This window comes from Lutra lutra, chromosome 1 (genome assembly GCF_902655055.1).
Source record: "Lutra lutra chromosome 1, mLutLut1.2, whole genome shotgun sequence".
In the NCBI taxonomy this organism is placed as follows: Eukaryota; Metazoa; Chordata; class Mammalia; order Carnivora; family Mustelidae; genus Lutra; species Lutra lutra.
Window position 1 is genome coordinate 166,625,416 of NC_062278.1, and position 126,473 is coordinate 166,751,888.

The following is a 126,473-nucleotide window of genomic DNA, read 5'->3' on the forward strand; positions in this document are numbered from 1 at the left end:
ACTATATGTTGTCTCTGTTCCTTTCTATTCTATGTTACTTTCAGGCTCTCTATTTGCTTAAAGGACCACTTTCAATATTTCCTGTAGGGCTTGTTTGGTGTTTGCAAATTCTTTACGTTTTTGTTTGTCCTGGAAGATTTTTATCTCTCCTTCTATTTTCAGTGACAGCCTAGTTGGATATAATATTCTTGGATGCATATTTTTTTCATTTAATTGCCAGTCCTTTCTGGCCTGCCAGGTCTCTGTGGATAGGTCTGCTGCCAATCTAATATTTCTACCATTGTAGGTTACAGACCTCTCATCCTGAGCTGCTTTTAGGATTTTCTCTTTGTCTCAGAGACCTATAAGTTTTACTATTAGATGACAGAGTGTTGACCTATTTTTATTGATTTTGAGAGGAGTTCTCTGTGCCTCTTGGATTTTTATGCCTCTTTCTTTCCCCAAATTTGGGAAGTTCTCTGCTTTAATTTGCTCCAATACACCTTCTGTCCCTCTCTCTCTTCTTCTTCTGGGATCCCAATTATTCTAATATTGTTTCATCTTATTGTATCAGTTACCTCTCAAATTCTCCCCTCATAATCCAGTAGTTGTTTATCTCTCTTTTTCTCAGCTTCTTTATTCTCCATCATTTGGTCTTCTATATCACTAATTCTCTCTTCTGCCTCATTTATCCTGGCAGTTAGGGCCTCCATTATTGATTAATAGCATTTTTTATTTCAACTTTGTTAGATTTTTGTTCTTTTATTTGTCCAGAAAGGAATTCTCCTGATCTTCTATGCTTTTTTCAAGCCCAGCTAGTATCTTTATAATCACCATTCTGAACTCTAGTTCTGACATCTTACTATCTGTATTGATTAGGTCCCTGGCAGTTGGTAGTGCCTCTTGTTCTTTTTTTTTTTTTTTTTTTTTTTTTTTTTTTTTTTTTTTTTTTAAGGAAAGCTTTCCATTTTGTCATTTTATCTGGAGAAGAATAGAGGAATTAGAGAACAAAATGCTAAAAGGCTAACAATGACCCCAGAAAAATATACACTAAACAAATCCAAGAGACCTGAAACCAGGGGGAAACTAAAGGGAAAAAAAAATCAGGCTGGTGAAAAGAACAGAGCCACACTAGATTTTGGGTGTGTTTTGGTCTGTTAGAAGAAACTGCCTCCCAAAATGTTAAAGAAAGAAAAACTTATAAATATATACACAAAAAAAGGGTAAATATGATGAAGGGATGGAATATGACTATAAAGATGAAAACTAAAAAAGATTTTTAAAAAGGAATTGATAAGATGTTGGTTGAAAAAGGAAAGAAGAAAAGTTAAAAAAAGAAATAAAGAAAATTTAAAAATTAACTTTGAAAGACTATAGAATCATGAGGGAAAAGTCATGAATTCTGTGTGCTATATTTCCCTAGCACTGGACTTTTGCAATTCCCATTGATTGGTGAACTTGCTCTTGGCTGGATGTTCTTGCTGATCTTCTTGGGAAGGGACCTATTGCGTGATTCTCAAGTGTCTTTGCCAGAGGTGGAATTGCACCGCCTTTGCCAGGGGCCAGGCTAAGTTATCTGTTTGGGTTTGCTCCTGTTCCCTGAAATCTTTTGTTCCCTGAAATCTTTCCATTCAGCTTTCTTTGCAATATTTAAATTTTCTTATCCACAATCTTTCCATTTATTTAGGTCATCTTTAATACTTTTTTGTTCAATTTAAATTTTCTGTGTACAAGTTCTACACATCTGTTCTTAGATTTACTCCTAGGTAGTCTGTGTATCTTTTTTTTCTTGATATTACAAATGTATCTTTAAAAAACGAATGCTTTGGGGGCATCTGGGTGGTTCAGTCAGTTAAACTTCTGCCTTCAATTATTTCCGGGCCTTTTGGCTAAGATCAAGTGTAGCATCTGTTCTTATTAGTTTAATACCTGATATGTCCTATCTCCAAGGACAATATAACAAATGGATTTTTGGAGCAGGGAGACAGAATAGGAGCTCACTCCATCTACTTCATGCATCTACCTGGTTTTGTAGTACTTCCTGGAATGGTTCACCCCCTCAGGGGACAATACCAAGTTTCTAAAATCAGTTTGAGGGGTGCCTGGGTGCCTCAGTTGTTAAGCGTCTGCCTTCGGCTCAGGTCCTGGGATCAAGCCCTGCATCAGGCTCCCTGTTCAGTGGGGAGCCTGCTTCTCCCTCTCCCACTCCCCCTGCTTGTATTCCCTATAAATCTTTTCATTGTAACTCTGTCTGTCAAATAAATAAATAAACTCTCTCTCTAAAAAAAAAGTCTGCCTTTAGCTCATGTCATGAGGGTCCTTGCTCCTTGCTCCTTGCTCAGTGGGTAGGCTGCTTCTCTCTCTCCTTGCTGCTGCCCATACTTATGTGCACTCTTGGTCTCTGACAAATAAATAAATAAAATCTTTAAAAAAATAATGCTTTGAAGTTTTTTTTTTGGCAAATAAACTACAATTGCCTTTCATATGTTTATCTTATAGTCAGTCACCTTGCTAAACTTTTCCATTGTGCTTACTAATTTTTCTCTAAGCTCTTTCATTCCTATTAGTCAAGGATTAATATTAGTCTAATTCTAGGCATTTGGGGCCTGAAAGATGGGAAGGAGCCAAATCTGATATCAATTTAAGTAAAATATTGTTTGTTTTCTGATGGTATCACTCTGAACCTTAGACACAGTCAGCCATGCAATGATATGGTCTGTGCTATGAAACCTTCATCTCTATTGGTTCTCATATTGATCATGGGCTTAGATACAATTCAAAAGGTACAAAGGCTGTCTTCACCACGGTTGGAGATGGACCCCACCCACAGGAAGCTGAACAGGAAGGGGTGAAACATTAGTGCCCCTGGGTTTCTCCCAGTTAAAATTTCAGGGGGACAGTTAATGGTGTGAAACAGGAAGTGTCATGACACCAAGAACTAGGGGATTCATTTTCAGTTAGCAATAAGTGGTAAAAGACTCCTCTTCATAGCTCTTGAAGACACCTGTCTTTAGATACAGAGATTTCAGAGGCCATTGACCACAGCCGTGGGTGATTCTGAATGAGGACATCATTCTCCGCTCCTCAAGCTAAGCCCCAGAATGTCTGAATTTAGCATCAGGGCCTTTATGGAGGAAGCGGATGGGGCCACTGCCTTGCATAAATCCAGAACATTCTATCGTCTTTGCATTCCAGAATTAGCTGTTGGACACAGCTCTGTTCTTACTTAATCCTCCCCACAACCCACCCTGTTCTTCTTATCTCTCTTTGTATGGTAAAGAAACTGAGGTATGGAGAGATGGAAGAACAGGGTCAAAGTCACCTAGTTCATAGGTGATAGAGAGATGCAGATTCCAGGATCTTTGCTCTCAACTGTTACATCATCTAGTCCTTTCCAGTCTAGAACAGAGAGCATGAACTGTATGTGCTCCAGTTAAAAGAAAGAGAGAAAATCTGCTCTGATTCCCTCAGCATTTCCAGGTTTTGGCTGCTTTTACTGATCAGTCCTTCCAATAAATCACTCTAAATTCTACTATTTATTTATCATGGTTTTGCCTAGGCTCTCTCCTAGGGAATTCTATGATCTTGGTCAAGATGTTATTATATATGGAAGCTTAAGGTCAGGGATGGAATTCCTTTGTGTCTTTGTAGCCCTACAGAGGACTTGGCATCTGGTTGAGGCTGGGAGTATTTATTGGAAGAATGAATGACTAATTCTCACAGGGAGACTATGGAGATAAAACCAGCTCACAGTTTTTTGAAAGACTACTCCGTCTCAGGGATCACTAGTATTTAAAATGCAACAAACCACTTAATCCTCACAACAACCCTATGATCCATTATGGGTACATTATGATTTCCACTTTATAGATGAGGAGATTGAGACCCAGAGGGGTTATGTCCATGCCTGAGGTTATCAGCCACAGGAAATGGGGGCTGAGGCATAACTGAACTTACGCAGTCAAATCTAAAACCTGGCCTCATATTGTATGACTCTGTATTGCCTGAATCTTCCTCTTCATCTTCAGGAGGGTCTTCCAGCCACTGCTTGATGTCCCCAGTGATGGGGGGCTTAGTACACTGCCAGCCCAGCCTCTCCTTTCCTTGCCAGCCCAGCCTCTCCTTTCCCACCCTGGTTTTGCTACTCCCAGCCACTCTGTCACACTGATCTGTGTGAAGTCCTTTGTGATAGAACTTCTCTGAGCCCTTCCCCATCCACCCCTCCTCATGGGGCTGCTTTCTCTGTCAGAAATGTCCAGCCACGTTGTCTGGCTGGAAAATGCCCTTTCAAAATCTGGTGTATTCTCCTAAGTCTAAAATATCACTGATTGTAAGATGCACCTTTATTTTATCTTCACTTGAGAAAGAAAAATTCTGCCAGCTAAACTTTGACCTAATACTTTCTTATCACTTGGCATTTTTATTGTTATCGAAAGAAGCTAGTTAGAGAGTTTATCCTTTATTACTCATGTGTCTAAAAAAAAACAGAAGAGAAATAAACTGAGTAACTTAGTCCTAGAACGTGTTCACGTTCAGGGTCTGACTGTTTTGAATAATTTCCGACTTGGTCACTGATGCCTGTGGTTTTCCATGTAATATTGTTGTCTGTGCCATCAATGCCATGGCAGTATTTCTGGAAAGAGTGCTCTGCTGTTATCCCTGAGTCTCTCTTCCAAACCTCTGACATCCATTCTGTGAGTTTTGAGCCTGGCGTTTTCTTGCTTGGTGTGCTGTGGTCAACCCTCTCGTGTGTATCGCTCACAGGGAGTGACAGCTTCATCTTTTTGTGTGGATCTTCTCTTTCAGGGACCCTAGAACATTCGGTGGTTTCTTTGCAAGAAAATAAGGTTATTCCTACAAGGACAAACATATACTTTACTAATGTCACCTTTGTACTCTGTTCCCAAGTCTTTTTGCACACATAAGAACTTCTCACTTTACTGCCAAGTCATGGTGTGATCTTGTCGAAGACAATTTAAGTGGCAATTAAATGTAACACGTGTCATTTCAACAACACACAGACCTCAACAGAGTGATGACAAATGAACACTCATTGACCAAGCTCTGCCTTTTCAGAGTTGTCACGATGGGAAGAACAAGTGTGTGAGCTCCTGAGCGCAGGATGTCTCCTCCTCTCTATAACCCCAGGGCCTGGCCCTAGGAGATTTTTTTCTTTCTTTTTTTTTTTTTTTTTTTTGCACAAACAGATGAATTGAACAAGACACAAGGCAGCTGGGGAGAATACCTGTGTAGAAGGATTCAGGAAAACATTAAAATACAGAGGTAGGAACTCAAATCACAGAAGGCTGAGCCAGGTAATTTGAGGGGGCCAAGTGCCCACTTTGCCAGAGTCAGACATGTGAAAGTATCACAGCTTCCTGGCACAGGGAACAGCTGGCCCTGGTTGATAGGATATCAGATGTAAGAGGGTCCTAAGAGATCTTGTTTAATCCCCAACAGCTCATTTATGGAGGAGCTGAGGTTCAAACCTGAGGGGGTGACGCCAACTGGGTCGCTGCCTGGCTGCTCCACTCCCTTCTGCAAGGATGGGTTGCCTTGGGCAGCATGGAGCTCCCTGACACTTGAGGTCTGACAGTAGGAAACAGGTTATGAGATGACCAGCATTTGGGAGCTTTGCTAGATTACCTTAGTCCAATCTGAATGATTTATGGATGAGGAAACCGAGGCTCATGGATTTCCTTTAGGACTCCTGTCCTTCCTCCAGACACCTCTCTCAGGGCCCCAAGCCACTTGCCACTCTGTTAGTGGTGTGCCTGTTTTTCTGCCTTCGTGTATCAGTTATTTGTGTCTGGTTTTGTCTCCCTGAACACAAAATAAGCTTAGTAAAGATGCCTTCTCCTTAGGGTGGCCCCATGATCTGGTGGAGGGAGGGTTGACTTTGAACCACACATATAACTGTGGGATATCAGGGAAGTTACTTAAACTGTGCTTCAATTTCCCCATCTGTAAAATGGGGATGACGATGACAGTACCTACCCCTATCTGTGGTTGAGAGGTTTACATGAGATACGGAACACAGAACAGTAACAAACATGTGCTAAGCCCCCAGTAAACGTTAGGTTTGAGCTGTCGTCATCATTATCCCCTCTAAGCCTTCTCCGTGGTGCTAAACAGATGCCTGTGAGTTAAAGGAATCTGTCTAACATCTCTACGCCCCATTCTCCCTCCTCTGGTAAATGCCCCATGGTCCTGCAGGGCTTCCCCCTAGCTCCCTGACCCTCCAGGCCAATCTGTGCATCACTTCCCCAGCCACAGTGATTGGCTCCAGGGCTATCACATGACTCGTCCTGGCCAATCAGAAATAGGAAGCGTCAACTCTAGGTCTTCCGAGCTCTTTGGCCCCCGGAACCTAAAGCTGGAGAAGCGGAGTGTTGATTCCCCTCTGCATCCCTCCCTTCACCCTAACAGGGGAGACTGATGGAGAAAAGAGCCAGCGCAGAAGCAGGTAGGTGGACTCCATAGAGGAAGAGAGAAATCCGTGCCGGTGACACAGCTGAACCCCCCTGCTTTAAGCTATGCCTGAAAGCAGATTTGCTCTTTGCTTTTTTTTTTTTTTTTTTTTGATCAGGGAGAAAAAAATTCTGTGTGTGCTTGAGCCAGCTTGGGTTACGCATCTGAAAGGGTCTGAAACAATAGCTCCTCCAAGACGGTGTGACCTCCAAATTTACATATATTTCTAATCGCATTTTTTTAAAAAGAACTTATTCCACAAGTGCAGTCAGCGCTGAAATAATGATATTTGGCCTTTGACTGGCTTGGCCAAACACATGCCTGGCTTCGCACAGCCTTTTGAAAACCCATTAGGTTACTTACTGGCTTCCCTCCACGTCTTCCACATGGTCAGAGCCCACAACCAAGCTTCGTGGCTCCAGCAGGTCCACCCCGCGGCTAAGCACGTCTGACTCAGTGTTTTCCCACCGCTTCGTACAGTGTCCCAGGGGAGAATTAGGGTCATCCCTCTCCTCGTATGTCTTTTTAGTTATAAGAAGCTCAGCTCAGTTCAGGCAACATGTTGCCTTTCTTATCCAGTGCCTTCTGGAAATCACCCCCTCCAAACTCTGGCTCTGTCCCTTCCGTTGCTCAACCCGTTTATAATCTCTTGCCCCCAGAGAAGCCCTACTCTCCTCATTCTGATTGGGAAGGCTTAAAAGTGCTAGTGATGTTGGTAGAGTTGTGATTTTCAGGGGTGCTCACTCCACCTTTCCTGAACCCTACCCCTGCCCCTACCTGTTCCATAGATAGTGACGCTTTGAGGACTGAGTAATCATCACTGTTTCCCCCCCACCTCACTGACAGAAGGTCTGTTGGAGAGGGGATCCTAAAAGTATTTGTCAAGGTAACACACCCCAAGGTCTTGGCTTGTGGGCCTGTCTGATTCACATTCCGTGAGCCTTCTTCTGGGCTGAAACCTCATGCCTTGGAGCTCAGACTCAATGTCCCCTTTTTCAATAAATACATTGCGATGGTTCCTTTCCTCTCCTGAAGTCAAATTCATAGCTGACATTGCCTACTTGCAACCTGGGATTTAAACAAATCAATATAATGTCCTAGTTACCATATCACAGAGGAGTAAAAGGAAAATAATTTGTAACAAATAATACATATCTCATTACATGAATGCTTGGATGGGAATGATGCCAGAAGAGAGGATAAAGTTGTCGAATGATTGTGCCTATTTACCATGAATATGTTTAGACTTAAGAGAAACAAGACAGGCTTTAATGTTAATACCCTGAAATAAGGGCTAAAACTTGAATTCACACACATACGTAGAATGCACCATTTATGCACCTGCAGACTGACACAGGTGGGGGCTGCAGGTGCTGTTAGGAGAGGGTGGGCCACTCTTAACTCTGGGGAAAGTCTTGGAAAATAGAAAGCATATCCTTCCCTTGATCTACACAGTGGTTCTATCCCTGGCAAGTTCACCAGTACACAAACACCTTTCAAAAAATAATCAAACCACGTGTTCAAATGCAAAAATTCAGTGAGAGCCTAGACTCTGCTAGTCACAAAGAAGGATGCCAACAGTTCTTGCTGGGAGTGGGGGGGGACAGTTCTGCACACTGAGATGTCCAGTTTCCGGGAATCCTGCCTGGTAAATGAAAGCAGCTCCACTCGCAACTACTGAGATGAACATAAACACCTCATAAAAGTCCAAATACCCTTGGAGTGATAAAACCTCCTTTGAGAAACCCTAGTTTACAAAAGAGTCTGGCAGCTTCAGAGACCAGGGTTGACCATAGCCATGGGTAAATTGCTCCCGGAGGCTCAGTTTTCTCCTCTGTTAAATGGGGGCTTTTGATATTAGGTAAGATGGCGCAATGACACATGGCAGGTACTCAATGGATGGGAGCTCTTTCCTTCCAGCTCCTGCAGTTCTTAGTCAGGTCTCAAAGACCCCACATTTCCTCTCACTCTAGGAACGAGGGTTCAGACAAGCCTAGCCCTGTTTGCTTCCAGAAGCTTCTGTGCGTTGGTCTTGCATTGCATCTGAGCTCCCTTGCCTTTCTATAGCCTGTGCCATCTGGAAACCTACAACCTTATTGGTCTGCAATTCCTTCACTCAAACACTGCTAAGCATCCACTGTGTGCACCAAAAGCCTTGTGAGGGTGTGAGAGGAGTTGCAGACTGGGGCTCATATCCAAGGCTCAGCACCAGCCCTGTGCTATCTAGAGGCAGCAGGGTGGGCTTCCTGGAGGAGGAGGTACCCGATCAGGTCCCTGAGGGTAGGGAAAGCTTGGACATGAGCTCTGAGGAGAAGAGCATCCTGGGTAGAAGAAGTGTTAGGGTCAATTTCTGAGAGGCTGGGACATGGAAGGTAATTAGAAAATTGTTCTGCCTATTACTAGCCTAAATTAGGCCCTGTCTGTTCCAGCCTGCACCACTGGACCCATGCCTCCCCAGTCTTCTGGCCTTTAGCTGTGCCCCTCCAGTCCATCCCTGACACCGTCTGCCAAGAGGACATCTTCCCCCAATTTACTTGTAACCTTGTTTATCTCTGCTTATACCCTGCATGGCTCCTGTCTTTTGCCAAACTTTTAGATTCTTGGTGACTTGGACCACTGGTTGTTCCAGCCTCCACTTTGGGACTTCCTGCCCATACTCTCTGGTTTATTCATGTTTTCATTCAACACATGTTTATTAAACACCTGTTCTATGCCAGATCCTGCTCTAGAGGTCATGCAATTAGTAAAACCCAAGCAGAGACATTCTTGATCTCATGGAACTGACATTTTGATGGGGAGAGAGGCAAGAAAACCCAAAACTATGAACTGACAGTTGGAGTTAAGAACAGATAAGAAAAACACAGCAGGGTCAGGGTACAGAGAGTAAGGAAGGAGTCTTCTTAAATACATATTTTTAAAATTGGAGCGTCAGTCAGATACCATTTTGTCTTTCCTGGCTTAAAAAAATCCAGATTTTGATCCTATGACAGTTTTGTGCCTAATTCTGAGGATGAATTTTGATTGGACTTGTCTGATTTTGGCAGTCCCACTCCCTGTTGCCAAGATCTGGTCACATAACAGGGATGGGCATGTGACTGCATTTTGGCCAGTCATATTGAAGGGAAAGACTTCCAGAGATGTCTGGGAATGATTTTTCTAGAAGGGGACATATGGAGAGAAAGCCCTTTTTTGCCATATCTCCTCTTACTTTTTGCTTGAGCTGCTTTCATGAGGAGATGTGATGTTGGGAGCTGTGGCAGCTCTCCTGTAACCATGAGGGGAGTTAGAGATGGCATGCCATGAGTGGCAGAGAGGGGGCGTTTTATCCTCGGTCACATCAGTAAACCACTGAACAAGCACAGGGTCCTCATTTTAGAACTTCTTGTTCAGTCAACACTAACATTTAAGATAAAACTTCCTATCGGGAGGTATTAGTGGTTCTGTGTGTGCTGAACTATGACTTTGTCCAGCCTCAGGCAGTTAGAGCCAGCTGAGTGGCTGGAGCTTCCAGACTTCCAGCCTCTGGCCTCAAGCAGTGCCTTCTATTCCCCACAGTAGCCAACCCATGCCATCCTCTCTCTGTAAACCATGAAGGGCTGGGATAGAGGTTGGGTATTCTTCACTGTTCCCCAGACTCCCCAGACCCTGTCAAGCTTCATGCTTTTGTACTTGCTCTTCTCTCTGCCCAAATGCCCTATCTAGGAAACTCCTACTCATCCCTCAAAGCCCAGTTAGAGATCAAATGTTGCATCTTCTATGAAAATTCTCTAAGCCCCCAAGTCTCTGCTCCACTATCTCTTGCATATTTCCTTCTGCTCTGCAACTCACACCTGTTGGCTAATGTTCTCTCCTGCCAGAGACTGGAGAGTCCAGGAACCGGGTTTTCATTTATATGTGTGGTCCCCATTCCTAATGCAAAGACTGGAGGGCTCAGAGCAGGGGCTAATGATTTTCATTGGTTAGCTAAATGAGTAGGGCAAGGGAGTGAGTGAATGAGTGAATTTTCCCAGCCTCCAGACTGAGAGCAGAGGTGCAGGGCAGAGCGCAGGGGTCCTGGGGGCCCAGTGGTTGTTGCAATGATTTGGAGGTGACTCTCCTCGAAGGTAGACCAGGGGGCCCTGCTGCTCACAGGGCAGGTGGAGGCCTGCCTGCTTCCAGCCCTCCCACTTCTCCTAATCTCTCCTTCTTTCCCTCCATCTGGGAGGGCAGCCTCCCGGGGGCCAGTCCCACCCTCTTTCTCCCCCAGGCCTCTGCCAGCTGAGTTATCCTCTCTGCCATCTCCAGGACTCCTGGATCAGCGCCCCCCACCCCTGTTCCTTCAGGTGTGCTTGGGGCCTGGGGTGGGACTCTGGAGAGCGAGACAGGTGACAGTCCTAGCTGTTCTGGGGAAAATTAATTAGCCTGGGTTCGCAAATCACTTTGAAGATTTTTTAAAAAAAGCGAAAGCAAAAGAAAATACATGCACTAGTCCCTTATCGAGACGATTAGTACCTTCAGGCTTACCTCTCCCTTTTGCTAGGGCAGGGTATGTCCCCATTCCACTCCATACCTGTTTTTCTAGAAAATCCAACTTCTGAAACTCAGGCAGTTTGGTGCATGGTGCAAGGAAAGGAGCATTTTGGCCCTTTCTGGGCAGGGCCCCCTCTGCTGAAAACCAGTTCCCAGTTGCTGCTGGGATCTGGGGCTTCAAAATGTGGGTTCGGATCCTGAGCCTGGTGATCCTGGGCTGGAGCCTACCCTCTCTGAGCCTCTGTATTTCAGCAAAATGAAGCCAGGTAATGCTTCCCTCGGGAACGAGCATACAACAGGTGCTCAGTAAACAGAGCTCCTGCCTGTCCTGGGACAGAGCAGACAGAGTCCACACAGCCCCCAGGTAGAGGCTGGGGCTGTTGTCTGGGCTTGGTTTCCCAGGTACCTGCCCAGGGACCACCCAGCCAGCCTGCCCGCTACGGGGCAGACTCCAGCTCGGAACCGCAGAAACAGCTGACAGCTGCCAGGATCCCAGCTTCCTCCCCACTGTAGGGAAGTCCTCCCAGGGCCATGCCGGGCCAGGGGTGGCCACACAGTGCACACTTGGCACCACGCCCCCCAGCCTGGTGGCAGCTCCTTGAGATGGCCTGGACTGTTCCCTCTGCTCTTTCCTGAAGAGGAAACGGAGGCTCAGAGAGGTCCATCTCTGGCGATTGGAAACTGGGCTGAGCTTCCTGGCTTCACACCCCAGCTGGGCTGGGGGAGGGGGTGGCTGACAGGCAGGCAGGTGAGGTTTGGCAGAAGGAAGGTCTGTGAGCTTTTGTGGGGCTTCAAAAGTTTGGCATGGTTCAGTTGGAGGTGGGCGGTGCTTCCTTCTTGAGGACCCCTCCCCCTCTCGGGTCCTGGCATACCTGCCAGGCAACAGGTGGGCCTCAGAACCAGCTCATTTATGGCTCCAGGTGAGTGATCATGGGGCCCCCCACTGAGGAGTTGGGGGAGGGGTCCTCAGGCTCCAGATGAAAGGACAGAAGTGCCCCCCACCCCACCACATCTCTATGCCTCCCCACCTGGGGCCCCGGCTCCCAACCAGCTCTATCACCTGGAGCTCAGACACCAAAGGGTATCCTGGGAAACCAAAGTGCTTCTCCTTTATTCCACTCCCCATGCGGGCCCCTGCCCTCCCAAACTGTCCCCTCTGCCTTCTTGGGCTAGAAGGTGCCAGGCCCGCAGAGAGAATGGAGGTGCTGAGTCTTGCTCTAGAGGGGGTACATCTCCTCTGAGCTTGTTTTCTCTTCTGTAAGATGGGGAGAAGAATGTCCTCCTTCACAGGGTTGCAGAGGGGAATAAATGAGCTAGAGAAATAGCTGAAGCAGGGGGCTCACAGGTGTTGGTTCACAGCAGCCATGGGACCCTACCTTGTGCAAGCCACAGGGGATGGGGGTCAGTGAGGTTAGGGATGCCATTTCCCAAGGGCGACAGGAGCCTGCTGTTGGGGTTTACCTGCTGGCAGACTCCTAGCCAGTCTGCCCTCAAGGAACTTGCAAAGTAGGATGGGAGATAAGACAGAGAGGACAAGGATGATAGCGAGGACCAGAATCTACTGAGCACCTACTGTGTGCCAGCCCTTGTTTAAATGCTCTCTACTTGTTTTATCTCATCGCATGCCCTCCACCACGCCATCCCAGGAGGCTGGTGTTTTGTGGCTATTCTCAATTTTGGGAGGAGGACCAGAAGCCCAGAGGGGCTGGGACATGGCCTGAGGACACAACACACAACTAAGAAGTGGCCGGCCAACAATGTGAACCCAGGCTAGCAGGTTGTAAAGCCACCACTTTTGACCATGGAATCGTGCTGCTTTTCCAAGAACGCTGAGTATCTTTATACTACAAACAAGTACAGGATCAGTGTCAGAAAGGAGAAGGAAAGAGGAATCTGGAAGATGCCCCCTTGGTCTTCCAAAGCTACAGCCGTCTTCGGCTCACACACCATCTGTGGCTCCCCAGTGCCTGCAGGACTGATGCAGTCCTGGTCCCCTAATCCCTGTGTCCTCCTCACCCTTCACCACCCATATCACCTGCTGGTCATTCCCTGGCCAGCCTCATCTTTCTGAACATCTTTCTCCCCCCACTACCCACCCTGCTCTCTGCCCTACCCTTTTCTCCTTTTCCACAAGTCTGTCTCCTGGCCTCCAGCTCCCATGCTGCCTTGGCTCCCTGGGCTGGCGGGAACAGTACCCCTGTCCTGCCCCAGGCTGGAGAGTTCCTGGGCCTGCCAACCAGACATACCATTGCTCCAGGAGTTTCTAAGAAGTGCGGGGCTTTAATACCGTGATTGTCATCACATTTTTGTTCGTTTTTTTTTTTTTTTTTAAACCCTGGAGTGTATAGTAGAGATGTATGTGCAGCAGAATGACTGGAAGATAGAAAAGCAGAGAGCAAACAAGGGCTCTTAGAATCCTGCAAGCACCCCCCCCCCCCCCCCCCCCCCCCCCGCCAGGAGATAGCTGTTATCTCTCTGGGAGATAGCTGTTATGAATGCCTGTGGGTCCCGCCAGCAGGCTTTTCTCTTTACCCACGATTTCAAAGCATTTATTTAAACCAGAAAGAGCCACCTTTTGCTTTCATATTTCAGGTTCTGTTCTCCAGGGGGTCATAAGCCCTGCATGTAGCCTAAATGCCTCTCATGGGGTTCACTGCAAGTCAGGTCCCCCTGAAGCCATGGAACCCTAAGAGGCTGCCATCCTGGGTTGCAGAGGTGGGTGAGAAAGAGGGTCTTCACTGGAATCTGGTCCGGGTTCTGGGCACCCCATTAAACAAAGGCTAAGGGGTCATTAAGTAACCCCAGCAACCCGAAAGTCCAGCTACACAGGGCAGGTGCCTAGGTCTGTCTTCTGTCCTCTATCTCCATCTATCTCCTCTATCTCCATCTGTCTCTGTCTCCTCTATCTCTACTCCTTTATCGCCATCACCTACACAGAGCCTGGCCCAGAGCAGGTGCGCATGGTTGTGGAACGACTGTGGGAGTAAGTGCCGGGTGCGGAGCTGGGCAGGTGGCACAGACCAGAGAGAAGAAGGCCTTGCACACCCTCCAAGGCTTGACATTCAGAGGCTGGACTGTCCCCTCGGGTCAGGGGGAGGGGAGAGCCCTGGGGCAAGGATAGGGTGGAGGGGCTTCCTGGCAGGGTCAGGAGGCCCCACCCAGCCACCCGCCCACCTGCTGGGGCGCAGGAAGTCGAGGCTGCCACGTCCGAACCCTGAGGGCAGCCTTGCTTTGGAGCCATTTATCACCTGTAGCAATTCCAGGAATGCGGAGATAGAGGGGCCAAAGTTGGAGGGAGGTACCTTGGAGGAGGCAGGGTGAGGGGGCTGTCCCTCTTTTCTCCAGGATGCAGAGAACCCAGACCCTTGGCATCTGGGAAGGCATTGAGCGTCTCCTGAAGACCCACACTCCCAGAGCATTGGATAATGTTGGCTTTTAGGGAGTGTCCACACTGCATGCCAAGTACTGTCGTGACCCTCACAACAGCAAGTGCTGTTATAGCCTGCCAGGTCACACTGCTGGGGACAGGCAGAGCCGGGATTCACACACAGCAGGCTGGGGCTAGAGCTTGCACACTGATGTAGAGGGCTGTGAGCACCCAAGCCAGGTAGGGCCCTGTGTTCTGCCCAGCGCCCTGGGTGGCTCCTATCTATGCAGAGGAGAAGCCAAAGTCCTCAGGGTGGCCACAGCATCAACTGAGAAGTGCCTCTCTTGCCTTGCTCACTCTGCTCCAGCTGCAGACTCATTTTTGCCTCAGGGCCTTTGCACTCACTGATCCCACCGCCTGGGAGGCTTTTCCCCGATTTAGACATTTGGCTCACTCCCTGGCCTCCAGGTCTCTGCTCAGAAATCCTCTCCTCCAAGGAGCCTTCCCCGACCACCCCTGTATGACCTGTACCCTCTAGACAGGCTCTGGCTCGTACAGCAGCCACCAGTCACGTGTGACTCCTGGGTACTTGAAATGCGGCAAGTCAGAACTGAGACACACTCTGGGTGTCAAATACACACTGGATTTCCAAGACCTAGTATTAAAAAAAAAATGTAAAGCATCTCAATAATTTTTTGTATTGATTACATATTGCCAAGATAATATTTTGGATCTATTGGATAAAACATAATTCTTTTTTTTTAAAGATTTTTTTTAAATTTATTTGACAGACAGATCACAAGTAGGCAGAGAGGCAGGCAGAGAGAGAGAGGAGGAGAAGGCAGGCTCCCTGCTGAGCAGAGAGCCCGATGCGGGACTCGATCCCAGGACCCTGAGATCATGACCTGAGCCGAAGGCAGAGGCTTCAACCACTGAGCCACCCAGGTGCCCCAAAACATAATTCTTAATATTAATTCTATCTCTTTCCTTTTTTCAAAGTGACAAGGAGAAAATTTAGAATTACATGGGTGGCCCTTTCAGCCCCATCTCTTTCTTCCCGGCACTTACCCTCTCTGGGCCATTACAGGTTTGCTTATCTGTGCATCTGTCATCTGGGCCTCCCCAGCAGGACAGGGATCCCTGTTCCCACTGCTGTACCCAGCACACACAGTGGTAGCCCCCGAGGTAGCCAAGTAGGAGGACCCAAGTGCGCCTTTGTGTCTGCCTTTGTGCTGGGCTTTGTTCCTGAGCATTGGAACTTGGAATGGGGGTGGGAGTGAGGGGAAGAGTTTTTGGGTCCACGGTGGTGGGGGCCAGAACACTATAGAACAAGTGAGGTTTGGATTAGGGTCCAAACACCCTCCGGCCCACTTTGCCCCCATACATTTTACTGCCCGACCTATGAGGATCTCAGTCTCTGCCCAGCGGCTCTGAGGGGTTTCTGGAGGTGGTTCCATGGGCCCCAGCAGGTGGGAGAAGCCATGGAAGCTGCTGCTGTGGCTGACCCATACCAGAGCCAGACAGCGAAAGAACTGTGCCCTTGAAGGGGACTCCACCTTCACCGTGGTCCCATGGGAAGCTGTGGGAATGGAGGAGCTGGGGCTGGCTTGGGCAGGCGGTCTCAGTGCCTTTTGGGGAGGGGGCGGGAGTCCGAGGGATCTGGGCTGCCCAGGTAGGCATGGGGTGGTCCTTGGCCATGGTCCTTGGTCCTTGGTGATAGGGATCTCGGAGAATTCCAAGGAAGTGAGGTAAAATGGCAGAGTTGGTCAGAGAGGGGTGTGGGATTCCAGAGGCAGAGGTAAGGGGGGGGTGGGAAGGCTTCCAGAGGGAGTGGCATCCGGCATTCGGGTTGGGAGAGGAAGGCTAACTAGGGCCTGGAGGGTCTTGGGTTGGGCCAAGAGGCAGTGAGGCTGGAGCCATGGAGCCCCTGGTGGTAGTGAGAGCTGGGTGGGATTGGGGGGTTAGGGGGAGAGGCTGTCAGATCCCGGCCCGCCCTGGGGTCTCTGTGCTTATGGTGGAGTGGTGGCTGTTGCTGAGTCTGCTCAGAATGGGATCAGAGCACCTGGGGCATCCCTGCTGAAAGTATGCTGAAAAGTCAGCAGCCGTGAGTTCATGTCTGGTACCCCGTATGACAGGGCAGCCACTGCCGGCACACCGCCCTGCACGAGGCCGCCGCTCCTTCCAGGAAGCTGAGGACCCATTGATGTTCTCCTGGGACAAAGCTGCGTTTGCGCCCTCCCCCGCCCCGTGACCACTGCCCCCTCCCCCAAGTCTGGGTTCAGGGACACAAATGCTCCTGCTCTGAGTTTCCTGGAGGGCCCTGCAGAGCCTGGGGGTGGTGACAGGGCCCCAGAGAGGGAGGCTGCTCCTCTCCAGGCTGGACCACCTGAATTCTGTGCGGCTCTTCGCGGCTCTGTCTCCAGCCTGCCCTGCAGAGCCAGAGGGTGCGTCTCCCCTGGACTTGTCTGTGACCTTGAGCGTGTGCCAGCCCTTCTCTCAGCCTCTGTCTCCTCTCTCCTCTCTCCAGCCTTTCCACTTGTGGAAAGTGGGTATGGATCACAGAGCTCACCTTGCAGGGTGATGGTGAGGCCTGGCCCCAGGGGAGACTCTCTGGGCTCCCTTCTTTTCCAGGGGCTGGCTTCTGAGGATGAGCTGGCAGGTGGGCAGGCCAGACAGGCAGGCAGGCTGGGCCCACGACAGGGGTGGTGGTGGGGTGGTTAGGGTTGGCTGGCTCTGGAATGATCACACCCCTGCTGTGGGGGGGGGGGCAGGGAGGTAGAAGGGGGGCAGCCCAGGAGCCAGGAGTGATTTAACACCTGCACATAATTATCAAATGATCCGCCTTCTGGGAATTATTTTTATCTTAATCTTTTATTTGGTTCCAAATAAAACGGGAGAGGGACTGGCAAAGCGGAGGGAAGGGGCAGCGGGGAGCTCTTGGGTTACCAGGAGGTTACTGCCCCTCACGGTCCCCCAGTCAGGGTGCCCAGCACTGAGGCTCGCCTGGCCACTGCAAGAGGATGTCCTCTGCTCTGGGGCCTGCAGCCCCCCTGGGGAAGGTGGGAACCTGGCCAAAGGCAAATGAGACCCCAAATGGCTGTTAGGAGAGTGTGTATGCACGTGTGTGTGTGTGTGCGTGGGTCTGAGTGTGTCTTGGAGGAGGTATAGCGTTTCTTGGAGTGCTGATAGCAAAATCACAATGCAGATTCCTGGGCCCTATCCCTCCCCAACAGACCCGATCCAAATCCCCAGAGGACAAAGTTCATGAGGCTTCATTTTTGGCAATCCTAATTTTTTAACTTCCTTAGAGAAGGGACCCAAGGACTCATATTCATCCTGAATTTTATTTTATTTTTTTATTTTTATTTTTTTAAAGATTTTATTTATTTGTTTGACAGAGAGAGATCACAAGTAGGCAGAGAGGCAGGCAGAGAGAGAGGAAGGGAAGCAGGCTTCCTGCTGAGCAGAGAGCCCGATGTGGGACTCGATCCCAGGACCCTGAGATCATGACCTGAGCCGAAGGCAGTGGCTTAACCCACTGAGCCACCCAGGCGCCCCTTCATCCTGAATTTTAAAAATGAGTGCCTGATTCTAGCGTTGTAGAACCTTTGGCGGTTTGGGAACTTTACAATAGTCAGATTCTTTGGGCTGTGAAAATCTTTAGAAGTCTGGAATATTCAGATCTCGGGGGAAGGGAGAATGTTTAGAATTATTACAACTTCCAGGTGTTTTCATTTTTGAAGAACCACTCAAAGTCTAGAATGTTCAGATGCCTTAGAGCAAGGGTTTCGCAGATGTCAAATGCTTCTCTGCCTCTTCAACACTTCTGTCTTCCCCACATCCATGCCTGTTATATATACTTTTTCTTTTTTGTTCAGTCAGGTACCATTTATCTTTTTCTTAAATTTGTTTTGGAGTAACTTTAGACCTTCGGAAAGAGTATGTAGAGTTCCTACGGAGCCTTCACCCAGCTTCTCCTGATGTTGACAGTTTTGAGCATGAGTGCAATTGTTAAAACCAGGAAATGAACATGGATAAAAATGCCACTTACCATTCCGAGGACCTTAAGTGAATCTTTGTATTTTCACCACCACCACCCGCCCCCCTGCACCGTGTCCCTTGTCTGGTCTGGAATCTAATCAAGAATCCCCTATCGCCTTTAGTGGTCCTGTGTCCTTCCTCTCTAGCAATTTGGGAGTCTTCAGTCTTGTCTCATTTCTGGTTTGTTTCAGGCTTTGAAACAATGCTGAGCAGTTATTTTGCCAAATGCCCTTTAGTTTCAGTCTGTCTGGCATTTGTTTTTTCTCATGATTGGAAAGAGATTATACATTTGGGGTGAGAATGCCACACGAATGCTCCTCGGGCCATCATATCAGGGGAACACAGGTGTCTTCTTACTCTCCCCTGTTCCTGTCGTCTGTGTTTTTATTTAAGCCGATGCCTTCCCCTTTTTTTAGCGTACTACCTAATTTTATCCAACTGTAAGGAATGATATCCCCCAGTTGTGATAGGTTTGACACTATAGCTATAAAAATGGAAAATAACCTAAAATCATCTCGATGACCTCCAGGGCTTTGTGTACCATTTTTGACAAATGTTGCCTTTAGATTATGTAGGATCCTCGGAACCATGCAATGCTGATTTGGTTTATTGTTGTCTGCAAAGAGTCATCAGAACCATCAGAACTCTTTGCCTGTTGATCCAGTCCATCAAGATTTTTGGCAGATAAGGTCCGAGTTCCATCCCTCCATCTCCGCTTTCCAACTTGGCTTCCTCAGCTCCCCCATTGCCTGGGGGGCTGTGGCTTGTTAAAATTGCAGATTTCTTAGGGTGCCTGGCTGGCTCTATTGTTATGTCTGCCTTTGGCTCAGGTCATGGTCCCAGGGTCCTGGGATCGAGGCCTGAATGGGGCTCTCTGCTCAGCGGGAAGCCTGCTTCTCCCTTTCCCACTCCCCCTGCTTGTGTTCCCTCTCTCTCTATCAAATATATAAACAAAGTCTTAAAAAAAAAGAAAAGAAAAAGAAAAAAGAAAACCAATAGCCCTGTCCCATCAGCATCCTGTAGAGGTATTAATCATGTGTCGGCTGATACGGGATCCTCCATATGGGGAAAGCACAGAAGTCTGGGAAGTTATGGGGTCAGGCTCTCAAAAGGGCACAGCATGGGAGCCCCCATGTCAGGCCAGGCCCCTGCCACGCCCCAGCCACGTCTCTTCTGCTCACCGTCCTGCAGGAATTCCGCTGGCCCTAAGCTCTTCATGGTGCCCAGCAGGGAAGGGATCCTGGGAAGCACTAGTTCCAGACTTTGTGGTGTGCCCAGGCGAGTCGCGGACAACCCAGCCCAGCCATGTTGTGTCCACTCCACATTCTAACAACACAGCTGGACCATATTACCTTCTGAATAAGACTGCGACAACACCGCATTTGTCCTTACCTCAGAGCAACTGCCCTTCTGCCCCCTGAAGGCACACTGTGTGGGGGGAAGCAACAGCCCCAGTCCCTTCCAGCTGAGCCATGTGCCTCTTTGATGTCTGTGACTTACATGCTGAGATACAGGGTTATCGCTGTCCATGTACCTTATGTCTTGACAGGACGGAGATGGGAGAGGAGGAGGAGAAAAATAATGACTTACCATGTACAAGTATATTCATATGAAAGCATAGGGAAATATACAAGTTCTACAGCCTTTGATTAGTCACGTGGCCTCAGCTGCATTTATGTGTTCTTCCCCTCCCGAGCCCCTTTCCCCTTGGTGCTTGCCTGAGCTTTGTTGTTGGCCTGGTGGTTGAAGGGTCTATGCCGTTAGCGGTTCTACCTATATGGACTGATAAACTTTTCTGTTCACCACAGGACACGCTATACCCCGGGGAGGCAAGGGGGGCGGCCCAGAGAATCCCTGATCTCCAGGGTCCCGCACTGTGATTCTGCTGTCAACACACCAGGAGGCCCTCAGAAACCTCTGCTTTAGGGATTCCAAGGGGCTGTCCCCCTTGGCCCATAGGGGAGGGACCAGCTTGACCTGGAAGGGGTCATATGGGGAGCCGAAGATGGGGAATTTTCTGGTGGGTGCTGAACAGTAGCCCAGCAGACCCCATCAGTGCCATGTTGGAGCCCCACTGCCCTAGGGGCTGGAGCAAGTGGATGGGGGGGGCGGTCTCTGGGGATTTACCTGGGCCTCTTTTATCCCACCCTACCCTGCCTGAGTGCCGCTCAGGAAGCTGGGCCAGTTCTGGCCCGGTGTGTGGGGAGGTACCCTGTCTTGGGGATGAAGAAGGCATGCACATGAGGTCGGAAAGGAGCCGGGAAGGAGCCAGGCGCGAGCACAGGCTGCAAGCAGTGCAGGGTCCAGGCATGTGGCAACAGGCCGTGGTGGAGACACAAAGCACCCATTCACCGTCTCCCGGGGCAGTGGCGACTCACAGGGGGAATCCCTCAGCAGCCTGGGGGTGTGGGGAAGCCAGCTCCCGGGAGATAGCTCTGTGCCCGTGTGGCATGACATCTCGGGTGGGGTGAGTCTCATCGGACCTCCCCTCCAAGACAGTCACATACAGAGCCCGCAGCCTAAGCCCCTGCCCCGAACAGCAATGCCAGGCACTGCTCTCAACACCTCACCTGTGCTTAGCCACTGAATCTTCCCAATACCCTGTGACCTGGGAACTGCTAGAAATGGGGAAACTGAGGCCCAGAGAAGCCAGGATTCAAACCCACTTGCTGTGCAGCCTCCATAAACCTGGATCTCATGGAGAGGTGAATACTCATGGATCAAGGGCCAGAACTCCAGTCCTGGGCTGGGATTTGCTTGCTAGCATGCTTGCAGGCTTTCCTCTACTCCTGCTTGCATTCCACTCCACCACTGACCCACATACCTTAGGCAGCCCATTTAATCCCTACATAGCTCTAACGCTGAGGATGTGCTTTCTTGCAAGGAGCTAGAGTTTGACTCCCCATGACTTTCCTTATAGTTCTGGCTCTTCCTAAGCTGGGGTCTCCAGCCCATATCCTCCCCTTTTCTGACCATACTTTAGGATATTCTTGCTTCACCTTCATGGTAGGACTCAATTCCTTCCAGGAAGACTCTGCATAGTATTAAACAGAATTGAATAATCACCTCCCTTATGCTGGGTATAGATCTTGGTTAATATGACCTCAACTGGGCACTTCCTTCTTTTGAAAAATTTTTTATTATTTTTTTAAAGATTTTTTTTTTAAAGATTTTATTTATTTATTTGACAGAGAGATCACAAGCAGGCAGAGAGGCAGGCAGAGAGAGAGAGAGAGGAAGGGAAGCAGGCTCCCTGCCGAGCAGAGAGCCCGATGCGGGGCTCGATCCCAGGACTCTGAGATCATGACCTGAGCCGAAGGCAGCGGCTTAACCCACTGAGCCACCCAGGCGCCCCTTTTTAAAGATTTTTATTTATTTGACAGACCGGATCACAAGTAGGCAGAGAGGCAGGCAGAAAGAGAGAGGGAGAGAGAGAGAGGAGGAAGCAGGCTCCCTGCTGAGCAGAGAGCCTGATGCGGGGCTCCATCCCAGGACCCAGGGATCATGACCTGAGCTGAAGGCAGAGGCTTTAACCCACTGAGCCACCCAGGTGCCCCTAGGCACTTCCTTCTTTACGGCACAGTCCCACTGGTGATTTCAATTAGTTCTCAAGAATGCCTTAAAATACTTTTCACTTGACATAACTATGACTTCCAAGTGTTGAGAATTTTACTTTTGCCTCTTTTCAGCCCCATTACACTCAAGGGCATCAGGAGGGCATCTGGGGGTGGGGGCTGGCTCTAATGACCTCACCACCATGATAACCAGCACCAACACCTGCTTTTCCTACACAAACACCCCCTACCCACACCATTACATTGGGAATCTAAGGCTCAGAGACATGGAGGGACTCCCCAAGGTCAGTCCCATGGCCAAAGAGGGGCAGAGCAAATGGTAAAACTCACACTTTTTTTTTTTTTTAAAGATTTTATTTATTTATTTGAGAGAGAAAGAGAAAGAGCAAGTGAAAGAACACAATGCCTCTGGGATGGGCAGGCAGAGGGAGGGGAGAAGCAGACTCCCCGCTGAGCAGGGAGCCCCATGCAGGGCTCAATCCCAAGATCCTGGGATCATGACATGAGCCAAAGTCAGATGCTTAACCGACTGAGCCACCCAGTCACCCCAGGGCTGAGATTCTCTTTAATAGCCATCTTCTTCTTCTTCTTCTTCTTCTTTTTTTTTTTTTTAAGATTTTATTTATTTATTTATTTGACAGAGACCACAAGTAGGCAGAGAGGCAGAGAGAGGGGGAAGCAGATTCCCTGCTGAGAAGAGAGCCCGATGTGGGGCTTGATCCCAGGACCCTGAGATCATGACCTGAGCCGAAGCCAGAGGCTTAACCCACTGAGCCACCCAGACGCCCCTAGCCATCTTCTAAGGTAAGTGCTGGTTTGCCCCCTTTTCACAGGTGAGAAAACTGAGGCAAAGAGTGCCTTAGCAATCTGCCTGAGCTTCACAGCCAGTGTGTGGCTAAGCTGGGATTTGAACCTGAGCAGGCTGGTTTGGGTGCATGTTTTCCACTCCACAATGGCTCTGCCTCCTAATACCTTCAACCAATATTTTTCCAATGCCTGCCAAAGTCTCCCTGGGGCCTCCAAGCCCCTGTGATCTGGAAACTGTGACTTCTCTAGCCTCATCCCCTGCACTAAAGGCCACATCGTCTGCCTGGCTGCTCCTTGGCCTTTCCTCACATACTCATGCTCCAGAGTATTTATACTGGCTGCTCTCGCTCCTGGAAAGCTCTCTCCCCAGATGCCCCTTGCTCACTGCCTCATTTCCAAAGACCTTTCATTTCTCATGGAGACTTCTGACTACAGTCTCTAAAATTTCAACACCCTCTTCCATGCAACGTGTCGTGTCTCTCATCCCAGCTCTGTATCTCTAACCTTTGTGGTGCAAAGGTATATTACTCATTTTTGTGCTTACTGTTTTTTTTTTTTAAAGATTTTATTTATTTATTTGACAGAGAGAAATCACAAGTAGGCAGAGAGGCAGGCAGAGAGAGAGGAGGAAGCAGGCTCCCTGCTGAGCAGAAAGCCCGATGCGGGGCTCGAACCCAGGACCTGGGATCATGACCTGAGCCGAAGGCAGCGGCTCAACCCACTGAGCCACCCAGGCGCCCCCTGTGCTTACTGTTTTTTGACTATCAGCTCTGCCAGAAAGGGGAATTTTGTCTGATACATTCACAACTGTAAGCTCAGTACCTAGGGAGTGCCTTGCACATAGAAAGTTTCTCCATAAACATGTTTGGAATGGAGACACACTGTGTGCTCGGAGTACATCTATAGGAAGCCATCTCTGTTCTCAGGGATCTGACATTTTTGTGCCCACACTGGTGACCACCATTTGGGAAGGGGCAGAGCCTCTGGCCGGAGCCAGCCCAGGGACCCTGAAAAGCCCAAGTGGGCCTTGGGCCCGAGGCTGGCAGGAGAAGGGCATCAGATTTGGGGGACGGGCCGAACTTAGACATTTGACATTAATACCTCAGGACCTAATTCATAAAAACATCTAATTACAGGGTGCACGTGTTTAATTGTCATTTAGGTAATGACCTGCAACTGAGTACAAATTATAGGGTAATCAACTCAAACCTGCTTACAGCTGCTGTAAATGCCATTTAATCTAACGTGGAGCTCCCCAGCCAGCGTCTCTGGGGCTCAGACAAGGGCAGGGTTCTGGGGACGTCCTCCCTTTGGCTTGAAATGCCACAATAAGGTGAATCGCATGAAGCTGGGCATCAAACGCCGGCTCCATGAGTTTGTACCCACCTGCACCCCACCCATGAATAGCGGCTGCCTCCTAAGCCCCAATTTGAACCCTAACAAGAGGAATTGAGGTTAGTGAGTCTGGAAGGGGAAGGTCGGCCTCCTGGTTGGCTGGAGGCAGGTGGGGAGCCCAGAGAGGGGAATGGCTGGTTTGGCTTCCTGTCTGCAGGCAACAATTGGACCAAAATAGAGGTCAGGTACCAATGGCCCTTGCTGTGTCTTCTCTGGGCTGCACAGGGCTCTGGAAGAATGCCTCTGAGAGCCTCAGATGGGGCCCATGCCCTCCTGTACCCACTTTCTCCACTCTCCCTTATCACCTCCCTTGAAGCCCACTTGTTTTCACTTTCCCTTGTACTTTTACCACCTGGGTGCTCTTGGCCTTGAGTTGCCTGCCTCTTTCCAGAAGCAGGTGCCCGTGGAAAGAGCAATGTGGGTTTTGGAGCTGGACACCCAAAGGCTGCTATCTGCATGGCCATGGGCCAGGAAAAGGATCTCTCTGAGCCTCTCCATGGGCCAGAGAGACTGGGCACAAATATTAAATGCCTGGCTTGCAGGGTCTGACCCACACGTTTTCTAGCTGCAAGAGACAGTACAGGGCACTGATGAAGAGAGTGGGCTCTCGTGCCCACTGCTCAGGTTCCCAGCCCAACTCTGGGACCTGTGAGCTGCCTGAACTTCCCTATGCTACTTTACCACTTAAAGTCCTTGCTTCTTCATGTGTATAGTGGGGGTAATTATAAAGAGTGTCACCTACCTCCTAGAGTGTATCCCATGAGTGCATGAATACGAAGTCCTGAGAATAGTGTCTAGCACATAGTGAGCACTCAGGAAATCGCAGCCATAATTATATACCACATGCTGAGGAACTGTGGATAGAGTGGGGGACAATATAGCCCAAATTCCTGCACATGTACACCCACGAGCGCACATCCACGCACATACGCGCACATGATACATGCCATCCTCTCTCTTTTCCCTTGCCTTGAAAACTCCCCCTGGCTGATCTGTCCGGGGAACTCTTATTCATCCTTCAGAACCCAGCTGGCTTCCCCTTCTCAAGGGGAAAGTCTGGTGGATGCTAGCTGCCCTTGGAGCATCCAGCTTAAGAGGCCATTGGCTTGTCTCTGCCTCTGGGTGGGAGTGTTAGGGGTGTCTGTCATCATAATCACCCTGGGCACGGCACTCGGAAGAACTTGCTAAAGGTTGGTTGAACTGATCCGATTGAATCAGCAAACCAGGAGGACCCTTGGAGGACTTCTGTGCTGGGGTTGATGCCTTTTAATTAACTTTTTGGAAAAGGAACTATGTATTCACAGGGAAAATAAATATATCCAATTAAAAAAGCACCTAGGATAAAAGTACAATTTTCCTTTTCAACCTCTTGAACTTTCTAGAGGTAGCCAGTGTGAATCGTTTCTCATACTGCCCTGTAGTCTACATTTCTCTCCAAATGGACCCCTTTGCCTGCATCTCTTTCTCATGTGCTACTATTTCTTGAACATCCTTCTGTTTCAGAATTCTCAAACTTCCTCCATTTGTTTTAGTGGTGCATGGTGTGCCAAGGGGTGAGTTCCTTATGACTTATGCAGCTGCCCCCATTTAGAGGCACTCGGGCGGTTTTGGATTTTTTTGCTTGTACAAGCCAGGCTGCACAGACATCTTTGCGCTCACACCTTGTCATATGTATCTGCGAGTGGTGACGTGTTCAGTGGTGACGAGCTCCCCTGAACCGACTAGGCCAGACCCACCCACCCGCCCACTATGGAGCCTTTTGGTTGCTCTCAGTCCTTTGGTATTTGACTCGTCTTTTGGGTGCTGCGTGCTAATGCTGGACGGTTTTAGAAATAGCCTTATCCTGATGGCTTCTGGCCCCGGTTCAGGAGCTCCGAGGTTTTTCTGGGAAACCGCATCAAGAGTGAGAAGATGGACCGACAGGTACCTCTCTCTGGCCGTTCCCTGTCCCTCATCACCACCAACAAACTGTGACAGCTCCACTTTGCCCAACTTTCTATGGATTTCTTATTGTGAATGTGGAGTTTCTCAGCTACAAAACCATGTCCAAAGACTTTTGTTTAATCAGGAGTCCCCTTCCCCCTCTATGTTTGAGATCCAGGGAAACTGAGGCCCGGGGAGAAGTGCTTTGTGTGAGTGTGAGGCCCTGCTCTGGCTGGGGCAGGCAGCAGCCGACACCCGCCTTCCCTGGGCGACCCCCATCGGGGGCCTTCAGCCCTGTCCCTTGGCTTAATCCCGTTTTCTGCCCAACTGAACAGTGCAGGAGGCTTATTTCTCATCCCATTTTAATGCAAAGGAGGCTGCCAGGCCTGGCTTGTTCTGAGTGTGGTGACAGTGGCCATGAATGGGGACCCCAGTAACGGGGACAAAAATGTGACAGGGCCCTCCATCATGGGCATTGTCCGACAATCAGGACATTATGGTTGCTCCTGGAACCCTCTCCGGGAAGGGACAGGGGCCCCCGCCTAGTATGCTAAGCAGACAGAGGCCAGGCCCGCCTTGGGCCACCCGGCCTTGGCCTGGTCAGTAATTCCATTGTGTCAGGCGTTTGGACCTGAGCGATTCAAAGCATCCCCCTGGCTGCCTTCCTCCCTCCACCTTCTGCCACTGAAGCCTGGACGTCTGGGGTGTGGGAGGAGGGGCTCCCAGACCCCGACTTGGGGAGGCTGCTGGTTCCACTGCCCTGTTGCATGACCCCAGGACAGGTGCTTCCCTCTCTGGGCCTCAGCGGGTAACAATAGCGATGACAGCAGTGACAGTCACCACACGACGGTGGACATTGCGTGTTTGCTGTAAGCCCTTGATGGGTGTGCTCTCTAATAATTCTCACAGTAACCTTGGGGCATAGCTTATACCACCCCAAGCTGACAGCGGAGGCACCCCGAGAGAGGTAACCAGGCCCGGAGAGGGAAGGAACATAGCACCATTTGGGGGGGGGCGGGGGAGCACAGGACTCGGGAACACAAGCATGACACGGAGCTGCCCAGCAGAAACCCAGCCACGTGTGTTAAAACCTCAAGCTTTCCAGTAGCTGTGTTAAACAATGGAAAAAGAAACAAGTGACATCAATTTTAATAATACAATTTATGTGCCTCTACCCAAGGTATTATCATTTCAGCATGTAATCTATATTTAAAACGCTATTCATAAGACATTTTATATTACTTTTCTTTGAGCTGAGCCTCTAGAATTGGGTGAATAGTGGACACTCCCAGCGCCCCACTTCCCTGGGGCTCAGCTTCCTCCTCGGAAGCTCCCTTCACACCTGGGTGATGGAGAAGAGCACAGTGATGCCTGATGCCCTCCCTGGCTCATGGTTACTTGGGTGTCGACACTCTGGCAAGGCCTCTTAGAGACCCCGGATCACTGCGCGGCTCCCTCCCCCACCCCCCACAGGTCCCTTCTCCCAAACCCTGGCTAGGGCAACTCCTCCTCCTTTCAGGCCCAGCAGAGCCCACGCATTTTCTGTACATCACCCCCCTCCCCCCGGAGTACTGGGTTGGGGGCCGTGGGATGTGGCAGGTAGCTGGTGCACGAAGTCAGGGGAAGTCCCAAGACTGGCTTCCTTGACTAAACCTCGCCATGCTGAACCCATTTTGCAGAAGTGGAGACAAAGGCCCACTTACCCAAAGACACAGGGAAGCAGTGGCTGAGCTGCATGTTCACCAGCCTTGTAGAGAAGTTTAGCTAGGAGAATCCAACCCCACTCCGATTTCTTTCAAGATCTATGAGACCCCCTTCACTTACAATGAAAATGCCGCTTCCCAGAGTGAAACCCAGGGAGAGGCAACTGGGAAGAGCCTGTGGTCGGGAACTGGGTCTGCCCAAACTTAGTCCCGGCTGGCTCTGTGTGATGAGTAACTTGTGGTAAATCACTTACCCTCCACTGGCTTTGCGCCCGGGCGAGTCCAGGTCTCTCTCTGCATCAAAGGTAGGAAAGTGGGCCCATGCAAGTGGTTCCAGGTCAGGGGTGGAAGGGCGAAGGGAGTGGATATAGACCTAGCTTCTTTCCCTCTACACCACACTCCCCAGACCCCATTGATCAGAGGAGGCTCCTGTCCTCAGAACCGCAGGCCCACCAGCTCTGCCACCCCCCGGCTCCTTTCCATTTGCGACTGGACAACTTCCAGGGCCGGAGTTGGGACAGGCAGTAATGGACCACAGAGTGAGTGATGGAGCTCCGGGAGCAGACTGCGAGGAAATGGGGGCTGGGGTGGTGGAGGACAGGGCCACTGGGTCTCTATGCCGCTGGGACCCTGGTGCCTCCTGTCCTGCCCTTCCCCCACTGGCTCCTCCCCCACATACCATCCTCCTCTGAGCCTCCCTCCAGCCCTCCCTGCTTGGCATGGCAGCTCCATTTTCCAGAACTGGAGACTGAGGCCTGGAGAAGAGAAGGGGCTTGCCCTCAGTGACATAATAACTGAAACCAAGAGTCCCAGAACCTTCTTCTCCTGGTCCAGAGGTGCTTGGGGACCCTCTGAGCAGCCTGGGCCGTGAGTTCTCCCTATCTGCTCTGGTGCTTCCAGGTCCAGCCCTGAGGCCCCCAAGTCCACTCATTCTCTGCCTTGGATTGGGTCTGCTACGTGCCATGTGACTTTGGCTAAGCCATTCCTTACTGAGTCTCCATTTCCTCATCCACAAAATGGGAAGCAGGACTTTTGCACCTGTTCCCAGAGCAGTTGGGAACAATGTGAGAATAATTATTAGGGCCTTGGCCCTTCAGGACATGCTTGTCTGAGCTTTGACACTGGGGCCTCCTGTATCCCAGAGCCCAGATTCAGACTAGGGGTCCTGATAAATCTTGGGCTAGCCCCGAGGAGGATGAACCCACATCCTCCCCTGACCTCCAGTGCTTCTGGGGCCCAGATCATGGAGTTGCCTCTGACCACAGAAACTTTGTGGGCTCTCTGTGCCTGGAAGGAGGAAAAGCTGTCCCAACCACAGCACAGGGGAGAGGCCCCTGGTGGGGGCTGCACAGTGAGCCATTGGTCCCAAGAAAGGCCCTGCTAGGGTGCCTCTGTCTGAGCAGCCATGAGGCAAGGCTCCAGGAACCACTTTGTTCCTCTCCATCACTGGGTTGTGAAGGGAGACTCAGACGGGATGGGGGAACCGATCCCAAGAGGGGCAGAGTGGTCTGCCTGGGGTCACAGGGCAGTTGAGCAGCCCAGGTAGAGTGTGAGTGCAACCCCTGGCCCTGAAGCCAACGGTCTCACACAGGCCTGCAGCCCAGAGGGAGAATGTGGGCTCCACGCATGATACTGAGCCCTTGCCTTGTATCAAGCACCCGGTGTTAGGGTAGACCCAGCAAAGCAGTCCCAGGCCTGCTCCCAGGAACACCCCGCCCCCTGGGGACCTCATCGAGCAGGTAGGGACAAAGGAACAAGGGCCAGGGAAAATCTGTATCAGTGAGAGAGGAATTAAAAACCATGCAGGCGTAGAAAAATCACTGAGATTGGGGCAGGGGAGGTGGGGAGCCTGGGAACAGGAAGGGCCCATGAAGGCAGGAGAGAAAGGACAGGAGTGACTCTAGTGAGGCCCAGATGAGGAGTCAGGCTTTCTTCCCACTGGGATGGGGAGCTCTGGGCTGTTCTAAGCAAGGTAATGACACCTCTGATTGCTTGGTGGGAAGAGAAGCCTGGAAACTCGCCTGGAGGCTCCTCTAGCCACCTGGATAAAAGCTGATGGTGGCAAGTCCAGGGGGGTGAGGGGAGGAGGAGGATGCCAGAGCTATTTAGGAGTAGGGAACAGTAAGCTCAAGGATCGAGACAAGGAAAGTGGAATGGAAAAACAGGAATGATGCCGAAGCTTATGGTGTGAGAAGGCAGATCAGGGGCGGGGGATAATCAGGAGTTCTATATTGGCCTCATGGAAGTGCCTTGAGACCTTAGAATGTTGAGTACACAGGTAGTGGGAGGCCTGATTTCTCTGGGGTGGGTGTTTCATACCAATGCATGGTCACCTAGAGACAGAGACAGCACGGAGGTCGGGCCCATGGCCAGGTCACCTTGAGCTTAGGTCCTATTAATCAAGGTCTATACCTAGAATGAGGCAAGTGATGTTTGTGCTTTACGTTGCTCAGACTCTTCCTGGACCCTGTGCCTGGGACTGGTTGAGAAGAACCAACCAGGACTGGGAAGAGTCTGCAGTGGGACTGGGGAGATGCCGTGCTCCAACTTGAGTCTCTGCAGGCTGCCCCAGGCAGGGGGAGAAGGAGGGGCTTATGGCTCCAGGGGCCAGAGTACAGAGAAGCAGGCTCCAGTGTGGTGTGAGGGAGTCCCCTCCCAGAGAGGCTCCTTAGGTCTGGGGCAGACTGACCAACAGGAGGGAGCTCTGCATTCAGGGAGCTACGTGAGCTGGGGACGGACAGCCTCGCATGGAGGGTGATGCAGAAGGTCTCTCGCCTTGGGTGGGGGTTGGACTGTGGGATCCACAGGGCCCCTCCCACTCGGCGATGCGACTTCCAAAGGGGAACAATGTTCCCAGGGAGCAGCAGGAACCGCTACTGATTACAAATTGCTCTGTGATTTTTCTCTCGTTACCAGGGCAACAGCAGGGTGAGCCTCTTAAGCGGCAGCAAGAGGCAGCCGGCTTTTAAAGCCATAGAAGGTTTTCCTTTGGGGCTCACTTTCTCTGCTTCCTCATCTTCTCCTTCCCCTTGCCCTCCTGTCTTCTTCACTCTCCCTGCATCTGCCCTGTACTTGGTGTTGGGGATCATACCTGTTCCCTACTCACTTTCTAAGTACTGTGCCTTCTTGTAACTCGTGCCCAGGTTTCTTGCTCACAACTTCTCTGGGCCTTGGTTTCCCCATCTTCGGGACATGAGAGGACATGAGCCTGGATGATGCTTACCTATGCCCACATATAATTCAGCTCACATGTGGACGTCCAGGGCTAATACTACCTCTGGCAGGAGGACTCTTGATTTCCGCCCCCCGCCCAACCCAGAAACATGTTCGTATGAATTCATTAGCCTGCACCGGCCAGTGCCTTCGCCACCGGCCATGAGTGACTGCTGAGCCCTCAAAAGATGGCCACTTCTGTTCCACGTACTCAAATGTTTGAGATGTATTGGGCTAAATGACAGTAAAATTAATGGCACCAATTTATTTTTATTTTTTAGAAAAGCTTGTAATGACTTACATGGCTTGCGTTCTACTTCGATCGGAAACGTTAAGTGGACGTTTGTGAATGCAGAGTTGTGGTGACAAGAGCAGCTGCTGTGGATGGAGCTCGGTGACTCATCTCATCCTGACAGAACCCTGTGACATTCTGTTTGTTTTCCTATTTAGTATTCCTATTTGACGGGGCAGGGGCGGGAAACAAGCTCTTGGAGAAGGAGCCGAATGTCTGAGGGTGCATGGCTTGCTCTTGCTCGGGTGGTCGTGGTAGAGCACGCCCCCCTCCACCCCCGGTCTCCATCAGAGTCTCGAGGAAATCAAGCTGACAGGCGTGGCGATTGAGGCAGAGGCGGGGAGATTTCACAGCTGGGGTGGGGACCACAGCATCTCGTGGCGGGCATTCAGGTTGCTGGCAATGGCCAGATGCCGTCCAGGCACCCAATGTGTCGGGTCATGGTAGGCCCTGAGGGGTTCATCCCCAAGCCTTTACGCCCCCTTCTCAGCGCATCACCCCAAAACTCCAGGTTCATCCAAGTGGACCTGACCTTCACATGCCCCCCTGCCATTCTGTCCACAGGTTATGCAGAGCTGACCTGGCCCCACCCCCACACAGCCCCATTGCAGCTTGTACAACAGCCTGGTCTACGAGTGTGCTTGGTCCAGCATTTCTGAAGCCATGGGTCTGGAGGATATGGAGGGAGCAGGAGGGCCACAGCCCACCCCGGGGGAGGGGAGGTGGCCACCCAGACTCAGTCTAAATGGCTCCAAAGATCTTGCCCTTCAACACCCTGACTGCTATCCACCAGGCTGGCTGTTCTTCTTACCCTACCCCATACACTCCCTACCCTCCTCTACACTGCTCGGCACCCAGAGGCTGCCCTCTGAGGACACCATCATCCAGGCTTTGCTGCCCTCCTGCTCCCAGCTGGGCTTAGCCAATGGAAAGGCAGAGGAGGGGTGTGGGTGTACTCAGTCTCCATCTTTCTCTGTCCTGGGTCACCACGGCTGCCTTCATCTCTAGATGCAGCTGTGGCATGAGGCCCCCTCCTGTGGCTCCATCCTTTTCCCAGGGACCACTCCCTGCCCTGTACCCAGGTCCAGGGTAGGGATGACACTCCCCTGGGCCCAGCCCTGGGTGCTGCTCTGACCCCCGGAGCTCCCTGAGTCCTGTCCAAGCCCTGTAACTAGTCTGGGGCTCTTCAGGCACCCTGCTGAGGGGACACCTGTGTCTAGCCCGGACCTGCCGGCCCCCTGGCTCTGGCTCCTGGTGCAGTCCAGCTCTGGCAGCCCTGTCTCACTCTCCCTGGCCCTGCAGCAGCCCCTCTACATCTGCTTTGCTGCACGTTCTGCAGCGTTGTCAGTTCCTGTGAGTCTTGGCCTCCTCGCTGGGTCTCACTCAAGGTCTGTAGCTCCTTATTGCTCAGTGACAGGGTCCTTGGCCCAGCCCAGGGGCTTCTGGAGACATGGCTCTGCATCCAGTTCTTTCCCCATCTCCTTTATCCCGGGGCCTGGCCTGCAGGTGACCCCAGGACATTTTGTTCAATGGCTGAGTAAATGAAGTAATACAGAATATCCACAAAGTCTGCAAGCCAAGATGGATACACGCATGTGTATGTATGTTGTGTGATACATATATGTAGAGACACATATCTAGTGCATATACACACCTGCACATACATGCATATCATACCCAAACACATATACATATACACACTCACATACACACGCATATATATGCATATGTACATGCATATATAAAATGTCATCAAGGACATGTTCAATTTGTAAGACCAATTAAAAATGCCATGTAAGTGTCAGACTCTGGCAGCTCCACACCCCACAGATGCCAGCTGGGTGTCGGGAGGTGAGAAAGCTTTCTGCAACCCCCGACAGCTTCTGTGGTTTAGTCTGTCCAACAGAGCACCTATCACAGGGCCTCCTGCACACTCAGCATGAAGAGATGGTCGGTAGGTGGATGAACAGGCCCTTGCTAGAGGGAGGCAGGATATCCTTGGGACTTTGTGCCATTTCTGTGGCCAGTGCTGGGTCTGAGTGCTGGGCCTGGGCCCCTGGCGGTACGGCAAGCTAGTGGACCGATGCGAGACATGGGTAGGTGTGTGCGCCCTGTGGGAGCCCTGGCTCTGTCATCCCCCAGCTTTAGGGAGATAGCAGCCTGGCTATTCTCCATAAGCCCCTCCCGATCCACTCTCAGCACTGCTCTGTGCCCTGGGGGCTGACCGTGGGTCTGCGTCTATGGTCTCCCAGCCCACTGGCTTCCCCTGGCCTGAAAGGGGGTTAGAGGGTGAGTGAGGCTCTCTGGTCCCTCCTGCTGGGTGGCGGGGGTGGCAGCTCTGTCCTCCAGTGCCTATGGCTCCTGTCCGGCAGCCACCCTCTAGGGGCAGCTGCCTGCAGCAGGTGTCAGGAAGGGCCTTTCTGCCCCAGGAGGGAGCATCCCCCCCACTGCTGGCAGCCCCTGTGTGCCTCACCGTCCCTGGCTGGTTTCTTTGACCATGTCTCTGTAACCAGCCCCTTTGTTAATTACCCACTTGACTGCCACCTGTTCCCCGTTTTCCAAGCATGTCATTTCCCAAACCGGAGTCTTGGTTTCTGTGATGTGGGGGGCAGTCACCAGATAGGGTGGCTGAACAGGTCAAATGAAAGAACTCACTTGGGAGCATGCTCAGCTCATTGCTAACGCACAGGGAATGACTGTAATTTCACCGTGCTGTGATGGGGGGCGGGGGCAGGGACTGGGGCAGGATAGAGTGGTTCTTAGTTGCACGGACTCTGCAGTCCTATGGTCTGGGCTCAAATCCCAGCTCTGCCCTATCACAGCTGTGTGACCTTGGGCAAATCACTCAGCCTCTCTGTGCCTCCTCTGTAGAATGCTAATATCTATCACATGAGGGCTAAACACATTAATAGCACGAAATACTCTAACAGCAAGGGCTGTAACTGCCACTAGCTAGTGGCCACAGTATCCCCATGTGTGCTGGCTAGAGTTAAACGTTTGTGGTGGGTCTGGGATCGGCATTTACACCACAGTCATTGGCAAACAGTAGACATAGGAGTCTCCTCTGCTCCCTCAATGCGGTTTAGTTTTCCCACATTTTCCTGGACTTCTTTTTCCATGTTGATCGTTGGACCCATGTGGTTAAGCAGTCCTGGACAGCGTGTTCATGGCCTCTCCTGATGGAGTGAGTGATCTCATGGTTGGGGCAGGGGTGGGTGGAGCGCTCAGTGACAGCCAGCACCCACCCCTGTGGCCTCCTGGTCCTTACTCTGGGTGGGTCACTCCACCCTGTCTGCCAGGCCAGCAGCTCCGTGGGCCCTTCCCGGAGCCTGCTCGCCCCCCTCACCCGTCCTGGCTCTGTAACTTGAGCTGCAGCCTGTAGAGCTGCCCCTAGCCGCCAGATCGCACAGGTATCAGCTGACCGCCCGTGTCCCGTTTTCCTTCGCTCGAGGCACAGGTAACAATGGCCGACAGTCCTCACAGGGGGCCTGGGCCCCCCCCAGGGAGAGGCCCCGGTGTGCTATCGGGCCACACGATCTCACCCCCTAAAAGGCCTGCCCTCCCTGCTGACATATCGCACAAATGGGGCCTTCACTCGCTGCCAGCGACCGTCTGCCGCCCTGGGAGTGTGGGCCGGAACTCGGGCCCCTGTGCCAGCCGAGCCCGCGCCGCTTGCCCTTTCCCTCCATGTGAACCTGCCTCTCGATACACCTGACCATTCTTCTCCCCTCGGCCTGGATTACACCCCGTGAAAGCCCTTTGTTCCTCCGCCCTGGTCGAAACTGGGTCCGGCACAGCAAGGGGCTGGCTGCCCAGCCTCTCTGCCAAGGTCGCCATCTGCCTGTGGGCAGTCCGTCGGGCCCCCAACCGGCTGGATCGCTCTCTTGGTGGGCGCTCCAGGCTCAGGAAGCAGACTGGGGATGGTGGGCGGGGCACCAGCCTCAAGACGCTGGGTTCCTTTGCTCACCCCATTTCTCTACAGCAGCACACAGTAGCCTGGTCAAGTGGTCTAGTTCTGCTTGGCTTTCTGGATGACCTGAGAAGCCTCTAGCGCTCACTGAGCCCTCTCTTCCTTATCTCCAAGGTGGAAATAATGAGACCTACCTCCCTGTGTTGTCGCGAGGACCAAATGTCCACAGTGTGCCGTGGGCCTTCGGGAATACTGGCTGGAATGGTGGTGGCAGGCCTGTGAGAGCTGCGACAAGGCAGGGGGACGGGGAGAAGGACCTGGCTTGGTGGCGGACACAGGGCTAGAGATTGTTACAACAAAACCCGCACAGAGGGTGGGGAGGGGAGGCGAAGGAGGCCTGGTTTCAGGCTGGGTCTCGGGGATCTGGAGAGAGAATTCAGCCTAAGGGAAGTCATGCTAAGCCATATTTGAAGGACTCTGATTGAATGTTCTCTTGGATGGCGCTACTGTAGAGCCTGGTGGGTGACTTAATTCAGCACCCACCTGCTGAGCCCCTACAGTGTGCCAGGCCCCACCTGGGCCACCCACAGCCTGCCAGCCACAGGTGCCCTCTGCGTTTCCATTGCTTGCTCTTTCCACACGCATTAATTGGGCTCGGACCTTGGGCTGGCACCAGAGGAAGGGGCATCCAAGCTCTACCCTAGGCAAGCTCCCAGTGGGCAGGGGAATGAAAGGTTGGATGCACATCCCAGTAACATAAACCTGGGGTGTGGGAAGTCCCCTGGGAGCTGTGCTGGGGGCCCTAGTGGTGAAGTCACCCCCACTAGAGCAAAGGAGCTTCCATGTCTCCATCTGGAAGCATGCCAGATGGTCTGAGGATAAGCTTCTAGGTCTTCAGATTCTGAGTTAAGCACCCCTGACTCCCACGGCCAAGGTTTTGAGTGGGCCTAAGATGTGCTTCCATACATCCAAGGATGGGGAGCTCATTATCTCCACTTTAGCAAAATTTAGTCTAAGCTAGTGGTAGTAGGCAGGATAATGCCCCCCAAATATGGTCACGTCCTAATCCCTGGAACCTGCCGATACATAACCTTTATGGCAAAAAAGATGTTGAGTGTGTGAATAACTGAAGGATCTTGAAATGGGGAGATTATCCTGGATTATGGAGAAGGACCTACTGTAATCGTAATGGTGTTATATGAGGAAGGAGGCATGGATGTGATGATGACAGAAGCAGAAATTAGAGTGATGTGGAGTGATGTGCTCTGAAGACAGAGGAAGAGGCCATGAGCCAAGAAATACAGGTGGCACTAGAAGCTAAATAGTCAAGGAAAGGGGCTTGCTTCTCAGAGGTTCCAGAAAGATCCAGCCCCATCAACACCTTGACGTTAGCCCAGTGAGACTGATTTCAGACTTCTGACTCTCAGAGCTGTAAAGGAATAAATCTGCATTGTTTTAAGCCACCAGGTTCGTGGTGGGATCTGTTACAGCAGCCAGAGGAAACGAACATACTAGCATCATGCTTAATATCATGGGTTTTGGCACAGGACTGAAACAGGTTTTAATTCCAGCTGCCATCTTTCCTGACTGGATAATCTTGGGGAAGTGGCTCCATTTCGCCCCAGTTTACCTTAACTGATAAATGAGACTCATAATGAGACCCACCCAATAGGGGTTACTAAGGGCCTTGAGAGAAATCAGGAAAGCAGATTACTCAGAAAGTGCTCCCTGCTGGTATCATTATCATGACCTTGTGAAAGGCAATGTGTGGTTTTCCGAAAGGGTAGTGACCAAAGGCAGGCCATCTGGGCTCTAAAATTACTCAGCCCTGCCTCCATTTTTTCACCTGTACAATTACCATAATAATGGGGGTGTTCCGAAGATGACAGAAAATACTCTACATACAGCGCTGAGAAGAGAGCTGGCTCCGGGCAAATATTTAATCAACAAAAACTATTGATGTTATTGTATTCCCAGCCCAAGGGCCCCATCCTGAGGACAACCCCCCAGGCCTGGCCCCCCAACGGCCAGGCCTATAGGCCAGAACCCAGGATGGGGTCAGGTAGGCTGTATGGCAATGCCCCACAGAGGGGAGAGGCAGAAGGGGCCTGTGACTGGCCAGGCCAGACCTGGCTCTCTGTTGTTCCACTTTCTCTGCCCCCCCCACACCCTTCAAGCTGTCCAAACACGGGCTGGGCGCCCGAGGAGGACTCCCAAGGAACAGCTCTGGGAAAGGTTGGCCATCCGCAGCATGTGGCTGGAGGAAGTGGCCCTTGTTTGCTTTCCTGCAGCCCCAGGAGCTTCCTTCCCTCTGCGTGTTTGCTTTGCTTTCCAGCAGCTGCCCGCTGTGGAGGGCTGGCTGCCCAGTGGACCCAGGTCCTGGAGGCCCAGACACTTCCAGACTCAGGGAAGCAGCTTAGAACAATAGCCCAATCCCTGGCCTCAGCTCCCAGAATCAACTCTTGGACTGCCTGCCCTCAAAGCTAACAGAAGAACAACCCAAGCCTGGACTTGCTGAGCACCTGCTGTGTGCTGGGCTCCCTTCTCAGCCTGAGTATCCACGTGCATCAGCTACTTGAACTCTCGCTGAGATGCTGTGAGCCAGTACCTTGCTACCTCCATCTATCAGCCAGCAAACTGAGGCACAGAGCCGGCAGGCAGTGCGCCCAAGTTCTCAACACTCCTAAGACTTGAGTTGGGTTTCCAGGAGACCCACTCCAAAACCACCTGCCCTGTGCACCCTTTGAAGCTTTGACACAGAATCAGAGGCTCAGAATCATGACATCAGAGCATTTCAAAACAGAGTCATAGAACGCAGACACCAGATGACAGAAATTCTCGTTCGTATTACAGGATCTTGTAATAAAATCAGAGACCCTTATTCTCAGGCTCATTTCATCTCATTGTTGGAGACCGTTGATGTCCTATGTCCCTCCTGCCGCTCAGTCCCTCCTAAGACACAGTTTCTTGCACACTCCCAGTGTGGAGCTCTCCTGCCTCCCCTAGCCCACCCATCCTCCCAGCAGCTTCCATCCCCCCTCCCCTCCCTCCTCTTTGCCTGCATCAATTAGCACCCTTGCCTCTGAACATCTGGTGACAAACAGTGGCACTGATTACAAGGCTGCGCACATTTCTTGTGCAGATTTAACAGGGCCATCCCAGGGGACAACAGGGCAGTTGTACCCTCAAGCTGGGGGTTGGTGGGAAGCTGCTCTACCTCCCCCAGCAGGCCCCAGGGAGAGGGAATTTCAGACAGTGGCCATGAAGGAACCTCATGCAATTCTCGGCCAGGATCAGCCCCAGAACATTTGTACGGAAATCAAACACTCTAGTGGGAACAAACTGGGGTAGTCCAGGGTAACCCAGAACCTGATGGAGGACCCCCTCTGCAGCATCCTGGTGGGTGCTTGTCTAAAGCCCCTGGGATTCCTCCAGCAAAGGAAAGCTCCCTACTTCCTAGGCTTTCCACAGTTTATCCAGGGCCATCCTGTGGGTTGACCAACTCCCTTCTCGGGGAATCCCTCAATATGTTCTCTTTGACCTAGAACCCCAATTTCTAGTAGACAAGAAGACCTTGCAGCAAGACTCAACACCAGTGATGAAAGATAAATGCTCAAGGACCTTCGTTACCACGTAGTTGGCGACAGTGGGAAAGCAATGGGATCTTTGTCCAGATCCACCTACAGAAGGTTGAGGAAATAAGTTTGGGTACCTCTGTACTGTGAAATCCTCTATGACTGTTAAAAAGGATGAGGAAGGGCGCCTGGGTGGCTCAGTAGGTTGAGCCTCTGCCTTCGTCTCAGGTCATGATTTCGGGTTCCTGGGATTGAGCCCCACATCAGGCTCTCTGCTCAGCAGGGAGCCTGCTTCCCTCTTTCTCTCTCTCTGCCTGCCTCTCTACTTACCTGTGATCTCTCTCTGTCAAATAAATAAATAAAATCTTAAAAAAAAAAAAAGGATGATGCAGGTCCACTTATGTGTAATGTGCGGTCGAGAAAATACCTTGGGGAACGGGTATGTCTTGGGGACATTTATGTATATGCTCGTATTCACACATACCAAGTGTGATCCTAGTGGCTCTCTCTGGAGAGCAAGATTTTGGAACCCATTTTCACCTTTTACTATAGACACTTCTGTATATTTTTAAAACAAGGAAGGTGTAATACTTTTGTTATCAAAAGATATAAAGGGGGCAGGCGCCTGGGTGGCTCAGTCAGTTAAGCTTCTGCCTTTGGCTTGGGTCATGATCCCAGGGTCGAACTCTCTGCTCATCGGGGAGCCTGCTTCTCCCTCTCCCTCTGCCTTTTGCTCCCCCAGCTCGGGCTCTCTCTCTGTCTCTCTCTCTCTGTCAAATAAATACATAAGATCTTAAAACAAAAAAAGAAACCAAAAGCTCGTGCAGCATAGTGACCAGCATGGGTAAATGCCGAGAAGAAATATAAAGCTGGGTCTGGGGGTTACGGGGCAGTAGATAGTGATATGCTGGTATCTTAGACCAGGCGGTTCATCAGGGGTGGCCTCCATGTGGCAGTGACTTCCGAACAAGGACCTGCCAGCAGGGAGGGAGCCCTGCGGCGTCCCTGAGGTTGGGTATGAGCCTGGAAGTTCAGACCAGCCAGGAAGTCTTGGCTTGAGCCAGCCAGACATTAGCAGAGGAAGGTTCTAGCAGGGGACAGATGGTGTGGACCCTTGGGCTGGCCATGGTATTTGAATCTTATTACAGTTGTGCTGGGAAACTGATGGATGAATGAAGGAAGCAGGAAAGTCCCAGGGGGAAGAATGCAGCCCATGCATTTTACGAGCCAAGTACAGGGAACAGAAGGCGTCCCCGGAGCCCTGTGGACGTGTGGCCAGTGCAGGGTTCCTCAGGACAAGATGCCTGTGGAGCAGCGATAGCTGGCCAGGTAGCACACTCAGAAATATTTTTCCAGGTAGTGGGCCAAAGACATAAACAGGCCATTCACAGACAAGAAGACAGAATAGGCCCGGAAGCCTACAAAGAGTTGAGCAGACTCATTAGTAGTAACCAGAGAAGCCCAAGGTATCATATTGCGACAATTAGACTGGCAAGAATTGAAAAGCTGGGTACTGCCCAGTGCTGGTGTGGCCGTGGGCAGAGAGGATCCCCGGTGCCCTGTGTGGGGACGGCAGCTCTCAAGAGAGCCACCTCTTCACACCTACCCCAGCCTCTGGGACAGGACAGTTCCACCTGGATACTTACCCAAGATGGTAAGTATCACCCAGGTCCCTTAGGGGACGTTTGTTTGTTTGTTTGTTTGTTTTTAAATTGACATATAATGTATTATTAGCCCTAGGGGTACAGGACTGTGAATCACCAGGTTTACACACTTCATAGCACTCACCCTCCCCAATGTCCATAACCCAACCACCCTCTCCCTACCTCCCTCCCCCTGGCAACCCTTGGTTTGTTTCGTGAGATTAAGAGTCTCTTATGGTTTGTCTCCCTCCCGATCCCATCTTGTTTCATTTATTCTTTTCCTACCCCCCGAGTCCCTTTGTTGCTTCTTGACTTCCTCATATCAGGAAGATCATATGATAGTTGTCTTTCTCTGATTGACTTATTTTGCTAAGCATAGTACCCTCTAGTTCCATCCACGTCATCGCAAATGGCAAGATTTCATTTCCTTTGGTGGCTGCATAGTGTTCCATTGTATATATATACGCCACATTTTCTTTATCCATTCATCTGTTGATGGACATCTAGGTTCTTTCCATAGTTTGGCTATTGTGGACATTGCTGCTATAAACATTCGGGTGCACGTGCCCCTTCGGATCACTACATTTGTATGTTTAGGGGAAATACCCAGTAGTGTGATTGCTGGTTCATAGGGTAATTCTATTTTCAACTTTTTGAGGAACCTCCATGCTGTTTTCCAGAGTGGTTGCACCAGCTTACATTACCACCAACAGTGTAGGAGGGTTCCCCTTTCTCCACATCCTCAACAGCATCTGTCGTTTCCTGACTTGTTAATTTTAGCCATTCTGACTGGTGTGAGGTGGGATCTCATTGTGGTTTTGATTTGTATCTCCCTGATGCCGAGTGATGTGGAGCACTTTTTCATGTGTCTGTTGGCCATCTGGATGTTTTCTTTTTAGAAATGTCTGTTCATGTCCTCTGCCCATTTCTTGATTGGATTATTTGTTCTTTGGGTGTTGAGTTTGATAAGTTCTTTATTTTGGATTGTGGATACTGGATATGTTGTTTGCAAATATCCTCTCCCATTCTGTCAGTTGTCTTTTGATTTTGTTGTCTGTTTCCTTTGCTGTGCAAAAGCTTTTGATCTTGATGAAGTCCCAATAGTTCATTTTTGCCTTAGGGGACATTTGATGTGTAAGGAGGCACCCTGCAGTGGTATTTGGGGCAGTGGGCATTGCCGGCACAATGCCCATCACTCATGAGTGGATGGCCATGTCCCAAGCTCCTACTATTTGCTAAACACAGTGCAGTGCACTTGACCTAAATATTTCATTGCAGAAAGAGTCCCTTCTATCCCTGTTTACTGCTGAGGAGGCTGAGGCTCAGTTAGTGGAAGCCTGGCCCAAGTTACCGGGTTAGGAGCTAAGGTCTGTGTGACTTTGCCTTCCCCAAAGTCAGCTGTCCTGGATGATTTTGCTCAGCTCCCTATTAAAGGGGCAGCCCCTGCAGAGACAGTGGACTGAAGGCTGGGCAGGACCTGGTCCTTCTGGACGCACCAGGCTACAGTCAGGAGCCTGGCCGGGGGGAGTCTTGGCTCTGCTGCTTCACAGCCCCATGACTTCAGACAAGTCGTCCCTTTGTTCGGCATCCTCAGGCTTCATGCTTGTGAAATGGGTGTAGGGAGACTCATACCAGAGACCTTGGTGAAGCTTCTCATGTCAGTGTTTGCTTCCCAGATGCACAGGGGAAATCTCTCATCACCATGCCAAGTTTAAAATAGGAAGGCTTCTCAGAGGGGAAGAATCACAGAAACTGGCTTTGCCAAAGTTAAGTCCAGGTCAACCACACTCTCCTTCTAGCTGTGTGGGCCTCGCTCAGTGCCTGTCCCCCTCCCATTGCTAAACCAGTTGGTCCAGGTGAGCAGACACTGTGACCCAAATACTGTTACTTGGTGGGGGGGCTGGGAGCTCTGGGGGCTCTTTGTGAAAGGGCCTGGCATAGGGGAGAGGCAGTGTGGATGAGTCACACTGACATGGGGTCACGTGGAAGGGGGTTTCCCAGCGGCCAGAGGCAGTGTGCTGCTGCCGGCTAGACCCCCCGCTTCTCTGACCAGCAGCCCCTCTTCCACGAAACAGACCTCACTAACAGTCCAGCCTCCCCTACCATTAGCCTGGACCCGCATATGCCAGAGAGGGCAGGCATGGAGATGTACATCCTCTTTGTGGGGCCAGCGGGCATTGGGGACCATGGTGGCTGGAGCCAGAGCAAGAGCCCCCTCGGGGTTCAAGTCCCAGCCCTGCTCCCCTCAGCAACCTGGGCTGAGCTTCTGTCTCACCTCTGTGCCCCCAGTCCCTCCCTGGGGACAACAGCAGTGCCTACTCATGGGTTGTTGTGCTCATACAATGGGGCAATCAAGGGGCATTAAGCTCACCACCCTGATAAGCCTCAGCCTTTGTTATCCTGACAAGTCCCACCCCTCCCAGCACAGAGGGGGCTGAGCCCTCAGGGTAAGCCTCGGGGTGGCAAAATCCCATTTGTCAGGACCCTCAGTCAGGAGAGGGTAAGTTATGTTGCCGTAACAAAAGCCCCAAATCCCACCGGCTTAATGCAACAAAAGTTTATTTCTCACTCATGCAAAATGTCCCAAACGGGTCAGCTGTGGCTTTGTTCTGTGGCCTAAAAGAGCAGCAACCACTGTGGGGAACACTGCCCATCCCTCTGGCAGAAGGGACTTGTTCTGTGGCCTAAAAGAGCAGCAACCACTGTGGGGAACACTGCCCATCCCTCTGGCAGAAGGGACGAGGGAGCTGGGAGATGCAGTGTGTGCCCTGGAGAGACACATCACCGCCCCTTCCTTTCGAATTGGCCAACGCCAGTCATAGGCTCACCCTGAGAGGGCAAGGACCTCGACCCTGCTAGGCGCCCAGAGGATGGAGAGACACATCTTCGTGACTATTATTGTTCTGTTATTATTATTTTATTTTATTTTTTAAGATTTTTAAAAATTTATTTGACAGACAGAGATCACAAGTAGGCAGAGAGGCAGGCAGAGAGAGGGGGAGGAAGCAGGAGCCCTGCTGAGCAGAGAGCCTGATGCGGGGGCTTGATCCCAGGACCCTGGGATCATGACCTGAGCCGAAGGCAGAGGCTTTAACCCACTGAGCCACCCAGGCGCCCCTGCTGCTGTTATTATTTTAAATATGGGGCCCAGAGGGATCAAGGAGACAGCCCAGACCACAGAGCAGTACTGGGCAGAACAAAAGCCATCCCCTTATTCAACAAGCGTTTACTGAACAGCTACTATGTACCAGACACTGTCTTGGGCATTGGGGAAATTTTGTAAAATAAGAGAGTCAGAAGGCTCTGTGTTTAAAACTTCTTCTTCTTTTTTTTTTTTTTTCTGGTGGTAGCAGGAGCATAGACGAGAAAGAGTCAACATAATACATTAGTGAATGAGAGTGTAAGTGAAAAGGTGGAAACAAGAGCAAGGTTGGAGTCCTGGGAGGAAGAAGGCCCTCTCAATCTTAAATATGGTGGTCAGGCTACATCGAGAAGGTGACATATGAGTGAGAACATGAGGGAGGTGGAGGGGTGAGCCATGGGGATGTTTGGAAAAGAACATTCCGGACAGAAGCAACAGGCACCAAGGCTCGTTTTGTTATTCAATCAACAAACATTTATTTATTAGGGCCCACACAGTCTGGGTAGGTGCTGAAACCTTACCACACAGAGCAGAATGAAATAATCCTTAACTGTGAAGACTTCAGAATCCAACAAGGAAGAAAGAAAAGTCCTGGTCATTAATACCATCCATCCATCCATCTATTCATCCATCCACTAAGCATTTATTCAGTGCCCACAGAGCACCCTGCCCTGCTGGGGCCTCAGTGCAGGATGAGACACAGTCTCTGTCCTTGAATTGTTCCCTGTGTGGTGGGAGAGGCAGTCACAAACAGGCAGCTACTCTCCAGTATGAAGAGAGAGGCACAGCGGTCAGAGGAGCCCCGGAAGAACTGGAGGGCCATGGCCACAGTCCTGATGCCTGAGTAGGGAGCGACAGTGGGGGTGATCTTTGATCAGAGGCCAGACATCAATGTTACCTTGTTGGGTGCTGGGTATTTTAGTGTTCCTGTGAATCTTCTCTATCTTTATTCAGAGACGTGGTCATATCACTTGGAAAATTTGTTTCCTTCGGATCTTCTCTGAAGCAGTGCTCAGTGTAGAGCTAATCATTCCCCACGACTGAGGCAAAACCTTCCAGAATGCTCCATCTGCCACTTTGTGAATTGTGAGACGTTCATTCTGGTCAGTGGAACAAGTACTCTTCCCAGTGTTTTGTGACACTGGGTGACCTTGTCTCTAACCCTTTCATAAAGTTCTTCCCCTGGCCTCAAGTTGTGTCCTCCTGTGTCTGAACTGATTGCTGGGTCCTTGGGCCCCTCTGCAGATCTAGGTGACTCTCTCCTCCACTTCTCTGCCCTGTGAACCATGGCTCCCCGGTCTCCATGGACCCCAGGGAACTCTGGGTGTGGCAGCTCCCTGTCCCCATGCCCTAGCCTGGAAACCCTCAAGGCAGGAAGCTGAGCAATGATCGAGCTGACTTCATTTGTTCCCCGTTTCACGGGGATCATTGTCCTGTGTGGCCTGAAATCCTGTGCTTCGACAATCACCGCTTCATGGGTCCTGTCTGTTTTGTTGGTTTTAGGCAGGTGGGTAACTTGGTGGCTGTGGCTGCATCTTGGCCAGAAGAGGACACCCCCAACAATTCTGTCCCCTCCTCATTTGAATTAAATTCTTCTTTCCTCCACCTCCTCTCCTTCTGCTAACTTAGACTGATGTGTCGCCTGGGTCAGACTGTCCACCGTGCCCTTAAGGCCATGGGCAGGTCAGAGGGCCTTGGACCTGGAGGGGCCCAGAACCTAGGGAGAAGGTGGAGAGATTTTCCCTGTAGTGCCGTCCACACACCTGGCAGCATGTACTCAGAAGGCATCCGGGAGCCAGAGGAACCTCGCTGTGCTGTCCAGGGAAGGACTATCATCCTCCCCACAGCTGACAAAACTGAGGCCCAGAGAGGCAAAGCCCCTTCCAAAATCACACAGCACAAGAGGTCAGAGCGGGACTTGAACCCAGGCCTGGCCGACTTTGATATTGATAGGTAACATTTGTTGGGTACTTTTTCTGTGCCAGGCACTGTTCTAAACACTTTCTGCGCTCTGCTGTGCTATCCCTGGCACAGCCCCGTCAGGCTAGAGCGCCTGGCTCAGTTTCCAGTAGGCAATGCTGCTGAGAGTTTCAGAGTAGTGGGCTCTGGAATGGAGGCTTGAATCCCACTTTTAGCTTTTGAAGCATATGTGATCTTGAACCCATTACTTAAACTCTTCACCTCAGTGTCCTTACCTATAAGCAGATGTTATAGGTCAATTTGTGTCTCCCACCCACCCAAATTCATATGTTGGAGTCCTAATATCCAGGACCTCAGAACGTGACCTTATTTGAAGATAGTGTCTTTAAAGAGGTGATCGAGTGGAAAGGAGGCCATCTGGATGGCTCTAATCCGGTATGACTGGTGTTCTTATAAAAAGGGGACATTCGGGCCCAGAGAATATGGAGGGAAGACAATGTGGAGAGGCTCAGGGAGAAAGAAGCACTCTAGGAGCCAAGGAGAGAGGCTAGGAACAGACTCTCCCCTGCAGACCTGAGTAGGAACCAATCCGGCCCATGCCTTGATGGTGCACTTCGAGCCTCCAGAACGGTCAGGAAGTCAGCTTCTGTTGTCTAAGGCCCCCAGGTCTGTGGGACCGTGTTTCGGCAGCCCTACCAAACTCCTCCACCAAGGCTGATTTCAGTGTCCATCTCATCTTGTAAGGATTACATGAGAGCACGTGTAAGGTGTTTGGGAAAGGGCCTGGCATACCCTAATACTCAGAAATTGGTGAGGAAGCTGAGACCCAGAGAGGTGAAGCGGCTTTCCCAGGATCACACAACTCACAGTGTCTGAACCCAAACCCTACACTCCCAACAACTCGCCCGGCCCGCCTGAACTGCCGTCTATGCTCTTTCCTCAGTGCCCTCTGCTGGAGTTCCCACCACCCTGTGCCTCTTTTGCCCAGAGTTGATGCTTAACCACATTCATCAATCATCCTTTCAGAGGCCAAAGGGGAAGAAAATGAAACAGTGGAAAAGAGGGCCAGGCTGGCAGAGAAAGGATCTAACTCAAGGAAGTAATTATATATTAATTGGAAAAGTCCACCGGCTTGCTCACGGATTTAGCCCCGCCGTGTCCCTGATGGATATGCGGCCCTGGCTTTCTTCCAGTGGCAAGAACCATGTCAGAGTGTCTGCTGCAAGTCAAGTCTCTGCCACCATCCAGGGGTGCTGGCTAGCAGGTAGGGACTGCCTGGTGGGCTGGAGGCTGTGCAGGGAGAAGACATTCCTGTGAAGAGGAGGCCCTGGCGCTCCAGGATGGAGCTGCCTGGCTCCTTGACTAAATGCTAAATGACGGGCGCTGGGAGCTGAGCCTCAGTTTCCTTGTCTGTAGGATGGGTGCCACTGGGATGAGGGTGGTGTTCAAGAGCTTGTTGCCCAGTAGCAACTTCCAGCCATGTCTTGTTGGAGGCCAGAGAGGGTCAGGGTGAGGCTGCAGAGAACAGAGTCCTCTCTGATCACCCATGATGGGGAAGGGGTGCAGGGCAGGGGAGGGGTGGGGGGTGTGTGTGAAGGGAGCAGTTAGGTGGATATTGAGACTTCCCCAGGCTCTGAATTAGAGACTAAATGTCACCAGGATGAAAAGTACCCAAGATCATCACAACTCAGCTCCCCTCTCCACCCCTCATGTCTGCCCTGGGAAGAGGGATCATAATGCAGACCAAAGAGGGAAGACATGATCTCAGGGTATATAACCAGAAAGTGGTGGGGCCATGCCTCCCTGGGGCAGATGTCAGGATGTGGGGGCCCTCAGCCCCCAGAGGCCCTGGGCACCGTTTGGGTCACTCAGATTCAGCAAATAAAAATAAAGGCTGTTAAATTTTGAATTTCAAATAAACCATGAATTGTTCTTAGCATAAGTAGGCCCTGTGTTAATATCTGGTACCTACTTGTGCTAAACCTTTTGTTGGTTCTTACCTGAAATCCAGAGCTAACTGGGTCTCTCGTGTGTCACCTGACAGCCCTATGCACAGGGAAGGGCAGGAGATGGCTGGGTTTGGGGGAGGTAGAACTCTCAAGTCAGACTGCCCAAGTTCTGGTCCACTCCCAGAGCCACAAGGAGCAGGTCTGCAGCTTTAATGCGCTTCCCAGCCAGGTCTCTGAGGTTCAGCTGCTGGAAGGGCCTCCCTGGCCCAGTCCCTCCATGGTCAGAGAGGCCTTAGCTGCGAGTGGAGCCCAGTGTCCTGGGTGCCCCAGCCTGCACGCCCTGATTCCCTGATGCCCTGCCTCTGCATCCAACACGCATGCACACACACACACACACACACACACGGCAGGCCTGATGCCAGGCCAGTGCCTGAGATTATAGGTGAATGGTGAAGGTCAAGCGAGCTTCCAAGTAACCAGGTTGCTCAATCTGTGAGCAGCCTCTACATCTCTGGGTGTACATCTTGTGATATGACCTGGTACCTCTTGGGGTGGCCTGTGTGTGTCCCTCAGGGCCTGCCAGTGAGGTCTGTCTGGGGCTCTAGTCATGGCAGAAGGGTGATGGGCTGGGAGCGGAGCACTTTACGCCCACTTCGTGGTCCAGAGCCTAGTCCCCTGGGCACGCTCAAGGGCAAGGGAGACTGAACCGTGCTCCAGCCATGTGACCTGGAAGAGGAGGACCCAGGCGTGGTGCAAACGTAGTCAGACTCCGCCACCAGTGGCTGCTGGGGTGGGCCCACTGAGTGGTTAGAGTTGGGTATATTTACATAGAGTAATGGGATTTGCTAATGGATGGGGTGAGGAGGTGGAAGAAGACAGGATCCAAGACTGACTCCAGGACTGGACAGCTGACAGAGGTAGAGAAGGTGAGGCTCTGGGGTAGGGGAGAATGGGAGAACTGGGTGTTCCCTTGCCCAGCTGCCAGGGCACCCCCTGTAGGCCTATTCCTTTAGGGCCCTTGGGAAGGCCCAGATCCTGCCCTGTGGAGCCTTGAACGAGGTTTAAACTCAAGTCCAGAGGATATGTGAGTGTGTGTGCGCACACATGTATGCAAGCATATGTATGTCTGAACAACAAATAGGAACTTTATCCTCCCCAAACCCCTCCAAGTGATTTTGCTGCTGCTGGGGTGCGCGGTGTTGATGAAAGAACTTCCCAGGAGGCACAAGTCCTGGCCTTTGTCTTGTTTCTGCTAGACTTGCTGTGAGCCCTTCTATAAAGCCCTCTTTCTGGGCCTCAGTTTCTCCATCTCTAAAATGAGAGGGTTGGTCCAAACCAGAGGCTGCAAGCTGGTGGTCCAAAGGCCGAGTTCAGCTTGCAGCCTGCTCCGTCCTCATGGTGTTTGTCAAAATACCATAAAACGTAGGAGATTTACTTAAAATTTTGATTCAGTCTCTTGAGATTTGGGCCTTTTTAATGTCTGTTTTATTGAAAAGCCACTTTAGGAATAAACCAAAGAGCAAAAAATACCTTTGCCCAACACAGAGCCCAATATTTCTTACCATAAGCTGTGTTTGAAAAAAATCTTATAGCTATGGAAAGGATAGTAATAATTAATAATAATAATACTTATCATTCATCCATTGCTCTGCAATTCAATGTACGATACAATCATCACTAGGAGGACCCTGTGGTATAAATATTATTGTCCTATTTTACAGACGGAGAAGCTGAGGCTCAGAGCTCAGCTGAGCTGGGGACCTCTGAGCGGGAGCAGGCCCAGGGTCGGGAACTAAAATGGGCCAGGTGACAGGCCGCCAGCTAACCTGGCAATTCTTCTAGTAGGCCTTGCTGCCCTCATGCCAGATATACTTTTCATCTGGATACTAAGGAAGGACATGGGGGTAATTTCTGGTATTTGGGGAGGCGCCTCAGAACATTCCCAATTCTCAGACACCATGAAGCCAGGAAGAGAGGGACTACAGCTTGGAAACTCTCTTTGCTCATGGTAGACTCTGGTTTTCCAGGGCAGAGATAAACTGTGACATGGGACCTATAAGAAGCTTCTGTATATTTTCTCCTCCCTTACCTAGCCACCCACTACCTATCCACCCATCCACCCACCCAATCCCCCAACCAGATGTCCACCCATTCACTTACCCACCCACTTACCCACTCCCCCATCCATCCATCCGTCCATCCATCCACTCACCCATCCATCCACTCATTGCTTCACATCCCTACCCACCGTGACACCACGTAAAGAAGAAATAAATGGTCCAATGGAAGAAATCAACCAACCATCCAGCCATTTTATTTGTCCATGCTGTGATCCAGGCCCAGTGCTAACATTGGGGAGTTCCAACACAGCCTAGACACCAAGGGACTCCCAGGTGTGGGGCCATTAGGCTGTGGTCTCAGAGGTATCTGAGTTTCACCAGTGTCTGTGGGCACAGAGTTCAGAGGTGCCATCTCTTGGTGGCTCAACACAATCACCAAAGGTCCCTGTGGTCGGCCTCACACCACACCTCACCCGCAAGCAGAGACACCTGGGGACCAGGAGATGCACAGAAACACACCCACGTGCACACACCCCCCCCCCCCCCGAATCTCTCAGGCACATGGAGAGAGACACACACAGAGTTGGGTAGCTGCAGGAGCCCACACAATGTAGGCACCCCAGGACTCCAGAGGTGCTTGAAGGTGCAAAGTCACGTGACTACCCCAAGACTCCTGAGGGACACACACACACACACACACGCACACACACGCGCGCGTCTGCGCGTGCACAGAAATGCAACCAGACACATATTAGAATACCCACAGCCTCTCGGAGGAGAGCTCTGCAGGTTGGCAGGCACTGGATGTAGGAGCAGAGAGGCCTTGTCCACACCTCTCTGCCAGTCTGCCCTAGGACCCTGACATCCAGGAAGCCCTGCTGAGTCCTGCTGTTCATGGGACCCCTCACCCCAGCTTTTCTGCCCCATAACTGAGGACTGTGCCTCACCTCTCAGGACACATGGCAATGGCAGGGGCATCCAGCTGGGGAGCGGTCTCCCTGAACTGGTTTATGCCGTGTGGTGACTCATCAAGCCCTCTGATGGTCACCCAATGCCAAGGGCACAGGCCTGCCCACCACATGACTCACTACGAGCTCACTGCTCAGTGGCCTTGCTCAAAAGGCCTAGGCTGGGGATCTGATTCCTGACCCAGGTAATAACAATGACACCCCAACCCAGGCATCCAGGGGCCACTTCTGCCTGGTTGGCTAACAGAACTCGAGAACCCAGCTATGTCAGGGCCCCCATGGGAACCAGGCCTCGCTCCTCCTTACCCCAAAGCAAGTACCAGAATTAAGAAGAAGCACAGGCCATGGAATGATACCGGCAGACTCAATATAAATAAAATATTCATATAAAAATAGTCTCTTACAAAATATTCTCTCTTATCCAGTGGCTCACTTTCCAAAAGATGGAAACTGTTGGGAGTTTTATTATTATCTTTCCTCTCTCTCTGTATTCCAAACTGGATTCTTCTACTGGTGTAAGTTTGAGCTGGGGAGGACTAAAGGATGGAAATCGTAATCTGGGAGATGTCTCCAAATCTGGACCAGCTTAAATTTCTGGATAAGTAGCAGCAAACAGCAAAAAAATATAAACGTGTGTGTATATATATCTATATATGTATAAAGGACGTCTGCTTTTAAACATCTAGTGCTGGGCGTGGGTGGGGAGGTACTCGCGAAATCAACTAGTAGAAATATCTGCATAAAGGATAGTTATTTACAGTTCTACTTGGCTCCTTGTCCTAGTGACAAAATTATCCCGCAAAGAAAGCAAGCGGTCCACTTTGATTGCAGAAAACGGATCCCGACGAGGTGGAAGGATTCTTTTTAATTAAATAAATTAATATTATTTTTTTATCAGAATAAATTGTTAAATATTGCTATGTTGAGGCCCCTGGGTCCAGAGCTCCTGGTGCAAAAGGCTCTGCTCCAGCCGAGGAGGGCCCCCTCCCCTGTCGACGTGTGGGGTGGGGCGGAGCAGCAGTGGGTGTGGAAGAGAACAGTCCAGGGCTCTGGGGAGATCTTTCCACCGGGTGCCTGCGGGAAACCTGGGAGCGGTGTCCCCACAGCAGAAAAGACAAGCTCAGCATTCCTCCCGCGGAGATCCCAGAAGAGACCCGCCGGGGTGACTGCAGCTGGGAAGCTGTCCGGTCGCCCCTGCGGTCTGACTTGTGGCTGGAGGTGCCCAGCCGGCCCCAAGGGCGACACTGCTGAGTCCCGGGCTCACTTGCACGTGTACACCTCGGTGCGCTCGCTGCAGGTGTTGCACTTGACGTAACAGCACCAGTGGAACTTGCAGTTGCACTGCCACACGCGGGCGTACTGGTGGGTGTTGTAGCCGCGGCCACAGCACATGAGGTCGCAGCCGCTGGCCTGCGGGGCTGTCTTGTTGCAGGCGCGGCCCTGCGTGCCCACGCTGCCCGTCACCGGGTCCTCCTCGCAGTAGTTGGGTGACTTCTCGATGTACACCAGGTCTGTGTCCATGGGCTTGCGGTACGACAGCGGCTTCTTGATCTTCAGGAAGGTGGGCCGCTTGTTGCGGCTGGCACGCACGGGCTCCACATGGACCGCCTCGTTGTACTTGTCCTTGAGCACGTAGCCCAGCTCCCGGAACTGCGGCAGCGTCGTCCAGCATGTCTTGGTGGTGCACGAGCCGGACACGCCGTGGCACTTACACTCCAGCTTCATGTTTTCCTCCAGGATCTGCAGGGGTGGGTGGGGAAGAGCACAGCGCCCGTCACTGCACGCATTGGCCTGGGGTGGCCCCCAGCCCAGCCCACCCCTGCCCTGCCATGCCCAGCCTAGCTGGTTCCTGCTTTTATGGTTCTTTGTGGTGGGGGAACTCAGACCTGGATTCAAATCCCTCTCACCGGTGCTTCTACCTGGAGCCCACTTGCTCTCCCGGTCCCTCCCAACTCCTATCTGGTGATTAGATTGGTGCTCAAATGCGTTCAGGCCAGTCCAGGACACACAGAGGGATCTTTTTGACCTGGGCAGGTTTATTTTATTTTGTTTATTTATTTATGTAAGAGAGGGAGAGAATGAGTGAGCAAGTACAAGCAGGGGAGGGGCAGAGGAAGTGGGGGAAGAAGACTTTTGGTTGAGCAGGGAGCACCAGGAGGGACCAGATCCCAGGACCCCAGGATCATGACCTGAGCTGAAGGCAGACGCTTAACCAACTGAGCCCCGCACCAGGTGCCCTTGGCCTGCACAGGTTTAAAATCATTTTTGAACCAACATTTAAAAACCAGCAGATAGACTTCCAGGGTCAGTCAGTTGGTTGGTTGGTTGGTTTCTGTGTTTTGACAAATAGAAAGGGCATCTGGCAACTCTAGGATGAGATTCAAAGCATTTACTAACTGGTATGGCCGAGGGCGGACCTGCTGGGTGGAAAGCTGACCACACATGGAAGCGTGGCAGCCCTGCTCACCACAGCCTTTGTCAGCACTGTCACAGGGCAGTGACACCTGGAGCTGTCCCAGCAGCTGCCTCCTTCACTGGCTGGTATCCCTCAACTTGCCATAGTCCCCACCTCTCCATACTGCCTCCCTGACCTCAAGCTTGTATTTTCAGAGGTCATCTGCTTGACCACTTAAGACATCTGCCAGGCACGGTGAACACCCAAAGATGGGAATCCTGGCTCTGATTTAGCCTTCCCGGGCTATGTCCCATTCCCCTGGATGTCCCTGGCAGCTTTCTCTGACCTCCAGGCTACGTGGGGTACCTCTTTTTCTGAGTTCCCAATTCCCCTCAGGCTCCCATTGCCCTAGCACTGAGACGCAGCGTTGTACGAGGAATGAAAAGCACAGATGCTGGACCCTGGGTTTAAATCCCAGATCTAACACGAACCTGCTGTGTGCCCTCGGGCAACTTCCTTGAGTCCTCTGTGCTGCAGTTTCCCCTTGTGCAAAATGGGAGTGACAATTGATATTAATTGTAATCATACAATAAAACACTTGATAGCAACAGAAAAGAATGAACTAATACACACAGGAAGAACAGATCTCTAAGACGTAATGCTGAGAGAAAGAAGTTGGATGCTGAAAAGAACATACTATGTGATTAAACAGATGTGAAGTTGAAGGACAGGCAAAGCTAATGCCTGGGTTTCATTCTTCTCTATTTACTCGGACAGTGGGCCACAGATGGCCCGTGAGCCATATTTTGCTGATCCCTGCCTTGGAATATCCATGCAAGCAAAGGAGACAACATTTACCAAACCCCCGTGGTACTTGGTATTTAGGTTGTTATTAGGCTTCGGGATTTGTTCTTTTAAAAATCTCTTCACTCCTTCCCTTCTTTCTTCTTTCTTTTTTAAAACTATATTATAGAAGGAAATATCTTTGGAACTAAAGCTTCTCTTCCCTTATCATCTTCAGTCTGATTTTATCCCAGTGGACATTTATGAAGGTCCTACTGTGTCCCAGACACTAGGGTGGGAAGGTACTAGTGAGCAGTTTCTGGGTCACAGTGTCTGAGCATTTTCATGGTCTCCATCTGGACTGTCAAATTTACTTTGCTTGTTATATAGTGAAAAAAAAAGTGGATTAATGAGTAAATACCTAAACATTTATTAATCACATGTACATGGACTGGGCCCATGCTTCTGTAAGTGGCATCGTTTAACTCCATGAGGTTAGTATGATTCCATTTTACAGGGGTAAAAACTGAGGCACAGCTAAATCCTGGAGCTGGTCTGTGGGGCATTCAGAGGCAAAGATTTTACTGCTGAGGGCTGTGAACCAACTGCTTGAACCAACTGCCGCTTACTTGCTTTGTGACCTTGGAATTGTCACACCCCGTCTCTGGGCCTCAGCTGCCTTCACTGAAGCATGGAATGAAGGCAATTCCATCTTTTCTGGCAAAAGTCAGGGTGCTGGAACAGAATCAGACATTCAAAAAATAGTCATTAGCTCTGCCTCTGGGCCTGGGCCAATGCTGGTGCTGGGGATACAGAGGTGGCAAGATCTGGTTCCTGTCTCTAAGAATGCGCTTGTGTTCAGGGTCCTCCCCGTCCTAAGAGCTCTGCTTCCAGGAGGAGGGGACCAGTGCTTGGGTCAGTGGTCTCACCGGGAGGGGAGCACCACCCTGTTTAAACCACTGTATCTGTAATCCGATGAGCCAGCAATGCCACAAGCATCCAGAATGTTCAGGGACAGAGCTTTCACCCGGCTGAATGCTCCAATTCCAGGACACCTAGTGGGACAGAGCACCTCCTGGGTGAGCAGCCCCGTCAAATAACACAGATGTTCCTTTTGGGTGTCAGTGAGGATATAGTTCCTAAGAGTCCAGCCTTCCTTCCTGCCTCGGCTTGAGAAGCGTGGGAAAAGAGCACAGCTCAGGGGTGTGGTGATGCGCTTGGGGGCAGGGTTAGGTAGCAGGTTCCGGCTGACTGAGATTGCAGTGTAGTCAGACATTTCAACACGGACATGCTGGGGGACAATCAGAATGGATTCTGACGCTCCTGAGGATGCGGGGCCAGCGGGGTGTGCACACATGGCGGCGTGGCGTCTCATAACACGTGCTGACCTACGGCTCAGAAATCTCACTTCCAAGCCATATACTTGAGAGAATGAAATGCTCATGTGCACGGGAAATAGGTTCAAGGATGTTCATAGCAGCAGCCGTGATGGACGTATGGAGACTGCCCAGTGTGGATTCATGGTGTCTTCGCACTGGGCGCTCTCTGTATGTCCAGCGTGGTGGGATGGATAAGCTAAGAGGTGCGCTCATCGGGACCCTACAGGACAGTGACAATGAACAGCTACAGCAAAGCACACCAACAGAGGTCAAGCTCAGAAATACAGTAGGGAGGGCAAAAAGCAGTCGGAAAAGATGTCCCTGGGGTGAATTCATGTATATCAAGTTCAAAGGTAGGCAAAAGTGGATTGTATGGTTCAAGGCCACCTACAGAGGGGGAAAGTATAAGAAGTCAAAAAATGAGGGTCACAAATACCAAGACAGTGGCTGTTTCTGGGGTGGGGCGTGAGGGGCTGTGGTTGACAAAGGTCACCTGGGGCACTGATGCTTTATAATCTTTCTTTTAAATAGCACAAATGTCCCATGAGCTTTTTTGCATAAAAGCTATATGTCACAATTTATAAAAATGCAGTGGGTCCAAAAGCCACTAAGCACTAAGCTCAACATCATTTGCATCAGGCAAATGCAAATCAGAATAGCCACTTCCCACCCTCTAGGATGGCTGACAGAAGAAATACAGATATGGCAAGTGTTAGCAAGGGTGTGGAGAAATGGAAACCTTGACACACCATCAGTGGGAATGTGAAATGGAGCAGCCCTGTGGTTCCCCAAAATGTGAAACATAGGGTTATCATATGGCCCAGTGCTATAAACTGAATGTTTGAGCCCACCCCCAAATTCATGTGTTGAAATCCTAGTAAGTGGAGCCTCTGGGAGGTTCTTAAGTCTTGAGGATGGAGCTGTCGTGAATGGGATGAATGCCTTATAAAAGAGGCTCCAGAAAGACCCCAACCCCTTCCACCATGTGAGGTCACAGGAAGACGGCACTGGCTTTGAACTGGAAAGAGGGCGCTCACCAGAAGGCGAGACGCTGGTGCCTTCATCTTGGACTTCCAGCCTCCATAACTGTGAGACATAAATGTCTGTTGTTTATACGTCACCCAGTCCGTGGGACTTTGTCATAGCCTCCTAAAAAGACTAAGACACCCAGTCAGCAATTCTGCTCCTAGGTATATACTCAGGAGAAATGAAAACATATGCCCATACAAAAACTTGTAAACCAATGTGAACAGCAGCATTCTCCATAATCGCCAAAGAGCAGAAACAACCCAACTGTCCATCACCTGATGAACGGATACAGAAAACATGGCACAGGCATACACAATGGAACATTATTTGGCCACAAAAAGGAATGAAGCGTGGACACATGCTACAACATGGATGGACCTTGGAAGCATCGCGCTCAGTGACAGAAGCCAGACCCAAATTGTATGGCTGCATTTACATGCGATGTCCAGAAGAGGCACATCTACAGAGACAGAAGGTAGATTAGCGGTTTGGGAAGAGCCTGGGGGAAATGAGTGTCTGCTGGGGGTTACAGGTTTCTCTCCGAGATAATGAAAATACTCGAAAATGATGACGGTGGAACACATCTGAGAATATATTAAAAAAAAAAAAAGCAAGGAACTGTACACTTTATATGAGTGCCCTGGATGGTATGTGAATTATACCTTAATAGAGTGGGTTCTCTAAAAAATCCTTGAAGGTTTTAGTGAAAAAGCAATAGGTGGTATTTTTGAGGCTGTGACACCGACTGTTTTCATTTATCGGATGCTGGGCCAGGACCCCCAGTGCCGAAGGTCAGACTCTGGGGTCAGGCTGGGTATGGCTGCAACTCCCACTTCATGGAGCCTCCCGCACACTGCCTCCCTCTTCCTGTGAGGCCACAGCTGGCCCGAGGCCATCGCAGTATTTGTGTGGAGCCCTCATCAGATGATGTCCAGCCTGTGAACCCAGCAAACTTTGCATTTTCAGAGCCCCGGTGATTGCATTATATCCGTGCTAAGCTGGGCATAATCACACTGCCCTGGCCAGAACTGGCCACCCAGACGGGCATCCGGATGGGCACCCAGCCCTCTGCCCGAGGCAGGGGACAAGAGCAGAGGAAACAAGTGTGGGATAAAGCCACATTCTTTGCACCCCCTGACCCCACCCCACACCCCCGGAGACCAGGCTGGCTACCAGCTTCTTGGCTGTCTAGAGGGACTTCAGAGCTCCCTTTCCATTGGGACAGTCTGGATTGTGATCCAGGGACATATAGGCTCTAAGGGTTTGAAGGGTCTGCAGGCTCTGAGATGATACAACCTCTTGCACCTTCCTAGAGCTTGGCACACAGCAGGTGCCCAGGAAATGCCCAAAGGGAAATTCACCAACAGGATGCATTCAAACTATTCCATGACCAGCAGGCAGTGAGACAGAGCAAACTCCCCCGAATGTTCAGGGTCTGGGAGGCCCTGCCGGGCTGGACAGAGGGGAAGTGCAGAGGATTCTGGGAGCAACTAAGTTGCGGGGAGGGGCGATCAGAGGGCTTGGAGCAGTTGCAAGGGAATCATGTCAATATTTTATGTCCCTGATTGCACTGGTGGGTCCCAGCTTACAGGGCAGCCACAGAAGCCTGCTCGGGGTCTGCCGTTTGACCATCCTGGGATGGAGAAGTGCCTCGATGCAGCAAGAAAGTAAAGGAGAAAATAAATCTGTGAGGTTCATGGTCTGGTGTCTCAAGAGTGTCTTTGGAGAACATGGAGGTCTCCCGCTTCTCACCCCACCGACGGCCTGGGATCTGAACACAGCAAGGGGCCCCAGATTAGTGGGCTGGTGGTGCAGGGGGGAGGGGGTGGCTCTTTTGGGGGAGACAAGAAGCGGCTGCTACAGGGTTCACATTTTACCTTATAAATCCTCACTCCTGTTCCTGGCCTCCACTGGCTTCCCTGCCCACTCACAATAAAATCCCACCTCGTAGCCAACACGCAGCCACAGGTGGAGAAGAGAAGGAAACATGTTCCCCTCATCAGGTAAAACCCCTGATTTTCCTGACATTCCCTTGGAGGTGGACATTATCATCCCATTTCACAGGTGAAGCAAGTGAGGCTCAGAGAAAGGGAAGGACTTAAGCAAGACCGGAGTGTGTGTCTGTATGTCTTTCCAGACCACTCCCTGTGCTCCCATCCCTTGCTTCACGCCACAGGAGATATTATAGGGCACCTGACCATTGCTACTGGTGACTGGCTGGTTGGGCCTGGTGGATATCAGTCATGGCACAGTATGAATACAGCTGCCACCTCCAGTTAGGCCTGACCTGCGGAAGCCCTGGTGGGAGATTAGAGGGCAGGAGGGAACTCCTCCTGCTTGCTCTCCACTGGGACCCTCATTTTCATATCCCTAGAAAGACACTCCATACCTGCCAGGGGTCGCTCCCTATTTCTTCCTTCCCCTCCATCTCAGGCAGCCACTAAATAGTATTCTGTCTTTATGATTTGCTCATTTGAGACATTTCCCATAAACGGCACCCTATAGTAAGATGGCCTTTTGTGGGTCTAGTTTCCTTAATTCAGCACAGTGTTTTTAAGGTCCCTCCGTGTAGCATGGTGTAGCTTGTACCAATACGTCTTTCCTTGTCATGACTGAATAACATCCCGTTGTGTGGCTATGCTACATGCTGTCCCCCGTCTCTCAGTTGTTGGACAGCAGCCCCTTCCTAAACACTCTGTAATTTCCTAGTCTGAGTGCACCCAGTGGACTGGCCATGACTGTGATGCCAGCGGCGAGATGCGGCTCCTCTGAGGTGAGCTGAGAACGAGCCCCTTCCTCTTGACTGCCAGGCCTGTCCTTGTCTACCTCTTGGCTCTGGCCTCCTGTTCCTTACCTGGCTAATCTTTACTGCCATCTCAGAGACTCAGCTCAACAAGTCCGCCACCAGGTCTGTGCCCTCTGGGGGAGACTCACGCATGTGCCAAATGACAGAGTACCTCACAGAGGGGTTATCTGAAATATCGAAAGCCCAAGAGAATCAAAAGTTCCACCAATGGGGACTGGTTACATAAATTCTGACGATTCTCTAAACTGGAATGTCCTGCAGCTGTTAAAGAGAACAAGGCAGTTCTGTACTTACTAATGAAGGCTTATTGGCAAGAGACACAGGGAAGAGAACAAAGCAAGGTGCAGAAAAGTATGCAGACCACGAGCTCACTGGTGTGAGAAAGAAAAAAAATACATGCACGGGTGTTAGTAAGAACACAGAATAATCTCTCTGAAAGAATGCATGAGAAATTGGTAAGAGTGGCGACTTCCAGAGAGGGCACCCAGTGCCGGGGATTTGGGGAGACAGGAGCCTTCCTTCTCATGGGGTTGTCTTTTGTGCCTTTTGAATGTGCTGTCATGTCAGAAAAAAGTCACCTCCTCCATGAAGCCTGCCTTGATTGTCAGTGACTCCCTTAGGTTCTTCATGGCTGTCCTGGGTTATTGATACCTGTCAACTCGGCCCTGTGAGACTGTCTACCTGTCAGCATCTCCCATCAGGCCAGTGGGTCTCTTGGTGGACATGGAACTATACCATTCAGATGCCCCTTCAAAGAAGTCTTGCATCCAAGCTACAGCTAGTAAGGTGCTAGTAAATTGGCTCGGGGTGTGGGGGGCAGGAAAATAAGCCCTTTTGTACCTTGTGTAGTATTCGCTAATTTCTTCAGGAGCAATGTTCCTATCATGGCTGATTTTTAAGCTACAAATGATTTAGCAATTGGCTCACAAATCCCTGGATCTTTAACACGGTGCCTGTGAGCCCACACAAGTGAGCCCCAGCACATTATGGGGCCAGGAGTGCAATCAGCATGCAGCCCCCAGTGGTCAGATACTCCAGGGCCTGCCCCAGTTGCAGAACTGCAGCCTTATTGGGTGGGCTGCAGCCAGAGGCCGAGAGAGGGAGGGGTAACAGGTCTGGCCACTCTGATGGGCAGTACCTGCTCTAGAGTTCTTCCCACGGCTTTGTCTGGCCAACACTGCAGCACGAGCACCTCGGTCCAGTCCTGCTCCTCCCCTTTCCCTCAGCTGAGCCCTACTGAGTACCTGGGACCTACAACACCATCTCAGCCTCTGCTTCTCAAGAACCCCACCTGTGACATTCCTCGGAGATGGGGGCCAGGACATTCACCTCCACCTCCCTGGCCTCTGGCAGAGAAAGCCTGGCGTGGAGACGGTACTGACCAGTAGGAAGCAGAAAGAAGGACCCAGTGCATGTCTATCCATGTTCATTCACTGACTCATTTTGCATTGAGCACTAACTGTATGCCATTCGGTCCATTTGGTATCACTGCCACTACCGGGGACCTGGGAGGACCCTGAGGCAGGAAGATACCATCCCTGCCTACTCTGGGCCTGCAGATCCCAGCTGGGAGCAGCCATAATAGCCCTCCTGAATCTAATTATAAATTGGTGTGTTCCATGAAGGAGTGGAACAGAATGCAAAGAAAAGTTTCGACCCAAGAGTAGCTGCGCTTGGGTGCAGCTCCAGGAAGCCTCCCCCAAGAAGGCAAAGGCCGAGCTGTCAGCCAGAAAACAGGAGGGCTCAAACTTAGCCAAATTTAGCAAGATGGGGAAAGGGCATTTCAGACTAGGAAACAGCACATGCCAAGGCCCTGAGGTAGGAGGGATGTGGCCTGTCCATGAGAGAAATGGGAAGGGGCAGGGGGCTGGCCACTCAGGGCAGGGAGGAACCTGGATCACCCTCCAGCCAAGAGGTGCCACTAGGGGCCTTTCAGGCAAGGGAGTAGCAAGGTCTGAATGACACCTTTAGAGATCATTCCAGACAGAGCAGACATCAAGTTAGAGAAGGTCAGAGTGGTAGGATAGTGATATGGAAAGAAACCGTCCCCATCACACAAGCCAGAGATGACAGTGGCTCTGACATAGATGGAGGGGATGGGAGGGAAACATCAGCAATACTTGGTGAATGATCCATGGGGAGATTGTTGGGGGCCCAGGGCAACTCACAGGCCTCTTATGGCTATGGACACTATGCACTGAAACAAGGAACCCAAAGAAGAACCAGGCTAGAGGAAGAGCATGTATTGAAGATATGATGGGGAAATTTCTGGCATAGTGAGTAACCCATAAGAAGGGTGCCTGGGGAGGCTTTTGGTGCTACTGAAATCTGGCCCTAGTCAGCATGGGTGCCCACAGGAGAGAATGTGACTGGAATCCCAGTCAGTATTCAGTCTCTCTCACAGACTAAAACATGTGGTTGAAACCAGCCAGAAGTGGGGTAAACACCTATAATCTTTGGTATTAAAAAAAAAAATTACAAAAACACAGGATAAGATATTCTGAGAAAAACTGAAAGCTTTACATGAGCTAATAAGCTGCTAAAAAGCCCAAGGTCATATTAACTGAGGTCTGGTGCTCACAGTAAGGGAGGAGATTGCTATGTGATTTTCAGAACTGAGCTATGCCCTGGCAGATGGACAGAGAGAGAGTATGTATAGGAAAAAGGGCTGGAGACCCCATACTGAAGTAGATGGAGCTGCCTAGCCTAGAAAAGGCAGTTTCTGGATGTTCTGGTCACTGCCCCACCTGCTCTGAAGATCTGTCCTGGGGCAGGGTGAGGTGGGAGGGACAGCGTGTCCATTCAGAGGGCAGAATGGGGACTCCAGCTGGAGAGGAGTCACAGGATAGTGGATCCCTGGTCAGTGAGATGCCAGCCTTCCCCACCAAGCTGACCAGACCTGGATGGGGGTTGCTGGGGAGGTGATGAGCTCCCCGTCCTAGAGAGTAAGTAGCAGCAGTTGGGGTCTGCAGTGGGGATACCTGCAGAGGGTAGGGTGGGGCTACTCTCAATCTGCTTCTCTATCCCCCAGCTCAACCCCAAACCTATCTGGAGAGCTGAAAGGATTTTCTGCACCGCTGGAGGGAGAAAAATCAATCTCTCTCTGACAGGTCCCCCAGGAAGTGCCAACAATGTACCAGGTGCTGCCCAGAGCCCAGAATTACCCAGGACAGGATTCTTAGGCCTGGGAGGGGCCTTGGGAGAAACTTGGCTCCAGAAAATTCCTTGATTCATATCACCAAATAGATACTATTGAAGCTGGCCTCCTGGGCCATGGCAGACTCTTGGGGCTGCCCAGAGGATCTGGGGGTGAACTTCTGGGAGGCAGAAGGGGTTCTGAGGGGAGGGAGGTCAGACAGTGACCTCGGACTCCCACCCAGTCCATGCTGCGTGGCACTCCTGTGACTGGGAGCCTCCGTCACCCTCCAAAGCATTCTGAAGGCATCTAAATTGGAAAAAACCCAAAGCTATTTCTCAGCATTGAATTCCACTGCTCCCTCTCACAGACCCTCCCACACTGAGGCCACTGGGAAGATCGTGACGCCCCTACACAGTCCAGGAGGATATCCCACCTCAGGGTGGTCCGTGACTCCTGCCACACCCTCCTCTGGGTGTGCAGCTCCATTCCTCTCCCCATTGTCTGACCCGCCCCCCAAACCTTCAGGAGCCGCAGAAAATGGTCTTCTTCCTCAGAGTATCCTGCCCTGTCCACCAATGCTGGCAGGACTCAGCAAGCATGGATCTCTCCTGCTTCCAGCCCTTCTCTTTGTGCCTGGTTTCACAAGGCTGCTGTGGCCTTCAGAGCTCTGCAAACACTGCCTCCTCAGTGAGGCTTTCCCAGCCACCCCCACTATGGTCATCCTGTCAGCGATGGCTCCCAGCACCTGCCAGTCATCCCTCCCAGATCCCACTGCTCACCCTCCCCAGATTCCACTGCTCTCTCCTCTCAGTTCCCACTGCTCATCCCTCCCAGATCTCACTGCTCATCCCTCCCAGTTCCTACCAGTCATTACTCCCAGATCCCACTGCTCACCTCCCAGTTCCCACCAGTCATTACTCCCAGATCCCACTGCTCACCTCCAGTTCCCACCAGTCATTACTCCCAGGTCCCATTGCTCATTGTTCTCCAATCCCACAGCTCATTGCTTGTGGTTCACATTGCCCATTGCTCCCAGGTCCCACTGGTCATGGCCAAGGATAGGATCTTGACTCAGACCAGTCAGGGCCAATAAGAACAAGTCCTGGGGGGGCACCTGGGTGGCTCGGTGGGTTAAGCCTCTGCCTTCGGCTCGGGTCATGATCTCAGGGTCCTGGGATCAAGCCCCGCATCAGGCTCTCTGCTCAGTGGGGAGCCTGCTTCCCCCTCTCTCTCTGCCTGCCTCTCTGCCTACTTGTGATCTCTCTCTCTCTCTCTCTGTCAAATAAATAAATAAATAAAATCTTTAAAAAAAAAAAAAAAAGAACAAGTCCTGGGGATTCAGTGTGAAGAAAAGATAAGAACTTTTCTGGTCATTTCCCACCAGATGTGAAGAAGGAATGCAGGGACCAGAGTTATGGATAGGCATCCTGCAATCATATGGGTGTGAAGATGAAGTTAACTGGGAAAGCAGAGCTGAGAAAAAAAGAGAGTGTGATGGGTATGTGCAGCTGGCTCCTAGGAATATCATCTGCATCCTGGATCAAGCTGGACCTGAATGCATTATCCCAGGACAATTCAGTTCCATGAATTTCCTTTGTTTTAAAGCTGGCTCTAGTTGATTTTCTGTCTCCTATATCTTAAAATATCCTGATACACAGCTCCCTTTATCTGTGTAGGAGAGATGCTTTTTGTAAAGCTGATAGCCAGCCCATGGGTTTTAAGTCACAGTATGCAAAGATCTGGGGGAGGTGGGAGAAGACTGGTTTGTTTGAAAGGGCCTTGGGGAGGCCAAGAACTTGAGGGCTGGAGATTGAGGTTAGCTGGGTATCTGCTGCTTCCTTTCCTTTGATCCCTCCACTGTTGGCCAGCCTGGCTCTTCTGCTCAGTGTTCCCTTACCTGTCCCTTCAGGCCTCCAGGTAATAAGAGCTCCCTGGTGTCACCGGTACCTGGTGCTGCAACAGCCCTCACAGGAGTCCCCAAATGCTGCCCACACCCTTTGAAGTAATCCCTTCATTACACTCTCTTCTGTTCCTACAACTGTGTCATCTACCAGACCCTGGCTGGGACACGGGCGGGTAAGATACACCACCTCTATGAGCCTTGGTTTTTGTTTCCTTGTTCAGTGGAACTCACCCCCTGGTGGGCGAGGCCAGGACCAAATGACCAAAGGTATAGGTGCCAGGCCAAAGGAGGCTCTCCGGACAGGCGGCTGCTCTTATTCTGACCATTATATTATTCACAGTACCATGTGACATTTTTGGTGTTGGTCTTGGATAAGAGTAGGGACAATTTCTCAGGAAGAGCTCCAGGCTGGCTTCCCACCCAAGCTTCACCTCTTTCTCCCTTCAAGACTGTGAGCCCCACAAGGGCAGGAAGCCACATTCAACCCCAAGAACAGCCACTCACTTCCTTCAGCTGCTATTCTAAATTCTTCACATAAAGCAGCTCACGGAACCCATACAGCAAGCCCCCGAGGCAGATTTCTCATCCTCATCCCCATTCTACAGGTGAGAAAGCCAAGGCACCAGGGAGTTAGGAAGTGGGGGAACCGGTCTTCTCCTGCAAGCAGTCTGCCTCCGGAGCTCTGCAGGGCAGTGGAACAGAAGGAAGGCTGAGAGCCAGGATGGCACTGTTCCCTTAGGCTACAGACACTGGGGTGTCCACACCGGGGGTCCTCTTCCAGGATGCACACTCACTGTCCCACCACCCTGGGGTGTGGCTGCTGATCCCAGAGGGCAAGTTCCTCCTAGGAGCTGCTCTCCCAGCATGGAAGCCACCTCACCCAGGGTCATGTCCCTCCTCAGGGCAACTCTAGCCAGTGACTGGTTGATGCTGGCCCTAAAGACCTGTCTCTGTGCCTCAGCTGGGGATGACTCCAAAGGGCCATTCCAGCCCCAGAGCATCTCGTGGGACCCGCTGAAGTCTCTGTTGGGGCTACAACACAGCCCACCTTCTCTCCCTTGCTTCCCAACAGATGTATCTCCCCAGAGCCCTTCCTGGAAATGCCCTGCATGTGAATTTCCATGTTGGGAGCCCTTTCTGGTGGCCCTGATCTGAGGTCGTGTGTTACTCAGTGGGCAGCTGGCTGTGGACCATGCCACCCGGAGAGCACAGGTAGAAGCACTGCCCCAGGAGGAAAGCCTGCAGGCTGCCAGCCCAGAATCATCATGGCCTCCCCACTTCCTGCTGCTGCTCCTCCTCCCTGTCCCTCTTGTTCCTCCTCCCTTGTTCCTCCTCCTTCTCCTGCTCTTCCCTCTCCCTCTCCCTTCTCCTTCTCCTCATCCCTCCCCCTGCTCCTCCCTCACTTGCTTTTCTTCCTCCCCCTCTTATCTCTCTGCTCCTCCGCCACCACCCCAGCTCCCCTCCTCTTGCGTGTCAATCCATCATGAGCAGAAAGCTCCATGTCATTGAGCTGCAGCTGTATTCCTCTGGGCAACTCAGATGAAAGAGGAAAAGGCAGCTTTTTTTGGGTAAACATTTGGAGTATTTTCTTCTCAGCCACATTCTTTAAGTCATATTGGATGCACCGACTTCAAGCAAATATTCCCGTCTGCCTCAGGTGGGGACGGCAGGGGGAAAGCCAAGCGTTCCATAGAACAGAGCCCCTGGAATGTGAGCAGGTTAGCCCCTGACTGCCCCGGGGGGCAGAGCATCCGGCCAGGGCCTCGGGACAAGGACTGTCAACCTAAACCGGAGAGAGAAGTTTCCCAGTCTAGATTGGGACCTTCTGAAAGTCAGAGCTGGCCAGGTTACAACTGTTCTAACAACCATCTATGGCTCCTTATTGTTGGGGTTAAAGCCCAGTCTTTTGGCTGGCTCTCCGGGCTCCCACAAACTTGGCCTCTGCCCAACTCTGGGGACTTGAAGAAAGCCACGTCTCAGGAACAACCCCCCCTCCACCAGACTTGTCTCCTTCTAGGCTCCCACACCCCCCCCAGTACACCTGTATGCTCCTGCACACAGTCACACTCCCTTAAACACACCCCATGCCTTACATGCACATGTGTCCTCCCCATATGCACGGCCCCCAACGACCCCCACGCTGTTCACACCCTCAGTCATCACCACACACACTATCACATGCACATTCACACGCACATCCTCACTCCCAGTCACACGCACACACATGCTTACATACACCATCTCACGTCACTCACCCCCGCACAGCACACGCTCATATAGTCTCTTGCCTACCTGGACACACCACACACCCTCCCGTGCTCAAACACACACATACACATGCAGAGCCTCCACATACTCGCACACATACAACCTCCCCCACACTCTTGCACACTCTTGTTGTACACATTTAGAGGTCCTCACACACATGCTCGCACACATGCAACATAAAAAGAACCCTCACACACATGCTTGTACATATACACACACACTTCTTCTCACACACGCTCACATGCTGCTTACACAGACGTGAGGGAACCCCATGGAGGAGGCCAGCAAATGGGCTCCACTGTGCTTCCTAGCCAGGGGCCCTGGGCCAGGCCTCAGCTTTGCTTCCCCGTACACTGAGACTCCCTCAATCCCTTCGAAGGGCTATTGTGGGCATTTAAGGTAGAAACTCCATTTCAGAGGCGGAACAGACAAGGCCCAGCCGGGGCAAAGGCTGCTCACGGTGCCGCCTCCTAACCCCAGCCCACCTCTCCCAGGCACACTCTTGTCTGCTTCTTTCTCATGAGCTGACTCACCCAGAGGGAGCAGGATTGACCCGGAGGCAGGGGCCACCTCCCACAGGTGGGTGATATGGACTGTGGCCAGGAGTGAGCTTAGTCAAGTGACCCCAACTATAGCCTGAGGGGCAGGAAGCCAGCAGGAGAGCACTGGAGCCCCTGAGCCATACGTTCCTCCCAACTTCTGGACCATCAGTGAATTGGCCTTGGCATTCATTCATTTGTTCATTTGTTCATTCATTCATGCATTCGTTCTCTTACTAATTCATCCTTCCACTACATATGTGTTCATTTAATCCCTGCTCTGGGCCAGGCCCTGCAGTGGAAGGCCAGCTGGGCAGAAAGAGGCAAGCCCCCTGCTCTCTGGAAGCTTCCATCCTGGGGAGAAGGGAACCAGACTTCCAATGGTCCCACAGGCCGAGGCTCCCAACGGTGGCGCTGAAGGAAAGCCCACACCTGCCCCTTCTGTGGCCCCAGACCCCAGCCGTTCTCCTCCCATGAATCGATAGGAAAATGTTTTTGAGGCAATGGAGGAATCTGAATCAACTGGGGTAGCATATAGCCCTGAGGAACTGTTCGTGTTGCTCTGGGTAATAAGAGTATTGTTATGTTTTTTAAAAATCCTTATTTATTACTGAAATAACATGATGTCTGGGTTTGCCCTACTGAGGGAAGGTGTGGTGGACACTACAGTAATGTTGATGGCTGTTGGCCAAATTGGGGTTGTTGTGGCTGGGGGGTATGTGGGGTTCATTATACTGTTCTCCGTCCATCTAACCCCATTCTCCCCTGCTAACTCCTACCTCGTCTTCTATGCCTCTGTCCACTGAACTCCAGTTATAATGCCTTCCTTGCTGTTTCTCTAGTACACCAGGGATGCTCCTGCCTCAGGCCCCTTGCACTTGCTGTCCCTCTGCCTGGAACACTCTTCCCCACCCTCTCTCTATATGGCTCCCTCCCTCCCCTGACTTTTGCTCAAATCTCTCCTTTCCAAGAACACTTTCCCTGACCCCTGCCCTGATTCACCCTGTTCCCTTGGATTAGTAACTGACATGGCACACATTTGCTTTGTTTGGTTTCTCTAGTCTCTCACTGGAATGTAAACTGCTCAAGGACAGGGACTTGGTCTAGATTGGTGCCATGACCATAGTGCTCAGAAAATACTTGCCGAATGAATGACTGAGGAAAGACCCAGGAATGAGGTAATGCCAGCTGCATACCCTTTCTGCCCCCGGACACCCCCCAGGTGACCCACCCCAACTCCAGCGAGAGCCATAATGGTGGAGGCTGACTAGAGTGAGGTGAGGAAATCCTCCTCCGCTGAGAACTGACACTGAGGAGGATGAGGCTGGACAGAGAGAACAGCACAGGCAAAGGCCCTGGAACAGAAGGGAGCAGAGAGCGGTCAAGACACGGGGAGAGAGCCAGCCTGGCCTCCTGATGGGACTGGGGCAGAGGTGGTGGGGAAGCTTGGTGTTTGAGAAGCCCCTTTAGGTTGTCCTGTGGATGAGAGCCTGGAGGCCTGAGCAGGTGCAGAAAGAAATAAGATGGAGGCTCAGCCAGGCAGAACCACAGATGAAAGGCAAGGAAGCCCACAGAAGCTAGAGGACTGCTTGGCCATTTTCCAGAAAAGGGCTCCTGTGAACTTGCTTTGGTGGTGACTCAGTCACAGCACCTGCAGCCCTTCCTGGGCCTGGCCAGCCCTAGAAGGACAAAGAACCCGTGCTCCCAGGGCACGGCTAGTCCACACAGCCCAGCAGCCTGGTGCCTCTGCCTGTCCAGACCCTCCTCTCTTCATCCTGGGATGCAGGCTCCTGCAGGGACAACCCTGGATGTGGCGAACTTCAAAGACCCATGTTATCGAACCACAAGGACCGTGCAACAGCCACACCAGAAATGGGCATCCACGCAAAACCAGCACAATTCACAGGAGCCCCCATGTGAAACAAGCCATGTGTCCCTCTGCTGACTGGATACTTAGAAAGGAGCATATTTGTACAAAGGAATATTATTCAGCCATAAAAAGGAATGGAGTACTGAGAGAGGCTCAACAAGGATGGTCCCTGAAAACACGGTCCTAAGTGAAAGAAGCCAGACGCAAAGGATCACCTCGTGTATGATTCCATTATATGAGTTGGCAAATCCACAGAGAAAGAAAAAAGCAGATTAACAGTTGCCTTGGTCTGGGGGAACCAGGAGTGGGGACTAACTGTTCATTGTTAACAGGTATGTGGTTTCTTTGTGGGGTGGGATGAGGAAAATACCCTAGAATCGTTACAGTAAGGGTTGTGCGACTCTGTGAATCCCTTTTGTGCGCACTTAATGCCAGATCTTTCTGAACCCCACGGTGGCTGGGCCACTTCAGGGCCTTGGAGGCTGCTCTTCCCTCTGCCTGTGACACACTTCCTCCGGTTCCTCAGCTCCAGCTCTGCTCCTCAAAGCAACCCTTGCGCGACAGCCTCTCCATGGTGCCCCGTGCATTCTCCCCGGGGTAACCCCCGGTCATAGAATCCTGTTAACATCCTCCCAAGCCCTTGGGGCACTTGAAGATGACCGATTTGCCTTTCCCCTCCCTGCCTAAGCTCCAGAAAAGCATGGCTTTCATCTCTCTTGTTCAGGAAGCATCTAGAAGAGGCTTGTCTCACCAGAGATGCTCAGCAGCATTTGAATGCGATTCAAGAGAGACAGAGTGAGCATAAGAACGAGCTCGTCCTGGATCAGGGGCCCTGCCAGCCATTTCCTTCATGGCGGGATCTTGTAGAAGAGGTCCTGACTCAGGCTGACACCCCAGGGAGGGGCTTTGTGACAGGGGACGTAAGGGATGGGTGCTCTGGGACACAGAGGAAAGACCCAGGAATGAGGTCATGCCGGCTATACACCCTCTCTGCCCCCGGACACCCCCAGATGACCCGCCCTGACTCCAGCGAGGCCCTGCTTGGGTGACCAGGTACCAACGAAGCCCTTTGAACCCTCATCCCAGAACAGAAGTTCCCTTTGTGCTGGTGTCCGGGCACAGGAGCTGGTATCTGTGAGGGTGGACTAGCCTGGCCTGAGGTTCCATGTTGCGCCACACATCCCAGAGGACAGGGGCACAGGGACACCTCCCCCCTGAGATAGGCTTTTTCCTGCCCCTGATGGAGTCAGGTTTTTTCCAGCCGGGCAACTAGGAAAAACACCCTGGGTTATCTCTGTGCTCGGGCGGTTTCCAGAGAGGTGGGGTGGGGCCTCCTGGGGGGAGGGGGGCCATGGTTGAGGAGTAAACTGTTCTGAAGCTACAAGGGGCTGCCCCCTGGAGCCGAGACCCAAGGGCTCAGAGGGACCTGGGGTTTGGTGCCAGTCCTGCCACTAAGAGCTGTCCCCCTTCTGGGCGCTGTTCTCCCGGCCATCTCTGAGGCTCCGTCAGTATCCTGTGGGCCAGCCCTGTGTGTTTGGAGGAGTGTGAGTGATCCTCGGAAGCTGTGTCACACCAAAGGAACTGAAGTATTGTACTGCAGAGAGGAGTCTTCAAAGTCCTGACTGGGAGCCCTAACTCAGCTGCCACCTGGCTGGGCGCCCACAGGAATATCACTTGACCTCTCTGAGCCAGGTTCTTCAACAAGGAAACTGGGGGTTAAGAACAACAAGAGATGCCATCTCAAGGCTGCTAACTGACGCAGAGTAGGTATGGTGCCTGCCTCACAGGAGGGAGCTGGAGGACAGGGCTCCAAGGGGACCTGATTGGGGCCGCCAAATTTCTGCAGAGGAGGCCAATGAGCCTGATGACCTGGGGAGCAAAGGTGGCTCTTCCTAGTTGTTTGGGAGGGGCAGCTCCCAACTGAAAGCCTGCACGATGGGAATGGACTTGGAGGGAGGGGGCTCCCTCTCACCAGATGTATGCAAGCCAGATTTAAATCTGCACCAACCGAAAAGGGAACCCCCCACCACAGGAACGCTCGAACTGTGACTAGTCTGAACTGAGATGTGCTCTAAGTATATAGCAAATGCCAAGATTTCCAAGACTTACTATGGGGGGAAAAATAACATAAAGTATCTCAGTATGTTCAGGTCAATTACATACTGAAATGACAATATTTAAGGTGTATTAGATTAAGTGAGTATGTTAAGCTTCATGTCCCCTTTTTAACCTTTCTGATGGGGCTACTAGCAAATTTAAATTAAATGCACGGCTCATATGAATTTCTTTGGGACGGCTAGTCAGGATCCTTGCTGCTTAAAATGTGGCCCCGCGGTGGGGGGAAGAGTGGCCCCAGGACCAAGAGCATGGCCTCATGGGAGCTTGTTGGAAAGACAGATTCTCAGGCCCCATCCCAGAACCTACAGACTAGGAGTATGCCTTTCCACACGCCCCCAGGCGATCTGCATGTTTAAATTTGAGACGCCTCGCTTGGGGGCCTGGGGGATCCCTCCTTCAGGTAGGGAGTTGGAGTCAGTGACCTGAAGTCCAGCCTGTACTATGTGAAATATTAATTGATGCTTTTGTCCCCGAGTCATATACTTGGTCCATTGTGTGCTTTAAACCCCGCTTTCTCACGCCAGGAAGCAAACATCCTTTTAAGAGAGAAGGGCAGCTTCATGAGGGACTAGTCTCTCTTAGAAATGAATAGGATCGGGGATTACACCATTGGTTTGCATCCTAACTTTTTAAAGGTTGGGACAATAATCTCAGAAAATAACTGAAATGTTATGTGTCCCCCCCCCCCAAAAAAAAACCAAACCAACCAAAAACCCCCCCAAAGTAACCAGCTCCCCCTAAATTCCTCCCTCTTTTTCTCTCTGAAAACTTGGCCCACAGGCATTAAATGGCACTAAATATAGAAATGGTAAGCAAGTAAATCAGTCAGAGGTGCCACAGGTTTGCCCAGGGCCTGTTTTACGGTTGAGTTGTAAACCATTGAGAGCTGAGAGCTGTAATTAAAATGCTGACAGCCTCCCAACTGCCAGCAGGCTGGGAAGAGCAGGCTGGGAACCCAGGGAGGGGAGCAGGGAGTATGATGCCTCTCCAAAGGCACATTAGCCCAGGTTCAAAGTCCACCATTGGCTTTCCAGGACACAACCAAACCCACATTCCCCACCTCACCCTGGGCTGGAGGTGATGTGCCTTCTCTCTTCCCAGCCCCACTGCCAGACACACCACATGACTTCATCTCCTCCCCCAACCCCTCTTGCTCAGGGAGAGGCCTTGACCTCAGGCTCTTGTGCCCACTGTTCCCTGGGTCTCAAATGCTGTTCCCCACATGGCTCACTTCTCACTTCCTGCTCAGAATTCACCTTCTCAGACTACCCAAGATAAAATGCGTCCTCCCCTGTCTTCCCTGTCTTCTCACCATGCTCGATTTTCTCATTACAGCATTTATTATTCTCTGCCAGTAGATTCTCTCTCTATTTGATTATTTGTTTGTCCTCTATTTTCCCTCTGGAATGTCAGCTTCATAAAGGCAAGCACCATCTAATCCCAGAGCCTAAAACAGTACCAGAGACACAAATAGGTGCTTAATAAACATTTGTTGAATTAATGAATGCATGGATTTCCATCCCTTTCTTTTAGCTGGTCTGGTGATCTCACTGGGAAAATGTCCAACTTGCCAGCAGTGAGCTCAGCTTCTCACCCATCCATTCAACCAGCCATCCTTTCCAATAACTATCCATTCATCCATCCATCCATTCATTGACCTGTCCAACCATATAACCATTCATCCAATGACCCTTCCAAATACTATCCAACCATCCATCTAGCCTTCTAAATACCCATCCATCCATCCATCCATCCTGTAGTATCTACCCACCTAATCATCTGTCCATTCATCCACGTGACCATCCACCCACCCATCCCAACAACTCCCAGATGATTAGACCTCTTGTCCTGGTGTCCCACAATTCCCTACAACCCCCTTTACCAAATCCAGCTCATGCATCACGAACACATGTGGTAGGTTCATCATTTCCCTCTGTTATTACAGTGTAAGAACCTTAAAAGCAGAAATTGTGTGTCTCATTTATTTCTGATTTTCAGTGCCTAACACTTAGTGTTAGTGAAGGTTTCTCAAATGAGTATTTTTTTCCCCTTTCTCCTGATTTACTAGTTCTGCATTCCCTAACAGCCTGTGAGCTCCCTGATGGCAAGCACCACTGTTTAGCCATTTGAGGGTCTCTAAAATCTTGCACTTGACACAAAAAAGATACGTTGTAAATATTTAAGAAATGAGTGAATGAGTGAATGTGCAGAAGAGAGGAATAAAGCAAGAGTGTAGACTCTGGAGCCAGACTGTCTGGATCCAGATCCTGACTCTCTCTGTATTAGCTGTGTGACCTTGGGTGAGTCAATGAACTTCTCTGTGCTTCAGTGTCCTCATTCTATGAATGAGGCAGATAATAATACTCCTCACCTCACTGGGTTCTTATGAGATTTTTATGAGTTAATAGATATGAGGTACTTAGAATAGTGCCCAGAGTAAGGCAAAGGCTACCTAGGTGTTTAAAAATGAAATCACCATTTAAAGCTGGCCCATAGGAACAAATATCAACAGCACAGAGTCTTGAGTTTAAAAGGTGGGAAGGAAGTGTCTGTCTGAGCTTGCCCTGTTCCCACAGGAGGCCTGCTACAGCAAACACTTTTTTTCCCAGCCACACTCAGATCATTTTGCAAACTACCAATATTATGTCAGGTGGTCATAAGGGCTATATAGAAAAAGAACACATGGAAGGGGACAGGAAATGGTGAGGCCAATGGGACAGCAGTTTCAAATAGGGTGATCAGGAGAGGGCTCCTTAGGAAAGTAATATCTGAGCAAACACTTGAGAAGATAAAGAAGTAAAGGTCTGGATGAGGAGCATTCCAGGCAGAAGAAACAGCAAATGCAAAGGCCCTGAGGTAGGGATAATTATACCCAGTATATTTAAGGAACAGTGTAGGTGAAACACAGTGAGTGAAGAGGAAGTAGAGGGAGATGAGGTCAGAGGGTCACAGGAGCCCAGGTCATGAAGGGCCTTGTCCGACATTATGAAGACCTGAGAATGTGTTGGGAGCCACTGTGAAGTTATGAGCAGAGGAAGGATGATTTCACTTATGCTTGAAAAGACTTCAGGGGACCAAGGTGAGGAGCCGGGAGATAAGCTAGGAGGCTGTGGTACGATTTCAGGGAAGAGGTGATGATGGCTTAGACCAGAGGATCAGGGATATAGTTTGTTAGAAGGGGGAAGATTCTGGATAGATGTTGTAGGCAGAGCCAACGTTCTGGATGTGGGGTGTGAAAGAAAGTCAAGGACAAAGCCAAACTTTTTGGCTTGGGCAATTGGAAGGATGGAACTGCCATTTCCTGAGCTGGAGGGTAAGAAAGCAGGAGTCTATTTATGGGAGCAAGATGAGCAGGGAGGTTTGGGACAGGTGGGGCTTCCCGCAGACATCCTGGAGTGGGGAGTGGGAGGCAGCTGGATGTGTGAGGCTGGAGCTGAGACGGGAAGTCTGGGCAGGAGACAGGATTGGGCAACTCTGCAGGTCCCAGAATGTGGCAAGACCTTGGGTACCCGTGTCATGGGTCCAGAAAGGACAGGAGCAGGGCCCTCTCTGGAGGTGGCTGCTTAGACATGACTGATAGACCCAGATGGACCGCCTCTGTCTTGGAGAGCCCAGGACCAGTGTGGCATGGCAATGGCTTGGTCCCCTTGTGACCTTTTCTGTTCGGTAAAGTGACAAATCCTGATGATCTCCCAGACATCTCCTTCTCCCCAGACCTTTTAGCATGCTACTTGTCTGGTATGTGGGAAAAATAGAGCTTGACAGTTAGAAAGATCCTTAGGAATAGAATATAGGGATAAAAACCTTACTGTAGCTTTAAAATGACCACTATGGCTACTAATAATAACAATGTTCATAATAGTAGCTACTGTTTTCCCAGCCCTCATCATGCAGGAGAGCATGGGACCCAGCACTCTGTAGGCATGAGAACCTTCAGTCTGCACAATGGGTCTGGGAAGTACCAATCATTGCCTTTCTCCTGGCAAAGAAACCAAGGCTCAGAGGAGGAGGACTGCCCAAGGTCATGCCACAAACAAGTTGCAGAGCTGGGGTTTTCCTGCAGCTCTTTCCACAGCGTGTCACTCCCATCTCTCAGCTCAGAACAAAAGGCCAAAATCCCTTCATAAGTCAAGAGCACAGTGTGGCTAGGAGGCCCCCCTGCCCGGCCTCCCTGCCCAGGACCCTCAAAGCCCAGGAAAGAACAACTCCCCACCCTCACAGCAGACTGAGTGGCACCCAGCCAGACTCTCAGCTGCCTCATCTGCAAAATGGGCACAATTTCACCCCTCCCTTGGAGGCACGTTCTGAGCCTTGGCCATCAATGTGTTAAAGAAAGGTTTTGTGAATTACAAAGTATGTTACAAATGTTATTGTTAAGGACACCTGGGTGGCTCAATCAGTTAAGCATCTGCCCTCCACTCGGGTCTTGATCTCAGGGTCCTGTGATTGAGCCCTGAGTCGGGCTCCCTGCTCAGCACACATATTTTATACGTATATATATCCCCACACATACATACATATATACATACTATACACACACACACAATATGCACTATTGTGGGCTGAGCAGAGGCTTCATGGAATGCAAGCTACAAAAGCAGAGGGCTGGGAGGGAATCCTGACTCTGATGCTTTCCACCTGAGCAACCTCAGTGTACCACATAACCATTCTGTGCTTCAATTTTCCTCATCTGTAAAATGGGAGTGATCACATAGGTCCTATGCTACAAGGTCACTTGGAATGAGCCAGCACGTTAGGCCTTGAGAGAGGCGCACAGAGTAGCCGAGTGCTGTCCTCCAACAGCCTGCACCCTCCTGGCCCAGAGCCTGGCCCCACCCCCCACTTCCTGGGGGGGGGCCTGAGATGAGGGCACTCATTCCGACCTCTGGGATGACCCAGGAGCCTTAGCCAACCCAGGTTGCTGCCTGGAGCTCAGCTGTCCATCTGTGGAATGGAGTTCACAAGAATTCTCCCCCCAACCCCATTCCCCAGGGTTGTTAGGCCAGTGAAATGGGTAGAGTTCTGTGAGTGGTGTTTATTACCTGCATCTCAAAGACACCCCGCAAGGCCAAGACTTAAAGAAGTCCCTCTGTCAGGCAAGGAGCCCCTTTGCAGGACACACTAGCGCCTGGATTTCTCCTCAAAGGACATGCAAGTGTTCAGGACTAGGGAAAGTGACCTGCATGCTCCCCCACATTCCTAGCTCCCCTCCTCTTCTCTCCCTCTAGGACCATTCCTGCCCTTCCCCTCCCCGTCTCCCCCCCACCACCACTTGGCTCCCCCACCTCTCATCCCAGCAGGTTTGATAACACCCAGGAGTCCTAGTCTCCCCCGAGGACAAAGGCGGCAATTGTCCCTGGTGGGCGCCTTTTGACTAGGTCTCACCACGGTGAAATCGAGCCCTCACGACTTCACCTCACTTGGGAGGCCTGTCAGGGCCCCCTTCTCACCTCAGGTCGGTTTCAAATGAGCCCCATGGCTGAAAGGCCAGCAGCCACACCGGGAATTCCTTCTAAGAGAAATCAGATGGCCACGATTTGAGAACCCCTTGGGCTGGCTGGGGGCCAGGAGGTGAAAGGATCCGCTGCCATGGCTGCCAAGACCTTCCCGAGTCCCCTTAATAATGACGCCAGCGTCCGTGCCCACTGCCGCCGAAACTGGCCAGGGGCCGTCCAACGCACCTCCCCACAATGACGAACCGTCTACATGGAAGCCACGAGTCCCACACGGGTCCTGGCCCTCGAAGTGCAGACTGCAGGACTGAGTGTCTCTTTTTATTTGTTTGTAATTAGTTTCAATAGAAATAGCCCCACCTGGCCTTTGGCAACTGTAGCAGACGGCACAGTTTTAAGCACCCCGAGTCACTGAGAGCACTTACTGCATGCCAGGCCCCATGCTGGGCTCTGGGAGATGCCAAGGTGACCCCCACAACTGTCTGTGGGGGATGAGGGGGATTTGGCAGGGGGAGACGATGTGCCCCCCGCCCCAGGCTGCCTTCACAGGCCGAGCAAGCCCAGAAACCCTGTTAAAACAGAAGGAACCCCAGGTCTCACAGCAGGTGTGGGCATTCCTGGGCAAGGCCAGGTCTGGACGTCTCGTCCAGTGGCACCCTGAGCCCCCCACTATGACAGCCCAGATCTCCTTCCCACTGCAGAGGAACAATGTGAAGAATTCTCTTCACACAGCCAACTTTCCTCCCGGTCGGAAGTGTTCTCTCCCGGGCAGAGGATGGTGGCCCAGGACTGACCCAGGACCCGGTGCCCAGAGTGGGAGAGGATACACAGTGCCTGAGTCATCCACAGCTCCCAAACTACCAGACGCTTGGATCCTTTAGGGGCTAAGCGAGGACTGCAAGTTTCCCCAAAACAGGGGATCTGAGAATCTTAGAATCACGGGGTGTCAGAACTGGGTGTGAGAATAAATGCATCCAAGCCCAAGAACCCCAGAGGCTGGTGAGACAGTTCAGTGGTCAGGGAGGGAGTCTGGAGCCATATGGCTTGGGTTCAAATCTGAGGGGGAGCTCCTGCCAGCTGTATGGCCTTGGGCAAGTTTCTTAACCTCTCTGTTTCTCAGTTTTTCCCTTTGTCAAGTGGAGACAACAACAGAGAATGCTAACCTCATAAAACTGTTGCGGGAGTAAATGAGTACATGCATTTCAAGAGCTGATATTAGCATTATGCCTTTATTCTCCCTGCAAACACACACCTGCCCACGAACCTATCTCTTTTTTTGGTAGCTAGTTCTTTCTCACCAGAGCTGAAACTGACATCTTCCCTTATTCCTCCACCATTTTCATGAGTCCTGGTCTTGCCTGCTACCCTACCACCATCACCCCTAGCCCATCTTTCATGACTGTGGGGGTTGCGGGGGGGGAAATCACCCAGGCCAGAGTGTCCAGCCACCTCCTCTGGGCATACCCTGGGCTCCCTGTGGCTCCCTGTGACCTATTCCCAGGTCAGGGTTGGGAGGTGGTCTCTGCAGCTCACCTGGAACAAAGGGGGCTACTGAGCACCAGGCTCTGTGGAGCTGGGGACCCAGAGATGTTTGCCTTCTATGGGCTCTGGCCCTGCTCCCCATCCTGTAGCCTCCTGATCTCCTCCCCTCCCTTCCCCAGCACCACCACAGCTATTACCAAGGCATCAGTGACTTGGCCCGGCTGGGACCTGCCCTTGCTGTGTCATCAGAGAAAACTGGAAAAATCTCTGGCCTCAGGGGTATCCTCCACCCAGGGCCTGGGCTGGTGTTCCTCTCACCCATCCGTAGCAGCTTCTACTCCAGACCTATTCTGGCTCCTTCCTCTGGGCCTGTACACCCTAGCCTGGTCATCCCAGGGAGTTGTCCCCAATGGACCACCCAGCTCCCATATCAGACCTCAGCAAGCCCAGCTCCCTGCTGGGCTGGTGGCGGGGACCAGGAGTGAGTGAGACAGAGCTGGAAGCCAGGCCCCAGGGACACCTCTTACACCCTCCACTCTCCTGGCATGTGTATGGTCTTGGCAAGGGCTCTCTTCATCTGGTGTCTGTCTCTCTTCTATTAAATGGGCCCAAGGAAGTGTCTCAGTTCTAAAATGGTTCTAGAATTCTCTTCCACTGTCCTGAAGCCACCGTCCTCCAGAGAGCAGTAGGGGCTAGGTAGGGTTGTCAGGTGGCAAGGCTGAGCGCATCGATACAGCCAAAAAAGTGAGACTTGACCTCAAACCCACACCTTAAACCAAAGTTAACTCCAAAGGGACCAGAGAACCTTGAGGACACTTTGCTCAGTGAAATAAGTCAGGCACAAAAGGACAAATACTGCATGATTCCACGCATGCAGTCAAATGCATAGAGACAGAAAGCAGGATGGTGGGTGCAGGGGAGGAGGAACGGGGAGTTAGTGTTTCATGGGGACAGACTTTCAGTTTTTATGAAGATGAGAAAGTTCTGGTGATGGGCGGAGTGGGGATGACGGAGCAACAAGACAATGTATTTATACCACAAAATGTACATCTCAGAATAACTACGATGTTAAGTGTTACATTTTACTGCAACTAAAAATAAATAAATTTTATGCGGTGCCTGGGTGGCTCAGTCAGTTGAGCAGCCGACTCCTGATTTCGGTTCAGGTCATGATCTCAGGGTCCTGAGATCGAGCCCTGTGTCTGGCACAGAGCCTGCTTCCCTCTCTCTCCCTCTGCACCTCCCCTGCTTATGTTCTTGCAACTAAATAAATAAATAAAATCTTAAAACACAAGTTAAAAAAAAAAAGAAATAAGCCGTTGTTGATTTAAAAATAACTAGTTAATTTAAAAAACTAATCACAGACTTCGATGGAAGATGGAAATCTATAAAAGCTTTTAGAATAAAACATAGGGGAAAACCTTTGGGGGCCAGGAGTCAGCAAGTTCTTGGCCACTACCAAAAGCAGCACCCAGAAAAGGGAAAACTGATCAGCTGGGCCTGATCAAACCTTAAGACGTACTTGCTTGGAAAAGACCCTGGGGATGAGGATGGATAGATAAGCTATACGCTGAAGAAAAAAAAAATAAATTGCAAACTATGTGTCTGACAAAAGCGTAGCATCTAGAATATATAAAGAAATCTCCAAATCCCACAATAGAGGCACAAACAATGCAATTAGAAAATGGGCAGAAGACATGGACAGCCACCCCACCGAAGAGGATCTACAGACAGCAAATAAGCCCATGGAAGGCCATTCCGCATCATCGGCCATTAGGGAAATGTTCATGAAGACCGCAGTGTGATATGGCACACACCTACCAGAACGGCAAAAGCAAAAACCAGTGACAACACTCTGTGCTGGTGAAGATGCGGGGAAACCGGATCCCTCGTGCATTGCTGGTGGGAATGCACCTTCTTACAAAGCTCAACATACGACTACCGTACATCCCCTCAATTGCATTCTGGCACATTTATCTCAGAGAAAGGGAACCTTGTGTTCCCCCAAAACTGATACCCAGATGTCCAATGTGGTTTTGTTTGTAATGGACCTGAACTGGAAGCCACCCAGATGTCTTTCAATAGGTGAATGGTTATAAAAGAGACTGAGGCACAGGCACACCATGGAATCGGTAATAGAAAGGAATGTACCGTGGATAAACACAACACCTTGGATAGACGTGGAGGGAATAATGCTGAGTGAAAAAAGCCGATCCCGACAGGTTAGATACCAGAGGATTCCATTTATACAACATTCTTGAAATGATAAAATTGCAGGAACAGAGAATAGAAGAGAGATCGCTAGGGATGAGGACAGCATTATGGGAGGGAGGGAAGTAAATATAGCTCAAAAAAGGTAGCACAGGAATTCCCACGGCGAAAATGTTATGTGTCATGACTGTACCAATATCAGTATTCTGGCTGTGATATTGTACTGTAGTTTTGCAAGCTGTTGGAGAAAGCTAGACAAAGGGACACTGGATCTTTCTGAGTTCTGACCCCTACGTGTGTATTTATAATATGTCGACATCTGAAATTTAATTTAAAAATACAAGAAACCCAGAAAGATTTGAATTTGAGGTAAACAACAAAGAGCTTTTTAGTGTAAGTCTGTCCCACATAGTATTTGGGACATACTCATACTAAAAAATAATTTGTCATCTCGAATTCAAATTTAACTGGGAGTCCTGTATTTTATCTGGCAATCTTACTCCTGGGAAATTCTCCAAGGTAAGAGCAGATACTTGTCATTTTACTCATTTCCTCAACAAATATTTCTGAGCTCTTACTATAAGCCAGGCACTGTTCTAGGCACAGGGAATGCACCTGTGAACCTACATCATCCCTACCCGGGGACTGACACTGCAGTGGAAGAAGACAGGCAATACACACATAATGAGCTGTGTAAATAAGATCATCTCATATGGTGGTGTGACATAGAAAATAAAGCAGGGGAGTGTACAAAGAGAGCTGAGGCAGATGTAGGGGAGGAAAGTCAGGGAGAGGGGGTCCCTGAGAAGGGGACATCTGAGCAGAGACCTGAAGGAAAAGAAGGAGCTAGTTATGCAAAGATTGAGGGACGAGTATTCCAGACAGCAGAAAGAGCATGTGCAAAGGCCCTGGGGCAGAAATAAGACTGGCAAACTCCAGGAGTGTGTAGTTTCAGACAGAGTTGGTGTCCACTGGTCCTAAGAACCCTGTGTCTTCCCCTTCCCCACATGTCAGATCTAGAAACCAAAGCCCAGGAAGTCAAGATTTGTCTAAGGCCACCATTGACCCATGCCCCTCAATTTTGGCTTGAAGCGTTTCCATCTGGGAAGGTGAAAACCCACATCTGCACTTGGATCTGGGGCAGAAATGGAGGCCAGGGAGGCCCAAGGAGGTCTCCTCACAGCCTCACCTGGTCAGCTGGCTTCAGGAGGTCTCCTCACAACCTCACCTGGTCAGCTGGCTTCAGACCAGGCAGGACTTGGCTCCTCTGGCTCTCAGCGTGCCACCGCGGACCACTCTATGCAAGTGGCCCTCTGGACGATGGAGAGGAGCATAGCTGAGTAAACCTTATCTGGGACCCGCCCCAGCTACCAGGGGCCAAGTCCCCAGTGTCCCCTGACTCATAGGCCTGCCTGCAGTCAGGGCAGGGTGGGAATCAGGCTCCCAGGAGCACCCAGACCAGACGGGGCAGGGCAGGAAAGGACAAGACCGACCCCCACCCTCCCTCCCATGAGCAAGAGGCTGGGCAGGGACTGGAAGGTGACTTCTCACTCCAGTGGAATTCCATCCCCCTGAGCTCACCTCCCTTGGAGCAAGCAGCACATTCCAGCAGGGCCAGCCCCGTCCCAGCTGGGCCCCTGTCCCCAGGGCTGCCTCTCGGGGGCTCAGTCACCAGGCTCCCAGGAAGGGATTGCCGGGGGCCCCTCCCTCCCTCAAGGCCCCCAGAACTGTGGCACGCTTCCCTTTGCACAGCAAGACCTCCGACAGCCTGCCCTGCCAGGTGCAATATTGTTGTGGAGGCTCTGAGAGGCGGGGCCTCTAGCACCCTGGCTGGGGTTCCAGAGTTGGAATCTGGCAGAGGCTGGGCTTCTCTGCACCCCCACGGGGTGCATTCTACTCATGCAGGGGAATGCATCTAGAAAGGCCCATCCCTGGCTCTGCTTCCACCTCCATGGCTGCTCTTTTGCTCCCCATAGTCCACCTGCCCAGTGCTCATTTCCCCAGGGCTGTGCCCGGCTCTCCTGCTTTCCCACTTGAATCCTCCCTCTGGGCAAGCCTACCAAACTCCAGGGCTTCTGTTACTGCCTCCTGCTGGTGGCTGCCTGGAAGTGGTTCCAGCCAAGACCTCTCTACAGAATTAAGATAGAGGCATCCAGAATGCCCCTGGGTGCCCCCACTTGCAGCCCACCGGGTCTCCGAGTCCCAAAGGAACCCTAATCAATTTCCCCTGAGACTGGTCTCCCCCCGTTCCAGGTCCTGACCCCAGTGAGAAGTGGCATCCATCCTTCCCAAACACAACTCAAAGCGCGTCTTATCTATTCTGCTTCCTAAATGGCTGTCCCTCCCCACTCCCCTGAGGTCCCCCGCTGGGTTTGGGCAGATCTTGGTGCCCTGCCCCCTTCACTCTGTTCTCCACTGTGTCCCAGAGAGGGCCAGAAATCTGCCCAGACACTCTCCGACCAAAGCTCCTTCGGGAACTTCCTGCAGGGGGAAAGGGAAGGTCTCACTCCTTGAACTGGCATTCAAGGCCCTGCATTTGGTCCTAGCTCCCTGTACAGTCTCATCACCTATTACCCCTCTCTCCCAGACATACCAAGCACCCCACCAGCTGCCCGCACTGCCTAAATTATCCTCCTCCTTCCCACCTGCCTTGTGAATAGGACTCCTACTTAGCCTTCAAAGCCCTGCTCAGGATCCCCTTCTTCTTCCTAGAGGTCTCCAGACTAGCTCATCTCCCCAAAAGGCTGGAAAGAATTCACACAAAGCCACAAATTCCACCACCCAAAGATTTCAGTCCCATGCCTCCAACACCTCTCTCCCTCCCAGCCGAAGATCCTATGATTCCCAACTCCATCTGTGAGGATGTGGACCTAATATTCTACAACCCCAACCTGAACAGTCTGGGATTTCAACCCAGAAATATCATGACCCTAAAATGCCAGTAGACAGAGACTGCAATTCTAAAATCACTTTCCTGAAAGAGCTGTCGGGAACCACCCCCCGCCCCCTTGATCTTCTCACCTGGCCACTCTCACTCGACCTTGTGGACCACACAGCTGCAGGAGACGATGCGGGGAGGAAAAGCCCTGCTGGCCTGCAGCACTGCTGCCACCTCCCTAGGCCCAGGGCCCACATCTCCAGTGGGGAGCGCCTGGCTCCTCCCGGGCTCACACCCAAGCTGGAAATCTGTAAGGGGAGGGTGCCCCATAGCCTTTACCTTCCCTCATCTGCCAGGTGAGGCAGTGGGCTGCCCCGGGTCCCCCCTCATGGGGCCTGCCACGGCCTCTGCCCCTTAGGACACGTACCCTTTCCCCGACTTCCTCCTCCCTTTCTCTCTCACCGCTGCCAACAAGCCCAGAGCCCGCAGTCGGGTTGAGTCTTGTCTTCTCACAGTAGGAGCAAGGGAGACGGTGATAAACACATCTGTGATCCTTTCCAAGATGCCCAGCCAGGAGCGGCTGTGGGCTGGCCACCTTTCTCCTGCCGGCTCTCTACCTCTGCTGTGCATGGGGCCCATGGAAGCCTGTTGCAGGGAAGGCCCCGTGGTGAGACCTCATGCCTTTGAATTAATAGATTGCACACTGCCAGACCCTGTGGCCATCTCTCCCTGGTGCCCTTACCTGGCCCTGCCCAGCACCTGAGGATTAGATGGCTCAATGGAGGCCTCAGATAGGGAGGGGACCCAGAGCTGATAGACACACTGAGCCTTCCTAACCCCCAGCTAAGTGGCTGTCCTTGCTTCTGACCCCTTGGATATGTGCCTGGGCCTCCGGGGTGCCCTGGAACAGGGTGTGGGTCTGGCACCTGCAGGGCTAGGCTGGGAAGCTGCCTTCCCATTGTGCTCTGCCTGAGTGGTATGGCCACTGCCCTGGGTGGTCTCCGTTTGTACCCCACAAATGGGCCGGACTGGTAGTAGTTCAGGCCTTTCCCTATGTATGCTGGGAAGTTCCAAATTCCACCTCCGTGCTCTGGAAAATACTTAGTGCCTGGGTGAACAGCTGTTCCAGCAAGGCAGCTCAAGGGTTCTCCCAAACCAGAGTTAGTAGGTGAGCATCCCTTCAGCTCTGTTTCCCTGAGCTGGGAAAGTTACACCTGCTCAAAAACATCAAATTAGACCCGGCTCGATCTCCTCCCAGACCTTGTTCCTCATCCTGTCCAAGGCCTCACTCTGCCTCCCTGGGAGTCAGTGCCTAGGACTTCTGCTCCTCCTCTGCTCCAGAACCTTCCGTGGCTCACCAGTGACCATCAGGTACGCAACTATTCACTCCGTATATGTGGAATGTCTCTGTATGCCAGGCTCTGGTGTGTAGCCGTGCACGAGACACACAGGGTCTCTGTCCACATCAGGCTTATGGTCTAGGAAGAGGAGAAACCCCAGAACAAGGCAACATCTGAGAAAAGGCTAGGAAGGAATTGAAAGGGAAGTTTCTCTGGGGAGAGGACATCTGAGCTGAAACTTGAACAGCAAGAAGAAAGCAGCCACAGGAAAAATCTGAGGGCAGAATGCAAGGCCCTCACTCCTTAGCTTGGCAAGTGACCTTGAGGCTCCTCGGCTGCTGTGACCCCTTCAGGGACCCACAGACTAGCCCCCCTGGGCCCCTGAACTGGCCCTAAGTCCCCACCTCTGGGCTTTTGGTCCCTAGATCCCCACACCAGACTTGGGCTATCTTCACCTCTCTTTTCTGCCTTGCCCAACCTCACTCATTTTGGGGGCCCCCTCCTCCAGGAAGCCCACTGAGGTTGGTTTCATGAACTCTGACAGCTCCCAGCATCAGCATCACCCCAGAGCTGCTTAGAACAGCAATCATGGCCATCACACCTGTTGCAGTGGTGTGGCTTCTAGACCCCTCTCCCCTGTGACATCACAGAGCCTTTCTTATCCCAGGCTAAGAACTCTCTCCTTTAGTTCTCCTAGGGGCCCAACCAGGTAGGCACAGGGAGAGGGAAGTCACTTGCCTTCCTTCCATCCGCCTTCAGGGAGTAAGAGCTGCTAGGGCAGGAGGGAGCCTAGGAGCTGTGACCTCAGCCCTAAGGAGTGATGTGACCACAGAAACAGGAAAGAATGAATAACTGAGAACCCTGGAGGGGTGTGCTGGCCCCAGGAAGGCGCTCCCGGCCATGGGACTGAATAGGCAGGACCTCACACTTTACTCCAAGACACCATCCTGGGGCGGGCCAGGTGAGCAGCTCTGCAGGAGTGATTCACCGCTGCAGCCTGGGCGGCTCTGACACACAGGATGTGGCAGGAGGCCGGAGAGGTGGAGGAGGGTGGGGGACCTGAAGACAGCAGGAAGGGCCAGCAGGCCGGTCTCCTTCCTCTGCGTGCCAGGGGGCTGCTTCCCTGCAGGTGTGCGGGCTACCCCCAACACCACTTGCCAGACACACTCCCTCGAACGTGACACACGTTTGCACAATCTGTAATCCCACCCAACCTGGGCAGAGGACTAAGTATGTGCCAGGCCCTGGGGTAAGGGCTCTCCACCTCAGCCCCAAGGACACTCTGGCCAGCTCTGCTTCCTTGCCGTGAAGGAAGGAGTGACAGAGCCAGAGTGGGAACCCAGGGGGCTGCGGCAGCACGTGGCGAGCCAAGAAGGCCAGCTGGAGAGCCAGACAAGCTGGGTTCGGATTCTGGCTTGGCTCCTAAGCTGTGGGAACCTCTGCATGTTACTTCACAGCTCTGTGCCTCCATGTCTTCACCTGTGAAACAGGGACAAGGACAAGGCCATTCACAGGGACACCTTAAGGACTAAGTGAGCTGATACACATCGGGAGCCAGAAGGCAGCCCGTTCCATGGACATGCTCTTGCAGCACAAGACTTGGGCCACGTCATCACCTGTCCCCCGAAATGAGCAGCTTGAGGCCCACACTCGGCTGGGAGATGGAGGTGTCTGAGACTCCGGCGATTTTTCTTTTCATCTTTTCTGTAGCTTTTAAGAGTCTGCTGGTGACTACCAGTTCTCAATGCCAACACTTAAAAATTACACGTCAAGTCTGAGTCCGGCCGGCATTCCTGCATTCCTGCAGGGCCCCAGCAGGTGGGAACCAAGCTGGAGTCTGGTAAAAGGGGCCTGGGTTCGCTGGTTCACCATCATCTGATGCATGGTTTCCCTCACTCTCATCACTCCTGCTCCTGCCTGGCCCCCGTGGCCTATGGTGGTGCTCACACATGTCCTGTCCCTGCAGTGGTCCGTCCCCCACCCAGGTGGCATGGAGCCCCCCTCCCTGTCTGCCTTGGTTCTCAGGCACTTCGCTATGGAGCTCCAACCAGTCCCCAGAGACTTTCCTCTCCCAGCACCTCCAGGGCCTGGGAGCTCCAGGGTGGGCTCCGAGTACCGTGGCCTTCACAGGCACTCCCAGAACCTGGTCCCAACCTCAGGCCTCTGTCCTGGAACACTGCCCACACCAGGCAGCACCAACCTGGGTGCCCCGAGTCACCTGGTCAAGATACCTGTGCTTGAATACTTCTTGGGACGGGGAGCTCACTTTCTTGATATCTCAATCTGTTTCTCCATGGCCCTGGCTTGTCCTAACACTGGCAGGACCTGCCTCTCTGGGACCTCAGTCCCCACAGGCCCTCAATCCATACTCTGGGCCTGCAGACCCTTGTACTCCCTTGCCTTGGGACAGCCACCTCCTCATGGGAGTGAGAGTGGCTATTCCAGCCACCTCTGCTAGAAATACCCTGAAACATCCCTGACTCTCTTCTATAAAGAACCCAGAATCCAGGAGGATCTGAGGAGACAATAGAGATGGAACAGTTGCCTCCCATATTTTGAGCTCCAGATCTTGGTTAAGGTGACCAAGGACATTTTAGCGGCCCTGGCAGAACTCACCTCAACCCGTCCCCATCGTCAGAGTTTTGTATAGCTGATTTTTGTGGACCCAAGGACTTCACATCCATCCCTCCCTCTTTCCATCCTGCCGAGTTACATCCAATTGATTTTAACAGAGATTCGCTTATTCAGTCCCACCGGTAACTAACATGCTTTATGCCATACACAGGTCCTGACCAGCAGCAAATGGACAACAGCATCAAGCAGAACGAGGCTGAGGGCAGAGCCCTGTGGTTCGCCACCAGAGACCCAACACCAGCCATTAGGGATCAGCTGTTTTCCCGAACGTCTGCAAGAGCTGCCCGGCTCCCCTCCCTGGCCGCCTACCTTTCGGCCTGCCTCGTTATTGTGTAAGTTCATGAGAGTCCGGGCATTCTGCTTGATCTCCCGGGCATCCACAAAGACCTTGGCGAAGCCGATGCCGTAGCGGATGTCGGCAGAGCAGCCACCCCACTTCCAGCCCTCGTCCCGGTGGTACTGGCCTTGCTTCTCCTTGTCGCAGCCACAGTCACTCAGATTGCCTTGGGTACAGGCAGCTGTGATGGCGTGGGCCACCCCAGCGGCGATGATGGCGTATGTGAAGGCAGCCTCCCGGCTTCCTGTGAGGGGAAGAGTAGGAAGACGGGGGTCAAGTCCAAGGCACCCCGGCAGAAGGCCAGACTTGGGTAAGAAGGGGAGCTGCGCTCACTGAGCACCATTCCTGACCTTACAGAAATCTCCATCATGGGCTGATGGCCCTGCCTGATGACACCCCACTCCCCCATGCACACATCCACCCAGTCTCATTACTAATGCCCCCGGGCGTCAACTGAGCAATGCAAGAGAAAGGCACACTGGCCAGTTGTCCAGCCTTTGGAAGATCGGATTAGGGGACCCCTCTGTTGATGACCACCCACTGCCCACCACCCTTGACGTAGCTGTGTAAACTGTGCACCCGTGCACACTCATAGTATCTGGCGACACACCATAGCAGCATTTCTTAAATACCTATGGTATGCACAGAGGCCAGGGCTTAAATCCCAGGAATGGGAATCCCTGGCTCTGTGTCTTTCAGCCAGCCATGACCCCTCCCTGTGCCTCAGTCTCCTCAGCTGTAAAAAGGAGACAGAGCGAGTGTACTTTCTCAGAGCAATGATGGAGAGCATTAAGAATTTGTCCATGTCAAGCTGTCAGCTCCATACCTGGCTCACAGCACCTGCCCAACACAGCAGGTCTTAGGCTCATGGTCCCTATTATTATTGCTGTGGGTCACCTGACATTTATAGGTCCAGCCCCTCCTCTTCACCACGGCCTAATCACTAGACTGTGAGCCTCTCCAGGGAAGGCTGGCCCCCGTTCATGTCTGTGTCCTAGGGCATCAGTCTGATACAGAAGGCAAGGGCTAGGGAAGGGGAGAGGGACTGCCCACAGTCAGGGTGGAAAGGGGCAGGAAGGAACCTGGACAGGAAGGTTCAATGTGGGGGAGGGGCTCTGGGGAGCACTGAGGCTGTGCTTTCCCACAGGTCTTCCTGGCTGTCTGGAGATGGCTATGCCAGGAGGCTGGGAGTGGTCAGTAGGGATTTACAAAAGCTCTGCAAGAGGGTGCCAAGGTGGTAGTGGAAGGGTCCTGAGTAGCTGAGGACAGCAGTGCTGTCCCCCATCTCTTAACCTCTCTGAGCCTCAGTCTCTCCATCTGCAAAATGGGTTCAAGAGCAGTGTCAGGACGGAAATGAACCCAGGCATGGGAAGCCCCAAGTGAGCGCTCAGCAAGTTAGCTCTTGCAGTGGGGTAGAGTGGAGGTTAAGGGAGGGCTCCCTGGAGGAAGAGGCTCCACACAGATGAAGCAGGGTCCACCACTCAGGAAGGGGCAGGGAGAAGGGTTCCAGGGTGTTGTGATGTAGATGACCTCAGCGGGGGTGGGGTGGGGGGAATGGGTGACGAGTGGGTGAAGCAGCCTCCAAGCTGCTTCCGGCCTCAGATCACGCTGACCCATGCTCAGGTAGATGATTTCCCCATCCAACCCTCATCCACCTCCAGGCTTCCCTCACCCAGGGAAGTTGTGTCTTAGCAGATACAAACAACCTGCCTCCACACCCCATCCCCAGCCACCACCCTCGCGCTCTACAGACACAGATGCCTGTGTCCACCTGTGGGATGGGTTTACTACACCAGAGCCCTTGGCTCTGATGTTCCACGCCAGCCCATCCCTGGTACCCCTGTTCACACAGGGCTTCCAATCCCAGGTCTACCACTTCCTGCCTATGCCTTAGGCAAGTTTGTCCTCCTCTCTGAGCCTCAGTCTCCCTGCTTGGGAAATGCAAGCGATGCCAGTGTCTACCTGAGAGGAGTTGTTGTGAAGTTCTGGTAGTGTGTGTGACAATCTTAGCCCGGTGCCTGGGTCAACAGACACCCCTACCCTGGGCACTCTCTTTTTAACTGCATCTCAACCTCTGGGGCATGGAGAAGGACATGATTTGAGCACCTCCCAGATTCCTGGCTCTAAACACATCAACGATCATATCAGTATTAGAAACCATAAGTGTGTCACAAGTGTCCTGCAGAGGGCTGGGCACAAAGTGGCATCAACAGCGGACACATGCACACTCAACCTCCGGGCAGGCTGGATACCTGACAATGGTTACGTGAAATTAAGAAATGCTGCGTAAGATCTTCCAATGCATGGTAGAGCTTCCCGGGAAGGAAAGGGAACCCGTGGGGGCCATGTGTAGGAGAGAGAACTGACTACCAGTAGGGCAAGCAGGAACAGAAGGTGGCCATCTCGTGTTGCTGGGCTCTGTAGAAAAGGGAACTGACGAATTAAGGCCTTAAGGACCAGTGATCGGGCCCTGAGTCCCACCATGGCAGGACATTGGAAAGGAGCTAGTACTTGATGGACAGACTCCCAGAAAGAGGGTAGATTGGAAAATCGCCCCCTTCCCCAACACGTACATGCACCCAGCAAAGCTAGACAACAAGCAGGTCTGACATAGGCAGAACAGGAGGTGCAAGGGTGAGGGATGAGGAAACCAGAACCTCCTGGGACCTGGGAGACTTGCCCTTGCCTTTGAGATATGGCTCTGAATTGTCCCTCTGCATGCTCAGAGGCTGCCAGTTAAGGGAGAAGACTGGCCCCAGGCTGGTGATTCCCTAAGACCCCTGGAGAAGCAAAGACAAAGTCCCCAGGCACCAGCTCCCAGCACAGACTATCAGACACACAAGAAAATAATATACTGGAGACAGCCAACAGTGCGATTAGACCCTCAGTGACATCAAAGAAAAGAATCATCAGATGGAGCGTATACAGAGAACAGGATGAGGGGCCTGGGGTCTTCCCCGTTCCACCACTTGCCAGCTGTGCGACCTCAGGTGAGTCACCTAAACTCTCTGTGCTCCAGCTCCTCCGCCGTAAAATAGGGATGGTAACCACCCACTTTCTTAGGGTAGCTGAGAGGATGAGAAAAACTAATAAAGGTAAAGCATTAACACAGCCTTGTATGAAGAAGGAGCCCCCAATATTAGATGTATTACAATTTCTATTGATGATGGTAGTAACTGTTCTCTGTGAGAGGCTGGGGAGGTTGGAGGAACAGGGGCCAAGAGAAAAGTCCAGCTTGTCCAGGCCACCTATCCAATAGGCAGCAGAGGTGAGCTGCAGACACGGCTTCTAGACACCTCATAGAGATCAAGAACATCCGCAGGATTTAAATGACTTGAGGTGCAGCGGGCACAGCTGGCGGGCTCCGGAAGCTGAAAGGAGACTAGGTCTGCTTTATCAGACCAAGAATGGAGCATGCAAATTAAGGAGGGGGCGGGGAGTCAGGCTTGTCATCTGAGCCTTGCCCTTCTTCCAGACTCCTCCCTGGGGGTGGGGCCAGGGGTATGGTGAGGAGGGGCAGGACCAGCACCCTTCCTGGTAATTTTGTGCAGGGCTGCTCTAACCCCTGTGCTTGATGGTTCCCTGGTCTCTCTGAGCCCCCTGAACAGCACACAGCGATGCAGACGGTGACGGACTGACAGCTACCTAAACATGGCTTCAGTTCCCAGGCACCTCCCTTAAGGTTGGGGAAGGGGAGTTGTACCTTGACACATTTAACTCCCCTGAGTTCAAGGTGGAACCCCCACACCAGAGTGAAGTCCCATCATGGGCCAAGGCCTTCCCCTCCCTGCCAAGCCAGCCCTCACCTCAGCATCTACTGCCCCCAGAGAAGCCAACTCTGTGGCTTCAAAGTTCTCAGGAACCCAGGTATTGGCTGCTCAAGTCCAATGCCTCTGGATGCTATAGGGTCACTGTGAACCCCTGACATTGACCTTGACATTGGGTTTGCCCGCCAATATCAGACTGGCACTGCCCAGTCCCACTTCCCTTTCTTCCCACCACCCACCTGAACACTGAGGATACTGGCCTGGGCATCAGGCAGGCTGCATAACTCACATCAGGTCTGTTAACTTCCTGAAGCCTCTGTTGCTTCCTCTGTGAAATGGGCATAACGACAGCATCTGTGCATCATCAGCTATGTAAGTAGACTGAATCATAGAACAAGGGGAAGGTGCTGAGCACAGAGCCTGGCATGTAGCAGGTGTTCAGGAAATGCCAGACATCATGGTTGTTTTTGTTATTATTACTTCTGAGCCCCATTTTGCTCCGTGATACCTGAAGGTCAAGACAGCCTCACATAGAGGCAAGTGCATGGGGCTGATCCGGCCTAGTCTGTCTCTCTGCTCAGCCACGCTCTGGGTTCCCAAGGGGACAAGGACAATGTCTGGCTCACTCCCCCCCCCACCTTTTTTTTAGCTCTCACCACAAGATGTGAGGGATGAATGAATGAGCAGGCTTTCATTCCAGTTGTAACCCTGCCAGAAGCTGGATGACCTTGGGTAAGTCACTTAACCTCTCTGCCCCTCCATGTCCATGTCTGTTAGTATTACCTATTTCTGTAGGAGGAAATATATACCACCTGGTATTTAAATGTTAGTGAGTGTTACAGTGATGATAACTGATGAACTTACAGGCACACTGTTGGGAGGGAGGTACAGAAACTCTCTCCACCCCTAATCTAGTTTTCTCCATGGCCCTTCCTGCCATCTTAGATTTATGTGTTGATCATTTGTTCCTCATACACCATTCTCACTCCCACTGTCCCACTGGAGTATAAATTTCCTTGAAGGCAAGCACTCTGTCATATTCCCCATTGGGTCCCAAGAATGACACATAGTAGGTACGTGGTACATTCTGTTGCATGAATGGGTGCATGAGTGGGTGGATGGATGGACGGATGGATGGATGAAGATTCCAAACAGTGGCCAACAACCACGTGACCTTTTTATAGGGCTTATTTGCCAAGCGCCCTGCTAGGCACTTCATAAAATTAAGTGTACCTAGTCCTTAGGAAAACCACCCCAGGTGAAGTTCAGAGAGGGTCTGACAGCCTACTCCCCCAGAATATCTGCACAGAATTAGCCAGAGGCTGGGGTGGGGGGATTGTGGAGTTTTGCGGTGGGGGGAGAAGGGCGCTGAGCACCTACTATGGGCCAGACCCACACTTGGCTCTCTGTGTGGTATCTCCCAAAAGCCCCATTGGTAGACACCATTCCCCACAGTGTTACGGAGGAGGAGACAGACTGAGAGGTAGATGTGATTCACTGAGGCCCCACACCTACAAACTGGCCAGAACCGGGACTCCAGGCCCAAGTGTCCTTTCTCAGTCCCACCCGCCTCCCTTCCTGGCTTTTTGAAGCATCTGAAAGCCCATGGGTAACAGAGATTTCTTTGGCTTAAGGCATGGATGCTTATCAAAATGCCATTTGTTATCAGTTAAAACGTATCGACAAATAATTTATAAGACCACTGAAATCAGATGGCTTGCTAAGCTAAGAACAGGTTTTGATGGCAGGAAGAATGTAGAAAAGGACCCTTAAATTTTTTTCAAGATTTTTAAAAAAAAAATTTATTTGAAAGAGAGCACTAGAGAGAGAGAACAAGAATGAGTTGGGGGGCAGAGGGAGAGGGAGAAGCAGACTCCCCACTGATCAGGGAGCCCGATGTGGGGCTCGATTCCAGGACCCTGGGATCATGACCTGATCCAAAGGCAGACACTTAACTGAGCCACCCAGGTGCCCCAAGGATCCCAAAATCTTAAAACCTCACTCCCAGGGTGAGAGGCTATGTAACAGCCTATCCATTCGTGCCTCCTGCACCCATCCCAGATGAGTAACAACATCTTATTTTATCAATGGGGAAACTGAGGCTCAGAAAAGGGATTTACCCAGGCAGAGCCAGGATGCAAACTTGAAGGTCACCTGCTGTCTCCAGCCATTCCAGGGGACTGCTCTAGACCCTGACCATGCTCGGGACTCCCAGCACAGCCTCTGTCTCATCTGCATGAGGAAGCCCCTTCAGCTGGGTAATTTCCTGAATGCCACCTTGTTTGTCTCTTAGGAGACATCTGCAAGAGTGTGTCTAGGATATCTGTTTTATTGCTGCAGAAACTATGCCCAATGGCACAGTTCATAATAACCATAGCAAAGTTAAAAAAAAAAAATGCTTACTAATTTCAAGGCTCTTCCCTAAGCACTCATTATAGATCAACTCGATCCTGGCAACTATCCAATGAGGTGTGGACCATTATGGTCATCATTTTACAAATGGGGAATCTAAGGTCCAGAGAGGTGATGCAACCTGCAAGGATTTAAACCCAGTTGGCTGGGCTGCAGAGTCCAACCCACTCTCCTGCCCCAAGGCCATGATACCCACTCAGTCCTACTGACCCCAGCCCCGGCTCTTTCGCGGGTCTTCTGCACAAAGCCAGTGAGCAGCACACACTGGGCTTGGCCATTGCTGACCACGTGCCCTCCAAGAACAGACCTACCCCTCTCTGCTCAGACTATCCATCTGTCCCTTCTACCCATGAGCCGAGGAAGAACCTCCACCAAATCTCTTTGATCAAGCCATGTGCCATGTTCCTTCACTCCACAGATATTTCTTGAGCACCTACTAGCTGCCAAGCACTGGGGCCTGGGGACACCGAGAGGAGAGATTCAGACACAGCCTTACCTCCGTAGGGAGACAGACAACAAAATCACATCACTCAGTGGCAGCTGAGGACTCTGACGAACATACAACAGAGCAGTGCTGGGAGCAGGGGGCAACTGGGGTGGCTCGGAGGGGCCAGGCTCTCACTGTGAGTCAGAGGGCTCCAGGCCCATGTGATGACCATGGCATGATCTAACCAATGGCAGAAGCAGGTAAACCAGAAACACAGGGGAGCTGAAGCTAGGTCCACCATCCTGCCCTGCACAGAGGCTCCCCATGTCCCCAGAATCAGAAAATAGACTGCTAGAGCCACAGAGAGAAAGCCCATGGGTTCCTCCTGGAATGATAGGTTCATGGAGACCAGGAGTCTCAACCAAGGTCACCAGTGACTCAATGAGACCAGGGGGACTAGACTCAGGCTCTCCTGGCTCCCGCATGGGGTCCCCACCTTCACCCCATTCCTCCTTAACTCTCCCCCCACCTCCACCCCATCCTCCTTAACTCTCGGTGCAGGTCAATTTTCCATCCGGAAGCCCCAGTGGCTGGCTTCAGCTCAAAGCTTGGATAAGATGGGTCTTGTCCGTCCCTCCTCTCTACTCTTTATTCAGCTGGGTGACCCCGAGCAAGGACTCTGTCTCCTTGAGTCTCAGCTTGCCCATATGTGAAATAGGAACCACCAGGAGGACACTGGCAAGTTGCCGTGAAGGGTCAATGCAGCCTCTGGGTAAAGAGAAGGTGCTCAGTAAAGCACTGTGTTAACACTGAGGGAAAACAGGGAGTCTGGCTAATGCCCTCCACACAGCCCAGCTCCATAATGATCCCAGCGGGTACAGAGGAAATAAACTGATGAACCAGTCTGCCCAAAAGATTCCATTCCACCGCCCTGTGCAATCGCTGTAAATGGCTTGCACCGGAATATTATCTGGGTGTATTTACGGTATCTTACTGGAAACCACAAAGTGCATTGTATTTTTTTTTTCTTTTGCTATTTAAAGCCAGTGGGTCAGAGAGTGAGCAATCTGCTGTGACACGAGCTGAAATATATGATGATTTGGAAAATATACAGATGGAAAAAGGCTGCTTTTGCCAGTCCCGTAGCATGGCGGCTCACAGCCCTTCTGGGCTCAGAATGCCACACAGCTGGCTGTCTCTAGCCAGAGGACACACAGAGCCTCTTGGTGAACAATTGAAGAATCGGGGGTGTAGGGAGTACCTGTCTGGGCTGAGGCTAGTTAAGATAATAGGTCAGTAGAGCTAGAAACTGGGAGAGGGGCTTGTGCAGTTGGATCCAACTGCGTCAGATCCAACCAAGGGTCTCTCCTCCCCCCGAGGCACACACCTCCGGACTATCCACGAAGTGTCAACGTCTGCCCCTCCTGCTTCCGTGCCTTTGTGTGTGCTGTTCCCTCAGCTTGGACATGCCCTTCTTCCCATCTGCCTGGTGATGGGCAAATGTAGCTGGGGCTTAGAAGCAGGGCTCTGGACACCAATAAATCTGGGTTCGAGTGGCAGGACCTTGAGTGAGTTAATTGACCTCTCAAAGGCCTTCGTTTCCTCCTTTGTAAATTGGGAATACAGGGACCTTCTAAGGTTGTTTGGATGGTGAAAAAAACGAAAGCTCATGACAGACTCGGTCCACACCAGGTAAGGGATCAATAAACAGTAGCTTTCACAAGCTGCATGCTTGGTTAACCCAATTCTTCAGGATGCAGCTGCAGGGTCCCCTCCCTGAGGGAACTTGCTGATCGTCCCTCCCTCTGATTGTGGCCCAGGGCCTTCACTTTACTCACTTTGTGCTGAATTGAATTCTGTCCCTTCCCAGTAGGTTGTGGAGAGCAGGATTGTTTCTCTGAGAAGCGTCCACAGTCGCTGAATGAATGACAGTGCGTGTAAAAGCGTGTAAGCATGTGAGTGTGTGTGTGTGTCTGCCTGTCCACCATATGAGAGCTGGAAAGAGAACATTAGAACAAAAGACTCATCTCAAAGAATAGCGTCAGGAGGGCTAAAACCCAGGATGAACTGAGGCTTGCAAAAAAAATGCAAACGAGACAAAAAGTCCTTTGTTCACTGCTTCTAAGCAAGAATAGGGAAAGAATAGGTCTTTCGCTGGGGCAAGATGGCGTATTGTTAAGAAATGGCACCGAGAAAGTGGAGCTGGCCCGCCCCTTGCTTCTGTCTCTTTCCTTCACTGGAAAGGCCTTCGAATCTGTCTCTCCACGCAGCCATTAGCTCACCAGACATGTGCTCTAGTCTCTTTCACTGCCCAAAATGGGCAAAAAAAGACGGAGCCATTTGTGTGAGGGGCGGATTCCCAGAGGAGGGATCTGAGGCCCAGCAGGTCACTCCAGGGAGAGAGGGAGAGCTGCTCAAGTGACTGTTCTCGAGAAGTGGTGACAAATGCCACCGGAGCAGAAGTCCAGAAATGCTTCCGAGTCACCTGGTTTGCAGACACAGGAAGGTGGTAATCCCCTCCTGGGGCCTGAATCCTAGGTCACTGGTGCCCATCCCTGGAAAAATTCTGGCGGGGGAGTACCAAACAGGAGGCCGTGAGTATCTGGAAAAGAATGCAGCCATCCCCAGGAGCACACATCGGGAAATCACCGTTCCTTTGTTGACAATGATGCTGGGGACATTGCAAATTTCTCTATGTGCTAAGAATGTGATTATCTTCCCACATCCTGTCTCTCCCCTGACACAGGGGAAAGAAATTCTTCCAACAGCTCCCCTCCCAGGCAAAGCCCTGCTGGACTGATTCATGTCCTACTCTCTCTGAAGCCCCTTTCTGCCCTCTGCACTGTATATCCTAGAGTCCAGGGAATCTGGGTCCCTCTGGATACACTGGCTCCGTGCTGGGTCACACCTGCAAGCCTATCTTGACTACTTCTCCTCTGCCACAGCCTTCCCTCCCTCAGTTGTAGACCAGCCCACCTATAGTCCACCTGGTCCTCTGCCCAGTGCCCTCTCCTCTCTTATCAGATTCCGGAGCCCATTTCCAGCCCTGGCCTTGCTGTCTGTCCCCACCAAACCATGAGCACCCTGAGGGAGGAGGCTGTGGCCGATTCATCAGTCTACCACGCAGAAGATTCTAGAGAGTATCTGCGGGACAGGTAAGTGAATGAATAGGTAGACAAACAGTGGAGCAGGGAGGGAGCGTTTGTGGTGTGTGACCCCAGGAGAATTTAAATTATATGAATTCGGGCGCCTGGGTGGCTCAGTGGGTTAAGCCGCTGCCTTTGGCTCAGGTCATGATCTCAGGGTCCTGGGATCGAGGCCCGCATCGGGCTCTCTGCTCAGCAGGGAGCCTGCTTCCCTCTCTCTCTCTCTGCCTGCCTCTCCATCTACTTGTGATCTCTCTCTGTCAAATAAATAAATAAAATCTTTAAAGAAAAATAAATAAATTATATGAATTCAACCAAAATCACCTAGGGGAAAAGAAATGAAAATACTATATGCATGGGAATGTAAATTTGCATAGCCACTATGGAGGAGAGTATGGAGTTTCCTCAAAAGTTAAAAACAGAATGACCACATGACCCAGCAATCCCACTTCCAGATATATACCCCCCCAAAATGAAATAGCTCTCTTGGAAAGATACCTGCACACTGGTGTTCACTGTACCATTATTTTAAAAAATCCAAGAAGTGGAAACAACTTAAGTAGACATCAATGGATATGTTGTACCTTAAGTGTATTAATGGATTAAAAAATGTGAGATGGATAGATAGATAGATAGAAAATGGGATATTATCCAACCATAAAAAAGAAGGAACTCTTGCCATTTGTGATGACACAGATGGACTTTGAGGACATTATGCTCAGTGAACTAAGCCAGACAGAGAAAGACAAATATTATATGATCTCACTTATATGTGGAATCAAAAAACAAAAGAACTCTAATGTATATACTTATATTTTAGATGCATACTCTTCTATAGTGGGCATTACTACCCATATATTATACATTCATATGAATGTTTTATGGTAGAAAACCAGGTATTCTGAAATTTTGTGGCTGATTCAAGGGACTTTCAAGGGTAATGCTTACTCGGATAGGTTTCACTGCACATGCCAATGTCAGAAGCTAGCCATTGGGGAAAGACAGAGGACTTGGTGAGTGAATACACCTAGGTCAATTCCTGGTTAGGTCCAAACCCATATTAGGAGGCTGGTCAATCTGTGAGAATCCCCAGAGTGGGTGTGTTGGGGCCTCTGAAGAGCAGCTCCTCCAGATGGTCTATTAGTCCAAGGTCAGAAATGAATGGACCCTCCAGGGGAAGCCTGTTCAAGCTGCTCTCCTGTCTGTAAGACTTTTCAGGGCCTTTAATATGTGGGTGGCCATTGTAGCTGAGCTTGAGCAGGGAGCACAGCATTCTGAGCTCCCCAATTTATCATCCAACCAACCCTCCTATGTTTCTCCAGAGAAGCTGGTGGAGGGAGGGAGGAAGGAGGGGAAGGAAGGGATAGAACCTACCATTCTGCCCAACAGACCAGGAATGCATGTTCTGTTTTGGATTGGGATCAGAATGAAAAGCATTCACTCACAATGGAGGGAACTGAGTGATTCCATGAGGGAGCTACAACCCAGACCTGGGAGGCAGAAGAGAAAGAAGAACCCAGGCCTTGTCCTCAGGGGCTCAGAGCTACTGCTGGCACACAGGGTAGAGAGCAGCTTCAGGGTGGTTCATCCCTTTATGAGTTTCCTGAGCACCTACTGTGTGCCAGGCCTTGGGGGTGCTCCAGGAGAAGACGACTGACAGGCCTGGGTTCCATGGACACCCCCATGGTCAGGGAGATGACTGATATTGGACACATCCTTGCAAAAGTAAGCAATGTCACTTCTGAGAGTGGTAAGTGCTTTAAAGACATCATGTGAATCTCTTGGGAGGGGCAAAGGGATGCTTTCTGATGGCCCTAATCTACAGGTGCCAGGGTCTTAAACCCTGCACAAGGCTGGCACCTGGCAAGGTGGGTCATGCAACTCCCCCATTCTGCAGATGGGCAGACTGAGATAGGAAAGTGAGGTACTCTCTCAGAGTCCTGGGGTGGGGTTGGGATGGAAACCCAGCCGTGTGACTTTGATGCCAGTGCTCACTTGGCTGCCACATGGCCCAGCCACAAGACGAGGTTCTCAAAAACTTGTCAGCTTGGAGAATCTGAAGTCAAGCAGGCTCACAAAAATAGAAGAATCTTCCAGAATAAGGGAATTAACTACCCATCTCAGCTCTGCCACAAAACAGCCATGTGACTTTGGTCAGCCTCCGCCTTGCTCAGAGCCCAAGATGGAGGTAGACAGACCTCCTTTCATGGGGACAGATGAGGCTATGCATGAGGCAGGGCTGTCACAGGGCCTGGCCCCATGGATCCTCAACAAAAAGACAAAAGAAAGGAGAGTGAAGCCCCACATGAGCCACCACCCCTGGGGTGCTGCCCCATTCAGCCTCGCTCCCCTATGCTATGACTCAATACTACAATCATGATGGCCAAACCCGAGGAAAGAACACACAACTGGATGGAAAAATGGGCAAAAAGCATGAACAGGCAACTTACAGAAGAGTAAAACATGTACAGCTAATAAATACAGGAAGAGGGTTCACCCGAATTACTTCTCAGGGGAATGCAAATCAAGACAGCAGTGGAAAAGCGTTTTATGCCTGTTCCCTAGGCAAAAATGAAGTCTTGGGTAATGCCAAGTGTTGGAGAAGCTGTGGATCAACACCACAGGCTGGCAGGAGTGGCACTTGGCACAGTCACTGTGGAAATCAGGTTGACATTCATACCTTGTGACCATCCATTCCATTCCTCCGTATATACCCAAGGGAAATGTGCATACACTAGCACCAGGAAACGTGCACAAAGGGGCCTGTGGTGGCAATGTGACAAGCCAATGCTTAGAGGTGGCCCAGATGACTCACAACCAAAAGCATGGGAGCACAGACCAGAGTCTACTACTGCAGCCAAAAGGAATCCACAACAGCCGAAGGAACACCGTGGATGGGTTTTATTGCTATTGAGGGACAAAAGTAAATCCAAAAGATTGGATATAGAGTGATGTCTTTTCTTTATAAGATTAAATACAACTAAAACCAAATAATTTCTTTCTGGGAACTATATCAATATGATAAAACAGACAAAAACAAGCAAGGAATGGAAAACCCAAGATTCAGGATGGAGAAAGCATGGCTCAGGAGGGAGAGGCAGGGGGTACACAGGGATGGTCAGAGGAGGGGGTGTAAATTACCCATTCTTGTTCTAGTTGTTGTGTTGTGTGGCAGATTCAAAGAGGGGGGTTCGTTGTGTTATTTAAGAAAAGGAAAAGGGGCACCTGGGTGCTTCAGTGGGTTAAAGCCTCTGCCTTCGGCTCAGGTCATGGTCCCAGGGTCCTGGGATCAAGCCCCGCATCAGGCTCTCTGCTCAGCGGGGAGCCTGCTTCCCTCTCTCTCTCTGTCTGCCTCTCTGCCTACTTGTGATCTCTGTTTGTCAAATAAATAAATTTAAAAAAAAAGAAAGGAAAAGGCTGAAGGGAGTGAATGCCTTCTCAAGCTGTCAAGGGCCACACTAGGTAGTAGGCGATAAAGCTAATGTGGGGCCGCATACAGCATTTTAATAATCCTTGGCATTTAAGACCCATGAAGAGCTGACCCACAATCTCATCTGAGACTACTAACCCCCCTACCTCCAGAGGCTGCAGACCCGTGTTCAAGATCCTTTTAGCAATCTAACTTCCATGTCGTTGCTCCATGTCAGCCAGGGACCCTATTCACTGGTGAAATTCTTCCTACCCTTTAAGACCCAGATCAAAGGCCATCTCCACTGTCTAGCTCACTTGTCACAGAGGAGATTAGGACACAGAGACATCAAGGGCATGCACAGGGGAAAGACCATGTGACACAGGGAGAAGATGGCCATCTGCAGGCCAAGGAGAGAGACCTTGGAAGAAATCAAACCTGCTGACACCTTGATCTTGGACTTCTGGCCTCCAGAACTGTGAGAAAAGGAGCATCTTTGACTAAGCTGCCCAGTCTGTGGTTCTTTGTTACAGAAGCCTGAGCTGGCTAATGGACTCACGAGCAGGCCCTCTCCCCTGAGAGGTGGTCTAGGTGGGGCTCCCAGGTCTGGCCAACAAAAGCACTGCTGCCCTTGGGCATGTGGTGGACACATGACCCAAAGTCAAGTCCTGTTAGCTGATCCCATTGGGATGGACCTTAGGACTTCTGTAGGTGCCCCCAAAGAAAGGCTAATGCTTTTTTTTTTTTTTTACACAAATTTAGAACCTGGAAGTTGTGGTTCTGGCATTTTCAGAGCCATCTGGCTGCCCCAAGAGGCCGCTCTGGGGTTGGTAGAAACCATTCCAAGGGTCAGCACCATCCCTGACTTTGCAATGACTTAAGCAGACATAAATTACCCTCTTGGCCTGATGAGAAGGCTTGAACTGGGTTTCCGTTTCTAGCATGCAAGAAGGCTTTGCTGGGTACATGCCCATGGCCTTCTCCTGAGATACAGACAGTAAAATTTAGAACATTCATGAGGGGAGACAGAGCCATGAAACACAGAGCCAGAGACCAGAGTGGAGGCTGAGGAAGTGGTAGAAGGCGAGGCTTTGGGTCTCAGCATGAGATGGATAACTATGCCAAGGGGTAGCCCCCCATGTCAATTTTCCCCTTCTTCCTCCTCAGTCACAGACCCTGAGCTGGTCTCAGAGCTACTCTGAATAAAAGACTACACTTCCCAGCTTCCCTTGCAGCTAGATGTGATTATGTGACTGAATTCTGGCCAATGAGGTGTAAGTAGAACTGTGGGATTGCAGGGGGATGCCATGTTTCCTGCCATCCAGAGTGAGGCCTTGATGGCCAGACCTCTTCCCAAAGTCAAAGACCTTACTCTTGATGCCTCACCAAAAGGCAGGCTTGTTGGCTGGTCATTGCCAGGAAGAGGCAATCCCATGAGGGCAAGAGCCCTGAAGGCACTGAGGAAGAGCCCAGGAGCCAAAACCTGAGGTGTCCTCAAGCAGGGTATGTTTACACATGAGGAAACCAAGGCTCAGAGGAGAAGTGACTTCTCAGACCCCTGGGGGTCTTATGTGGGCCTCCTCGTCCTCTGCTCCACAGCTACCACCTTTCAGGTTCCAGGCCAGAGTAACTCCTTCCTAACTGGCATTCAGGTCATCAATCCTACCCCCATCCTCAGCATCACTACCAAAGCAGAACTTCACTCACGGCACAGTGTCACCTCTTGCCAGGAAAACTGGACCAGACTCCTAGCTCCCACCCTGACCCCTCCATAGTTCATTCTATTCCCAGCAGCTAGAGCAAGGCTGCTAGATCCAAAGTCAGATCCTGTCATTCCCTTGCTCTCCATTCACTGGAGGAAAACCCAAATCTCTGACTTGGCCTGACAGATGTCACACTGTCCAGCTCCCAGCTTCTTCTCTGACCTCTGAGACTTCTTCTTCCCCCCTGATCACTGTACTCCAGCTATACCAGCCCTCTCACTGGTCCTCAAACAGCCAAATATGTTCCTGCCTGGGGCCTTTGCACATCTATCCTCTTTGCCCAGCATGCCCTTCCCCAGACATGCCCATGGCTCACCTCCCTCATGAATCCAGAGGCCTTCCTTGACCAAACAGGCTGGAACAGCAGCCTCCAGCCATGGTGGGCACTCAGTAAATATTTGGTGAACATATGAGTTAAACAAATGAATGAATTTTATAGCGACTCTTCAATGAGCCTTCCAGAATGACTAACTATTAAGCTGGATCATGTGATGTTGCCATTTTTGCAGGTCAAAAATCATTGAATAGAGGCTATTTCATACAGAATGACCTTACTTTGGCAGCTACGCCTTTGCTCCAATTCTCCAATGGCTCCCACCACCTAGTTTGAGTTCAAACTGGTCAGACTGATGCCACATGCCTCTTGGACCTGGCTCCCAGTCACTTCCAGGCCTGTGGGCCTGTCGCCCCTACCACTGCTACGCCCTGGGTTTTCTTAGGCTCCTCTCTTTGCCTTGGTTCCTTGAGGCCACTCAACGTGCAATGGACGTCTTCAATTCTACAACTCTGGTCAGCTGGGAGGGCTGCTGGACAGCAGGGCTCCTGGCACCATAGCCCCCCCTTGTACCCCCAAAATGCATGGTGATAATGTCAGGCTATGGGGCTGGTTCTTCCAAGACTGCAGGCTGTTCCAGGGTGCCATCATCCCAGTCCCAGGACACCCTGTCACTAAATTTCAATGACCTTGGACAAGTCCCTTCTGAGCCTGTTTCCTCATCTGGAACATCTCATATGTCAGCAACACACAAGTTTAAAATAAGGCCAGAGCCCAGGCCTGGGTCCCAGGGACATGGGACTGGGGAATGTGAGCAAGAGAAGGCAGAAAAACCATGGGTGCCCACAGAAGGCTCCCAAGACAGGGATTTCAGGGACCTAAACTGGACTCCCAGTGTGGATGCCACCTCCTGGCATGAGCCAGGGCAGCCCCGCCCTCTCTCTGGGCCCCCGTTCTCTACCTGAAAAGTCAGCCCTGAGGCTGGAAGAGGGAGAAGGAAGGGCAGGTGGGACAAGGCAAAATTCTAACCACGAAGATGTTGGAAAGGGCACACGGTGTGAAGAGAAGTTCTAAAAGAGGAGGCCACAGTGCTCCCTGCCAACCTCACCGTGAAGCTGGGGTCTGTCCCCCTCAGGAGTGAATAAGCAGGTGCCTACAGAAGATGGTGACCAAACAAGACCCGCTCAGGACTGAGAGGACCAAGAAGGAGGAAGGAAACACCCAGTGATGAGTGCGACGGGGAGCCCAGCTCTCATGGAGCTGGCATTCCCAAGGGGTGAGGAACGAGTCACAGTGCTGATGAGCTGAAGCTTCGTGGTGTGAGGGGACTTTAGACCCTAGTGATCAAGGGAGGCCCAGAGGCCGTGAGAGAGAGGTCTGCACAGAGAACGAGGGGCGTTCTGGGGTGCTGGCTGTGAGAAAGGATCTGAGGCAGAAGGAATGTGTGGTGCTGGGGACCCAGGGCTGGACACAGTGTGGTGTGCCGGTGGGCGGGCGGGGGGGAGGGGAAAGATGGGAGCAGAAGTGGGCAGAGGTCAGCAGTGCTTTAAAATGAGAGGAAGACTCCATGGAGTTTTAAGCAGGGAAAATGACATGACCTCATTTTCATTTACAAAGGAGGACCCTGCCTGCAGGAAGGTCTCCAGAAAAGCCAGGGGGCAGCGGGATGCCAGGGGGTGGGGTGGGGAGTTGGGGGGTGGGGGGGTTGCGGTGCTGGGGAGCCCAGAGGCGCCAGCTGTGTGATGGGAAGGGAAGGAAGTAAAGACACAGAGAAACGGCTGGATTTAGGGTGAATCTTTTCAATATCCACTGAATTTACTGATGCTGGGGCTGAGGGAGAGCGAGAACTCAGGGCGGGGGGTGCCTTTAGTGCTATCCAGTAGGCTCGGTGAGCCACTGCAGCCCAAAGAGACCTGAGGCAGACTTATTTCCAGGGAAGTTCACAGCTTGGCAGCAAGCCTGTGGACTTCCCAGCCCCATAGTCCAGACACACACAAGCAGAACACAAAACATGGTCTTTTCCACAAATATGGAGGCCTCCCAATGACCAACCGCCTTTCCACCAGGATTTCTTCATAACTGCTTTGAAAACCAAAAGTGTGACCTGACACATGTCTCGGTGCATGTATCTATGTGTGTACACACACAGATGCACGTCCCATGTATGCATGCCTGAGCAACACACAATTCCCACAGAACAAGGTTTGCAAATTCAAATGTCCACAGTAGCCTGGTGAGTCATGAAAGGGGACTGTGTGATAATAGGGAGTGGTGAGGACTGTGGCAGGGGTTCCATTTAAAGGAATATTCATTCTCAGCCTGACCACCTGATAACTGTGTAGGCACATACGTAAGTTATCAGTAGATCTGCCACGTTTTAAAAAGAAGCCAGAAATTCATACTTTGAGGTAGAAAAGTTATTTTTTTAAAAATTGGACTTCGACTTAAGAAACATCAGTGCTTTATCAGCTGATTAGCCTTTAGGCCACTGGTTGCTGGTTTTCAACTTTGCCATAGGTGGTTGGAGTGGTCTGGAGTTGACTTAGAGAGCCGACCCTCCCCAGGAGACCTGATTCAAGTCATGACACCTGCAGATCCCATACTTGGGAGCATTGCAGCATGGGGCAGGTGAGAGGTTTGCAGAGGGATCCTGAGGCTATTCTGGTCTCCCACAGCCTCTAAGACCTTGCATAAGTTGTCTGGGTGAGCACATACCCACTTTGAGCTCCTTCCCGAAGACGGTGCGCTCCCCTAGTGCTGAGCAGTTCCAGCGGCCATTGCGGAACTGAAACTGACACTCGTCGAGACCCATTTGTGAGCCTTCTCCTATGACGATGATGGCGTCCGGTCGGCTCTGGCAGATTGCCCGCTGTCTGGGAGCTAGGCCCGGGATCTTGTTACAGATGATGCTCGCGCCCAGAGCTACCACCGAGGAGAAGCCACTGGAGCAAGGGGACACAGAGAAACGGAGTGTTAGGCCAGCAAGGTGGGGGCACGGCCTCCACGCCCTCCCAGGGTATCTGAGGCTGTTGTCCCCACTCCTCCCACACACATACTGATCATACTATCCTCCGCCAGCCCCCCCGCCCCATTGCTCCCAGCAGGGGTCTCCCAACTTTTTGATACTGCACCCCAAACCCACAATTACTCATTTTGTAATCCATATCAGTACTTGCATAGAATGTATAGTCAATATGAGTGAGGCCTGATTTCCTTTTACTATACACACAAAAAAGATGACATATGCTGCAAATATGACATTGTGCACAAAGCAAGTTGCCTTCGGATTTATGGTAGGGTTCAACTGAGATGAAATTTAAAATCATGCAAACTAAAACCCATTATTGTTTAGGAATCATGTCTGTGGGATCAAACTGCAAAGGCAAGCAAGGGGACGATAATCACAGTTTCCTGCAGCAGTGGCCCTGAAAGGTTGTGGGGACACATTAAAAAAAAAATTGCAACTGCTTGTACATGTTATATATACTCTCCAATATGTATGATCTATATCTTCAAAAAGTAATTGTAAATGGGAGGTCTGGTGTTTTCTTTCTGTGTGCCCATGGAGCTTGTGTACCCCACTCCAGGCATGATCAGTCTAAAGGAGGCCTATGACTCTTCATACAGCTCTTGTCTTCTTTTTTCATCTTCTGTGCAGGTAGATATTGGTTATCTCGCAGGTGCCAAGCACTCTGCTGGGAGACAGGCAAGGGCCTACCCTCCAGGAGTTCTGGAGGGAGACCACACCCATTTCACAAAAGAATAAAACAGACCATTTCAGACCATGGTAGGCACTATGAGGAAAGTCAACGAGGAGGCCGTAAATGAGGAGAGTGGGCTTGGGAGGGAAGAGAGAGGGGACACTTTAGCTGGGGTGGTCAAGGATGGCCTTCCTGGGGAGGTGCAGTGCAGCACGGCCTGAATGGCCAAGAACCAGTCATAGGAAGGTCTGGGGCAGAGTAATCTGGGCAGAGGGAAGAGCAAATGCCAATTTCTTGGTAGGGGATGGCAGGGGCAGCAAGCAGAAAGATCCCACAGAATCTGGTGCAGGGCTCAGGGACGGAGAGAGTCTGAAGACACAATCTGGTAGAAAGGGCTAGAATTTTCTCAGGTGCATCAGGGAGCACTGAAAGGCTGTATGCCGGAAACTGACCGGATCCCATCCCTCCAGCCCCACAGGGGAGAGGAATGTGGGGATGCGGGGTGCCAGAGCAGGAGCATGGAGAAGGGACAGGGAAGAGGGGGTGGTGGCTTGGCCTTGGCAGTAGCTGGGGTGGCAGCAGATGGAGCTGACCAAACTTGCTGATGGGCTGATTGAAGGGTGGAGCTGAGCGGAGGAATTGGGAAGGGTATGAGGGAAAGACAGGCGTCAGTGTGACTCCTGGGTATCTGGCGGGGGGTGGGGCCATTTCCTAATATCAAGATAACCCCAGACAAGCTCCAGTGACGACCCTGATGATGCAGGTAGCCCTTCCTTTGCACAAAGATGGTCCACATGTCTGGAGCTTTTAAAGAGAAGACCTCACCTCTGATGCCTTATTCTGGACATAATAATAAGAGAGAGCTTCCATTTATTGAAGGTCACAGCCAGCCCTGGGCAAAGTGCCTCACACTTTCCATCCTGGGACTCAGCTACAGGAAGTTGTACTGGATTTGGAATTTCTTTTTTTTTTTTTTTTAAGATTTTATTTATTTATTTGACAGAGAGAGATCACAAGTAGACAGAGAGGCAGGCAGAGGGAGAGAGGGAAGCAGGCTCCCTGCTGAGCAGAGAGCCCGATGCGGGGTTGGATCCCAGGACCCTGAGATCATGACCTGAGCCGAAGGCAGCGGCTTAACCCACTGAGCCACCCAGGCGCCCTGGATTTGGAATTTCTTAAAGCGAGGATCTGTGTACCCAGAGTGAAGGAGAAGAGGTGACCCCCACTCCTCTCCAAGCACATTACTGACCGGTCCCTACCCTATTTCCCTCAATCCTGCCTTACACCAGCCCTCTCCCTGCCTCCTGCCCTTTGTCCTTACTGATCCCCTTCCCTGGAATCTTTCTCCTCCCCCTGAGCTTCACAGGCTTGGCTTCTTGCCATCAATCCTGGGACTTCAAGCGACACCTTCTTTGACCACCCCAGCTACAGGAATCTGCCTCATCCTCTCACCCCTCATAACTTGGCATCACAGTCTCTGTTTTGTTTATGTCATTCTCTGGATTACTTATGGTCTTCTACCGTGGTTGGTTCTGTGTGCCCACTTTGTTTATCACTTGTCCTTCTCATTAGACTATGAGCTCTTGGAGGCAGGGATGATGTCTGTTGGTTCACTAAATGGCTTCTGAATGAATGGATGATGAATGGGTGAACTATGGAGTTTCCAAAATATCACTCAAGGTAAGTGCCCATGACACAGCAGATGTGCCTGCCCAAATTCGCCCCGAATGCACCAGTGAACTTTTGCAGCAACCCTACCATGCCAAGGCAGGAGCGTAAGTGTTGCTGCAAACATGGGATACATGTGACCTTTCTAAACAGCCTGGTGGGCAGGATTCACCCTTTCACATATCTGAAAATTGAGGCTCACAGAGATTGAGATCTGGAGGCTAGTGGGTCACCGATCTGAAACAGAAGCCTTGCTAGAGCTCTCATTCATTCATCTCAGCCACTGAAAGAGAGTCTAACACGGCTAGAGCTAGAATGTCTGAAATGTTTGAGGAAGAGGCAGCATGGAAAGATCATTAAGCAGAGATGTTTGGGCCACAAGTCAGCGAGAACCTGTTAAGCCCTAGCTGACGGCCAGGGAATTCCCACCCCAACAGAGTATAATGATGTATTAGATTAAAAAATTCATAGGAACAGGGGCACCTGGGTGGCTCAGTGGTTTAAGCCTCTGCCTTCGGCTCGGGTCATGATCTCGGGGTCCTGGGATCGAGCCCCATGTTGGGCTCTCTGCTCAGCGGGGAGCCTGCTTTCACTCTCCTCCTTTCTCTCTCTCTCTCTCTGCCTGTCTCTCTGCCTACTTGTGATCTCTGTCTGTTAAATAAATAAATAAAATATTTAAAAAAATTCATAGGAACAGTTGTCTAGCAGCTAAAAGTTCAGGCCTAGAGTGCCATCGAAGCTTCCTTGGCCTTCTAGCTGTGCGGCCTTGGGCAAATTGCATCCCCTCTCTGTACTTCAGCTTTTTCACCTCTAAAAGGAGGGTATTGATTTTTAGTCCTCATTTCACAGTGTTGCTGTGAACATGAAATGTGTTAAAACACGGAAAGTTTTCAAAAGGTGCCAGGCACCTAGTATGTACTCAATTAATGTGCTGCTTTGTGGTTTTTGTTATTGTGGGATTTGATTATTACAGGGGGACAGTGCTTGAGTCGCTGGAACGAGCCACATCAAGTAAGAATACCACAGATGCCCTGCCATCAGCCCTTGGCAGGGAGGAACTAGGCACATCTGGGGAGCCAGAAGGCTTCTTGAGGACCTTGGGACGTTACCCCTCATGCCCATTTTACAGATGGATACCTGGAGGCTCAGGGAGCAGCAGGGTCCGGGGCCAAATTCACCCTGCAATTCCTTTTCCTGACTTGGATCTCTCTCCTCCCCAAAGGGCGACTGCGGGGCTGAAGGCCAGCGCCCTCCGTAGCTCCCTCCCTCCCTCCTGAGCAGCGCCCCCCCACCCCCCGCAGGGCCAACGAGGTCTCTGCGCGCAGGCGGGAGGTCCCGCGGACGGGGCAGCCAGGGGAGGTTATTTTCTGTTGTTTTCCCTTTCTCTCTCCCTTCCCTGGTCCCTCCGCCCCGATTCTAATTAAAAAGAAGATAAAGCCTCACGCGGCCAGCGCCAATCAGCCCGACCAGCTTCCTGGATGCTGGACGCGCGCGGGGCGGCGGGGCGCGGGCCAAGATGAAGATTAAAGCAGGGAGAAAAAAGCCACCCAGACGCGGACGAATCAATAACACTTAAAACACACCTGCAGGCAGACAGCGCGCGAGCCCCGCAGCCGCCTCTCCGCCTGCGGTTGCCTCTCGGTCCGCGGTCGCGGCCGGCGACCGCCTTGTCCGCTCTGCGCGCACCTGCTTGCAGCCACGGCCGTTCAACTTGCGAAATGCCCGCTACCGAGACGCGGGGTGGGAAAAGGGGAGGAGTGATAGTTGCAAAACACAAAGGCTCTACCACACACAGACACACACACACTCGCTGCAGCCCCCGCAGCCGGCCGCCTCCCCAAAGCCGGGCTGTGGGGAGGTTCCCCCCAATCCCCGGCGGTGGGAAAGAAGGTTTTGTGAAACCAGCCAAGGTGGCCCTTTAGCGCCAGAACCTCTATCAAACCCTAAAGCCCCCCCACCCCTACCCCTCCGTACTTCACACGCATTATCTCCTAAGTACAAAGGGTGACTGGCCCTGTAAATTCGGCTCCAAAACGCGTCCTGAGCCACCGCCTCCCACTTTCCAGCCAAAGCGCCGCCCCGGGCCCCACCTCCGTGGAAATGCTGGAGTGCAGCAGGGAGGGCTGCTCAGCGCGCCAGAGGACTCCGGTGCCCGGTTTTAGGGGGGCGGGGTGGCCCTCCTCTCTTTGGCGCTGGCTCTTGGAGGTTGCCTCTCTGGGTGTCTAGGGCCATCTCTCGTCCCACCTTTGTGTGTGTGCGTTGGGGATGGGAGGCGCTGTCCCCTTGGCCTGGGGAAGGGCTCTAGGAGTATTGAGGGTTCTTGGAAACGGGGTGGCGTCAGGGATCTGAGCAGCGGTTTGTGTTTGTGCCAGCGAAGGTCCCTCCCTCTAGGTACCTGTTCCCCGTTGCAAGGACCGGCCCCGCCTGCTACCCGGGGACTGCCCTGTCCCTAGGAGAGGCTGTGTCCGCGCCTCTGTGTACAGAGGTCCTCTCGGGCTCTGGGGTCTGAGCTCCTTGGGAGCGGCTGTCGTCCTGACTCCTGGCTCCGGTGTTCCTGGGGGAACCTGCTGTTCCTATGCCCGGGTCGGAAGTGACCCTAGGAGAGGCTGGCCTTTGCAGCAGCTAGTTCGGAGTCCCCCAGGCTGCACCGTCGTACTGGTTGTCTCTGGTTCTGAGGGTTACCGGACTCAGACATCTTCAGGAGGGCCGGACTTCTGCCCAATCTCCAGAGCTGTGAGCGCCCCTAGGGCGCCCGCCTGCGTGAGGGGCGGGTGTCTTTGTGCGCCCACCCAGCCTCTCTGAGGGGCCTAAGAAGTTGGTGGCCAGCGGCCGACCCCTCCCCGGGCCAGGCCAACTTTGCTGGGACACGCGTGCAGGGGATGCGAGCGGCCCTTACCCGATCCGGAGGTAGACCATGCCCAGGCTGAGAAAGAGGTGGCCCAGGCAGCGCCGCGCTTTCCCGTTCATAGTCCCCGCTGGCCGCCGGGGCCGCGGGCCGGGCTGTGCTGATCCCGCGGGCCGCCCCCCGCGGGGCTATCAACATAGCCCGCCCGGGAGGCACGGGCCGAGGCGTCCCGGTTGCCGTCTGTCCGTGCGCCCGTCCGCTCGCTCGGCGCCTGAGCCTCGCTGGGAGCGCGGGAGCCACGGAGCGGGAGGAGGGAGGGAGGAGCGAGCGCGGCGCGGGGCGACGCCGGGCTGTGCGCGAGCGGCGGGTGCAAGTGTGTGAGGCGCGGGGAGTGCGGGGGCGCTGCTGCCGCCCGCCCCCGCCCCCGCTCCTCCCTCCCTCCTTTCCCCCGTCCCTCCCCCGCCCCCTCCCCCTCCCCCTCCCGCCTCCCGGGAGCGCCCGCCCCGCACCCCCGCGACCGCGGGACGGGGCCGCCAGCTCTAAGCGCGCGCTCACGCCTTGCCCCACGCGCTCCCGTGGCGCCCCCTCCCGGCTCCAGGGCGCGGAGCCCGGCAGGGGGCGGTGGGAGTCCTCTGGACCCCCACGGGTCGCTAACTCTCAAGTTGCGGTCGAGCTGGCGCCCTGCGACTGCCCGTGGGATTGAGAGGATAAGGCTCAGTCGAGAATCCCCGCGCCCTGGCTTGCCTCGTCGTCCTCCCCGCCCGGTCGGGCGCTCAGAGCTGGGTGGTGTTAGGTGGCACCCGGGTTCCCCCTTTCCCCAAGCTTCTTTGCCCAGCTTCAGAGGAGGGCGCCCCCTTCCGCGGAGTGGCGATAACTGGCTCAGCATATTCCTTCCTCACCCCTGTCTATTCTAGGAGGTGCGGCAGGTGGGTACCCTGGTAGGGCAGCCTCTTTTGGAATGCCGCTCCTAGCGGATAGTCGGAGTCGGGCTGAGGCCAGGATGCTCCGCACAGGACCCAGACGTAGGCCTCGCGAGAAGCCCGAGCCGCCCGAGGGCGCCTGGCGCGGCCCGCAGCTCAGCGCGCGCTCGCGGCGACACCTGGTGGGCGCGGCGGGTGTTGTAGCTTCACCTCGCTCCCCAAACCGGGTGCTCTGAGCTTGCTAGCCGACCAGAGGTGCAGATCCCTTCCTGCGACGTAAACCCCAGTCCAGTCAGCTAGCGGAGCCCTTGTGCTCACGTTTCAGCTGAAGAAATTGAGGCTCAGAGACGCGAAGGTGCTTCCCCAAAGTCACCAGCTGGTAAGTGGGAGAGCCAGATTGGAAACAGCCCCCCACCACACACATTAACCACCACCTCGCAGGGCTTGCCTGTCCTTTAGAATTGCTTTTCTAAATCTTCCCTGAAAACCGCTGTTCATGCCTTCATTCGCATCACACAAGTGTCTGTGCCAGGCATCATGGTGGGCACCAAGGATACAAGGAAAGAAGGACATAGGACCTTCTCTCTTGGAGCCAGTTAGGGAGACAGACAGAGGTCAACAAAAACATAATTTCAGACATCACAGGGAGAGATGAAGATAATAAGGCAGAGGGATGAGAGAGACACACATTGGACTCCCGGGGATTTATCTGAGATCTGAGTAGGTGGCATTCGAGTTGAGACCTGAAGGACGCAGGATCTGGGGTCCCAGCATTTCAAGAGGGAGGACAGCCATGTAGAAGCTTGAAGGTGCACATGAACCCCAGGAGGGGATGTGGGGCTGTTCTCAAGAACGAGAAAGAAGCCTGGTGGGGTAGATGGGAGGAGGTGGGGGCTCACAGATCCCACAGAGCTGTGTAAGCATGTCAGGGAGATAGATTTCACAGGGGAAGTTCAGCGGGAAGACACTGGATGGATAGGAGGAAAGGTGACTCATCTGATGTGTGTGTTCAAAAGCTCCTTGTGGAGACTCCAGGCGGCTGGGGGGTGAAGGGTAAGGCTGGGCAAGGTGGAGCCAGGAAGACCAGAAAGGAGACTACCCCATGGGTCCAGGCACGAGACATTGGTGGTTTTAAAACACAGCCACACAATTATTCCACATGCCTCCCATTGAGAGGTGGGCTTTCTGTGCTCTCCCTGCTTGAATCCAGGTGGGCTTTTGTGTGGCAGGAGTGATGCTGCAAGGCTTTCGGGCTAGGTCATAAGAGACAATGCAGCTTCTGCCTTGTTGGCTGGAACATTCCTGCCGGAGCCCTGAGCTACCCTGGAAGGAGTCTGGAGGCTGCCATGATGTGAGGAAGCCCAGTCCACAGTCCCAGTTCAGCACTGGGATTATCCCGGCCCAGGCATCAGACATGTGAGTGAAGGAACCTCCAGATGATTCCAACACTTGGAATCCCCTTATTTTGAGTCCTCCCGCTGAGGCACTGTGGACAGGGACTTCTGCGTTCATCCCAGTGTGCTCTGTGTAAATTTCCAAGCCCCATAACTTGTGAATATAATGAAATGATTGCTTTATGCCACTATTTTGGGGGGTGGTGCCTGTTACCTAGTAATTGTAATAACTAAGGTGGAAGTGAGGTGCGGGGAGAAGGGGAATGCTGGGCCTGGGTCACAAGCAGCTCTGATAGGACTTGGAAGGGCCCAACTGAGAAGGGGGAGGGAAAGAGAGGAATGAACAGTGACCCCTAGGCTGGCAGGATCCTTCTCATTGATGAAGGTAGCAGTGAATGACAGTGGGGGAGGGAGAATGGAGCAGCCAAGGGACTGGGAGGAACAGTCACAAAGTGTGTCCTAGCCATGCTTTTCCTCCTGTATTCCTCCTCCTCCTCTTCCACTCTCAGATGAGCTCTGAGCAGTTTTCCTTCAAGGCATCACTCAAATGTGTCCTCTCTTTCCTGTATGCATTGTCCTCCTCTTAGACCAAAGTTTCATTTGCGTTACAGGTATTGGGGGACTCTCACGACTGGGACATCGGGGCAAAGTGCTGGGATTTAACACTGGGTCAAGTAAATCCCGTGTCTGCCCTCCTGGAGCACCTAGTCTGTGGACTGACTTGATGATCCGGCATACAGGTGGAACTTCCTATGTGCCAGACCCTTTCATCAGCATCTTGACTCATTTAATCCTTTAACAATACTTTGAAGTAAGTGCCATTCTTTTTGTTAATATTATTATCAGCATAATTATCATCATTTTATAGAATGGAGAAGGCGAATCATGGAGGGATTAAATAAAATCCCAAACTCCCAAAGCTGTCACATGGCAGAATTGGGATTTGAACCTATGGAGTTCTGACTTCTGCTCTTAATCCTTCAACTGTGCTTCCTGTCTAGTGGAAAAGAGAGGCGGGGGTCACTGGGATAGTGAAGAAGGTATTAGGCATCAAGGAGGGAGATGCACAGAGGGCTGTGGGAACACAGAAAAGAGGGCTCCCAAATGGGTGGGTCATGGAAGCCTTCCTGGAGAAGATGTTCCTAATTTGGGATCCAGAAGGAATGAGTTGGGGTTCACCAGGCAGAGCTTTCAAAGCCGGAGGAAGCAGGGCCCCTGAAAGTCTGAAGAGCCTGGTGAATGGAGCATCAGAGGGAATAGGGTTAGGGAGGGCTGCAGAGATAAGACCCAATAGGGAGTCTAGGGACACAGGGCATATTAATGAGTTTGGGCTTTATCATAAAGGGAAGAAAGGTGTCACACAATCAGATTCATGCTTCAGAAGGCTCATGGCAGCTGTTATGGAGAATTGAGAGAAGGGGCAACATGTGGAGGCAGGGGTTGTCGACAGATAGGTGGAGCAGGAAGGCCAGCGCACACAAGGGTGGTGCTGGGTGGCAAGGAGAAAAGTGGACGGATGGGAGATCTGGTTTGAAAGAAGAATAGACAGCATGACATCCCCAAGGACAAGATTCCGTCCTGGAGGCACTGTGGCTGGTGAGGGCAACACAGAAATGAGACAGGGAGAAGCAGGTCTGAGGATGATGTGTCTGTGGTCACTGAAAGGGCCACTGATAAATGTGCCAGGCTCTCAGGCAGGCGGGTGTGGGCTTTTGAGAGTGACGGTCTCTGCAAGGCCTGGGTGAGATGTTGGAGAGGTAGAGAAGGCCGAGTGGGGACAGTCAGCACAGAGCCCCAGCTCAGCACGATTGAAAAGACCAACTAGGGAGGAAGAAGGTAGAGTGGGCAGGAAATTTCTTGAAGAGCTAGAGAAGGAGAAAAGAGTTTGCAGGGTCAGACCTCAAGGACTGAAAAGGGCCCAAACTCATCAACTCAAGAATCCAGAGATCTTTATGGTCTGGCTTTCCAGCCTCCACTTTGCCCAAATCCCCTGTACCCATATCACGAAAAATTAGTGGGTTTCCACTAATATTTGCAAAATGAAAATAGACTAGAAAATAACAGGATATTGTATATAATAAGTCTCCAACTGTGCGTGTGTACTGTGAGTGCTAATAAAAAACAAACTTGGGACTGTTACTCCATCCTGCTATTCCTTTTCATATGTCTGGGATGCCTTTCCCCTCATTTTCACCTGGCCAATGCCTCTCATCCTTCAAGGTCCTCCCAAATGGGAACTCATCTGAAAAGCCTTCCCTGATTAACCTTGCCTCTGTCCAAGGCACTTGGTCTCTTCCTCTTTTATCCATCCATCCATCCATCCATCAAACATTCACTGAAGATTAAAGTGTGCTGGATATGGGATCCAGCAGTAAACACAGCGGACATGACTCCCTCCTTTGAGGAGAGAACATCATAATGCATTTTTTTTTCCTTTGTGCTCCATGGCCCTTTAGCTGATCCTGGAAGGATATCTGAGCTCACGTGCCTCCCTTTTCCATTAGAACTTGAGATCCCTGCAGACAGGACCCTCTCTCCTGCCTCTCTGTATCCCCAGCAGCCAGCATTGACCGTGGACAACTATGGCTTGATAAAAAGAGCATAGACCTTGGGGTCAAAAAGGCTTGGGTCTGAATACCAACTCTGCCACTTAATAGCTGCAAAATCCAGGTCAGTTTTCTTTTCTTTTCTTTTCTTTTCTTTTTTTTAAGAGTTGTTGGGCTTCGGGGCTGAAAATCACTTGACTGAGAGCTCCCCCAGCGGGAGCTGTATCTGATTCATTGCAAGACCCTGAACCAGCTAACTAACTGCTTCATGACTCAGTGGGATCTATTGCAGAAAGCTCTTCTTTAACAGAGCTATGCTAAGCAAGAGGCTTTCTCACCATTTGTCCCTTTCTGCCTGGTTGAAGGGAGAAGGGTGTCTCTTTAGCAGGTGCAGCCATCATGCCAAGCATGCTTGGGGCAGGGGCGCCGAGGACCCCGGCCTTTGGCTCCCCCTGCTGGATACAGAAGGAGAGGCTTTGTTAGCATTGTTAGGGATATGCCCTGAGCACTGCTAGTTACCAGACCCAGTTGTAAATGAAGGCTCTAGGGTGGTTCAAATTCTGGCTTCGTTCTGTTATCTCTGTGATCTTGGGAAAGTTACTTAAATTCTCTTTGCTTCAGTTCCCTCATCTGTAACTGGGGATTATAACAGTTTCTACCTCCTAGGGTTGTTGTGAGGTTTGAGATGCCCCATGTAAGGTGTTTACAATGCTGTGTACGCTACTATAGCATTAAATGAATGGAAGGATCCCAGTCACCTCTTGGCGCCACCACCAATCAGGATAGGATATCGGTGTTTAAGACAGTCTTTGTCGTCGGATTCATGGGGTTCGGGTCATAGAATCTTCCCATGTGTGTTTGCTTCTTTTGTTTCTTCATTTGTGCTTATAAGAAAACTGTAGCAACACAAGCCAGAGAGAAAGTTTCTGTAATTTAAGTATTTAGAGCTGCTGGGAGTGACTGGGTGGAGCAGAGATTCCCATGAGCCAGGTCCCTGGTGATGGGTGTCTGGGGAAGGCTGTTGGAAAAGTGTGGGTTTTTCAGCAGAGGGGAGCTCTGGGACCACGGGACATGAAGCAGAAGCTCTTCTAAGGAAGCCAAGAGAATGAGATTCTCCTCTCCACTTTGTCACGACCCTGTGTGGCTTTGAGAAAGTCCCTGAAATGTCACCCCTCCGAGACACCTTCCCAGGCCACTCAGTCTAAAGTAGCCTCACCTCCAGCCACCTTCTCTCCCTTCCCCCCATCTATTCCCTTCACAGCACTGGCTACTGCGGGGACCCTGCTTTTCTTCCTGTGCCCTATCTCCTTCTTGTCTGCCTCCTCATGCTGAAGGGGGATCTCCAAAAGGTCAGGGGCCAGTCTGTGGTCCACTCACCATCACAGGGCAGTCTTAATAAGGAACATGAAAGAGAGTGGCTTGGCGGGGTCCCTCAGCCAGTGTGGCCAGAAAAGACCTCTCCACTGAGAACTGCATGACAAAAAACATACTTCAAGATGCAGTTCCCCTCCTCCAGAAGCCATCCCTGGAAGACTCCTCCACCAAGGATATTAATCTCACAGCCAGCTCACTGTATCACCTTGATACAACTTGTGCTGGTTGGCTTCCCTGACCTCACATGAGAACTTCCAGAAGAGGGTTCACAGATGTCATGCTCAGGTGATGTTCACAGGACTCAGGGTATCCAGCCTGTAGAGAGCCACGAGTTGGGAGGAGATGGGGAGGAGCTGGAAAGAAGGCTGCTAAAGCTGATCAGGAATTGAGAGAGGAATTGAGAGCCTGTAGACTTCATTCTGTAAGTATGGGAAGCCGCCAATATCCCCTGTATCTGAGCAGAGCAGTGACCCAGTCCTGTGGAGGTTTTCACAAGAGAGGGAGCCTCTCTTATCTTGTGGCTGTAAGTATCAAGCCTGTGTGACTGGCACCGCAGTCTCCACTCAGGAAAGCTCCTACTATGTGTCAGGCTGGTTGGTGTTGTGCAGCCTTTCCACAGAAGCTCTTCCTCTCCCTCCTGCTTGGTGCTGTTGACCTCCAGCCCTCTGTCCTGGGGTGGAGGCAAGTGGGATGAGAAGGGGGAGACTGCAGGTTCCCTAGTCTTCTACAGCTATGAAGCAGCAGCAACATGGAGACCTCCCACCTAGTAAAATAAGGAAATGGTCCCCCCTTCTGAACTATGATGGCATTCAACATTTATTGAGCACCTACTGTGTGCCAGGCTCCCAGATGGACTCTTTATCTCTTTTCTCCCTGGAAACACTCCTCCCAGGTAGTTTTATCAATGCTTCCTTACGTTATTCAAGCAGTCCGTGACCATCCATCCTGTCCCTTCACGGCACTCTACACACACCTTACCCTGGCTTTCTTTCACTTCCTAGCATTTATTGCTACTTGGTCCCACTTTACATGATGTGTTTCTTTGTTGACTTATTTTTATAAGTCTGTTTTCCCGGCTGCACTGTTAGCCCTGTGAGGGACGGATACTTGTCGCCTTGCTGCTGCATTTCCTAGAAGGACAGCTGCCACACAGTCAGCCTTCAGTGGATGAGAGTTGGATAACTGAGTCATAGAATGGGTCTCACTGACTCCTCATCACCACCTCATTTTCCAGAAAACAACACTGAGGTGTTGAGAGGTTCAGGTGCTTGTCTGGCAACAAGCTGTCTGGCCCACAGTGAGTGCTTCATAAAAATTAACTATCAGTTCCCTGTCTTCCCCCTGCATCTCCCCATCCCTGCCAACAACAGGTGGGGGTGCTCTCCACTGGTTTCATCTCCATCCCAGCCCTCCCACTGCTACGCATGAGTTTCTGCTTACTCCAGGTCAGTGATTCAGTGCGCAACACAGCAGGGCCAGGATGATTAGGGCCAAAGCATCCTGACTGGGAGGAGTTGGAACATGGGCATCAGGGCTGGAAAAGCAACATCTCACTCCTCTTGCTGCCAAAGTCCTGTTAACTGCCTGGCTGGGCAGCAAACACAAAGGGCTGTTTGCAAATTTGGGGGAGGGCGTGAAGGGTGCAAGGAGACTGTCCATCCCATAAATGGGGAGACTGAACCCTAAAGCAGGTACTAGAGGGCCCCAAAACATGGCCGGCTTGGCGGAAAGTCATATATGAAAGGCTGCTGAGGCCACAGGAGCAGAAGACCCAGCCTTGAGTCCTGGCTCAGCCATTGGCTGTGCTATCTTAGGAAAATGATTAACCTCCCTCAGCCTCAGTTTCCTCCTCTGTAAAATGGGGATGATAATAATGCTACCTCTGAGTTACACACAGTAATATATATAAAGCATCTAGAAGAGTGTCTCGTATATATTACACACTCAACATATATTGGTATTTGATGATGATGATGGTGATGTTAATGGTAATAACATATACCAGAACCCAGCCTTCAGGACCAGAAGGAATCTTAAAGATAATCTATGCTAGTGTTTCTCAAACTTCTTAGTCTATCAGAATGACTTGGTTACAAATACAGATGCCCAGGTGCCCTCCAGATCAAGCAGGACTTCCTGGCAGTGGTGGGAGTCACTTTTCTGCTTCTAAGCAGCTCCCTGGGTACCAGCCATGTCTGGCTTCATTGGAGCGGAGGCTGTTGAGGATCCAAATACTAGTGCAGTGCACAGACCCATGGGCTGGGAGGCAGGAATCAGAGTCAGCCTCTGTCTTACCCTGGAATTCTGGGTAAGTCCTTTGCCCTCTCTGAGATCCTTCGTTCCCATTCATACCTTGAGGAGTTTGGACGAGTCTAGTGCCTCATCCAGAAGCAAGCATGAGACCTGAGGCCAGGCTTGCCATTACGAGTAGAACCTGGTCATTTTGTCTGTGAAACTGTGGGTCCTCACAGGGAGCAAGTGGAGAGGGAGGGCTATTGTGGTCTCAGCTTCCTGCTTTGGGGAAGCCAGAGGGCCACAAGAGGCCACAAGAGAAAGCCAGGCTCCCATTTCAAAGCCCACCTCAGCAATGTGACCTTGAGTGAGCGACTTAGCTCCAGAACTTCGTTTTCTCATCCTGAAAAGTGGAGATGCTCATTCTTATGTGTAAGGTCTTTGAGAAGTCACTTCGACAATGCATCATGGGCTTCTTAGATACATCTGAGCGCTCCCATCCCACGTGGCCTGGCTGATCACTGGCCAGCTGACTGCAGACTCCCGGTCACCTTGGGAGGATGGTGCTTATCACAATTCCACCCCAAGGTCTTCCTAAGGATAATCTGTCCCGGGTGATTCATTCGTGGGCGGGGCCCTTCCTCTCAAGCTTGAAATATCTCCCTCCCTTCACCATTCCTGGGTCAGTCCTGTGACCCCTGCCATGTGACTTCCTCTGGGGATTGGCCCTAGCCCCTGCCTGCCTGCCAGCTCTCCAGTCCCTGGTTAGTGACCTGTTCGGGGCTGGACATATCAGGCAGGGCTCAGCGAGGGAGGAGGAAGCCCACAGCTTGTTGTGCTGAGGAAAAAGTGCATCCCCGTGTCCGGCCCCCACCCTGGCCTGCCTTCAGCAGGCTGGGCTTCCAACGCACATCCTGGCATAACCTGGCCTGATTATCACCCAGCTTCCACATGATGCCCTGCCCCTCAGGCACACACATTCCCAGGGAGGCTTCTGGGCTGGCTAGAGCAGAGGGGTTGGCCAGTGTACCCCACAACTTAATGGAAGTCACCTTTTTCTGGAGCCAAGGACAGCCCTTTGGAGATGGTAGAGTTGTGGACACACATCCCAGCTCCACTGTGGACTTGCTGTGTGGCCTTGGGCACGTGAGTCTACCTCTCTGGATCGTAGTTTACCTAATTTTAAATATAGAGAAAAATACCTCCATCTCCAGTTGTTAATACAAGCTTACTGATAAGATAATACAAGCTTACTGATACCTAGGCTTCCCCCTCAACCAATTAAATCAGAATCTGAAGGCTAGGTCCCAGGCACTGGATGTGCCAGGAATGGAAAGCACTAGTGTAGAAAAATTATTAAGAGCCGAATCTTTGGAGGAGACCAACATAGGTTCAGATTCTGACTCTGTTATATAATTATGGACACTTGAATTGATTATTAACTTCTCACAGCCTCTGTTTACTTGTCCACAAGATGGGGATAATAGTACTCAACTTCCCAGTGCTACTATGAGAAATAAAAGTTTTGCACATAGTGAGCACCCCAAGTGACGCATGTGAACAGACCCTTGTCACTTCACCACCATGCCCACGACAGTGAGTGCTGTGCCTGACCCACATTTGGAACTTCCTACAAATATCTGTAAATGAGTAGCGGTTACTACCATAACTTGAAAAGCAATGAAGAAACATGAGATTATCATGAGACAAAGCTCTTGTCTTTTGACAGACTCACAAAATGATATATCCCAGCATTTGAGGCTGTTAGGAGTGGCCAGGACTCTGCTGTGGCCAGAGATGTAGGTGGAAGTCACAAGTTCTTAGTCCCTTGAGTTTCTCCTTCTTGGTAGTCCTCTGGCTGCCATCTTGAGAAGGGCAGAATGGAAACCAAGAAGGACTCTGGAGTTTGTAGCATGAATGAGCTGCCATTGTAGGCCAGACTGCCCCTCTGGGATTTCATTTTTTCCCCCAAGTGAAACGAAAATAGATCTCTTTTTGTTTAGGTTCCTGGTTGGAGAATTTTGAAGGGAAACAGTCACTTTGGTCTTCCTCACTATTCTACTGTCTTTTTCCCCCTTTTAATATGGAATGCTTCACAAATTTGTGTATCACCCTTGCACAGGGGGCATGTTAATTTCCGTACTGTTCAAATCTTTGTATATGTGCCCCCAGAGAGAGCACACTCACTGTTCTACTTTCTGTCCATAGTTGTCAGACTCCAGATAAATCTATGCCGTGACGACCAGCAACCTGTTTCATTAATTCCCTCCTCAGCCCTTTCAGAGGCACCACAGAAAGGCTGCCCAGCCCCAAATCTCATCCGCCAGATCAGAGTTAGCTGCAATCCTATCCAGGCTCCTCTGGCCTCCCTAGAAGATTCCAGAAGAGAGAGTACTCTACTCCTCCCCTGCTCAAGACTAAAAGCTCGTGGCTCCCATTGCTCTCCTGAGCATGGTCTCTGCAGTCTGGTGAGTATAGATGAGAATCTTCAACTCCTGCACTGATTTGCCATGGGCAAAGTGTCTTTGAACAAGCCTGATTTCACACTTACAAGCTTCCCAGTGCTGCTATGAGAAATAAAACTTTTGCACAGAGATAAATTTAGACAGGGAACTCAAAGAAAAGGCAAAGTAACAGGACCAGAGGTAAGCAGTGCTTCCAAATAAACCCAGAACTAGGTCTAAACATCCAAGGGAAGGGAGGTGGCAGAGTAAATGTGATTATCACAGACCTTGGCATTATAAAAACAATAACCCTGTGGCAGAGTGTTGGGTGTGGGCAGGGAAGAGAGTGTGAGGGACTTTTCTTATCCTTCACAGCAGGGAAAAACAGAGCTGAACGTGAAACATGTAATTTAAACAAATACATGACATCCAGTTTCTTAATGTTTTTTATAATCTTAGGGGGTCTTGTAGGAAATAATATCCGACACAGTAACAAAACAATGAGTAAAGTTAGCTGCTTTTATTTCAATTAAATTCATTTTCTTTCGTTAAATTCAAGTATAAATCAGGTCCGTATTTCACTTTTAAAATTTAGCACACAGAAGAAATAGGTATATTGTGAAGAAGCATCATAAACAAATGCAAAAGAGATGGATGATTTATTCGGGAAAGACTTTTGGAACTGTACCTATCAAAGAACAAATAAGCAAGTAACTTACACCATACTAAAGGGTTTATTAAATATTTTAGTGTAAACAATGAAACTCTAAAATACTAGATGAAAACATATGTGTCTTTTTAAATGTTAAGAAGGTAAAAAGGAATTTTCTAAGAGAAAGGCAGTAAAAGAGATCACAAAGGAAGAAATGATGTAATAAAGTAAAATTCTAAAGTTAAAATTTCTGTCCATCATAAAAAACAAGCACAAGATATAATATAAAAATAAATACTTAGTTGGGTAAAAATAATATTGACAAGAGGTAACTATCCTTAAGACATAATAAAAGGCTCTAAAAATCATTATTACTCTAATAAAGAAGAACATGAATAGACAAGTACGGATTGAAAAAAATTAATTTCAAAAATACATAAAAATTACAAAACTCATTGATAGAGAAATATGCAATAGAACCACAATGAAATGCTATTCATAATCTATATTCTCAATTCTCAATATTAAAACAGGTACTCATGCAATATTTGTGAAGTTATAAATTAATACTAACTTTGGGAGAGCACACTGAGAATTATCTCAAAACTATTCAGAGTCCTTATATTTTTTTTCAAGTTACCTAAATTTTAATATTTTTTTAGTTTTTTAATTTTTATTAACATATAATGTATTATAGGCCCAGGAGAACAGTTCTGTGAATTGTCAGGCTTGCACAATTCACAGCACTCACCATAGCACATACCCTCCCCAATGTCCATAACAACACCACTCTCTCCCTACCCCACTCCCCCCCCCCCCCCGCAACACTCAGTTTATTTTGTGAGATTAAGAGTCTCTTATGGTTTGTCTCCCGCCTAATCTCATCTTGTTTCATTTTTTTCCTTCCCTACCCACCGGCCCCACACATTGCCTCTCAAATTCCATATATCAGAGAGATCATATGATAATTGTCTTTCTCTGATTGACTTATTTCGCTCAGCATAATACCCTCTAGTTCCATCCACATCATTGCACAGGGCAAGATTTTATTTTCTTTGATGACTGCATAGTATTCCATTGTATGTATATATTTGTAAATATACACATATATGTATATGTGTTTACACACACACACACACACACATATATGTATATATACACAATGGAATACTGTATGCCACATCTTCTTTATCCATTAATCTCTTGATGGACATCTAGGTTCTTTCCATAGTTTTGCTATTGTGGACAATGCTGCTATAAACATTTGGGTGCAAGTGCCCCTTCAGATCACTACATTTGTATCCTTAGAGGAAATACCCAGCAGTGCAATTGCTAGGTCATAGGGGAGCTCTGTTTTCAACTTTTTGAGGAAACGCCATGCTGTTTTTCAGAGTGGCTGCACCAGCTTGCATTCCCACCAATGGTAGGAGGGTTCCCCTTTCTCCACATCCTCAACAGCATCTGTCATTTCCTGACTTGTTAATTTTAGCCATTCTGACTGGTGTGAGGTAGGATCTTATTGTGGTTTTGATTTGTATTTCCCTGATGCCGAGTGAGGGGGAGCACTTATTTCGTGTCTGCAGGCCATGTGGATGTCTTCTTTGCAGAAATGTCTGTTCAAGTCCTCTGCGCATTTCTTGATTGGATTATTTGTTCTTTGGGTGTTGAGATTGATAAGATCTTCATAGATTTTGGGTACTGGTCCTTTTTCTGATATGTATTTTGCAAATGTCTTCCCCCATTCTGTAATTGTCTTTTGGTTTTGTTGACTGTCTCCTTTGCTGTGCAAAAGCTTTTGATCTTGATGAAGTCCTAATAGTTCAATTTTGCCCTTGCTTCCCTTGTCTTTGGCAATGTTTCTAGGAAGAAGTTGGGGCCTCAGAGGTCAAAGAGATTGCTGTCTGTGTTCTCCTCAAGGATCGTAGTGGATCCCCTTTTCACATTGAGGTCTTTGGTCCATTTGGAGTCTATTTTTGTGTGTGGTGTAAGGAAATGGTGGGGTTTGATCTTTCTGCATGTGGCTGTCCCATTTGCCCAACACCGTTTGTTGAAGAGACTGTCTTTTTTTCTTTTGGACATTCTTTCCTGCTTTGTCAAAGATTAGTTGACCATAGAGTCGAGGATCTATTTCTGAGATCTCTATTCTGCTCCATTGATCTATGTGTTGGTTTTTGTGCCCATACCATACTGTCTTGATGATGACAGCTTTGTAATAGAGCTTGAAGTCTGGAATTGTGATGCCACCAACTTTGGCTTTCTTTTTCAACATTCCTCTGGCTCTTCGAGGTCTTCTCTGGTTTCATATAAATTTTAGGATTATTTGTTCCATGTCTTTGGGGCGGGGGGGGGAAAAAGGATGTTAGTTTGATAGGGATTGCATTAAACGTGTAGATTGCCTTAGGTAGCATAGACGTTTTCACCATAGTTGTTCTTCCAATCCATGAGCATGGAACATTTTTCCATTTCCTTGTGTCTCCTCCAGTTTCCTTCATGAGTACTCTATCGTTTTCTGAGCAGAGAGTCTTTGCCTCTTTGGTGAGGTTTATTCCTTGGTATGTTATGGTTTGGGGTGCAGTTGTAAATGGGATTGACTCCTTAATGTCTCTTCCCTCTCTCTTGCTTTTGGTGTATAGAAATGCAAGTGATTTCTGTGCATCGATTTTATACCCGGACACTTTACTGAATTCCCGTACAAGTTCTAGCAGATTTGTGGAGTGGAGTTTATTGGGTTTCCCGCATAAAGTGTCTTATCATCTGCAAAGAGCGATAGTTTGACTTCTCCTTTGCCGATTTGGGTGACTTTACTGTCTTTTTGTCGTCTGATTGCTGAGGCTAGGACTTCTAGTACTATGTTGAATAGCAGTGGTGATAGTGGGCAACCCTGCCGTGCTCCTGACCTTAGCCGAAAAGCTCTCAGTTTTTCTCCATTGAGAATGATATTGGCTGTGGCTTTTTCATAGATGGCTTTGATGATACTGAGGTATGTGCCCTCTCTCCCTGCACTTTGAAGGGTGTTTGGATCAAGAAAGGATGCTGTACTTTGTCAAATGCTTTTTCAGTATCTATCGAGAGTATCAGATGGTTCTTGCTCTTTCTTTTATTAATGCGTTGTATCACACCGCTTGATTTGTGGATGTGGAACCAACCTTGCAGCCTTGGAATCAATCCCATTTGGTCATGGTGAATAATCTTTTTAAGGCACTGTTGGATCCTACTGGCTAGTATTTTGGTGAGAATGTTCACATCTGTGCTCATCAAGGATATTGGTCTGAAATCGTCGTCTGCTTTTGGGGATCAAGGTAATGCTGACCACGTGAAATGAGTTTGGCAGTTTTCCTTCCATTTCTATGTTTTGGAACCCTTTCAGGAGAATAGGAAATAATCCTTCTTTAAATGTTTGGTAGAATTCCCCAGAGAAGCCGACTGGCCCCGGGCTCTTGTTGGGAGGTTTTTGAAGACTGCTTCAGTCTCCTTACTGGTTATGGGTCTGTTCGGGTTGTCTATTTCTTCCTGGTTCCGTTTTGGTAGTTTATATGTCTCTGTCTCTAGGAATGCAACCATTTCTTCCAGACTGTCAAATTTGTTCTTATAATTGTTTGTATTTCTTTGGTGTTGGTTGTGATCTCTCCTCTTTCACTCAGGATGTTATTTATTTGGGTCCCTGCTCCTTTCTTTTTGATAAGTGGGGCCAGGGGTCTTTCAATTTTATTAATTCTTTCAAAGAACCAGCTCCTAGTTTCATCGATTTGTTCTACTGTTCTGTTTGTTTCTATTTCGTTGATTTCTGCCCTGATATTTATGATGTCTCTTCTCCTTCTGGGTTGAGCCTTTCTTTGCCATTCTTTCTGCAGCTCCTTGGGTGTAGGGTTAGGTAGTGTATTTGAGCCCTTTCTTGTTTCTTGAGAAAGGCTTGTGTCACTATGTATTTTCCTCTGAGGACTGCCTTTGCTGTGTGCCACCGATCTTGAACAGTGGTGTTTTCATTATCACTTGTTTCCATGAATGTTTTTCAATTCTTCTTTAGTGTCCTGGTGAGCCGAACTGGGCCGAGTGGGGCCGCGTGAAGCCCAGCCGGTGGACCGAGCTGGTCGGGTGGAGCCCAGCCGGGCCAGGCCGAGCCGAGTGGCGGGGCAACGCGGATGCCACGGAGCCAAGCGGCTGGGAGACAGGACTGAGGCCGAGTGCGTCCGTGGCTAGTGGAGGCGGTGGGTGTGTGCAGAGGTGAGGCTGCTCCGCAAGTCCTGTCGCGCCTCACCGCTGGACCCCTCCTTTCTAGGACCTGCGGGAAAGCCGCACGTTCGGGTTTCCTGAACCTGTGAAGTAGCTTTCAGAGAGACTCTCTTCCTTTGGAGGCCTCAGTTTCCCCATTTGTAAAATTAGGGCAATGGAAGGACGCAGTAGACTCCGGTGTGTGCAGCCTTTCTTAAGGCCTCCCCCTCAGGGGGTGATACTGACTTTTCCTATTTTCTAGTGGCACCGAGTGTTGCCTCAGT

At 51.1% G+C, this 126,473-nt stretch overlaps 1 protein-coding gene, 1 long non-coding RNA gene and 2 other non-coding genes across 4 annotated transcripts; 2 read left to right on the forward strand and 2 right to left on the reverse strand.

Moving 5' to 3' along the window:
- The first annotated feature begins 1,848 nt into the window (after positions 1 to 1,848).
- Positions 1,849 to 2,039, forward strand: LOC125089275 (U2 spliceosomal RNA). The gene has a single exon (XR_007123909.1). It is a non-coding gene; the product is annotated as a U2 spliceosomal RNA (small nuclear RNA).
- Positions 2,040 to 49,725: 47,686 nt separating this feature from the next.
- Positions 49,726 to 110,778, reverse strand: WNT7A (Wnt family member 7A). The gene is made up of 4 exons (XM_047743619.1): positions 110,470 to 110,778; positions 104,920 to 105,146; positions 86,979 to 87,250; positions 49,726 to 52,182 (listed from the first exon to the last, which is right to left on the reverse strand). The coding sequence occupies exons 1-4, from the start codon at positions 110,538 to 110,540 to the stop codon at positions 51,703 to 51,705; spliced, it is 1,050 nt and encodes a 349-aa protein (XP_047599575.1). The 5' UTR covers positions 110,541 to 110,778; the 3' UTR covers positions 49,726 to 51,702.
- On the forward strand, positions 91,475 to 109,080 carry LOC125108191 (uncharacterized). The gene is made up of 3 exons (XR_007129836.1): positions 91,475 to 91,505; positions 96,637 to 96,767; positions 108,547 to 109,080. It is a non-coding gene; the product is annotated as an uncharacterized LOC125108191 (long non-coding RNA).
- A 10,183-nt stretch (positions 110,779 to 120,961) lies between the features above and the next one.
- LOC125089928 (U6 spliceosomal RNA) lies at positions 120,962 to 121,065 on the reverse strand. The gene has a single exon (XR_007124102.1). It is a non-coding gene; the product is annotated as a U6 spliceosomal RNA (small nuclear RNA).
- Between the last annotated feature and the right edge of the window lie 5,408 nt (positions 121,066 to 126,473).

Bases quoted from the DNA above. Each gene is read 5' to 3' on its own strand.
- WNT7A (XM_047743619.1), bottom strand. From the start codon at position 110,540: ATGAACGGGAAAGCGCGGCGCTGCCTGGGCCACCTCTTTCTCAGCCTG. The intron at 105,147-110,469 runs GTAAGGGCCGCT...CCCTTGCTCCAG, and splicing joins ATGGTCTACCTCCGGATCGG to TGGCTTCTCCTCGGTGGTAG. The intron at 87,251-104,919 runs GTATGTGCTCAC...TTCCCCTCACAG, and splicing joins CGGGAAGGAGCTCAAAGTGG to GAAGCCGGGAGGCTGCCTTC.